This window comes from Polypterus senegalus, chromosome 12 (assembly GCF_016835505.1).
Source record: "Polypterus senegalus isolate Bchr_013 chromosome 12, ASM1683550v1, whole genome shotgun sequence".
Lineage (NCBI taxonomy): Eukaryota > Metazoa > Chordata > Cladistia > Polypteriformes > Polypteridae > Polypterus > Polypterus senegalus.
Window position 1 is genome coordinate 150429827 of NC_053165.1, and position 144179 is coordinate 150574005.

A 144179-nucleotide genomic window follows, 5' to 3' on the forward strand; every position below is an offset into this window, starting at 1 on the left:
CTTGATTATGAATTATGAACACCAGTGTACCTACCATGTCCTAGTGGATGAGATCACAGCAGAAGTTGCTTCCCTTCTTTGTCTTTCTGCTATTACAATTTCTCATACAGTTGTCATAAAAATGCAACCACAGTGTGAAGTTTGATGATCAACAAGCACAATATTTACACTTGATTATGAATTTGTGTCCTGGTGAATAAGATTCTGGTTTGGCTAGTACAAAACTTTGTGCATGCTGGTAAAGCTATACTGCACTATGCTTGACACTCAGCAGCTGTTGCAGTCTGTTTTCTTTCTTCTCTTATGGCGGCTGTCACTTAGTTATGCGTTTAATTTGCTGTGAACACACGACTACAGGTTACTTTGTCATCCTTTATGGCCCCCTAGCTGGCGCTACCTTCAGTTTCATGTTTAGGAATACCTTTTGCTTATTTGTGTGTTTCAGTGTCTTGTCTTCTTATTTCCTCTCAGTTATCATCGACTTATGCAGTGTGCTTGACGCTCAGTAGATGCTGCAGCTGTTCTGCCATTATGGTGGCTATCACTTTTATTGTGTGATCATTTTGTTTTAGCATCTTGTCTTCTTATTCTTTTTGATACTTCATCACTTAATTGATGTCTGTGATGTATCTGACGCTCAGTAGATGTTGCTGCTGTTCTGTCTCTTTCTGCCATTAAGGAGGTTATTACTTGGTTTTGTGCTCACTTTATTTCAATGTCTTGTCTTCTTATATTCTCTCATTTTTCATCACTTACTTGACTTCTGTGATGAGCTTGACCCTCAGTAGGTGTCACTGCTGTTCTGCCATTATGGGGGTTTTCTCAACTTTGCTTAAACAAAGTGTCATTATTTTTGAAGCACCTTTCCCACCTCCTGTCCAGTTTTATACTTGTCATCTTTGAAAGTGACTATTTTAACGTCCCTCCTATGCCTTTACCATTTCTTGTGTTTCTCACACTTGCACTTCCTTTCTCAATCGTGTCACCAAAGCAAACAGGTCATGATCGCCCGGTCACCACTACCTAAAATGTTTTAAGTTTCTAGAATGCATGAGGTCATAAGATGTCAACTAAGACAACAATCAAGGGTCTCGCCACAGGAGTTTATGAATAATCACATGACAGACGGACAGATTGCAGCAATTTATACAGATAGATGCAATACCATGCTGTACATGCTGTTCATTTCATTGTACTTACACTCTTGTATATCTTTCTCTTTTGGATATTTTGATGATGTAAAGGTAATAAAAGAGAAGGCTATTTAATTTGCCTATTATGGTGGAAATAGCCTTCAGAGGAATCAATGAAGAATTTCCAGCTCACTAGTGGGTGACTTCTGACATCGGCAGCTTTCTTTTTTTCTTCTTCACTGCAGAAATGCAGTCTACTCAATTACTAGTGGGAGGCAGAAAAATGAAGCAATTGTGCGTTCAGATTGATTAGATGACTACATGCTACATCCTGTTCTATTTGACTGGTCCCAAATTAAAATGGAACAAATATAATTTTTAGGGAATGTGTCATATCTTATTTTTATAAAGTCAGATGTACATTATGAATGCTTGCAGTTAGATATTATGAGTCACTGACTGAAAGTACTGTGCTAATCAAACAGCTGCTGGATCATTACAAACCTCTCTCGGTACAGGAAGACAATGGTGTCCTTCGCAGGCAACATCAAATATGAGGCTGATGGACTGACGTAATAATTGATAAAGCCCAGATCAATATCAGGATAGCAATTTGCGTGCCGCTGCCACATTGGGCTTCAGGAGAATTTGGGTTGTTTAAATCATGCATAGAGAGGTAGGAACTGTGAAGTCTCAGTGTAGTCACTGATTTATTTAGGAATAAGTGAATAGCATCTGCCATCTAGGCTTCTGTTTCATAAATAAATGTATGTTTTGAACGTTTGAGGAAACATTACCAGATGGCAGTGTTTGTGTTTGTTTTTTGTGCATTTTATTAAATGATCTCTGAAGAAACTTTGAGGAAGCATTAAAAATAAAGAAATTCTTTCATATAAACCAACTATGAATTTAGCACTGTTATCTGTGTAACTGTTAAATTCATAGTTGGTGTATATGAAAGAATTGCTTTATTTTTTAATGCTAGTATAAGGGGATGTGCAGGACTGTAATAATTACAGGGGAATAAAATTGATGAGCCACAGCATGAAGTTCTGGGAAAGAGTAGTGGAAGCTCAGTTAAGAAGTGAGGTGATGATTAGTGAGCAGCAGTATGGATTCATGCCAAGAAAGAGCACCACAGATGTGATGTTTACTCTGAGGATGTTGATGGAGAAGTTTAAAGAAGGCCAGAAGGAGTTGCATTGCGTCTTTGTGGACCTGGAGAAAGCATATGACAAGGTGGACTCGAGAGGAGCTGTGGTATTGCATGAGGAAGTCAGGAGTGGCAGAGAAGTACGTAAGAGTTGCACAGGATATGTACGAGGGAAGTGTGACAGTGGTGAGGTCTGCGGTAGGAGTTACGGAGGTGGGATTACATCAGGGATCGGCTCTGAGCCCTTTCTTATTTGTACTGGTGATGGACAGGTTGACAGACAAGATTAGACAGGAATCCCTGTGGACTGTGATGTTTGCTGATGACATTGTGATCTGTAGCAATAGCAGGGAGCAGGTTGAGGAGACCCTGGAGAGGTGGAGATCTGCTCTAGAGAGGAGAGGAATGAAGGTCAGTAGGGACAAGACAGAATACAGAATGTGAATGAGAGGGAGGTCAGTGGAATGGTGAGGATGAGGGAGTAGAGTTGGTGAAGGTTGATGAGTTTAAATACTTGGGATCAACAGTACAGAGTAATGGGGATTGTGGAAGAGAAGTGAAGAAGAGAGTGCAGGCAGTATGGAATGGGTGGAGAAGAGAGTCAGGAGTGATTTGTGACAGACGGGTATCAGCAAGAGTGAAAGGGAAGGTCTACAGGACGGTAGGGAGACCAGCTTTGTTATATGGGCTGGGGACGGTGGCACTGACCAGAAAGCAGGAGACAGAGCTGAAGGTGGCAGAGTTAAAGATGATAAGATTTGCACTGGGCATGACGAGGATGGACAGGATTAGAAATGAGGACATTAGAGGGTCAGCTCAGGTTGGACGGTATGGAGACAAAGTCAGAAAGACGAGATTGCGTTGGCTTGAACATATGCAGAGGAGAGATGAGGGGTATATTGCGAGAAGGGTGCTAAGGATAGATCTGCCAGGCAAGAGGAGAAGAGGAAAGCCTAAGAGAAGATTTATGGATGTGGTGAGAGAGGACATGCAGGTGATGGGGGTGACAGAGTAAGATACAGAAGAAGACAGGAAGATATGGAAGAAGATGATCCACTGTGGCAATCCTTAATGGGAGCAGCCGAAGAAGAAGAAGAAGAAGAAGACTGCCTGTTATCTGTATATTTTTGCAACCTCCTCTGTACCTTATTGCTTTTTGATTTATCATTCTCTTTGTTTTTATTTTACTTATGTTTAATTTCTTTGTAAGGTGAACTTGAGTGTTAAGAAAGGCGCCTATGTTTTCCTGTAGGGGGTGCTAGCTCCCTGGTTGGAATAAGTTCTTTTGCAATTGTGGCATCTTAGGCCAGGTTTATACTTCATGCGATTAGCGTTTTACTGTTTATACTTGCGTGTGTACTTTGCGTAAATCTGGAAGAATCCACCAGGTGGCAGTTCGACATATTATCACGGTGAGAACAGGTTTGGCTTCGCTGTGTTGTGCATTGCCTGGAACACCCATTAAATTAGGCGGACACCTTGCCACAATACCTCTGAAAAGGATGAATGTTTAATGATTACATCCATCAATCCAGGGATGCGCCCATTCTAGCAAGCATTGGGCACGAGGCAGAAACAATCTCTAGATGGGGCATCAGCTCATCGCAAGGTGAATACAAGCACTCACATACACTGGCGTCATTTTAGTGTCATCACTACCACTCCGCCACCGTGTCACCTCCATGGGTGTAATTATTAACAGTGTTCACTATTTAAATGAAATTAACGATCTATCTGTAAAACGTAACATACAAACTTTAATGTATTTCATCATGAAAGTGATAAAGTATAAATCTAAGGATTCTAAATGTGCAGAGAGTTGGAATATCATACCTGTACATTTAATGTGTTCTGTGTGGCGATCTATTGCTGTCAGGTCAGGAGGAAGTCCCTGAAAAAAAGATGATATGTGAGACTTTTAAAATGCATGGTGTCATTACGATCGGGAATATACGACTCTTCAATATGAAAGCACCACGAATGCATCTGTATGTCGGCATTTTGCCTCACCACATCAAACCATTCATCAAACATCGAAGTGCGCACATCGATCCATCCCGTAGGAACCGCATAGAGGCTTTCTGTCACATGTAGATAGTAAACAAAGACTCTGACGTCATGTTCCGACTTTCATCTCACCGCGACTCCCGCTTTTTTCTGCTACTGCAACTGGCACATGCATGGCGTTAATTTCTGAGGACCTGCTCAGAGGGCGCGTCAAATGAACACGTTGCAGCCATGATGCGTGCGTGTACGCGTTCTGAGCATGAAGCATAAACGAGCCCTTAAGTAACCCGAAACTATATAGATATAATACTAAAAGGCGATACCACTCCCATAGTGATACGGCGCTAAGAAATCACATAAGAGAAAATAATAGCTTTAATAACAATAAATTCTTTAAAGACGATTTACGCGACATAACAGACAAGGAAGCCATAGCAAGGCTATTATCGAAGTGAGATCTCGATGTATACCGTCTGCCATTTTCGTCACTGTGCTGGAAGGATTTTCAGGATCAGATGATGTTATCTCCCATCCGTCCGTCAGCTTCAGAGGTGTGCCGGGCAATGTTCCAAGGCTTTATACTCTTTCTCCGTGTGCAGGCCACCACTTAGGTAAATCATGCCATTCCAAGCAAGGCAAAGAGAAGATCCAATGTCATGCTGACTCTAACACACAAAAATAATGCACAGTTTGTCACACTTGGCCGATATAAATCCTCCACCTCACCAGTGTCTCATGGTGTCCCTCAGGGTTCAGTCCTTGGGCCATTACTTTTTCTACTTTATATCCTTCCTTTCGGTCAGATTATTTGCAGACATGACCTTACCTTCCACTGTTATGCAGACGATGTACAGTTATATTCCCTACAGATTCACCTCCCAGCACACTCACTGATTGCATCACTGATCTTACGCTATGGATGGAAAATAACTTTCTCAAACTTAATGCCAATAAAACTGAAGTGTTACTGGTAGGTCCAAAATCCCAACTTTCTAAGGCATCCAATTTCTCTGTTTCTGTTGATGGTCTACTTGTCAAACCTGCTCCTGTTGTCTATAATCTTGGTGTTTTGTTTGACTCATCACTTAACTTTGAGCTACACATTAGGTCTCTTTCCAAAATTTAATTCTATCATCTCCGTAACATTGCCCGCCTCCGTCCATTTCTGCCCTTTAATGATGCTCAAACTCTGGTTCATTGTTACGTAATGTCTCGTATTGATTACTGCAATTCCCTCTTCATTGGCCTCCCTGCAAAATCTATACAGAAGCTACAATATATTCAGAACTCCACAGCCAGAGTCCTCACCCTCACAAAGCATTTTGCTCACATCTCTCCTGTTCTCTCCTAGCTTCACTGGTTACCGGTTCCATCAAGGATTAAATTCAAGATTGTGCTTTTCACCTTCAAAACCCTACATAACCTTTGCCCCCCTCTACCTCACTCATCTACTAGCTCCTTACACTCCTTGTCGCTCTCTCAGGTCCTCGAGCAGTAATCTCCTTACTGTCTCTCGCACCGGACTCTCCACCCTGGGAGGCAGGCAGGTCCTTCAGTGCTATAGCTCCTCAACTCTGGACCTCTCTTCCTCCATCTCTCCAAGATTGCCCCTCTTTCTGCACTTTTAAATCTCAACTGAAAACTTTCCTCTTCTACAAACTTTTGTCATCTGTGTAATTTTTTTTTTTAACTCTGTATGTGAAGCGACCTTGGATTTGTGAAAGGCGCTCAATAAATGTAACCTACTTTGAGTATAAATTCACACGGCCTTGTTGCTCTGGAGTTCTAGTTTCATATTCTTGCACTTGCACTGGTTATGTGGACTTTGGATGAGCAGCCATTTCCTCAGGCTAAATAAGGGATAAAATGGAAGAGTGAGGGTCTTAATAAACTTGATCTTCAAGCACTAAAAGTGAGGGCAGAAATACAGAGTTTAAGTGTTTTCATAGACTCTTAACGTAAACTTGAAATGATATGTACGCCAGATTACTAGAAATGAAGTTTTTCATTAACGGAACATTGTAAAAGTTGGACCGTTTTACAACATTGCAAAATGCTGAGAAATTAATTCACACCTTTATTTTTAATCGACGAGATTACTGCAATGCACTCCTGAATGGACTACCTAGTAAAGACATCAGTCAGTTCAGCTAGTTCAGAATGCAGCAGAAAGAATCAAAGCCTGGAAAAAGAAAATCTGAGCACATCACACCAGTCTTAGTGTCGTTACATTGGTTACCAGTGTCTTTTAGAATTGACTTAAAAATACTGCTAATGGTACATAAAGCTCTAAATAATTTTTCTTGTTCCAATATTTTGGATTGTGTGTCCACCTGCATTCCAGGGCATAACCTTGGATCTTCTAATAGTGGTCTGCTTATTATTTGAAAAGCTAAGTATATAAGAATGGCCAGAGTCAGGAGGAGGAGGAGTGGTGGTGCCAAAGACGACTGTGTATGTTGGTGTTTTGTCTACTTGGGACTGTGTTGTGCCTGTGGGGTCATGGGGGAAGATGTGCTCCACAGGTGAAGAAAAATAAAAAGTTTCTTTGTTTTATATGTGCCTTCAGTGTGAGTCTGTGTTGGGTCAGGTGCCTATATAGCACTTTGTTACACAGTGGGTTTAGGATGTATTCTGCACCCATTCACTTTCTGCACATTTTATTGTGTTATTTGCCATTTTTCCCATCAATCTACACTAAATACCGCCACACCCTCGACCCTCTGCAGTTCGCATACCAGGAGTAGGTGGGAGCGGAGGATGCCATCATCTATATGATACACCGATCCCTCTCCCACTTGGACAGAGGCAGTGGTGCTGTAAGAATTATGTTTCTGGACTTCTCTAGTGCCTTCAACACCATCCAACCTCTGCTCCTTAGGGACAAGCTGACAGAGATGGGAGGAGATTCACACCTGGTGGCATTGATCGTGGACTATCTTACAAATCTCAGTATGTGCATCTCGAGAACTGCAGGTCTGACATTGTGGTCAGCAACACAGGAGCGCCACAGGGGACTGTACTTTCTCTGGTCCTGTTCAGCCAACATACATCGGACTTCCAATACAACTCGGAGTCATGCCACATGCAAAAGTTCGCTAACGACACTGGTATCATGGGCTGCATCAGGAGTGGGCAGGAGGAGGAGTATAGGAAGCTAATCAAGGACTTTGTTAAATGGTGTGACTCAAACCACCTACACCTGAACACCAGCAAAGCCAAGGAGCTGGTGGTGGATTTTAGGAGGCCCAGGCCCCTCATGGACCCCGTGATCATTAGAGGTGACTGTGCAGAGGGTGCAGACCTATAAATACCTGGGAGTGCAGGTGGATGATAAATTGGACTGGACTGCCAATACTGATGCTCTGTGTAAGAAAGGTCAGAGCCGACTATACTTCCTTAGAAGGCTGGCGTCCTTCAACATCTGCAATAAGATGCTGCAGATGTTCTATCAGACGGTTGTGGCGAGCGCCCTCTTCTACGCAGTTTTGTGCTGTGGATGCAGCATAAAGAAGAGGGATGCCTCAGGCCTGGACAAACTGCTGAGGAAGGCAGGCTCTATTGTAGGCACGGCGCTGGACAGTTTGACATCTGTGGCAGAGCGACGGGCACTGAGCAGACTCCTGCCAATCATGGAGAATCCACAACATCCACTGAACAGGATCATCTCCAGACAGAGGAGCAGCTTCAGTGACAGACTGCTGTCACTGTCCTGCTCCACTGACAGACTGAGGAGACCCCACACTATGCAACTCTTCAATTCCACCCTGTATACGTTAACATTATACAAAGTTATTGTCCGTTTTACCTTCATTGTTATCACTCTTTAATTTAATATTGTTTTTTATCAGTATGCTGCTGCTGGAGTATGTGAATTCCCCCTTGGGATTAATAAAGTATCTATCTTCTCCACTGCCTCCTGACTCTGACTCTCAGTGTAAATGAGGTGCCGTCTTTTATGGCACACCTGGAGTACTTGCAGGTTCAAAGCTTGGAAGCACTTCAGGGCCAGGTGGAACTTACCCAGAGTAGTTACAGCATTCCCATACAGCTCCCCCTAGCAGCACTCAATTACCCTAACAGGGCTGCCTTTTAGGAATACAGCTCCTATGCCCTGCGGGGGTGGGCAACCCTGTTTACAGGGGGAAAACATGGCACCAGGATGCAGCCTCCAACTGTTCTTCAATTATGACCTCCCAACCAGGAAAGGTACAACCAACCATCCTGGCTGGGATGCCCGTCCATCCACTCTGACACTTGCAATACATATTGTGATGTGTGGGTCAAAGACTTGCACCAGAGAGAAGAAGATGAGTCCTGGGTTCTGAAAAAATCAGCTTTACTGTTGTGTAGACAGGAACAGTCTCAAACATTTTTATACAAGCGGAGCTGTCATTTTCATCACTCAGACACACGGTAAACAAGCAGTGACGCCGACAGTCTTCCTGCTTTAGCTCCCTCCTTCAGATTAAAACAACAGATAGCCTCCTTCATCAAGCAGGTTCGGCGGCTGCTAGCCAAGGGCAAGCGCATTCTGGAGGAGAGATGACAGAAAGTGAACACACTGCCAGGTCAGTGGATGGTTTTAAATGTTGCCCGCATCAGCCATCGGCTGACAGACACGTTACGTGGTGAGCCTGCAAATGGACAACCATTTCCTGCCTGTTTAAACAGAGCGTCAGTGCACAGCCCAGTGGGGTGGTGGGTGAGGGTGTCAAGTGAAACATAATGCCCAGCACAGTAGCTGAATCAATTGTCCTGAACTGACTAATCACAGCAAAGACAAACTGACCAACCAGATTGTTCTGAGGGACTGGACACACATACACACACATACACACAGATGTTGGTGTTTTATTGTATAGTAGATGATATTGACATGTTAGCAGAAGTGCTTTGATCAGTCGAGACATGTAAAAAAACACATCTTAAAGATTTTTACTTTTTTTTACCAGTAATTCCTATCTGTATCTCATCTCTGGCTGGCTTTACTTCTGGACTCACAATTGTTGTTTGATTTTGGTTTGAACAACTTAAAAATATTCAGATTAATTCACAAGGGAATACAGTCCACGGGGGGTGGCATGGTGGCGCAGTGGGTAGCGCTGCTGCCTCGCAGTAAGGAAACCCGGGTTCACTTCCTGGGTCCTCCTCGTGTGGAGTTTGCATGTTCTCCCCGTGTCTGTGCGGGTTTCCTCCCACAGTCCAAAGACATGCAGGTTAGATGCATTGGCGATCCTAAATTGTCCCAAGTGTGTGCTTGGTGTGTGGGTAGGTGTGTGCCCTGCGGTGGGCTGGAACCCTGCCCGGGGTTTGTTTCCTGCCTTGTGCCCTGTGTTTGCTGGGATTGGCTCCAGCAGACCTCCGTGACCCTGTAGTTAGGATATAGCAGGTTGGATAATGGATGGATGGATGCAGTTCATGGGTCATGTTTTGATCTGCTGTCCTCAGAACTCTCTGCTTTCACAAACTGAAATGTATACCAAAAGCAAGAGCTGGCTACTTAAAAGGTATGGCCTAAGGTTACCTTTTGGTGTATTTATAGAGAGGTCTGAATTATGGCTCTCTAGTCCACCTCTTTTTCCCCTTACGGCTTCACCTTACATGAGAGTTCAATGGAAATCATATGATCAGACACTAAAAGCTGGACTGATTGTATATTGATAGATAGATAGATTGACAGATGAGTAAGGCACTATATGATAGATAGATAGATAGATAGATAGATAGACAGATGAGTATGGCACTATATGATTGATAGATAGATAGATGAGTAAGGCACTATATGAGAGATAGATAGATAGATAGATAGACAGATAGATAGATAGATGAGTAAGGCACTGTAGCGGGGCCACATAGTTAGTGTTTAAATGTCAGTTCTGAGTGCGTCTCGTTTCATTGTCCCGTTTGCTGTTTGTATGTGTATCAGTTAATGCCGTCCCCGTAAAGGAGGACGGATGATGGAAGGAGACCACAGCCGCAAACCTGGAAAACACCTGTTCTTAATTAATCAATCACAGCCGTCACAGACTATTTAAGAAGAGAGGAAAGTGGGAGGAGAGGAAAAAAAAAGACCGTTTTGTTTCAACCACTTCAACTTGCTTGCTGTTTCTTCACATCGCGCCTTTCACCAGTTTGCTTTTCATTTTCCGGACTGTCTTTCAACCTGCATCTGCTGAGACCCGGGTCGATTCACCATCCACCATACGCCGAGGAATCACGGTGAGGTTGCTCCAATCGCCGGGAAAATCAAACACCACAATTGCCGCTAGTTCACTCATCCGTATTCAGGACATTTTTTATATTCGGACTCAAGTTCACAATCATTCTGTTTATCAGTCATTTTGTTGTTCGTGTTGTGTGTTATATGTTACAGGGACAAGGGAGGGTTTTTGTATTTATATTTGGTGCTGTCTTGTTGTTGCTGGGGTGGAGGGATATTTATATTTATATCTGTTTTGTGGCATGTCTTGTTTCATTTAATACATTTAATCCGTTTAATTTTACAGCCTGCTTTTGTGTACTTACATTTATACCGTCGATTGTGGGGAAAAGTTTAATTGTGTAGAAGTACGGCTTGATAGTTCGATTTCTCAGTAAATTATCCAGGCCACAGGTCTTGGAGGTGTAGCTGCCAGCTGGGTAAAAGGGTCGGCCGTTACAGCACTATATGATAGATAGATGAGTAAGGCACTATATGATTGATAGACAGATAGATACTTTATTAATCCCAAGGGGAAATTCACATACTCCAGCAGCAACATACTGATAAAAAAATAAAATAAATAAATTAAAGAGTGATAAAAATGCAGGTAAAAAAAAAAATGATTCATTTCAAGACATGATGCATTTATCGATGTATGCCTGGTCAAGGGCTTCCACAGAAAAAAAAAAATCCTGGTGTTCATGCCAGGCCAAATTCAGGTCAAGTTATCATCAGTTATGGTGGCTTTTTACGTGTGTGCACATGTAGGATTTTACCCGCAGATCTCTATTCAGTCTTGTAAACGATAAAAATAATACAACATAGCTAGTCTTGCCAAAGTCAGACGTATAAAATGCACGTGTGGAGATAACCATGAGTGAATTTTCTTAAATGTGGGCGGGAACGATCAGACGGTGCACTGAGTGTCACATTTCTAAACCAATCCAACGCCTCGTGAAGGCGGAGCTCAAAGTAGTGGCCAAGAGACCAGAGGTGCTCTTGTTAACCTCATCCGACAGATAGCCAACTTCTGATTATGATGAATAGCCAAAATCTCTCCGAAAAAGCCCCTATTAGACATATAAGTGTGTGTCACATGTGCAGAGAGCATGATGCAGGTTTTAAAAATGAACATAACCTGATGCAAGGGAAAAACCTGTCTATAACATCAGGTTATACATTGATATTCGATGGACGAGAGGTAAACATGAACGATGTGTTGTCACAGGTGCTGTGTGTGCTCTCTGTTGTTCAGTGTTACAATGAAAGTGTAGGAGTCGATGTAAACTTGAAAGAATTGGCAGCCATAATCATGAAAATATGAATTAAAGTAAATGGTGTGTCACACTCCATCTAAAGGTCCGCCGTTAAGAGTTCTGATAACAAAGAGCCACAAGGAATGCAGATTTCAGTGCTCAAAACACCCAAATCAACAAATCTACCTAACAACACCAGTAAAAGCATGACAAGGCTGCATGACGTCAAGTTTCTGACTGCACAGCTAGATGAATAATGAAAGGAAGGGAACATGACGTGGGTGGCGCTGCTGCCTCGCAGTTAGGAGGCCTGGGTTCGCTTCCCGGGTCCTCCCTGCGTGGAGTTTCCATATTCTCCCCGTTTCTGCGTGGGTTTCCTCCCACAGTCTAAAGACATGCAGGTTAAGTGCATTGGCGGTCCTAAATTGTCCCTAGTGGGTGCTTGGTGTGTGGGTGTGTGTGTGTGCCCTGCCCGGGGTTTGTTTCCTGCCTTGCGCCCTGTGTTGGCTGGGATTGGCTCCAGCAGACCCCCGTGACCCTGTAGTTAGGATATAGCGGGTTGGGTAGTGAATGGATGGAGGTAACATGACTCTCTCATTGGAAATGCAAACATGCCGTGAGAAAACAAACGCTGAGTTTTAACACGTTGTATATCCTTAGACCACAATGGTTATCTAAACTCTGTTTGCTGTTGTTTTGTTATTTGATTTTGATTTGATACTGTGGCAGACTGCAGGAGAACAGAAGGACCGGGAGAGGGGCAATATCTTCCCTGGGGCACAAGAGGACAGCCCTTCTGGATTAAATCAGGGCCAGGGGTACCTGGACGATTCTAGAGCCCTGGATAGCAGTACTTGTGCCATACCAGGAAGTGCTGCCAAAACAGGAAACAAAGGTGCTTCCGGGTGCCCATGCAGCACTTGTGCCACACCAGGAAGTGCTGCAGGAAGTTCATCAGGGCACACCTGGAGCACATCTGTATGCAACATAAAAGGTGCCCTCTCACTCCATTCAGGGCCCAGAGTTGGGTGGAAGTGGACGGAGCTTACAAGGAGAGTAGAGGTGGCAGAAGACTTGAGAGAAAGAGAAGTAAAAAAAGGACTGAGCCTTGTGGGTAATTTGTGCACTGTGTGCTGTGCAGAAGAGAATTAATGAACGTGTGTGTTTGGGCATCGTGTGCCTCCGTGTCTGTCTCTAGCCAGGCTGGTCTTTTACAATACACTTTATTAATCCCTGAGGGGAAACCGTCTTTTCGCATGACCACTGGAGGTCACGGCCCAGGGTCAACCATTGATAGCACCCCGGAGCAATTTTTCTGGTGCTTGAGTGCCCAATGGAGTAGGATCCCTTCTGGCAGTAATGGGGTTTGAACCCGCAATCTTCCAGATATCAGCACAGATCCATAGCCTCAGAACCCCTCTGTCTGCATAGAGTGGCACAATAATTAAAATAACAGAAAGATATCATAGCAGGCAGGGACATTTCTCAAACGTGTGGAGCCGAGACGCTGCGGTGGTCTATGTGTCTGTGTGTGTCTCCACTGTCACAGTGCTCATTACAACGTGCAAATTAATTATTAAGCTTTGGTTACCTTGTGCTACTGAGCTCCTGAATGGATAACAACAATTTTAGCTTTTTATTTTCTCTTAGTGTCATGTCTTCAGTATCATTTACTCTCTCTCTGAAACCCCCAGCAGCAGTTTAAAATGCAAAGACCAGAGGAACTGGGGTCAGGTGTTTTAGGGAGAAGCTCCGTTGGTGTAAGCTTTGCAACATGAGATTCTGCTGCTATTCACTACACACTTTTTAACGGGTTGTCCTTTGACATGTACTCTCATTGAAGAATCATGTCTGGCGCCACGAGACTACAGCAATGCAAACCCCACACAACCTCAAGGGGGCGATACTGTGTTCCAAAACCACAGTCCTATACAGCAGTGATTCCCAACCACTGTGCCGCGGCACATTAGTGTGCCGTGAGAGATCATCAAGTGTACCGTGGAAAATTATTCAATTTCACTTAATTGGTATGAAAATGATTATTTATTTAATGCAAATAATTTGTCTTTGTTTGTCTATGGGACAGTGATAGGCAGAACAATTAAATACTCTTAATCTGTGTATCTACCTGTTGCCATTCAAACAGTAGAATTAGTGATGCTTCGGCTGTGACATTTTTGTTTGGTGGTGTGCCGTGGGATTTTTCTAATGTAAAATATGTGCCATGACTCAAAAAAGGTTGGGAAACACTGCTATACAGTATACGAGGAAGGTCATTTACTGTAGTTTCAGTTCGACATTTGTCTATGTATATTTCAACGTATTTCAGTTTTAATTCTGGCATTGTTACTTGATGATGACTGATACAGGATCTCGCTTTCCATAATTGTGTTTAGGTTGACAGATAAAATTACATTTGACTCTGCTACTAAAGAGGTCAGACAAGGTTTTCTCTGTCCTGCATGATTGTGAAACCGATTTCATCCACTGAATGCATTTCCAAGTTTGCCATCGGTTGTTCTGAGTAACTGTCATGAAACGTCAGTTTGTGGAAATATCCGTGACATATCCATCTATCCGCTATATCCAAACTACAGGGTCACGGGGGTCTGCTGGAGCCAATCCCAGCCAACACAGGGCGCAAGACAGGAAACAAACCCCAGGCAGGGTGCCATCCCACACACACACACACCCACACCAAGCACACACCAGGGACAATTTAGGATCACCAATGTACCTAACCTGCATGTCTTTGGACTGTGGAAGAAAACCCATGCAGACACGGGGAGAACATGCAGACTCCACACAGGGAGGACCCGGGAAGCCAACCCGGGTCTCCTAACTGCGAGGCGGCAGCGCTATCACTGCGCCACCATGCCGCCACCAGCTTCATAGTCATTCTAAAAATGAAAGGAGAACGAACCAGTAAGAGAGTGTATTGCCCTCGGCATACGTGAAATTGCGTCTTCCAAATCATTCCCGTCGGATGGAGGCTCCTGGGAGTTTCTATATATTTTGGGAGATCGTCAATCCACTAAACTCCATCCTCCTGCTAATTATTGTCCCTTCTTCCTTTTATTTCAGTTGAACAGAAATTGAAATGACCAGCAAAGGCCTGTTCGGTTTCTTTCTAATGCTTCGTTAAAATCAGGTTACTTCATTTTCCTGTAAATCTGATCACTTAAGCTGGCAGGATGGGAGCAGCAGTCAGTCAGCCAGTCATTGTCCAACCCGCTATATCCTAACACAGGGGTCTCCTGGAGCCAATGCCAGCCAGCACAGGGCAGGAACAAACCCCGGGCAGGGTGCCAGTCCACCGCAGGGCGCACACACACACTAGACCTGCATGTCTTTGGACTGTTGGAGGAAACCCACGCAGACACGGGGAGAACATGCAAACGCCACACAGGGAGGACCCGGGAAGTGAACCCCGGGTCTCCTAACTTGCGAGGCAGCACCACGCCACCGTGACATATACAATGCCTGCATATTTCTTAATATTAATTAAACCAAGTTACACACTTTCAGGTAGCTTTTGAGCAAGTATGAGTTCTACAGTATTGTCTGTGTCACATATGCACCTCCGACAGTCGCCCTCTGGCCTCATCGAAGGTGTGCAATGCAATCCGAGGATGAGTGGGGGGTTTGGAGCCAATTATGTCTTCTTACCTTCACTCCAAAGTGCCAAAAAAACAGCCGTTGAGGGCAGCCGACTCCGTTCCTTCCGGTCCCCCACTTTTAAGTTCTAGGCGTCATTTCATGATCAGAGCACTTCGCTGGACAGAACTCCATCCTTGTGATCAACCTTTGAGGAAACCCGTCGCTGAGGCGCTAAGAGGCGCTAAGAAGGCAATCTCCTTGTTTTGTTTGTTTGTTTGTTTGTTTGCTTACATCTGCACCATAGAGTGACGGTTTATTTTGACTTTAAGTAAAAGCGTATGAGAATTAAAACAAAACTGACCAGGTTGTTAGCTCCTAACATTTATTCTTTCCAGCTTTTCATCCCTCACTTGACCACATTCTGCCTGATCAAATTCTAAGGCGCTGTTAAATGACTTTATCAGTACAACTTTGAAATTTTGGCTTGTAAGATGCATCTATCCATCCATTATCCAACCCGCTATATCCTAACTACAGGATCACGGGGGGTCCGCTGCAGCCAATCCCAGCCAACACAGGGCACAAGGCAGGAAACAAACCCTGGGCAGGGCGCCAGCTCACCACAGTTGTAAGATACAGTATCTCACAAAAGTGATTACACCCCTCACATTTTTGTAAATATTTTATTATATCTTTTCATGGGACAACACTGAAGATGTGACACTTTGATACAATGTCAAGTAGTCAGTGTACAGCTTGTATCACCGTGTAAATTTGCTGTCCCTTCAAAATAACTCAACACCCAGCCATTAATGTCTAAACCGCTGGCAACAAAAGTGAGTACAGCCCAAAGTGAAAAATGCCCAAATTGTGCCCAATTAGTCATTTTCTGTCCCTGGTGTCATGTGACTCGTTAGTGTTACAAGGTCTCAGGTGTGAATGGGGAGCAGGTGTGTTAAATTTGGTGTTATCGCTCTCACACTCTCTCATACTGGTCACTGGAAGTTCAACATGGCACCTCATGGCAAAGAACTCTCCGAGGATCTGAAAAAAAGAATTGTTGCTCTACATAAAGGTGGCCGAGGCTATAAGAAGATTGCCAACACCCTGAAACTGAGCTGCAGAACGGTGGCCAAGACCATACAGCGGTTTAACAGGACAGGTTCCACTCGGAACAGGCCTCGTCATGGTCGACCAAAGAAGTTGAGCGCGTGCACGTGCTCAGCGTCATGTCCAGTGATGTCTTTTGAAAATATGAATGCTGCCAGCATTGCTGCAGAGGTTGAAGGGGTGGGGGGGGTCAGCCCGTCAGTGCTCAGACCTTACGCCCGCCGCAGACTGCATCAAATTGGTCTGCATGGCTGTCGTCCCAGAAGGAAGCCTCTTCTAAAGATGATGCACAAGAAAGCCTGCAAACAGTTTGCTGAAGACAAGCAGACTAAGGATATGGATTACTGGAAGCATGTCCTGTGGTCTGATGAGACCAAGATAAACTTATTTAGTTCAGATGGTGTCAAGCGTGTGTGGCGGCAACCAGATGAGGAGTACAAAGACAAGTGTGTCTTGCCTACAGTCATGCACGATGGTGGTCGTGGCATGGTTTGGGGCTGCATGAGTGCTGCCGGCACTGGGGAGCTACAGTTCATTGAGGGAACCGTGAATGGCAACATGTACTGTGACATACTGAAGCAGATTTTGATCCCCTCCCTTCGGAAACTGGGCCACGGGGCAGTATTCCAACATGATAACGACTCCAAACACACCTCCAAGACCACCACTGCCTTGCTAAAGAAACTGAGGGTAAAGGTGCTGGACTGGCCAAGCATGTCTCCTGACCTAAACCGTATTGAGCATCTGTGGGGCATCCTCAAACGGAAGATGGAGTGCAAGGTCTTTAACATCCACCAGCTCCGTGATGTCGTCATGGAGGAGTGGAAGAGGATTCCAGTGGCAACCTGTGAAGCTCCAGTGACCTCCATGCCCAACAGAGTTAAGGCAGTGCTGGAAAATAATGGTGGGCACACAAAATATTGACACTTTGGGCACAATTTGGACATTCTTCACTTAGGGCTGTACTCACTTTTGTTGCCAGCGGTTTAGACATTAATGGCTGGGTGTCGAGTTATTTTGAGGGGGCAGCAAATTTACACGGTGATACAAGCCTTACACGGACTACTTGACATTGTATCGAAGTGTCACATCTTCAGTGTTCTCCCATGAAAAGATATAATAAAATATTTACAAAAATGTGAGGAGTGTAGATACTGTATACGTGGACACACATTTTCAGCACACAAATTCCAAAATTCACACCCGTTGTGAGAACACAAATATAACAGTAACTCCAGCATGGAGGACTTTTAGTTAAATTATTCAGCAAAAGTGCATCGAGAAAACCTGTGGGGCTCCTCAACACCAACAGCAATACAGCTTCGTAACACCTACATGTGTCTGATCTCTTATTGCCAAACCTTCTTTTTTGCACTGGCGCATGTCCATTGGAGGTGGTGGTCGTTGTTTCATAGATTTCTTGTACTACTGTAAAAAGCTACATTTTCTCCATTGGTACAAAGAACTACTACTGTCAATTGTTACATTTACTTACTGTATTTGGCTGATGCCTTTATCCAAGGTAACAACATCTATGATACATACATTTATGTTGCATTTCTTTTGTCTAAAATGCCTGGCACTAAAGACCAAAACTGCAGGATTTATCTCGGGCATTCACTTGTTGAATATCCCAAGCCAATCAATTTATCTCCTAAATTGCACTCAAATTGTAGAAATACTGTGCCCCTGTAGATGGTACAAACATAAGACAGCATTACGCACAGGTTTTGTATTTGGATTGATCATCCAGTGAAAAGGTTTCAAAACATTTGCTCAGTATAAATACAAATTGCCTAAGCCACCTATTAAAACAGCAAGCTTATCTTGTCTGCTGAAGGCCTGTGCGCTGGAGCTGGGGAGTCCTCTACAGCGCATCTTCAACCTGAGCCTGGAAATGGGGAGAGTCCCGAGGCTTTGGGAAAACATCTCGCATCACCCCAGTCCCAAAGGTATCACGTCCTAGTGAGCTGAATGACTTCCAGCCTGTCGCTCTGACGTCACGTGATGAAGACCATGGAGCGGCTGCTGCTTCACCACCTCAGGCCACAGGTCTGCTGTGCCCTCGACCCTCTGCAGTTCGCATACCAGGAGAAGGTGGGAGCGGAGGAGGTCATCACCTATATGATACACCGATCCCGCTCCCACCTGGACAGAGGCAGTGGTGCTGTAAGAATTATGTTTTTGAACTTCTCTAGCACCTTCAACACCATCCAACCTCTGCTCCTTAGTGACAAGCTGACAGAGATGGGAGGAGATTCATACTTGGTGGACATGGATCATGGACTATCTTACAGACAGACCTCAGTATGTACGTCTCGGGAACTGCAGGTCTGACATTGTGGTCAGCAACACAGGGGCGCCGCAGGGGACTGGACTTTCTCCGGTCCTGTTCAATCTGTATACATCAGACTTCCAATGCAACTCGGAGTCCTGCCACGTGCAAAAGTTCACTGATGACACTGCTATCGTGGGCTGCATCAGGAGTGGGCAGGAGGAGGAGTATAGGAACCTAATCAAGGACTTTGTTAAATGGTGCAACTCAAACCACCTACACCTGAACACCAGCAAAGCCAAGGAGCTGGTGCTGGATTTTAGGAGGACCAGGACCTTCCTGGACCCCGTGATCATCAGAGGTGACTGTGCAGAGGGTACAGACCTATAAATACCTGGGAGTGCAGCTGGATGATAAATTGGACTGGACTGCCAATACTGATGCTCTGTGCAAGAGAGGACAGAGCCGACCATACTTCCTTAGAAGGCTGGCGTCCTTCAACATCTGCAATAAGATGCTGCAGATGTTCTACCAGACGGTTTTGGTGAGCACCCTCTTCTACGTGGTGGTTTGCTGGGGAGGCAACATAAAGAAGTGGGTCGCCTCACGCCTGGACAAACTGCTGAGGAAGGCGGGCTCTATTGTAGGCACAGAGATGAACAGTTTGACATCCATGGCAGAGCGACGGGCGCTGAGCAGACTCCTGTCAGTCATGGAGAATCCACTGCATCCACTGAACAGGATCATCTCCAGACAGAGGAGCAGCTTCAGTGACAGACTGAGGAAACCCCATACTATGCGACTCTTCAATTCCACCCGGGGGGTTAAACGTTAACATTATACAAAGTTATTGTCTGTTGTACCTTCATTGTTATCACTCTTTATTTAATATTGTTTTAATCAATATGCTGCTGCTGGAGTATGGGGATTTCCCCTTGGGGTTAATAAAGCATCTATCTTATTCACAGAGATCATCCAAAACATCATCATGTTGCGATGTGAAGGTCCCTCAAGTCCTACACTCCACCACACTACTTCGTAATGGATTCCATGAGTTATGGTTCTTTGCATGAAGAAAAACTTTCTAACATTTGTGTGAAATCTGCCTTCAAGTTTCCAGTCGTGTCCCCATGTCCTTACTGCAGATTTGAAAGTAACAGCTGGGAATGACCCGCTGGACAAATTCCCCTTCATAATTGTTAAACACTTCAATCATGTCACCTCTTAATTTGCTTGTCCTAACTAGAAAAGTTCAACTCCTTCAACAACTCCTCATGGCTCTCACCGCTCAGTCCTGGAATCAGCCTGGTCAGTCTCCTCTGGACTTTCTCTAGTGCTGCTATGTCCTTTTTAGGGATGTTGGCATATAATTCAGGAATTTCTTCTATACTGGAGAAGATGTGTTCCCACTGCATGCCATTTCTCTTTCTTTCCAGCTCAAAGTGATGGACCCAGGTCTCATCTCCAGTGACAATCTCCAAAAACACTTGGATCTTCTTCATAATATTTCATGAAGTGGGTCGCAACCTCCATTGTGCTGTTGCTTGTGCCGATTGGTAAGCTGTTTGGGTATCTATCTTGCCCAAACTTTACAGTACCCCAAGTCATCGTGCACTATGGCACGTGCAGATCCACAGCTGACATCCAATGTGCAGCAACAGCAGAAAACAATTCATTGGTGTTCCCTGATGAAGGCATTTATCATGCCGACATGGCCTTGTGTGCACGATGTCGATGGTCGACCAGATCGAGCTTTGTCGGTTACACTTGGTCTTCCCTCATTAAACCTTCCATCCAGCCATCCATCATCCAACCCATTATGCCCTAACTAAAGGGTCATGGGGGGTCTGCTGGAGCCAATCCCAGCCAACACAGGGCACAAGGCAGGAAGCCAGCCCACCGCAGCCACGTTAAACCTTTCTATTCATAAACATTTCATTAAGTGGTGCCGTTTTTACTTCTATACCGTGCCAACAGACCTTCAGAGAATTTCAGTAGGCTTCACTCTCTTTGCCCGAAGAAATCTCAATATGGCACGTTGTTCAACAAAGGTGTAACCACCATGGAGGGTCCATGTTCATTTAGAGTCGACTTCAACTTGACTCCAGGTTCTTAAATGACGAGTCACGAGCCAAAACGAAACGCGGATGGCCTCTGACCGCTGTATTTAATGGGAATGCATCATGTATGACGTGAAGTGCCTCGTGATGGGTTACTGGGGGTTGTTCAGGCAATTAATGTTGCTCATGTATGATGTCGGTGGTCATTCTCCATGATGGAAACCTGCTATGATTGTTTGTGGCAATTCTCCAAGGGGGTGACCTGACAGTCGTCACAGGTTTGGTCTTGAAGATGCCATGAAGGGCAAGATTGAATCATGAGAAGAAGAAAAAAAAAAAAAGTTTAGGAAACCCTGAGCTAGACTAAGAAGAGAGCACTGTGCTGTGTGTGTGTGTTCTGCATACCCATAAGACATTGTGAACGTGTTGTATTGTGTCACCTTCTATCCGTTGAGATTACCATTTTCAAGTTGCCTTTACTTTCTGATTTACCCTCATAATATGGAGGCCAAAACTGAAAACGGTACTCCAGATAAAGCTTCATCAGTCAGTTATATAAGAAATTAAAGGAACACTTTGAAAACATTTCAGATCTCAACGAGGGAAAAAATCCTGCTGGATATCTCTACTGAAATGGACTGGGTAACGTGTTAGGAACGAAAGGATGGTGCATCATTTGATGGAAATGAAAATTATAAACCTTCAGAGGGGTAAATTTAAAGGCACCCCGAAAATCAAAGTGAAAAAATGCGTCAGGTGAGTACATTTTGCCAAAATTTGGTTGCAGCAACTCCAAATAGTACTCAGTAGTTTGTATGGCTTCCACGTGCTTGTATGCATGTCTGACGACATCCTAATGAGACGACGGATGGTGTCCTGGGGAATCTCCTCCCAGATCTCGACCAGGGCATCACTGAGCTCCTGTACAGTCTGAGGTGCAACCTCGCAGCGTCGGATGGACCCAAACATGAAGTCCCACCCAGAGGTGTTCTATTGGATTGAGGTCAGGCGAGTGAGTGTGGGGGCCAGTCAATGGTATCAATGCCTTCATTCTCCAGGAACCACCTGCGTGCTCTCACCACATAGGGCCGGACATTGTCGTGCACCAGGAGGAACCAGCATAGGGTCTGAGATTGGGTCCAAGGATTTCATCCAGATACCTAATGGCAGTCAAGGTGCTGTTATCTGGCCTGAAGAGGTCTGTGTGTCCCTCCATGGATATGCCTCGCCAGACCATCACTGATCCACCACCAAACTGGTCGTGCTGAACGATGTTACAGGCAGCATAACGTTCTCCACGGCTTCTGCAGACCCTTACACGTCTGTCACATGTGCTCGGGGTGATCCTGCTCTCATCTGTGAAAAGCACAAGGCGCCAGTGGTGGACCTGCCAATTCTGGTATTCTATGGCAAATGCCAATCTTGCTCCACGATGCCAGGCAGGCAGTGAGCACAGAGCCCACTAGAGGACATGAGGCCCTCAGGCCACCCTCATGAAGTCTGTTTCTGATTGTTTGGTCAGAGACATTCACACAAGTGGCCTGCCTGCCTGCCGGTCATTTTGTAGGCTCTGGCAGTGCTCATCCTGTCCCTCCTTGCCCAAAGGAGCAGATACCAGTCAGTCCTACTGATGGGTTAAAGACCTTCTATGAGGGGCCCTGTCCAGCTCTGTCTCCTGGAATCTCCTCCATGCCCTTGAGACTGTTCTGGGAGACACAGCAAACCTTCTGGCAGTGGCATATATTGATGTGCCATCCTGGAGAAGCTGGACTACCTGTGCCAGCTCTGTAGGGTCCAGGTATGGCTTCATGCTACCAGCTGTGACACTGACCGTAGCCAAATGCAAAACCAGTGACAAAACAGATGAGGAGGGAAAAACGTTGGTGGCCTCAGCTGTTCAACCATTCATTCCTGTTTTGGGGGTCGTCTCTCTCAGTGTTGTCCCTCTTGTGCACCAAAGCAGCTGAAACTGACGAACAAGCCCCTCTGCTACTTAACTGACCAGATCAATAGCCCACAAGTCTCCCTGACTTGACGCTCCACTCTCATTTAAAAGGGGTCCTTTCATTTTTTGGAGCAGTGTATTTTGAGCAACCCTCTCTTGGTTTGCACTCTACACACCTGGACGTGGGATAAACGGCCCAAATCCAAATGTATAAAAGCTTGTATAGACTTACCCAAAGCTGGAATTGCTGCCAAAGGGGCTTCTACAAAGTACTGAAAAAAGAAAGGGTCTGAACAATTATATCATTAATATGAGCTTTTGATTTTTAAGAAATTTTCCATAACATTCTGCAAACGTTTTCACTTTATGGAGTTATGGAGTGTAGACCGCTGGGTAAAAAAAAGACATTTCGTCATTTAAAATGAAATCTACAAACACAATAAAAAGTGTGCAGAAAGTGAAGGGGCTCTGAAGACTTTCCGAGTCCACCATAAATCATTTGAAGTCATTCTTGTGATCACCGACCACCGGAGCAGACGCCGCATGTGCAACGAGCTTTTAAAAGTGACAGCACCGGACACTGGAGTAACTTGAACAAAGAGAGGCGAGAACATCCAAAGGCCAGTTTCTGATTTATTTTAAATAACCGGGGAAACAATAATACAGAAAAGTACCAATATTTAAATGCAAAACAAAGTCTCCAGAATTCTTCTACATGCTACACTTTAGCCTATTCCTTAATCATGCTTTTTTTTGTTTTCTTTTAAAGGAAAAAAATATATATATGTATGTTTTATATAATATATACATATATATTATAAATAAACATACAATTAAAATGAAAATTTGACTTTACACTGTACTTCACCTTGAACTTCTAGCTGTATGGTACCTTCCAATTTTTCACTTCCATGCACACAATTCTAATATTACATACATTTTTTTTTTTTTTTTTGGTGGTTTAAAAAAAAAAATTAAGACTTCTAGGCGCATTTTCAAATTTGTAAAGCTTTTTTGTCCTTTTTTTTTTTTTTAATCAAACAACAAGCACCTATAAAAAAATAAAAACTATACACAGCGGGGGCTTTCATTAAAAATAGGAAAAGAAAAGAAAAAACAAAACACAACATGAACAGAAAATGGACAGCTTGGTATCTGAAGCCGATGCTTTTTGTATTTTGTCAGACAGTTCACTGACCACAGTGAGAAACACACATACGGAATAAAAATACCAGGACTCAGAGCAGCCAAACTGAATCTACAAAAACTTAAATACAAAGAACGCTTCACCTCGGCTAAAATAAATAATGATGTTCATTAACACTTCACTATGGCGAATGCATACGTTAAACGTCAGAAGCCCCGCTGAACTTCAGCCAGGCTTCTGACTCTTGACAAATAATGAATATGCATGCAGTAAAGCACTATGGTGGCCACTATTCTGCCACTCACTGCTGTTACCTTGAGGTAGATAACACATGTGTACCAATTTCTACGTTCACTTTAATGGTTGCTGCTGGCATCATGTGTTTAAGAAAGATTACAGTATGAAATGATATTTGGATGCCTATAAATAAAAACATCTTTAAGCTGGACATTTTTAGGGGAAAAAAAAAAAACAATAAAATAAAATGCAGTTTTTTTGTTTTTTTTTCACTGTGTACAATTCAATGTAAGAACCATTCCAGGTGAAACAAATTCTTCTGTGCTTGTTCAAATGTTTCACATAGAGAATGTTTCTCACGTTGTTTAGTGCATTTCACTATTTCAGTTCACCTGCATTGCATTATTTTGTTGTCACACTGGTTCATCTACACTGTGCAAAGGATATGCCAGTTTTAGCATTTCAAAGAAAAAAGGCTCTACTACAATGGCAACCGTAAAAACTAAAAGCACACAATGAAGTTAAATAAAATGATTCAATTTAAAAAAAAAATAAAATTAAAAGGACACACGTGCACAATGGAAACATAAAGACACCCTTACACTGCGCGTGTTTGTGTTCTAATTCAAATGCTTAAGAATGCTGCTGTAAGTTTTGTGGGCAATCTGAGGAGAACATTTCACTGTTGATGGTGCTAACGTGGCCTGTATGGACTTGAGGGGGGAATCGGTGGGGCTATCAAACTGCGGGAGGGCCAACGACTCAAACTGCCGGCTAAACATGAGCTCACCGTTTCTTACTATGAAGCACTCTTCGTTTTCCTTCTCTACAGATGTTTTATCTTCTACCAAGTCTGGCTCTGCCACTTCTGTCTCATCTCTCCTGCTGAAAAGCCTGTCAAGGTAACTCGTGTAATTGTTTTCTTTTCCTAGCTGTTCATCTTTCCTTACGTCCCAGCAAACGTCATCTATTAGGCAAATGTCTCCCCCCACTCCCACATTAACAAACTGGCTATCCCAAGGATTAGGCATACGACCCTCCAATTGAGCCAAATTGACCATCCCCTTCTCCTCCTTCTCCAGACTGATAGACTTGGACATGGAGCTTTTTGTTTCGAGTTGAGAAACAGAATTATTCAAGTCGTTTAGCAGAGTGACATCAGGAAGCTCTGGCTGTAAACTGAGTTTGATAGTACTAGCGATGAATGAATCAAAGTCAAAGCTACGAAACTTCTCTTTGTCCTTCTCCACAAGCTGCTGTGATGCTTCCTGTAGTGCTATCTGAGCCTTTACCAAACCATTTTTTTCACATTTGGACTTGCCCTTCTTGTCGGTTTTCTCTTTGCTTTGCTCTTTCCAGTTGGACAAGTCTATAATAAGTTTTGGCTCGTAATAATGGTTTACCTCACTATCCCGCCACACTAAATTATCAAGGTAAGAAGGTGACACTGCTTTATAGTTACAAGTGTGGCTGCATTCCAGGTCGCAATATTTGTTCTCGTGATGATCTTCATGTTGCCAGGAGGGCTCATTAGGAAAGAGTGAATCAAAGGCAGGGTCGTCCAAGTATTTTTCACGGTCTCCATCCAGATACTTTCGAGGGTCAACCTGTACTTCCTCTTCATCTGTGACATCAGAAGCTGCTCGTGGGTCAAGTTGCACTTCATCAGAATCATAATTGTTGGGAAGCTGCCAGTCCTGGTCAGAATACTGACTGTCATGGTACCTGCAGAGATTGAACAAACAGTGTTTTAAAGAAGAGAAGAGATTCTGGGACTAAAGCTGCCAAACACAAATAAGAATTCTGATAAATTACAACACATACAAGTTTTGGACAGAATATCCAAGTCACTATTTCCCTTCACCATGTGTATTCTCGATTTGCTATGCACAGTTTTAACACTTAAATCACTGTGTCTTGCTTAATGATGGCATATGGTTCTGACCAGTGCATTGACGTATATTAAGGGGACGGGGCTGTGCCTCCATGTCAATGTCATTTTTTGCTGTGATGACTTTGCAGTGATGCAGACAAAACACCTCGTTGTTCATTGTGTGTGCAGCACGTGGCAAAATCCCAGCAAAAAACTCGTAGCATATGGGGTGTGTCCCTGTGTCTGGCGTCACTTTCACCGCGCCATCTTTGAATACAAGGCACCACATGTCTGCATCTGTGCATTCGCTGGGACGTGCCTTTGTGTCATTTTCACCAAGTATACGTGACCGGACATAACCCATCCTAAGCTAACCTAACATTATCATAATAGTACATTACAAATTCATAATTATTGAGATACCGTAATAACACATTACTAAAAATAACACTGTAACATGAGAGCTTATAGTGTTTCAGTGCTATTCAGTTTATTGTATTTCTATGGAACCTTCGTCATTAAAGAGCAATGTTGTTAGTTGGGACATTGTTAACAGAGGCATGACTATATAGCCTACGTATGAACTACATATAATGGCATTTTTTAGGAGGTGTGTGTGTGGTTGGGAATACATCACACACCTAGGGTACCCGGGGACTGTGTCCACATGCAAGTAAGAATTATATTGTATACTGTACATGTGACAATGCATCTGTAAACTCTTAGAACTACATTTCGAAAGCAAACTAAACTAAGAAAATTGTATTTCATAATTATTAAATGACTTTCGTTAGGGATTTGCGCAATTTAATAACACATACTTGTCGATATACACACATACATACACACATATCTATTCTCTCTCTCTATCTATATATAAAATCCTAAGCTTAAAAGTGCAATGATTTTGTGCAAAGATTTTACGTGATGTTTTTATGTCACGTTTTTAGTCACGCTTTAAATGGGCTTATTTTAAAACCTACGTATATATGTTTCGTATCATTCTTTTCAGAATTTATCAAACTTTAAATGTGATGTTGTTAGATTTTCAGATTCTTATTCAGTTTTTAAATTATAAACTAAAAAATATCAAGAACTCTCATCCCGCAAGATGCCAAGAGATTTAACCACGCCTGGAGCGGGAAAAAAAGACAAAGAGTAGGACAGCTGCTTGTACAGGCTTTTAAAATGTTCAAAGTGCCGCGCAAGATGCAAATCACAAGGCATGGCATCATCTGATCGAGCAAAGAGAACGTTAAAAAACTGTATTGGTTTCCCATTGTATCACCGTTTAAGAGGGGGTTTCAGAGGAGTGACCGCGTCTCCTTGGGGTGTGTTCAGCCCCCCTCTACAAGCAGCAGGGGACAAACCCCCTAGAGTGTGAGTGTGTATATATTATATATATATAAAAATATATATAAATTATATATATATATAAAAATAAAAGTCAATGTATGCATGTGTGTGTATGTATGTATGTTCCAGCATCACTTCCGAACGGCTGGAGCAATTTTTAAATTTTTAATGAAACTTGGTTCACGTTTCTCATTGGTCGACTAAAAATACTGTGGGGTCAAATCAACCCTAACCCACCCCCTTCTGGATAGGGTGTGTGTGTGTGTGTGTGTGTGTGTGGGGGATGATCTTACGGTCTTGTATGCATGTTCTCATTCAGTTGACACTCGGAATGACCACCACAGGGCAAACTGGAGGGGACTGCCAGCATTCTTCATGCTTGAGCACCACCCTGCCCCTGTTGCTTTTGAAGTTAAATAGAGTTGGCCGGATCCAAGCGTCAATTGGATGATAACATACATACAAGACCACAAGACAAGCACATTAGTGAGTCTTCATTGTTTGTTGATTTTTTTTTTGAAATTATATTTTTCTCAAACAATTAAAAAAAAAAAAAAAAACAGTTGATTTTCCTCCCGGGAAACGCTGGGTATTTCAGCAAGTGTATATGTGTACTAGTCATGTGCGCCCAACTACGTTGTGTGTGTTAAAGTTGTCTGTGAAGGGCTCCCTGTTTAAACGCGGCTGCCAGTCGTGAACTGGGCCCTTCGTCGCACAGCATTATGTTTTTTATAAGGGAAACAAAATTACAAAAAAAAAAACCCTTGGACATTGATTCGATAGGAACGGCCTACTCAGAATCACAGTCCGAACAGTAATTATGTGGTGGTGTAGGAGCATTTCTGCTTCTGTCCGTTCACAGTCTGTCTCGTTTTCATGACGCTATCGTTTCCTCTCACGATGTCTTCTCAACCTTTCTCTAATCTCGCAGGTTGCTTTGTGGCAATCCAAAGAGTAAAGCAATATACACGGAGCAATGGTTATAAAAGGGGGACACATAGGTATCCAGGCTCTTTAAAGCATAAATAAGAATCACTTCACTGAAATGTGAGCAAGCCATGGTACAACTGTGAGACGTGCAGCACTCGCCGGCTACAGCGTAACAATAATAATTTCTGGAACGTGCTGTTACGTTGTCATTCATTTTATCTACTGTCTTTCATTCATTCATATGTTACGTAGGCACGTACCTTTTATCTTCGGCAATCTCATTCTCTAACCAGGCCTCAGGAGCTAACCAGCGTAACACTGTCCACCACCCCTTTCGTTATTCCGGCACATTGTTGACATCCATGAGTAACATCAACGTACTAAACTGGAAGGTGGTCTACGCATGCGTGGAATTCGCGGACAAACAAAGATCAAGATCTAAATGAAGATCTCTTTAGTTAATTTAAAGCACAACAATTTGTTTAGTTTGAATGTCTGTGTTTTGAGGTGTGACTGGCGTACTACAGTCTTCAGTAGTATAAGCTTGGAGGAGATTCTTAATGCAATGCCTATGTTTTAGCTGTCTCTCTACTGCCATCTAGTGCTTCTTCTAATTCATTCGCGGACAAAGATCAAGATCCAAATGAAGATTTTATTTATTTACATATATATATATATATATATATATATATACACATATACATATACATATATATACATATATATATATATATATATATATATATATATATATATATACATATATATATACATATATATATACATATATATATACATATATACACATATATATACATATATATATACATATATATATATATACACACATACACACACACACACACACACATACATACATATACACATCTATCATGAATAATCTATTTGTGATCTATTGTGACCCTAAGACCCAGTTACTTAAATCAACTTCAAAACTCAGCAACGGCAGGAGCACTGAGTCACTGGGCAGCTTCAGCAGTTGCTGTGAGGCCTGCTGGGTAAAAGATGAGGGCGTTAGTTTTAAAAGTGAGTTATAACAAGCCAGCAGGATTGCAGTCAGCGCGGTTTTTTTTTTTGTTTCATTTCTTCACTGCTCCCCTAGACTACAATAAAACCCATCGGATTACGGTTTTCTCAGGATTTTTGTTCTCGTCCTTATGCCTGCTTGTTCATGGGATTTCATCTGGGTTAGAAAATGTCTTGGTCTGAGGAGCGCTATCTCAACTTCTGTAAATCTTCACTTATATCTGCAAATCATGGTAGGACAAAACTTAACATAACTTTTAGAAGGCTGTTAACCGGGGATTTCATTTCATAACTACACCACCACCATCTACATCTACGAAACTAGACTGTGTTGTGAGTGTTTAGCATTTTGTATTTTGTTAGATTTCTTTTGTATCTATAATAATAATTGTTCTTGTTGACAACCATAAATATACAAATTATAATAAAATTAAATTCTGCAAAAAATTACAGCCCACTAAAGAACTGCTGAACTACACACTTTGCCTGGGGGACGCCCCACAGCTTTGTCTTGGCAGCCAGTCTTACACACGCGATTTCCTTCTGCAGTGATCGTTCTCTCTCACGTTTCTCATCCTATTTAGTGCAATAAATTTCGAATATACAGTAATTGTGGGCCCAAAATGTCTTCACAGATTTTCACATTCACAGGTGTCCTGCGGCCCTAACCCCACAATTCACAATGGATAACTGTATATGTCTCTGCACTTTTACAATATGAATTTTGATTGCGTATTTTTAAAATTCATTTCTGCACAAACAGCATTCCATAACTGCAAGAGCTCACACTTCTTAAAGATATAAGGCATCAGGCAAATAAATCAATTAGCCATAAAAAGCTGGCAGGATTGCAATTGGTGGTCTCTTTCTTTCACATAAGAATTAAAATGAGACTTATCAGATTAACAGTTTTCTCCGGATTTATGTTCTGTGCCCACTCTGTGTAAAGTAATTCTAGCAATTCTCTCAAGCCTACCACATTTTCTAAGTCAAGGAACTTACACAAATATAGCAAAGAACAAAAAACAGGATCCAAGCCTGGGAATCATAGTGCTCAAATCGATGATCTGCACAGCACAAGAATGCCAGATGGATGCTATTTCAATATCATAAAATGTTCTGGAAGACACGTTTTTCTAAAACTTCCAAAAGATAGATGCATGGAATATTCACATACACTTTGGGATAGAACTATTTCACTCATTTTTATGACAGACAAATGTATTGTGAGGTTTACAGCACCCATTAAATCAGTGAAAACCTTAACAAAGGACACAAGAACCTCTGGATATGTTTACCTTTCCCAGTTGTAAACGTGGCTATGACTTTCATCCATCAACAAAATATCATCAACCTCATCCTCAATGTGAAAGGGGTGACTCGAAATAGGCTCATCAAGGGGGAATGAATAAATACTCATATATGGATGGGCTAAGGCTTCTTCTGCTGTCAGTCGATCCATTGGATTAAAAGTTAGGATTTGCTCCAGAAAGTCCAGTGCTATATATATATATAAAAAAAACAATAATAAATAATGATGTGTACATTCTGACTGGAATAAAGTGAGAGGCATTACATATAATTATGTATGCATTTATGCATGTACAGTATGTATAAAAAATAGTTCAGTACTAATTACCTTCTGCACTGATGCCTTGAAGCAGCTTTGCTAATGGAGTATGAGGCTCAGACATGTCTTTTTTGATGAAAACTGGGATAACATTAAGCAGTTCTTGACGATCTTCCTCATGAATCACTGGGATGGACTCTAGAATTAGCTGCATTTGTTCTAGTTCATGGGCACCTAGGAAGGGTACAGAGCATAACAGAAGCATTAGATGACAACCTAAGTAAAACAAAACAATTGCTTGTATTCTACAGAACCTTGTACGACATTATATACATTACTAAGACAACGTCTTCTACTTTGACCTCAATTTAAAAAACACACACTAAATAATTAAAAATGCCTCCATGATCGTTTTGAAAGAATACAAACAATTAAAGTGACCTAGGGAAATAAAGTTAATTGACTGGCATACAGCCTAAAAAGAAAGGCTCTTTTGTTGGGCAGGAAGATGACTAACAAAAGCATTTTAAATTAATACATTTCCAAAAGCATAGCTATCATAATAGGTCATTACGCATGGACCACACACAACGAATACATTAATCATTTCTGACTTACAATATCAATGCATACAAACAAGGCTTGTGGTGTCACTTTCATTCATGGTGTCCCAGGAATACAGACAGGGACAATCAAACAAGGTAGAAAGAGTGGCAGTTGGGAGTCAAGAGACTGCTTGAAAGAGATGGCCAGGAGGTCAGTACCCTACTACTTAACTGTGACAGTCCTCGAGTAAGACAAGAAGGTGAAAGACAGAGCTGGCAAGCTACTCGACACTCCTGACCTTTGAACTGCTAGGTTTAGGGGGACAGTTCTAGCCTGCTGTCTATGTACACAATTTAATTTTATTAGTTACATAAAGTTGACTGGAATAGAAAGTTCGGAGCAGCCTAACAGCCAAGGTTTAACTGAGCTTGAAGGAGACGTGAGATTAGTGGGGACAAGGGGTAGCTTCAAGCCAGCGGCTGAAAGCTCAGAGGGTTTCTGCTGCGCTGGTAGATTTGTGTTCTATAATAAATGCATCACTTATTGATATTCTGGGACACAATCTGGTTGTGAGAAACTTTTTATTTCGTTTACCAAGAGGACAAATAAGAGCAATTTAGGTTACATATGGCTCAATTTTAACAGGATTATTATAATCAAGCCAAACTCATTTTATTGAGAAAGAAAAAAATCCGCTTCATTCATCCAGGCTTCCAACAGGGTACTTACCAGCAAATAATGTCTTCCCAGAGAGCATTTCAGCAAAGATGCACCCAGCAGCCCACATGTCAATGGCTTTGGTGTAATTATTAGGAGATAATAAAAGGCGTGGAGATCTATACCATTTGGTGACCAATCCTTCCGACAGATGACCCTACCAAAAACAAAAATGCATTGATGTTAATTCACCAAAGTTTCGCTTTTCAATGCCAAGATTATCCAATTAAAAGTTCATCTTTGATTGGTATGCATGATAGAAAAACCCTATGATGAGTTCACATCCAAACACAGAAGAAACATACCAGAACTCTTCCTGTCATCTTCTGATGGAGAACACATCCATCTGTAAAAATCTTAATCTGCCTTTAATGTTATTAGATGCCTTGAAACTATTGGTCATTCGTTGAGATCAACCTTGAATAGAATTAAATCCTGGCAAACCTTTACATATAAAACTGTGTTTCGGACAACCAAAATGAATGCTTCTTTTCGAGTGGTAAACTGTCCACACCATAAATACAACACAAAATGTACGTTACAAATTCTAATACTAAAAAAACAAACTAGTAACAACTCCAGGCATTTCTTTTATAAAACACACCATGTTGGGCCACCACCCACAGGATCAGTCTAGTTCCCAAATTAACCAACCATGCCAAATATCTGCTGTTTTTGCTTTCACGTTACCTTGTACTTAATTTGTTGTCTGCTTCCTAGAAAAAGGACAGCCGCAGTCAATTTATTTATACATTAACTTAGTCTGTAAAAAAGATACACAAAGCGATATATTAATATATTTCTCAGGAATTAAGTAATGTGGAAACGGCTAACAAATAAAAAGGCTATTACCATAAAAACATAAATGGCTGCATCAGAATCTTACTTTATACTTGGCTAACAGAATCGTTGACAATCTAATTAAAAAATTTTCTAACTATTACTATATGAAGAGTCGAGCAAAAGGTTTGGTAAATCCTCCTTTGAACATAACACACCTTAAGTTCAGATAAGTAACTAGGCAATTGTCTATTTATCACTACTTAAACATCACTGTACACTTTACAATCTCACGTCAGCCTGCTTATGATTCAAAGCAATAATAAAACAACAGTGGGAAGTCAAGCTTTTAGTTAAATGGCCCCGAAGCTGCAGAACGATCCACCTGCCACTATAAGTGATGACTCTTCAGTCTCAGCTCTTAAATTCAGGCTGAAAACTCAGGACTTTAGTACAGAACACCCTGACTAGAGCTGCTGATTAGCTGTGCTGAATGCATCTCTGTTTGTTATTCATTTGTACAGAAAGTATCACAATATTTTTTAATGCATTACTAACTCTCCTCTAATCGGTTTCTCCTCTTGGTATCCTGATGTGGCACTTGGTGCCAATGCTCTACTGCCAAGTTGTTCTCCAGTATAGGGGAAAACGTATCTCAGATAAAGTAGTCATCAGATAGAAGGATCTTTTCATCAGACTGGATGGCACGGCACTGATGCTGCTGTAGAATGCCCAGCAAGTTGGCGGAGATGTCCAGGATTACGATGACCACATTTGACTTTGTCTTTGACTCTGTCTTACAATTTCATCTTCACTGTTGTCAACCAATAATAGTTTTACATTTAACTAATAGAGAGAGATGTTGTTGGTTTCCATTTAAGTTAATCAGTTTCTGCTTGGCTTTCTATGTATTTTAACAAATCTGTATCTTGCTAGTTCTGAATTTAGCGAGTGGTATAGTCTATTCTTGCATTTTGCCTTAAGAGTTGCCACAGCACAGAGCGCCGTGCAAGAACACGTTATATTGTATTATTGCATTGTACTTCTGAGGCAGCAATAATAGATTGGCCATCCATCTCGGAGAAGAGGATTACTGTAGTTGTGTTCTGCTTTCTGTGTTGTATTTACTTTATTTTTGACACCCACTGCATGCCCACCCTACCCGGAAGGGGTCTGTCTTTAAATGCTAGATCTGTATTTAGCGAGTGGTATAAACTTTTTTCCACACTTCCCTCACTACTCAAAGGTCTGTCTTTGAATTGCCCCCTTTTATTTATTTAAAAAAAAGTCGTCCCCCATGTCCTCATAGCGATTCAAGACTGGACACTGTCAATTAAACAAGATATATGAAAGCCCAGGCATTCTGTGTGCGATTTAAGGGTGTAAAAAATTCAAACAAAAAATTAAACAATTGAGATTTCCCAAAAAGTAGCATTTACTGTAAGAAGAGATTTTATTAATGCAATGTCAAGTAACTGTACTCTGGAAGAAGATAAATGAAGATGAATTTTAAAAGAAACCTTTTATATAAATACTAACAAAAAGGAAATTTAAAATCACACAGTAGCCTACAATGTAAGGGAAACAAAAAGTAGGCCAACGGAGCGTCTCCACTGCTGGATCAAAATAAACACTAATTCTATTTCCTACAAGTGAATCCTTCTTTGCTCTTTTGAATGTTGTGTAACAGAATTAAGAGCTGCTAATTTAAACACAAATTAGGACAGGGCTGGAAAAGCAACTAAAAGAATATTACAAAACAGAACTAATCCAGAGCACTAAATCAATAATGGAACTTCCCCACCTCAAACAAGAAGGCTAAAGTGCAGAACTGGATTAAGCAAATCTAAGAATGTCATTTACCGTAAATAAGATTTCACCTTCAAATATATAAACCAGATACCTCTTTCATTTTTGATAATTTACTGCAAGGTTTTAAATCATTTTAAAACACTGGAAGTGGTAATTTACAAATGTTACTATTAAATATAAGCGCTACATCATATTAAGGCAAGTAAGGAATGCCGGTGATACAATGGCCCCGTTTCAAAGCAGCATAGTGTCCTGGTTGGAAAGAAGAGGAATGTGAAAAATCGTTCTTTCAATTGTTTGCTGGCCTTGAGCTGTCCAGCAGGTAACTGGCCACATGGTGGACTGCCTCAGAGTCTTGCATTCACGTCATACAGAGAGCGTAATCTTTTGTGTGTTATTGTGACGGACTGTTTTGATTCTAAATCTGTGGTGTTGCTGTTTCAATTTAGACCATTCGTAACACATTTCCCTGTGTAATGGATGGTTGCTGGGCTGTGGAGTCAGTACACGAAACCTTCCACTCTGACTCCGCAATTTATGGTGCCAGCGAAGCCTGACTCCTCCATTTGTAATTAGACTCGTATACAGTACATACTATTTTAATTAAAAGCACACAACAAACAAGATACGAGGCACCGCGTCACTAACACTTTTGGATGAAAATGTTGCAAGTGCCTTTTTTAAAACTTGATGCTCTTGTAGATCCATTCTTTACTCATTTTTGCATCGCATACTTTTAACATCACCATCTACAACACTCTGACACAGATAATATTTCTCATCTGTTGTGACTGGAAAAAGTTTAAACACTGCCGACTTTGTTGAAAAGCTTTTTGCCATTGTGAACCTGCGTATGGGGTTTAACTACCATAAATACGTGACAATTTGAAATGTACAAAACATTAAAAATCAAAATGTATCCTCGAAAAAAAAAAAAACTAATCAAACTAGTATATGTGAAATAGTACATTTTAACACATTACAATTTACACTTAAGAGTCCGTATGTATTTACAGACTTCAACTCCGGTAACCTAATATTTGATTCCGACTCCTCTAGTTCTACTTTACAGTCCGTGGTCATTGCAAAGCACTCAGTTTACTTAACACTTAAATCTATGTTGTTGTATTTTGTCAGATGATTTGATGCCAATTAAGACCATTTTTGTAATATTAACACTGTGTGGTTATTGCCAAAAGGAGAACAGACATTATTAGTTAGGCACGTTCATGTAAATGTAAGGTATGCACACACCAATTCGGCTACGGCGCAACCATAATTTTCATGCCAAAAACACCGTTTCCAGTCCTTTGTATAGATAACAATGCTTTTAAACTAGCATTTCTTAAAACTATGGGTCACAACCCAACACGGCCGATTCAGATGTGTGCAGGGCTCTAACTAACCATTGGATTTAATGGGAAAGGGTTGCGTAAGGTTTGCGAAGTGTCTCGTGATGGGTTGTTTTAGCAATTGAAAAGACTCTGCTAGGACCGTTGGCATCCATCTTCCAAAGGATGTCCCTCCCTACACCACCCCAGGGACTGATAACGACGATTCTCTCCAAAAGGAACAAGCTAGGACTTTCGGCTTCAATCCTACCCCACTGATCTGACAGTCATGGACTAGGTCTCATCGACAACATGAGAAGCAAGACTGGGTCACAAGTTTTAAAAAAGTTTAAAGAAACCCTGTTCTAATGTCAGTCAGTCATTTTCCAACCTGCCATATCCTAGCACAGGGTCATGGGGGTTGGCTGGAGCCAATCCCTGCCAGCACAGGGCGCAAGGCAGGAACAAACTTGGGCAGGGCGCGCGCACACACACACGGGACAATTTAGGATCGTCAATGCACCTAACTTACATGTCTTTGGACTGTGGGAGGAAACATGCAAACTCCACGCAGGGAGGACCCGAGTCTCCTAACTGCGAGGCAGCAGCGCTACCACTGTGCCACCGTGCCGCACCCTGTTCTAAAGTTCAAAAGTGAACTTCTTGAAAGTCTTGCAACATTACACTATAGAGAAAGGCTGACAGAATACATTTACTTTTAATTATACAAATTCAACTTCCCCTTCAACATTGCTATTACATAATTTAAATTAAGTTGCAAACTGTGAGAATGTGTTATTTTTCAGCTCTGAAGAGTCTTGAAATTCCTATTATGGTTTAAAAAAAATGGACAGCTGTTTTAAATAAATGTAAATGTACTGAATATATATTCTTTAGTTCTCTTTGGAGAGTGTGGGAGGTAAGAAGATGCATTTCAAAAGGGCCTAAGAGTCATTTACGCTCCACAACTACAGATGTAGCATGGGGGACATCTGTGTCATGCTTGTGTACCTTGTGTCAAAATGAAGTTATCACTTACAGTTGTAGAAAAAAGTCGGATCACAATAGCATACAATGAACATTGTCATCTTTACTGAATATGCACTACCGGAGTAGGATCTCTTTTGGCAGTGCCGGGGATTCGAACCAGCAACCTTTGGGATACCGGCGCAGATCCTTGGCTTCAGAGCCACCACTCCGCCCAGGTTAGGACCCGAGTGCAGCCATGCAACGGGTGACACCTCAGCACCACACTAGTTCAGCTGGAATTGAACCAATGTGACCTTCTTCAACTCTCATTAATGTGCAGAACGGCACCCCAATCACTGCACTGGGACACTGGGATCCACATTTTAGGGCGGAGTGGTGGCTCTGCACTGGCAATCGGAAGGTTGCCGGTTCAAATCCTGTAAATGCCAGTAGGGACTCTGCTCTGTTGGGCCTTTGAGCAAGGCCTTTAACCTGCAATTGCTGAGCGCTTTGAGTAGTGAGAAAAGCACTATATATAAATGCAAAGAATTATTATTATTATTACTTGACAGCTGATTCTGGTCACTGTGTGCCTATTACAGTAATATTCTCCTTTCTATAGCTAAGCATTTTACCTTTTGCAGAGTTCACTGAATTAACGGTTTTCATTCGCCCATTTTTAGATCTGAAACCTCGAGGTGTTGTGGTGAACATGATTCCAGGTCTGCCAGCACACCTCTTGTTTATGTGTGTGAGATATGCGGATTATATGAACGATGCTGCCAAGCTCAAGTCCTTAATGAATTCAATTGTCAATGGCCTAAAGGATATGATAAAGGTAGGCAGTAGCATTAGGATACCCATATCGTAAGATATCATAAAAAGAGTTCTTGTTTTCAATATTTTTGTAATTGTCTTTGTAGGTTATAACAACAAGATTTTTATACATCTCATCAATTTATAAAATACTTTTTTTTTATTGTTTAACATTTTAGAATTTCTTTAATTTGTCATTTTATGCTAAATTCAGTCTAATGTACGATTTAGATGGACTAATGTATACTTTTAAAAACAGGTAATTATTACTGCAATCTATTTGTATTGCATTGCATTGCCTGTGCTAAGTAGTATCCAAGCATTAGTCACTGTTTTTGTCTTCACAAAAAAAATTCCCCATCATTCCCCCTACAAGAGACACAATGAATACTAAAAAGAAATGTAAACTAAAGACTGAAGAACAGAAGTTCTACTGAATCTTAAGGTTTGTTTTAAACAGACTGTCTTAATGGCAGACGGGGCCTTAAGGACACCAAATATACACATAACATCAGTAAGCAACAGAAAATGCTGGCTCAGTTCATGAAAGTGGGAGTGGAATCACACTCTGAATTTAATCTTATATAGGGCTGACAATTGTGAGTGATTTGAGGTGAAACTGAAGTTAAATAATTTAGTAGTATTTATTATTTAACTGCATTGACAAAAAAATCCACCCCCATCGGAAGGTTGCCGGTTCAAATCCCGTAAATGCCAAAAGGAACTCTGCTGTGTTGGGCCCTTTAACCTGCAATTGCTGAGCACTTTGAGTAGTGAGAAAAGCGCTATATAAATGCAAAGAATTATTAGTATTATTACTATTATTATTCAGACCACGGGGCAAACGCAGATCAGTTTGCCAACACCCCCTCCAGCAGCAGCCCAGGCTTTTCCTGGTTGTACTGGCCGGGCCTGAACATGCTTAACTTTCAAGTGTATGACCTCTTCTGAAGTGCATGTGGTATGGCTACTTTAATAAACTTGCATGACTCGGGAGCGAGTGCAACAGCTTACAAAAAGAAACGGAGAGCCGCTCATTAGAATTTGAAATCCTCACTACGTTTATTTATTCATTTGTATCAATGCATTGATTGTCCTGTGACTAAATTGTCGGGATTTTAAAGCATAGGATTACTGGCTCGATATCTCCAACAGCAGAAATACTCTACGCTTGATCTCTGTGCTGCTTTGGACAAACGCAAAACTAAATGTAGACAATGAAAGCAGATTTCCCATCGGAAAATGACGTGCTTTTATTTTTCGTTTGTAGTGAATACGGTCAGTTTGCACTGTTAACACAACCAAGAGAACAGCTTCAGCTTTGGAGCAACACTGTTTTAGACCGCACTCAGGAGAAGGGAGTACAGGTGCTACTGTTTAGATAAATATGCAGGGTTTCCATTCAGCAGCCGTACTCTTGGCCATCTGTCACTGATCAGTCTGTGATGTTCAAAATGAAACTGAAAAATATGAAAGGCACGGAGGGGCCCTTCTGTGACCAAAAGAGGAAAAATAAAATAAAATAAAAAACGCAGGCTCTTGGCAAACAAAAGCATTGCTGGCCTCATTAACTATTCAGGCCAGACTGGGATCACAACTCCTTTGAACACATTAACACCCAAATATTTAACACTGGCGGCCGTTCTAAAGCTACTGCAATACCAGAACTTTGCACAAATGCAGGCAATCAGTAGTTCACTCAATGGCATCCTTTTTGACTTTGAGCGAATCGCCAGCATTTATATTGTTAATGGATGAACACTACTGTGCTGTGTTCATGAAATTTAACAACATTATGGATAAAGCAATAGGAGTTTCTCCAAAACCCAGCTGTGTTGTTCAACACTTGCAATGCCTTTTCTTCCCCCTTCTTCTAAACTGAAGCTGTGCAAACAAGTCATGCAAACAAAAAAAAAACCAAAAAACGACTGCAAGCTCAACATTTTTTTTTGTCTCTGCAAATTTAAGACTTCTGTAATTTGAGTACAATGCCGCTCTGCTGTATTATCAGGTTTCCTGGCTTGTCTAAAATTACTTTCTAGCTTTTACATAAAGAGATTAAAACATCAGAAGTATAGGATAAACGTCAGTTGTTGGGTATTAGCTACAGCTTAGTCATAAATCATTCCCACCTGTGTTAACGGCAAAACAGAAATAAGTTGTGCGTGTTTCGTTTTCTTTTTTCTTTTTAAAGAAATCATTTTGGCCAGCAATACAAGTTTTACCTCAAATCGGCTCCAGCATTTCATATGTAGAGCTAAATATTTCATATTCAACTTCAATATTTCCAATGTCTGACGTTTTAGTCAGTGATAAAAGTTTTACCTCAAAACGGCTCCATTCTCATTACTAGATCAATAATTTTACACAGCTCTAAAAGCTATGGATCAAGCAGGGTTATGACAGACTTCTTTTCTAGAATTTGACTTCTGGTTAAAAACAGAAGCCGCCAAACGCACACGTTCATCATGGAGGACAACCTAAAGCCCCAATTAAAAAGCAGTGAAATTTGCGGTCATTAAAATTACAACTTCAGTCTCAAAAGCCTGCACGCTTACATAACACAGGTTACAACTTTCATTTAGAGATCCTCATTTAGGATCAGGTGTCGCCTCAGATTCGGATTTGCCGAGAGAGCTCATTATAGGAGAAGAGTAGGACTTTCGCCCACCTACTAATTTGCGCTCAAGGAAAAAAAAATTTGAGCAATGTTACTAAATGAGCTAATCTCTTCTCTTTTTACAATATGAGGCTGGGAAGGGCATAGAATGGACCGAGTAATTGGAACAGGCAAGAATGGCTAGGATGATCACACTCTCCTAGAAGGAGAAATATGGGATACAGCTGGAGGGTGGGCATATTTGGGAGCTGGTGTTCAGTTGGGCATTTTACAACTAAATGATGTTTAATTACATTTTATTTATTTATATCTATTGTAACAAAGGCACTATATATGCGCCCGACCCGACACAGACTGGACACGGAGGCACACATATAAAATAAACTTATTAATTTTCTTCAGCTGGAGGGCACGTCTTCCCCATCTCCACCAGCCACAACACAAGTGTAACACCAAAACACCACACTCCTCTTTCTTCCACTACCATTCCTTCTAGGCAACCTTGTCGTCGTCCTCCACCCGACTCTGGCCGCTGAGTAATGGTGGTTGCTGGCTCCTTTTATTGGGCACCCGGAAGTGCTCCAGGTGCTTGATTGCCGACATCCGGCTGCACTTCCGGGTGTGGCGAATACGCTGCCCAGACAGGCTCAGGAGTCCCAGCTGCAGCACCCCCTGGCAGCGTCTGCGGGACCCAACAGAGCTGCACCAAACTCCAATTCCCATGGAGCTCTGCGGGAAACCAAGGCACCCCTCCAACCCAGGGGGGCGGCCATCCAGCGTCCAGGGCTGCTGCCCTTGAATATACAGTGAAGGGGCTGCCGGTGGGGCATGGACGCTGGCCGGCCGCCGCCACACTATATCTATATATACATTTATCTATATAAAGGGCTCCAGATGGCGACTTGATTTTCTATTTTGCGACTAGTTTCTTCATTCTCTCTCAATCTAAGAAAAGTTTTAAATTTAAAGCAGCAGAAACGGCTTTTAATTATGTGCGAACGCTATCAGCTCGCGTCTGCCTTTCCTATTACACTATCACGTGATTAAAGCCAAACCGAAGCGAGGCATCATCTGACAGGCCCACTCTGCTTCAAACGGATAGGGATCTGAAATAGAAGAGAATCGGGCCACGACCACTCCTCGAATTCCGTCCTAACTTTCCACGTAACACGCGAAATGGCCAAACCAAAAATTTCCGACTTTTTCTCAATGCCCACTCGTCCAAATCCTGCCTCGTCTACTTCTGAACGAACCAAAGATAATTCAGTCAGTGGGTTATCTGAGGTACAGCCAACGGCGTCCGGAAATGTACAGTTATTAAAGGCTGACAACTCCGTCCCGTTAGCAAAGTCTTCTGCGCCCGCGGCTGCGACGCCTGGAAGACAGTTTAAAGTGGCTTGGTTACGGTATGACAAGGGAAAGATGTATTGCAGCTTTTGTGCACAAGCCGGACAAGAAATTGCCGGTGAAACAGAATTCATTTGTGGTACGAGCCATTTTAAAAAGGAAACTGTGAAAAAGCATGCTGAGAGTAAGAAACAAAAAGAAGACTGTGTGATCGCTAGGTCTGCTCTTCGTGACACCCCCATAGCAAAGGCAGTGCAACGTGCTTGTGAGAAAATGACAGAAAATGAGATGAAAGAATTACAAATAAAATTCAATGCAGCATATACGATTGCACTGGAAGAAATACCGTTCACAAAGTTTAAATCTCAAATTCTGCTGATGAAGAAGAATGGCATGGATGTGTCAAAAACATATAATGATACAGCATGTGCAGAGTTTGTAGGTTGCATTGCAGATGAATTAAAAAGTAACGTGCTGGAAGAAGCTTTAAAGGTCAACTACATCTCTGTTATAACTGATTGTGGAACAGGGAAAGTCTCAGGAAGAGACAATGTCATCACATACTGTACTGTAGGTATGTTGTAAGACTCATCTAGTAGGTTTGGCCGAGATTGATTATGGTCATGCAGAAGGGATTCAAAACACCATTAAATCACTGCTTCAGAATGCTGACCCAACCAACCCAAATTGGTGGGTACACAAAATGAGTGCTTTTGGAGCAGATGGTGCAAGCGTGAACATGGGTGCAACAGGGGCACTTTTCAGAAAGGAGATAGGTGAACATGCTCTGTCTTTCCACGGTCTACCCCATTGGCTGGAACTGGCAATGCTAAACACACAAAGGTCAGTGCCAATGATTGAAAAAGTTTATGACCTTCTACAACTAGTGTGGAAAACGTATCATTTCAGTCCCAAAAGCAAGTGGGAGCTGAAGGCTATTGGGAGCAGAGTTAGGATGCACAGTACGAAACCCATCAGCAGTAAAAAACTCAGCGCTGGTTGCCACACATTTAATCGGGCACTCTCAGTTTTTCTCCATTCAAACTATGCAACAGGTCAGGGGCAGTACACTGCTGTGCATCCTCATATGGAGCACCTTGTAGTCATGTCCAAAAACAGACATAAAGGGAAGAGCCAAACACATTATTCAGCAAATGTCTCTCATTGCCTTTTGTCACTTTTTACTTGACTTTTTTTTTCCCCCAGAGGTCTCAAAGCTGAGCCTCACACTTCCAAAAAAAATTCTCCTATACTTCCTCAGGCAGTTGCTGCAATTGTGGGCTGTGTGGTAACAATTAAAGGATTGAAGGAAAATGCTTTGAGAGAAGGGAAGCTGCACGAATTCTTATAGCACATAGGTTGTCAGCCTGAAGGTTCAGTGCAACAGGAAGGGCCATCAACAAGCAGGAGTGAGCCACACAGTCATAACCTTCCAAAATGTTACATTGAAAGGCCCCCGAAATCAGGCCACATTCAGCAGTGATCTAAAGGCCGCAATTGAAAAAACAGTTGACATTACTGTTAAAGAATTGGAGATCAGGTTTGCAAAGATGATGTCAAGTGTTACACACCACAGATATTCAAAGGAATCAGAAATCATCGAGTCATTTTCAGTGTTTTGTCGTGATGCATGGCCAGAGGACATTGATAGCTATGGCAAGTGTGAGATAGACACGCTTGTTAAATGGCACAGGGAGCTCTTATCAAACAATGGCTGTGATGTCACAGCTGTGCAGAAGGAATGGCTAATGTTGAAAATATTAGTGAAGGGTCAGTTTATGGATAAGACTTACGGTGACCTATGGAAAGTGATGCTGAGCAAGGAGCCGTTCTGTACAGATTTTAAAAATCTGCTTCACTTAGTCGAAATAATGCTGGTGCTTCCGATATCTGCAGCTCACTGCGAGCGCGGATTTTCAGCACAAAACACAATAAAGTCAAAAGTGTGCAACTCCCTAAGTGTAGAAACACTGGAAGACTTGGTAAGGATCAGTACAGAGGGCCCTACACTTGAACTATTTGACCCAGAGCCCAGTGTAAAGCGCTGGTTGTCAGCCAGCAAAAAAAGCGCAGACCAAAGAATACTGGCTGGCCTAATGATGCTGACATTGTAATGGTTAGTGACAGTGAACTTGAAGAGTAATTAATTTCTTTATATTTGTACACTCATTGCGAAATGATTATTTCAGAAATGATTGTTTATAATGTTTGTTATTGTGTTGATTCTTGTGTTGTTATGTGGAAGACATTTTTCAGTGATTGTATTTGTACTGTTCCTTACACATGTTGTGTATAAGACTCTGGACTTGAAGTATTGCTTATTAGTAAACATTTACACTGTTCACATGTATGTGTCATTTATTCTTCTGTTGTTATTATATATAAGACCTTGCAGAGGACACTAGTAGGCAGGTCAAATAGTGTAGCTCAGATAGGAGAAAGGAAAGGCAGTGGGAGGTAGACCGAAGAAACAAGCAAACAATACAAGGAAATATTATTTGTTTATTTCACATTTGGCATGCAGTAGAGATTATGGCTCCCAAAAAAAGCATTTGGCTCCTAAATATTTTGGGTTTACGGGCCAATGGCTTCCAAACTTTTTTTTTTTTTTCTGTCTGGAGCCCTGTATATATACACACATCTATCTATATATACACATCTATATATATCTATATCTATATATATATCAACAAACTCAGTTAAATTAGAACACACACTCATCTTAGCATACTTTCATCCATCCAGGAACTAATTATTTAACAACATTCTTGCAATAATGTATTTTTTGTACATTTTGAGCTGGCAATTGTAAAAAAAAAAAACTCCAAAACATACACACATACGAGGGGGGGCCCCAAAAATAACTGGAAAGATTTTTAAAACGTGTTTAATTTAATTTTCTGTACATACTACAATTAGTCTCCTTCAAAGTACTCTCCATTGGCGGAAATACACTTATATAACCATTTGTTCGAAACATTTTTTTAATTCGTCTGAAGTAATGGCCATTAATGCTGTGGTCATTTCTTGTTTTATCTCTTCGACGTCAGCAAAACGCCTTCCTCTCAAGTCTTTTTTCATCCGAGGGAACAAAAAAATTACTAAATCAGCTAAATCTGGCGAGTAGGGTGGGTGGTTCAGGGTTGTCATACCGTTTCAACAACAATAGTTTCTGCAACACTTTTTTCAAGAAGAAAACAAAATTTCACTGCCACGCGTTGCTCATGATCGGCCATCGTAAAAAAACGATGCTTGCACAAAACTACTTTTACAAAATTCACTGAACACAAGCACAACCTTCCAGACTGATGGCACTTGGCAGACTGACTTGTGAGGAGCGTAACTAGATCGCCCTAGCGGCCCAACCACGTACTACAAGTACCAACCTAACAACAAAATTCCGGTTATTTTCAGGTCCCACCTTGTATACACAAAAACGAATATATACACAGCGGTATTCATACACACGCACATATCATATCTATATCTATATATATCTATCTATATCTATATCTATATATATATATACACACACACACACATATATACACACACACAGGGGGTGGGTAAAAAGTAGGTTTATAGTTCGTATGAAAAATGCAGGTTATGATTATTACAATAGCTCTATTAACTCAAAAAAATGCCATAATGGCACAGTGCACTTAGGACAATCTCGTAAGCACTCACATTGCTGGCCTCTCTTATACTCACAACTGTAAACCTACTTTTGCCCATTCCTGTGTGTGTAAATTTCATACATACACACATACCTACATACATACATATTTATATAAAATCATTTTTAGGTAGAGTATTACTTTAAAAGTATTTCTTTATTTTTTTGCCAATTTCTGGTTTTCTTCATTAGAATAACGTTTGTCTAGTCAATAAACCACGGCCTGTACAATAACTACTTTTGTGTTTGCCGTCCTTATGTCTGCCATCTAGAAAATAAAAACAGAACTAGTGACTCACTTTTCATGCACAGAGGTTCTTATCGATCATATCTTTTAATTATTTCCGAAACACTACATACTAATTTAATTTTGTGCATATATAAATGTTTCAGTGGTATATTGATATAAAACGAGATTAAATGTGTGGGCATAACTCCTCCCAGAATAGTATACAGAAGCTTTTGAACCACACTAAGCTGAATATTCTTTTGCGAAAATCAACAACATTGAATGCTGCATACGTCTACAGCCTGACCAGAACAATAAAGTCTCTGCAATTACTTTGTTTAAATAACTAAACAAGAAAATAAGTTTAAAAAAAAAAAAAAGTGTGAAAACCACAGAAAACTGCACACCCTCTACACCACATTAACATTTTACAAGATGTATTCAGTATGCCAAGAAACTCCTGAAGGTCCAACATGTTTGATTAACATTTTCTATGTTTTACTATCATAAAATAAAAAAAAAAAAAAAAAATCATGAAATACTTTTTGGTTTGATTGCAACAAAGCTTTCACTTATCAGATGAATATGACAAAAAAAAGCAGTAAGTTTTCTTGTAAAGAAAATGTAAAAATCTTGCAGTTGAAAGTTTTAATTTCAGGTTGATAATCAAAACTCTGAAGCGTTGGCTTGTAAAATCCACATGATCACGACAAAATTAAAGTGAAAATAATAAATAATAATCTGTACAAAGTCCTAACACAGGCAACAAGCACGCAGTAGCATATTAGAAAACTTCGGACTTGTCAAACTTGTGACATGTCTGACCCATCTGAATTTTTTTTTTTTTTTTTTATATTTATTTATTTATTGTGTGCGTGCTAACACTCTACAGTGTAATTTTCATCATTTTAGTAGCTGTCCTTAAGGCCACATTTATAACATATGTTGTTAATAAGCTCATAAAATGCAGCATGATCACTACTTTATACAAAGCTTCCTCTGAAAACGCTTGTCTCTTAGGCAGCAGCTCCCACCATCAACACTGTAATTCCTGCCCAAGTCACAGTACGCTGTCAGACAAGTTATGCTTCAACAGTACAGTTTCAATAATGGGGTAATTCCAATGTAGATTGTTAGTTATGTTCATTGTCTGTAAAAAGAAAACACATCGTTTCCCAGTAACAGACTTTGTGGAACTCTAATCTTCACATTGCTGCACTCAGCTAAAAACACACATGAAATCCTCATCTACTTCATCACAATCCGCTCGAGTTGCTGGACCTATTTAGCCAAGTAGGTCAAAACCCAAAATGGCTTTTCAGGAACAGTTTGTCCCTTTATACTAAGGAACAAAGTCAACACTGCAGGGGTCACCCAGTTATACAGAATGCTTTTCCACGTTTTATGGGCCTCCTTTGAAACTCATCCAGACGTGCTGTCCATGGTTAGGCTGGCCTCCTTTCAAGTTTTTAGAACCCACAGACCCATGCAGAAAGTAGACAAGAGTACAAGGAGATAAGTCTTAAGGTGAAGAGAGAGAGGTGGCGAAGGCTAAAGAAAAGGCGTATGATGCATTATATGAGAGGTTGGACACAAAGGAGGGCAAAAAAAAAAAAAGGACCTGTACCGATTGGCTAGACAGAGGGAGCGAGCTGGGAAAGATGTGCAGCAGGTTAGGGTGATAAAGATGGACACGTACTCACAAGGGAGGAGAGTGTGTTGAGCAGATGGAAAAAGTACTTTGAAAGGCTGATGAATGAAGAGAATGAGTGAGAAGAGGTTGGATGATGTGGAGATGTGGACAAGGAGGAAGTAAGGACAGCTATGAAGAGGATGAAAAATGGAAAGGCTGTTGGTCCCGATGACATACCTATGGAAGCATGGAGGTGTTGGAGAGACATGGCAATGACTCTATAACTAGATTGTTTAATGGAATCTAGGAAAGTGACAGGATGCCTAAGGAGTGGAGAACAAGTGCACTGGTGCTGATATTTGAGAACAAGGGGGTTGTGCAGGACTGCATTAACTACAGGGGGATAAAAATGATGAGACACAGCATGAAGTTATGGGAAAGTGTAGTGGAAGCTCGGTTAAGAAGTGAGGTAATGATTAGTAAGCAGCATTATGGTTTCATACCAAGAACGAACACCACAGATGCAATGTTTGTTGATGGAGAAGTTTAGAGAAGGCCAGAAGGAGTTACACTGCATTGCATCTTTGTGGACCTGGAAAAAGCATATGACAGGGGGCCTCGAGAGGAGCTGTGGAATTGTATGAGGAAGTCAGGAGTGGCAGAGAAGTACGTAAGAGTTGCACAGGATATGTACGAGGGAAGTGTGACTGTGGTGAGGTCTGCGGTAGGAGCGACAGAGGTGGGATTACATCAGGGATCAGCTCTGAGCCCTTTCTTATTTGCAATGGTGATGGACAGGTTGACAGACGAGATTAGGCAGGAGTCCCTGTGGACTATAATGTTTGCTGATGACATTGTGATCTGTAGCAATAGTAGTGAGCAGGTTGAGGAGACCCTGGAGAGGTGGAGGTCTGCTCTAGAGAGGAGAGGAATGAAGGACAGTAGGAACAACACAGAATACAGAATGTGAATGAGAGGGAGGTGAGTGGAATGGTGAGGATGAGGGAGTAGAGTTGGCGAAGGTGAATGAGTTTAAATACTTGGGATCAACAGTACAGAGTAACGGGGACTGTGGAAGCGAGGTGAAGAAGAGAGTGCAGGCAGGGTTGACCAGAAAGCAGGAGACAGAGCTGGAGGTAGCAGAGTTAAAGATGCTAAGATTTGCACTGGGTGTGGACAAGGATGGATAGGATTAGAAATGAATACATTAGGAGGGTCAGCTCAAGTTGGACGGTTGGGAGACAAAGTCAGAGAGGTGAGATTGTGTTGGTTTGAACATGTGCAGAGGAGAGATGCTGGGTATATTGGGTGAAGGATGCTAAGGATAGAGCTGACAGGGAAGAGAAAAAGAGGAAGGCCTAAGAGAAGGTTTATGGGTGTGGTGAGAGAAGACATGCAGGTGATGGGGGTGACAGAACAAGATGTAGAGGACAGAAAGATATGGAAGATGATGATCTGCTGTGGCCACCCCTAACGGGAGCAGCTGAAAGAAGAAGAAGGAGGAGGAGGAGACTCTTCTCAGGGTCAACAGACCTTTCAGTATTTCATCATGATAAAGCTAACACAAGTGAACTAATACCACCATACTGATATTTTAATAAATACATTTGTATACAATTTCTCACTTATTTCCTCTAATCTAAAGAGACCACCATGAGACTGCCCCAGCTTTCCATCCTTCTGCTCACCTCGGAACTTTCATAGCTTGTTGCAAGGCATCCGTTCCGCAGTTTACATACAAGGAAGAATTTTACTGCACTGTGCACACATGACAATAAACTTAAACCTGAATAAATGACAGTCTCTCCAGCCAGAGCACAAGATTTCGGGGAACTGCATTTCTAGAAATGGCAGCTGAGAATGAAGTGAGCTCATTTAGCAAGCACCAGTTTGGGATTAGTTCTTGGTAGCACTTTGCCAAGTCATTTTAAAATCGAGTGGAAAGCTTCTATAAAATACAAATACTCAGTTTATTTAAACAATATGAAAAGCAAACCCTGTAAGATAATCAAGAGGAGGGCAAAAGGAAATACTAACTAACTGGTTAAATGGCAAACTTAAATTTAGGAACCAGGGCATTCAAAAAGCATGCTGCTCAGCAAGAGTCAGTTACATGTCAGTTTCAATGTACCCTTATTATATGATGCAACTACCCAAGTAACATGATAAAACCTGAAAGATGAGACTACAAAGTGTTTTGGAAACGCTGCAGAAAGGTTCCATCCTCACCACACAACTACTTAACTATTACATGCAAGTTAAATAAAAATAAAGCACCGATTTATTTCTGCTTTCCATTTGAACTGGGAAGTCTGAATTTCTGACTTCCTAGTAGGAAGTTTCAACTAGAAATCCTCCCAAAAAGTCAGATTTTGTACTTGAATTGTCAGAAGAGCCTCACCAATCCGGACCTCGAAATCCAAGATGGCTGCACTGCACATCAACAAAAGCGAAAGCTGTAGTATTATACTGTTTATTAGCACTTTTGTGTATCTGTGTCTCATTAAATCTGTTGTACACACAGTACTGTCCAACTTCTATCTGTGGACATGTTGCTACGGTGTACAGATGCGCAAAGTACCACATAACACGGTGTTCAGTAGCGGGCTGCATTTCAAAAGAGCAAGCACAAAAAAAAAGTTCTCCTGGATCGTTTTTCCAAATGTTTTACTGGAACACGGTCAACTTGGGTGTGACATCATTCCCAGCTCCGACATCCGAGGTAAATGGAACGCAGCAATTGACAGCAGTACATCATAAATCTTCACTGCCACGAAGCCCATACAGCATTTGAGAATTAGCACTGGTGTTTTATTGGTTTGGATTAAAGAACAGGGAAGTCTAATCTCTATAGAGTTAAAGGGCGGCAAAGAGGCAGAAACTGCTCCCTCACAGCCACTGCACTACCTGCCTAGTGTCACCTAAGATGACGCCCAAAGTGTGGAAGGACCGGCGGGAAAGAGGATTGTTGGGACAGTTTCTCCCCTGGACCGAGATAGGGCAGCCCCCTTTGGATTTCAGTGGGGTCACGGGTTATGAGCAAGGGGGCTCAACCCTGTTGGAACCTGTGGCCACCACCAGGGGGCGCATGGACCTTTCCAGGGCCTTATTTGGTCATGCTTCTGCCACAACTGGAAGAAGCTCGTTCGGCACCTGGATGGACCCTATAAAAAGGAGCCACTTCACTCCACAAGTGCCAGAGTTGGGAGGAGAAGACAAAGCCTGAAGAAGAGTGACGGGGAAGGGACTGAATGGCGTTGTTGTGTTGCATTGCGTTGGTAAAAACTGTAAATAAACATGTGGAAAAACCTTATATATATACACACACACACACACATATATATATATATATATATACACATACATATATATACACATACATACACAATCGCACACACAAACAATTCCCCCCACCAGCCCACAGACGCTATGTATATCTTATTTATAACAAGCACACGAATATAAAGTAATCAAAACAATACAAAGTCCTCCCTTGTCCGTAAACAATAAACGAATAAACACCTAACACGAAACACAGAATCCAGATCAAAAACCAAACTGCCATGAATGCGTGAAATAGAATGAGTCCAAAATTATGAATGTCCTGAATGCAATGAAATACTGTTCAATATGCTAAGTTTGCTCCTTCTCAAAATAATTCAAAATGATCTCACTGTGTGAGTCCTCGGCAGTGGTTGAAATAAATCCAAACCCTGGGGCTTCTCTGCACTGGCTGGCGCACTAAATGATCTGGACAATGAAAAAAGCAGACAGTAAGGTTGTGCAATGAAAAATGAACTATGATTTGGTGAAATGAATGTGAAATGGCTCCTCTCTGTCTCCTTTTTTGATACTTCCCTCCTCTGGTTTAAATAAAAATATCCCGGATGAAATTGGTGTGACAACAGGAAATATCAGTACTAGGGTTGTTGCCTCCCTGCATCATCCTTCCCCAAAATGTTGGGGATAACATTTAAATAAACACACAACAGATTTAAATGGGATGGTGAAAAAAAAGACGAGACTCTGCACAAAACACGCATTAAATATATACAATCATGTAGACCCGCTACATAATACACAACCAACGGACCAAGTGTGTGGGCGCGATTTTGCATATTACTGCCTTGTGAAAGCTGGCTCAATGACTTATGAAAAAAGGAAACAATGAAATTCTAGAAACTAAAGACTTTTTTCCTTTTGTAGTCCGTTTAGATAAATATTATCCATAAGCAACTAGAACACAGTACATAAAGCTAACATAACTAAATTCTTCCTCGTCTAAAGTAACACTCATTGCATGGTGGAAGAGCCTGTGGGCCTCAGAGAGTTGTGTTGTGTTGTCTGCATTAAGATTGTCACAAGAAAAGGTTTTTTGGTATAAAGTAGATACCAAATTTCAACTAATAGCTTCTTTAACAATATTGGTAGGAAAGGTGGCACTGCACTCAAGCATTATTCTGAGACTGAGCAGACCAAGTATTTCAGAAGGCACAATATCAAAATGAGAAAAAAGCGAGTAAAATCCCGAGTTCTGCATATATAAAAGTGTGGAATGTGACACTGCTAGCCTGCATCATTAGGCTCCCAATATTGTTAACCATGACTAACTGGTCTAAGACAAAGAAGGACCGAAAACTTAATGGTTCCTTCAAAAACCCTACACAGGAGTATTAAACCCCTTCCCTTATTAGGTCTTCACTGGAAACTCCCTGGTGGCCTGGCACCCCCAAAGGTCCTTCAATTTCTCTACCCACAGGCTGAAACCAAGGAGTCAAGTGTAACGACTACTGGGGTGATGTCCATGTATATAAGACATGTCCGAGTAGACCCAAGCTTCACTTCACTGGTGAGGAAGGAATATATATATATATGGATGCTTTACTGCAAAACGCTGCCAGAACAGTCTTGTTACATAAAATTATTTGGAGTAATTAGAGTGCCTTTTTAGTACTGTACTTTAGAAGACAAGCCAACATTCTGTAATAAATCATGACATTACAGTCTGGCTAAGGCACACTTTGTCTTTATAACAAACGGCTGTTGGTTCATTTCCCACTTGTGACTCACTGTGTGAAGATGAGCAAACACCACAACCTGTCTGTGCTCAATCCTGGAAACGTGTGTGAACAATAGCAGTGTATAGCAACTACCCAGATAAAGGCATTAGCAAAACATTCTACTGCATTATTGTCAGGCATCATGGTGTAATGGTTAAGATATACCAGGCGTTAATCTCTCACCACGGGGCAGAGTTTAAGCAAGTCACTTAACCCGCCTGTACTGGAACTGCATCTATAGGGGACCTTAGACAAAGGCATCGGTCAAACCCCTTCCCTTCCCCAAACCTAATGATTTTTTGGAGTATCGCCGAGTTTGGCGTGTTGCAGATATGAAACTCATCATTTGAAGAATAGTAGCTAAAGGAGTACAGCCACAAAATTGGCATTGCAATGCACACTGCTGTTTATAGATTTGAAATAATATTACTGGGCACAATGCCACACCACAAAATAAGGAGTAAGCAGGACTTCAAACAAAAAAGAGAAAATGTTTTTATCAGGCCATTTGTACGTACAAGTAATATTCTTTTTTTTTCCTAATCTCTAATCCCTAACAGCACAAAAATGTGAAAAAACACACATACCAGTCTATTGTTCTAATTAGTTTAAAGAAAAGAAAAAAAATAATAATACATATTTCAGTTTTAACACGCAAATGAAATCTCCTCCTTATCTGTCAGAAGTGAAATGCAATACGTTATGGAACATTTTAACCTCCTAACAATGGAAAAGTTAGCAAGACAGCCCCTACATGAATGCGACTCAGCCTTGGAAAATACTGCAGTTTTCTTAGTTAAATATTTTACCTAATGTTATTTACATTTCAACTCTGATGACAGAAAAGCAGAAAGGCAAACATTGAAATTTAACATTCATTTCTCTTTAATATATGACCATTCTTTACTGAATCCAAAAATGTCAGCCTATTTTTAAATTTAAATCAACTGTACAATGAAACTAAACTTAATGCAATGTTGCCTAAAGATGAGAGCGCATTGGGCAATAAATCATGAGGGTGACTGTTCAGTTCCTTTTTAAAGCTTATTGATTTTAAGGCACTTCATTAGAATGAATAAATTATAAATCAGTTAGACTTAAGAGTACTACATCTTATTCAGTTACATCCTCCTTTACTCAGCTTGCAATCAAATTCAACATGAAGTAATTACTTTGATTTGAAATACTATTTTAATCCCAAATGGATCACATCTTGCCTGAAGAGGAGACCTGAACTGCTTTGAAGGCTGGCATATTGTAATCTTTTTAGTTAGCCAATAAAAGGGGTTATTTTGCTAGACTTTGTATTGCATTCGTAAAGGCCAACACAGTACAACACCCCACTATTACAATCACAAAGGGGAAATCGTTTTCTCACATGACCTTGTGGGTCAGAGTACAGGGTCAGCCATTGTACAACACCCCAGGAGCAACTTTCACGTTAAGGGCCTTGCTCAAGGGCCCAATGGAGTAGGATCCCCTTCAGAGAATAATGGGATTTGAACCAACAACATTTCAGGTACCAGCGCAAATCTTTAGCCACTGAGCCACCACTCCACCCTGGTCAAACATACTAAAATATACAAAGAAACAGCAATAGATCTACATGTTCATTTAACTTTTTAATATCCACAACTGCCTTTAAGATTATTAAAACAAAATTCCAAGTCCATAACATATTTCTAATTTGTTGTAATAAAGGAGATCCCTTCCCCATTGTTTTATGGTAGTTTGGTTAAGATTTTACTAGCTGGGCAAAATGTAAGACTTTAACAGTGTCGTGTAATTTATTAAAACAGATTGTTCATCAAGCAGGAATATTAAGAGATTTATTAGAACACTCTGGACGAGAACAAGCCATTCTGCCCAACAAAGCTCGCCAGTCCTGACCACTTATTTCTTCCAAAAAAACATCAAGTCGAGTTCTGAAAGTCCCTAAAGTCCTACTGTCTAGCACACTACTTGTTCACTTATTCCAAGTGTCTATCGTTCTTTGTGTAAAGAAAAACATTCTAATGTTTGTGTGAAATTTCCCCTTCAAAAGTTTCCAACGGTGTCCCCGTGTTCTTGATGAACTCGTTTTAAAGTCACCGTCTCAATCCACTGGACTGATTCCCTTCATAATTTTAAACACTTCAATCATGTCACCTCTTAATCTTCTTTTGCTTAAACTGTAAAGACTCAGCTCTTTTATTCTTCCCTCGTAATTCAACCCCTGTAGCCCCTGAATCAGCCTCGTCACTCTTCTCTGGACCTTCTCTAGTGCTGTCATGTCCTTTTGTAGCCTGGAGACCCAAACTGCACCCAGTACTCCAGATGAGGCCTCACCAGTGTGTTATAAAGACCTGAGCAGAACCTCCTGTGACTTGTACTCCACACATCAAGGCGCTATATAACCGGACATTTTGCTAGCCTTCTTATTGACTTCTGAACACTGCCTGGAAGTTGATAGCTTAGAGTCCACTACGACTCCTAAATTCTTCTCATAAGGTGGACTCTCGATTTTCTGACTGCCCATCGTGTATTCAAACCTTACATCTTCACTTTCTATGTGAAGTTCTTTACATTTACTGACATTAAATTTCATCTGCCACAAATCTGTCCAAGTCCTCCTATAATGATACAATGGATTCCAAATTATCTGCAAATCCACCTATCTTGGTATCATCTGCAAATTTAACCAGCTTGTTACTTATATTCCTATCTAAATTTATTTATTTATATATCTATATCTCTATTTATATATCTATATACAGTATATCTATATATATATATATCTATCTATATCTATCACCACTCTTAACATCGGCCAGTTCTGAAGCGGTTCCTCGCACCGTCATCCTCTGCTTCCTGCGTCTGAGCCAATTCTGCACCCATCTAAAGACATCACCCTGAACTCCCACCTCTTTTAATTTGATGCCCAACCGCTCATGTGGCACCTTATCAAATGCTTTCTTATTAACTACTCCGAGCCCAAAACATATGGCTCATTGAATCAAGTGTCTGAAATTTGGGGTTTGACCTATAAATATCGATATTCTGACTCAAGAGAAATATATGCAATGTACATTTTAAGTTACGTGGCAGCACGTATTGCACAGAATGAGGAGGTATTTTATTGAGCATGAAATTCGATTCGTTATCTAAAAATTGTGCAAAATTTTTGACACTGTATCAAATCAACTTTAGAAAACACTGGTATTGTCAGGAGATAAACCTATATCGATATCACAACTAGAATGTATACATTTCTACAAAAGACAGCAAAGGTAGGTTAGGAATGCTGTCCATGTTCCTTTTAATAAAGTAAATAAATTTGAGGTTACGGTTGTTCAGAAGGTGTGAATAGAATGTCAACATGCAAATCTCTACATCAGAGATTATGGGAGTGTTATTGTCTCACTAGAGTGCAATTAAAAGTAGCCCCTCATGTCTCCGAGCTGGTGCGGATAAACCAGATTTCTACTTCAATGCCTGCAAGGGTAACTGGCGCACAAAGCAGAACATGTGGAGTTAGTGTAGAGATATCCTCTGCAGTGGGCACAGGTTCATTTCTTTCCAATTCCTTTTTTTTTTTTTTTTTAGAAGAAATAAAGTAAATATCCTCCTAAAATATTCACATTAATTCTCCCAGCCAGTATTAAGACGAACATGTAGTCAGTTAATAAGGTAGTGCTTAACATATGCTGTACATTAAAGTTATGTAAATATATGTCCTAGGTATGTAAAATGACTGAGACACATAAAGAAGAACTTAAACTAAAGCTGATGTACAATCCTAGACGAACTTTCTTCAAATTAATCTTGAACCGTGAATTTGTCATGAGATAGACAGAACTTTGTTTGTCCCAGAATACATTGCTCAGTTCCAACCACAGTGGTGTGTTTGATCTTAACAAGCCACCTCATTGGCCAATCAGAGACATGCAGCTCAGTAGCTGGCAACAGCTGGAAGGACTGAAAGGGCCCAGTTGAGAAAGGATTAATGTAAAGGAGGCACGGTGGGGCGGACAAAGGCGAGGTAGTTTGAGGATACCTTAAATTAGATTATACTTTATTTGTCCCCAAGGGGAAATTCAAATTTTGCAGGATATGTGACAAAAGGTGAACAATTAAAGGAAATGGGGAAGCAATGAGGACAAGATAGCGCTAATGAATGACCTATAAGAACGCCTAAGACTACACAAAAAGAGAAGGAAGCTAACTGGGCTGAGGCACCCGTCTAATCCCAGATGATGATAAATCGGTTGTTGTACCACATAATCCACATCCAAAAATGTATATTTATTGGAGTATTCTTATATTTTAATCCAAAAATGATTCTATTTTTCTTCAGTTTCTTTTAAGAGGCCTGCAACGGTCTTATTTGCTTATGTTCAAAAATATTTCCAGGCTGTCAGTTTTACTTGTTATAAACAGTAAGACACGTTAAACGATTGGAGTTAACAGAGTAATAAATCATGCTCCACACGTTACAGGATTCACGAGCTCCCAAGGCAAGAGATTGCTACTGTAAAAGCAATTTGACTCACAAAACAAAAAAACACAACCATTTCAAATATAAAACTCCAACAGGACACTCAAAAAAAGGAAATCACTCTTTGACCCCCTGAATTACCCACCTTGCTACTCATTCACTGCCTGCCAATTAAATTTTAAACTCAATCTTTATAGTACACAGAAGGTATTTCCGCTTAAAATAAAATAAAAAAGCAATTAAACAAATCACTCAGTCTTTTCATATTGCAGTCAAGGAAAGCGTTCTGGAGCTTTCAGGAAATAGGACTTCCCTTCTCACACTCCCAGAACAGCAATGAAGTCTTTCGACATTCCAACGACTAGGAATTTCATAAAAGTACATACTTTAAGCTATCTGAACTTTTTAACTTTTCCCACCTTTGTTCATGCTTATTAAAATGTTACATCTGCCCTCTTGACAGAGGAGTAAAAAACAAAACATTCTTTACAAGCACCAGCACTTTCATTCAAATAAAAATGCAAGTTAAAAAAAACTATTTGTAATATGTTCAAAACCGTGACAAGTTCAAAGAATGCAAGATGACGCGATAAAATTAATATACGACGGCAAAACTCAAAACTCCAAGTCCTACCTTGTGTGAGTAATGAGGATCCATAATACGGGCCAAACCAAAATCTCCAATTTTTAGCACCAGATCCTCAGTGTTAATGAAAAGGTTGGCAGGCTTGAGATCCCGGTGTAGGACATTTGCCGAGTGGATATACTTGAGTCCACGGAGTAGCTGATACATAAACAGTCTTGCGTGCCCCTCGGACAAGGGACCCTGCTCCAAGAGCTTGCACAAGTCTGTCTCCATGTACTCTTGAACAATATACACAGAATTCAGCTCAGTTAAAGAACTGACATCTTCCGTCAACTGTCTTCCACTGGGTCCCAAGATCTCAAACACTTTCACAATGTTGTCATGGTCAAGGCGTCTGATGATTTTGATCTCCCTTAAGGCATGCTTGACACTCTGGGGATCTGTGAGGACAATTTTTTTCACGGCCACTCTTTTATCGCAATCATTGTCCACTGCAGAAAAAACTAGCCCATTGCCACCATAGCCCAGTGGTTTCAAATCCATATAGCGGGAGCCCAAATCAAAGCCATGAATGTTCATTAGACTTTCAAATTTTTCTGCCATTTCAGCAAGATTCAAATAAGTAATTTGGATGTTGTTTCTGAACACAGGGTACAAAGAAAAAAACAAAAACAAAAAAAAACAACTAAAAAGTAGAAAAGACAAAAAAAAAAAGAAAGAAAGAAAAACCCTCCAGAAAGATCCTGCACCCTAACCCATAAAGGTTTCACCCTATAAAAAAAAAAGTTTAAAAGTGGAACATAAAAAAAAAAGTAGCTGGTTGAGAAGAATTCAAATTATTAACTGTCCTCCAATTAGCATAATGAAAAAAAGTGAACTACAGTATACCAATTTCACAAGGTATTTGCCATAGTTCAAAAAGTGCAGTAACTCCTTCAGACTTTTTCAACTAGTGTTTGAAAGACTGTGATGGAATGAAAACTTAGACTGTAGCCAACGGTCAACATTTAACACAAAAATGAATAAATATAAAAAGCTTCTACTCGCATTCTCCTAGCAGTGCAGATACATTCAGTGTTAGACTGGTCCTGAGCAGCGTCATTCTACAGTGCTAGGAAGCACTATGGGCTTGAATTATTATTACTTTGTAGCAATACGGATCTGTGGCAGCTTGTCTTACAAAGAGTCTGTTTTGTTAATGATCGGGTGGCTCCAGCTCACCACAGTCACAATCGAAGCTATCATCCATTTTAAACTTGGGTTACCTACAAAAGAGAGGGGAAGAACAAAAACAGGTTAGAGGAAAAGCTTAAGAGAATCTGTATCCATTAACACACACTTGATTTAAAATACTCCATACTAACTGACAATTTTAATAAGAACAGATAGATAGATAGATAGATAGATAGATAGATAGATAGATAGATAGATAGAGAGAGAGAAGAGAGAGAGAGAGAGAGAGAGAGACTTTATTAATCCCAAGGGGAAATTCACACGCATTTTGTGAACATCGTTACTTCAATACAAGGTGTTGGTGGGGTTGGGGCCGACCCACCAGCATAGACAAGACAGGAAACATCTTTGAATAACAAGACACACATACAAACATCTTCTCAAAAGTTATACATAAAAACTGTACACATCCTTTCAAAAACTATTCACATTTCAGGCAAAATGAAAGACACCAGAGAATTTTTTAGTGTGTATTTACAATTACAACACACAATCACCTAAAGAAAAAAAAAATAGGTTCAGGGTGAAAAATACAACATCTAGGGCACAAAACAAAGGTGTCAGAATTGGGTCCAAAATGACCTGAAACGTACAGCATGGAATCAGCATTTGAAGACTTTGTGAGGGTTAAGGAGAAAGTTAGCCTTTCTTGTAGGAGAGTAGTACACATCTCTCTGATATATAAAAATAATTCCTGCGACGAGACTTTTTGGAAGATTTTTTTCAAGTTCCGAAAAGTCAAAGCGATCTTTATTGTCATCTCAACCATATACAAGTATACAGATAAGACAAAATTGCAAAGCTCAGGGTCCACAGTGTAACATGAGGTGCAAATAATAAATTAAAAATAGAATTAAAATTAAAACACAAACAAGACATTGTGCAAAGACAAGACAAAGAAGCAGCAGCAATATTGACGTGTAGTAAGCAATATGAGCATTGATGCAATGTATGGTATTTGCAATTTAGATACATAATATAGTCAAAAGATATGTAATATAATGAATAAATAAATAATAGATTTAGATAATACAGAAATTATCAGTGTATGATAACAGTTGTTTAAGACATGTGTAAACAATGGCAGGTCAGAATGTTTCACAGCAGAAGGATATCAAAGTGCAAAATACTTAAAGGTCAGTATGAGATTTTCAGTTCTTTTTTACATTCACATTCGTCTTTACAGGAAAGTGGCTTGCATGTACTGTATAAAAGTTCTGTTTTAGAGGTGGTTGAGGTAGTGTGAAAGATACAAGGGGGCAGCATGGTGTTCAGGAGTCCGACAGCTTGGAGGTTTAAAAAAAAAAAAAGTCAAGACTTTGGCCATGAGATGTTTGCAAGTTACACCCTCCTATCAACCATATTGAACCACGCACACGGTAATCTCACCTCTCATTCGTGTGAATGCTTTTGATGGACACAGTTCTTGCTCTCTCAGCTCTTATAAATTTTTAACGTTTTCCTCACTTTAAGTTCCCAATTCAAGACGACGTATTATGTCCAAATCTTGATGAAGAATTTCATCAAAAAGGGTTATCAACAATAAAAATGAGTACACGGGCAATCCTTGCACTAAGAAACGATGAAGCCAAACGAATTAACGCCAAAAATGTCAGTCAGTTACACGGCAAATTGGTTAAATGCGTATCAATAGACTCTGCTGAAACAGTTGGTGGTGATCGTGTGGAAGATGAAAACATTGACTTACAATATCCCGAAGAATATCTACAAGCGTTAAACACCATCCTGTCTTCCTACACACGAATTACTGTTGAAAGAAGGACGTATCCAAGAAAGATAATGTAGTACATCTTCAGGGGCTAACATTAGACACCAAGGGAGATCTTGATATGCCATTCGTAGTGCTGGGCGATATGGAAAAATCATATATCACGATATGGATTATTTTATATCACAATAACGATATATATCACGATATACCACCCACAATAAAGTACGTTTCCAGTTATTCTCTGAAAAGTTTGACAAAAATATCATTGCATACTTTTTTTTGCAACTTTATTTTGAAGTGACATTTAACTGAACTATGACAAAACCACAAGATGGAGTTTCTTTGCGAAAAAGTTCATTTTTATTCTTGATTATCACTTATATAAAGGGTAGAGTATGCATTGCATAGCGACAAGACATTATCATTCGTCATAGCCTATTTAATGCAATATTTTCTTTAGTAATTGATAAAATTAGGTTAGAAACGATAGAAGAGAAATAGGACGATAGACACTTTTCTATCGTCCCCACGATATATATCGTCATATCGCCCAGCACCAGCCATTCGTATTAAAACATTAACAGTTTCCCGTTAGAATAGCTTTTATAAAGACAATTAACAAATCTCGGGGCAAACATTCGAAAAAGTTGTTTTATTTAATAGAGAGAAAAAGGAAATTCAATCACTGGCAGTTATTCGTTGTGTTGTCACGAACACAGAATCACAATTTCAATGCGATATTGATGAAAATGTAATTCAAAAAATTGTTTTACTGAAGTTTTACAGTAAAAGTAGAAGTTTAAATACGCCCATCTAACAAGGAGTTTTCAAAAGACCTCCGTGATCCAAGTTATGGGGATGCAGAGATTAAAATATTTCTAGAAAAAAATATTTCATATGCCTTACATAAACAACCAAGATCAAGTTACACACCAGTTCCCAAACCACCACGGTTTACCAATCACAAGAAAGACTAATTAGACAGGCCCCACAAAACAAAGCGCAACCCTGAATGACCCATGGTGCTTTATGTAAAAGGATAATCAAGGTGTATTTGCACAAATAAATCCAAGCACTCTCTAAAGTGTCTGACAAGAAGAAAATCGCTACTCAGAAAACAAATAAATTAGTCATCTGATGTATCCAGCAGCAGAATACTCTGCTTATTCAGAAGTAAAAAAAAAAACCTGTGAAATGAAACCACCCTTCTGTTAAGGACTTTGAAAGAAACGTTCTGCTGTGATGTCTGACTTCAGACAGATGGAAGGGAAACTGGATGAAGAAGAATATAGAATGGTTTACTAAAATCTAAAACTTGAGAAAAACATTTATCTTTCATCATGGCAGCAGACCTCATGACACAACCAATCGGCTGGACATTCTGAGATGTAGGATTGGGCAAACATTCCTAAATGTTAGAAACTTGCTCAAGAAGAATTAAAGCACAAGTCTGTTAAACCAAGTAACAATTCAAGACTATGAACACTTGCATAACCCGTCATTATTTTTAATGTTCTAAGATGAGGATTACAGTGTTTGACACCGGTCACTTTTTAAATCCATGTACTCCAGTCCAGGATTGTGATGGGCCAGTGCGCCTATGGTGGTTACATCAGGCTTAAGAATAGAAAGGACACCTATCCATCACTGAAAGAATGAACAAAGGTTTAAGTGTACAGTACACAAGACTGCTCTATGATAGGCCAGCATCTTGTCTAGAAACCACAGAGAAGGGCTCTGGTCCTGCTCTCATATACTGAAATATAATGGTTCGGAAAGTGGTTGGATAGAAGTAAATGGTTTTATCCATTCTTTCCAAATAAGCAGCATATACGGACTCAGCATCATCAAGATTCTATTTGTTGATAAAACAAGATTCCACCTTATTACATAAAACAAATATGTTACAGTGGAAGCATTACCAACAATAAAAAAAAACAAGACCTTGCTAACAAGAGATTTTTCTATCCAAGTTTAAAAGCGGACAGGCTGCTCGGTAGTCACCAAATTTAATTTTGACAATTACATTTAAATTCTTGTTGATTGTATCTTGACAGGGTTCAATATTATTCATGGTCTAATTTGGACTGGAGTACAAAATCAAAATGTTCAAAGCTCTGACAGCAAATCAGAAATACCAGTTGAGTAAACATGCATAACAAAAATGAACATTTATGCGTGCAGACAGATAGATGGTTACATTTACACAGCACATTCTAGACACTTGAAGCACTTCACATAGGCAACATGGAACCACCACCAATGTGCAACATCCACCTGGATGATATGACAACAGTACGATCACCACACATTAGCTAATAGGTGGTGAAGAGATAAGAGAGATAGTCTTCCACTTAGAGACAGGGGATGAGTAAAGGGCAAAAAAAGGACAAGGCTGTGGTGGGCAATTAACTGAGGACATTGGGAAATACTCTTTGTTTTGAAAGATGCCCAGGGATCTCTTATAAACACAGAAAGCCAATCGCCAGAAGGACAGCACCATTTTACAGCACAGTGATCCTGTCTCTGCAACTGGGCATTGGGATCCGCATACAGAACAGAAGGCACGTGCCAACGGTTAGCCTCTCCAACACCTCTTCTAACAGCAATCCAAATTTTTCCTAGTTGGTCTCTTATCCAAGGCCTAAACATGCTCAACTTCAGGACGATTACCTGTTCTAAAGAGCAGTTTGGTAGGGCTGCTGGCTTAAGTTACCTATAGTTTTCAGTCTCAGCACCAAACTTGTGTTGGACAATTTAGGCCAGTTTTAAATGTTACTGTCATGCTGAAGCCATTTGGGCTTTCTAGTAAACTGAAGTTATACTATCCCAGAGACTAGAAAACTGGAAGCCTGTAGATGCTCCCAAGAGACAACCCTGACACCACCAGAGTATTTGAAAGCATGTGGATTACCTAGCAGTTCCCTCCTTTACATAATATACTACTGCAAAAATCTGGGCTATTTCACATATGACAACGTAAAACCATAAGATGTGCAGGAAGAGAAGACTAGCTTGGACAAGAGTTCTTTTTCTACTTTACACCACCACTACAAAAACTGGGTGAGGCTTTTAAATAAACTTCCATATGTGTCTATAGACTTTTCCTTTACTTCTATGTAATTACTGCACAGTCGGGCAAAACAGTTTATAGAGACAAAGATGATAAAGATATAAGGTGAACTCAAAGTCTCATCACACCTCATCAGCACAGGTATCTGGAAGGCTGCCGGTTCAAATCATCTTACTGCCAAAGGGGACCGTACTCTGTTGGACCCTTGCGCAAGGTCCTTAACCTGAAGATGACTGACCGTGAGCCCTCACCCCCATAAAAAAGGTCAGACAATTTTCCCTTGGGGATTAACAAAGTATATCAAATCATATTTGTTTTCTATACCAAGGCAACACTGTAGGTAAATGAAGGTGGGCGAGATGCACCTATTTTTTTTTTTTTTTTACCAACTGAAAAGTAGTTTTTAGAATGATATTTGTTTAGCAGAATGTACTGTGACACGTGGTATACATCAAACAAATGCCCAAATGTTACAAATAATTGTTTAATAAATTCAATCTCAACTAACCTGATAGGCTGCAAACGACTTGAACATGCTTAAGATTAGGAAGGTGCAAGAACGCTCTTAGAATCGGACAGGTCAATAAGCCAAAAATTAAATAACAATACCACTGTGCCACCGTGGGAATGTGTGCTGGTGAACACTCTCTTAATGGGAGAGCTCGCAGCTGTTAAGATGCTCACTTCCTAATTTATACCAGACATCGGTTAATATATGAAAAGGAACTGTGGAGGAGATCGCACACTTGCAACTCTACCTCCACCCCAGGCATTTTTAGACTTCCGTGAGGCGGATGAAACGTTCATTTTATTTGCATCCGGCCGCACCAAACTATGATCGTTTTTTTTTTCCCTCTAAGAGCGATGACTCATTTTTTGTAACTTTCTCGTTTCGGGAGTGACGTGCTGCTTACGGGAGACACCTGCGGAAATTCAGCGCAATCAACCCCTCATGACCAACAACTTCTCGTTCCATTGTGACTAAACCTACACAGTGACCTTATCACTCAAACAAGAAAGAGTGCATGTATAGCGCCCTTCAGAATGACAAAAACAAGTTACTTCTTTTGCATTGGACTGTCACGGGGAATACTTGTACAGTTGTTGTCCCAGCTTCTACTCACTAAACAGCACTACTTACAAAGATAAATACAGTTACGATTTCTTGGTTGGGGGTGACTTGCAATAAAAACACAGCGCACCTCTAACATTCGCCACTTTATTTTACTAAAGATCCATACGAAAACAAGAAACACGGACAAAAACAGGCTTCACTTTTCGATACTCTCTGCCATCACCTGTCTGAAACACTACGGCAACGAGAATTGCCATCAACTACTGCAGAGAGAAATGACCACGCAGGCGACTGGTCGGTGATAGGCTGTGTGTAGTCGGGTGAGAAGGCAACCAGAGCTCTGATGGAGCGAGCGTTCTTACGGGGCAATCTCTGCGCCTCACTGCGCAGAACTGAACGCAGGTTGGTCGCTAGCAACCCCATCGACCAATGGACAGCATCGCAGTTTCAACTCGAGTTTCACCGCAGCGCCAGCGTGTACAAGGCAGCAATGGCAATTCACAAAACAAGTTACGCCGCTAACTTGCCCTCAAGCAGTAAAGCTAAAACCCAATCTGTCCACCAAATGGTTTGATATTCTGAAAAATCCTACATGACAAACACAGTATACCTTCATCGTTGACAAAAAATTGCATATAACAGGCGAAAATTTCATCAGGCTCCCTCACTGCGGCTCTCACAAAAAGCGTCTACGTAACCGTTTCGAATCTAAGCACAAAGCCCCGTTTGTAAATGATCGTAAGAAATGAAAGAGCTCGTGAAAGTACGCCTAAAATTGGAGATACTACATATTGTAATTAAAACAATGATCGATTCGTTGCACAACCAAACACAATAGGAAAACGGATAAACGGACAGCGCGCTTTAAAGCAAAGCATTCGGCCGCGACACGTTAAAAGTGCCGCACTGCAGTCTTGCCAAGGCCGTTCTCATTAACGTGCTTCCTCGAACCACCGTTTCAAATACTTGTCAATATGAATAAGGCACAAAGCGCCAAGTCGTACTAATACGGCATGAGTCAACGCTGTCCTTCCCCACCTCCTTCGTCTTGAACACAAAGGGAGTAACTTAAACGGAGACAGACACAAAGGGTCGCTCGATCGCTCAAACCGGCAGAAATGAACACGGCATTTGAGAGAGAAAAATCTATAACCCTAAATACGATATAAGTCAAAGTGACCTAGGGCCATACTTACTATGCACATCTGTGTCATTTGAGTGTTCTTCCCTAGCTTTTACTGAGCCGTTTGGGTCCTCTACTCCTCCGGCCCTCTGTCGCTGCCGCAATCGCCATTCAGTCTGTTGGTTAGAGACTTAACCGTAGCCGCGGGCGGGTGCTTCCGTCACTGGCGAAGGGGCGGGGCCAGAGCGCTGTAGGAGGCTTGTCGGAGGCGGTCTGTTTGAAAAGCCGGCTGAGCGGCATTTGTTTAAGACGCGATCCAACACCTTTGCTTCCAGTCTGGGCAGTTTCACGTTTGATTAGTCTATTTTTGAGCTATTATCACGAGAAATGGGCAGTTCAGGAGAGTTACTGATTGGTGAGCATTTTCTTCTGTCTGTTTTAAGATAGAAAATACATAATTAACATATGTAATGAATTATTTCGTTCTTTTCTTGCTGGTGTTCTACCTTCCAGCACGTTACTAGCACCTTGGCGTCTACACTTACTAATATATTTTTAAACACAATCTTCTACATACATACAGCATGATTAATATAAAGCACAAAATGACGTGTGACAAAAACAAAACGCGATATTAATTTGCTTAACCTGCATATAATAAATGCATGTAGAGTAGCACTCAAAAGTCTGGACCCAGCCAGAAAGATATATATTTTTGATAGAAATGAATACGTTTAGTATCAATAATATCATTAACTTGATTTAAAAAATACAGCCAATACATTACTAGCGTTGCTAATGGCTATTACTGCTTGATTTTACATTTATTATTCATATATGACTACAAAGCTCCATTTTCAGCAGCTATGCTTTCAAGCGTCTCAATGGTCAACTCCCTTAACGTATCCTTCATTAGTCATTTTAAATTCTAATTGGTTATTAGAGAAACCTTTGTAAATACATTAGCAATTTTGAAACGTGTTATTCTATGCACTTGGGTTGCAAGGGACTGACATTCCTAAAGTTCAGTTCTGGGTTCAAAAATGGCCAAAATGCCACAGCTTTCTGAAGAAATATGATGACAGTCAGTTTTTTATTTTTATTTATTTATTATTTTTTTTGCAGAATAAAGGTTATTCCATGTGACTGAGTGCAAAAAAAAGAAGATTTCAAACAAAGTTTCTGTTGCTGCCTTGGTAGTAGAAGACAAACTGGATTTAACCAGGATAGACAAAGAAGAGGAACCCCTGGATGGGCAGCTTCATAAAAGAATAAGTACACCAGTGAGCAGTTTGAGTATTTTATATCCATTGCCTTCACATAACATTTTTTCCATGGAAGTCAACTTCATTGACCCATTAAGGTTCTCATGAAGCTTGTGACGGGATTCTCTAAGGGTGATCTGGCTCACAGGACCCTCATTGTTGAGGACCCAAGTGGCTGAATCAGGCTACGGGGATGCCTATGTAATACCTGGCTGCGGCAAATAGATGGTCATTTCCAGAGGGTGTGGGACTGGACTGCGTGTCTGCTTGGGGTGTTGCCAACTGGGATCCTGAGCTGTTTCGTCATCTTTTGGGTGCGACAATGTGCTGTACCAGTGCATGCTCCCCCTGACCTGACCTTACCTGTATTTCATAGAGAGTGGCACAGTACTATACTTGGCTTTGCTTCCTCACTGCACCAGGCCCCTAGATTCAAATCCAGGCCCAGTTCTCAGAATCTACAAACAAAAAGACAACATGGAGATTCCATAGAGGAGATATCCCATTAAGAAACTAAAGTAAAGTCCAAGGGATTTGAGGCCTCGCACCACCTGTCAATGGGTGTTGTGTCATAAACTCAAGTTCCATTTTTAAAAGAAAAAATATTCCTATATGAATCTCTCATTTCTTACAGGGAAATAATGGTGCTCTTTCTAAAAGCACCAATGCCCTTTTCAACAAGCCATTCATATTCTAAAGGCGTGGTGGGAGTCACCTTATTTTCTATTTGCATTCATGAGTGCTCTCCTGAATTAAGCAGGATAACAATTACTAAGGAACTTTTCTACATTACCACCTTCTTTAAATATGAATAGGTCAACAGTCACTGAAACATTTAAATGATAAACAGATCATTCATGTATGACAATCTTCAATTTATTATAGTACAGATACTAATAATTATGTGATATTGAAAATAGTAACAAAATAAATATTTTGATCCATTCTACTGGAGCCTATCTGGGCACCACTGTGTGCTTGGAAGGAATTATCTCTCCACGTGACAATAGTCCATCACAGGATGCCTGCATACTCACTCATGCCAGGCTAATTTAATCAAACATCCAGATCTTTGCATTCCTTAATTGTATTTTTAATCTACAGTGAAAAATAGATAGATAGATAGATGTAAAAGGCACTATATAATTGAAAGAAAGATGCGAAAGACACTGTATTATATAGATAGATAGATAGATAGATAGATAGATGTAAAAGGCACTATACAATTGAAAGAAAGATGTGAAAGACACTGTATTATAGATAGATATTTAGATGTAAAAGGCACTATATAATTGAAAGAAAGATGTGAAAGACACTGTATTATAGATAGATAGATAGATGTAAAATGAACTATATAATTGAAAGAAAGATGTGAAAGACACTGTATTATAGATAGATAGATAGATTAAAAGGCACTATATAATTGAAAGAAAGATGTGATAGACTCTGTATTATAGATAGATAGATATTTTGAAGGATGCCATTACCCAGCTTGATGGAAGGACTTGGGGAGAGAGTATCCACAAGGCATTATCTTCCCCAGGATGCTAGAGGGTGGCCCCCCTGGGTGACTGTGGCACCACGGATTCCTGCAGGGCACATTGGGAATTGGAGTTTGATGCAGCCCTGTTGGGTTCCATGGGGCCACTACGGGGGGCTGCAGAGACAGCAGAGCCCTGCTATGTGGGGCTTTCACCTCACCTGGGAGTGATTCCAGACCTTGCTAATGAGCCACCTGGTGCACACCCAGGTGCAGCATAAAAGGAGCTGCCTGCCTTGATTTGGAGCCATAGTCAGGAGGAAGGGGATGAAGCACTCTAAGGAAGAGTAGAGGTGGAAAGAGGAAGAAAAGAAAGGTGAAGTGCTGTACTGTTAAATATTTTCCATTCCTAATAAACATGTACTGTGCCTGGAACTCATGTCTCTGCCTATGTGTGTCAGGTTGGGGTGGCTGCAGTGCCCCGTGGTGGTCACAATAGATAGATAGATAAGACAGATAGATGTGAAAGGCACTATATAATAGATAGATAGATACTTTATTGATCCAGAGGGAAATTCAAGTACAAGTAACCAATAATTAATTATATACAAACATCTAAGTACACACTACACAAAAAAATACTGTACAAATAGTGCAATCACAGTACACAGGGTTTAGAATCTTATAGTCCAATGCAGGTAATTTAGATGGTGCATACAATAATGCGAGTGCAGTGAGAATTGTGTAAATAATACTACTACCAAAGTGACAGGTGGCGCATAATATTTAAGTGACAGATACTAAAGTAACTCAATATTAAAGTAAAATAAAATAGAGTGACGTTGCTTATGCTTACAGGGTGTATACGGAACAAAAAAAGGAAAAGTGACGCAGTATTGACCAAGTAGTGAGATATCAAATATAGTGCATAGCTAATATACCTAATATAGCTTATGAGCAGAGAAGGAGCATCAGGCTCAGAACTCAGCCACCCCCCTCCCCTGTTGGGAAGAGTTAAAGAGTCTAATGGCTCTGGAGACAAAAGATCTTTTGTATCTGTCAGTATTGCATTTCTATGATAGCAGCCTACCACCAAACAGACTCCTCTGCATATTTATGGTGGTGTATAGTGGGTGATGTTCATTGTCCATAATAGATAGCAGCTTGCATAGTTCCATTCTCACTGCCACTGTCACCAGAGAGTCCATTTCCATTTCAATCACAGGTCCTGCTTACCTGATCAGCTTCTCAATGCAAGCAACATCTCTGTTCTTCAAGCTACCCCTAGCACACCACAGCATACAACAGAGAACTGGCAACTGGAATATTTTTATGTGATGTTTTCAAAAATCAAGGCACACAACTTAGAAAATGTAACATGGCATATTATAACATTCTCAAACCTGCTTGATCCAATTTAGTTTATACTTTAACTGTAAAACTTCAGTAAAACTAATTTTTTGAATTCACTTTTCATCAATATCGCATTGAATTTTGATTCCGTGTTTCGAGTTACGTCGTGACAACGCAATGCATAACTGCCTGTGAGTGAATATCATTTCTTTCTCTCTAGTAAATAAACTGAATTTTTCGAATGTTTATCCCTGTGATTTGTTAATTGTCATAGCAAAAGCTATTCTAACGGGAAACTGTAAATTTTTTAATATGAATGGCATATCAAGGATCTCGTTTGGTGTCTAATGTTTACCGCGGAAGATGTACTACATTACCTGTCTTGTCGCCTGTTTAAATTTTACATGTCAGAATTTTTCAACCAATTTTGAATAAAACTAATCTTGTTCTATTGCATAGCCCATCACTCAGACATAAACTGCGCAATAACATTACGATAAATCCTTCTTTCAGCAGTAATTCGTGTGTAGGAAGACTGGACAGTGTTAACAATTGTAGATATTCTATGGGATATTGTAAGTTGATGTTTTCATCTTCCGCACCATCACCACCAACTGTTTCAGCATAGTCTCTTGATACGCATTTAACCAATTTGCAGTGTAACCGATCGACAATTTTCGTGTTAATTCGTTTGATTTCATCGTTTTGTGGTGCTAGGATTGCCCGTGTACTCATTTCTTCTGTTGATAACCTTTTGTGATGAAATTCTTCATTAAGATTTGGACATAATATGTCTTCTTTTATTGGGAACTTAAAGTGAGGAAAACGTAAAAATTTCTAAGAGCTGAGACTTCAGGAACTGTGTCTGTCAAAAGCATTCACACGAATGAGAGGTGAGAGGACTGTGGGCGTGGGCCATTAACCAGAAATGGTTGAGAGGAGGGTGGGACTTGAAAACATCTCTTGGCAATAGTCTCGTCTCAAGATTTTCTTTTATGATAGAGAGATATCCTCTGCCACAAATCTGCCCAAGCTGTCCAAGACCCTCTGTAAAGATTCAACGGATTGCAGATTATCTGCCAATCCCCCAAGCTTGGTATCATCTGCAAACTGAATGAGCTGGTTATTATGTTCCTATCCAAATCATTTATAATGTTAAAAATAGCAGCAACCCCAGCACTGACCCCAGCTGGACACCTCTCTTAATTCTAGCCAATTCTGATAAGTTTCCTCACACCATCACCCTCTGCTTCCTGTGTCTGAATCAATTTTGCACCACCGCTCTACACGACACCCTGAGCTCCCACTTCTTTTAGTTTGATGCCCAACCTCTCATGTGGCACCTTATCAAATTCCTTCTGAAAGTCAAGATAAATAATATTGTATGCACCACTCTGATCATAACCTTTTGTTGCTTCCTCATAGAATTCCAGCATGTTAGTAAAATATGATCTCCCTCGTCTGACTGCACACTGACTGTTCCCAAACACTCAGTTCTTGCCATGTGCTGCTCAGTCTTCTCCATAATAATTCCTTCCGTTAATTTACCTGTGATTCATGTTAAAGTATGTGAATTTCCCCTTGGGATTAATAAAGTATCTATCTATCTATCTATCTATCTATCTATCTATCTATCTATCTATCTATCTATCTATCTATCTAAAGTTGCTTGCCTATAGTTACTTGGATCTGGCCAGTTACCCTTTTTATATAATTGGATAGTTTTTGCTATTTTCCAGTCCTTAGGAATTCTCCCGTTGTGTAGTGATTTTGTACAATATGCATCAAGGTTTCATATCTGCACTTATTAAGCACAGCCATTGCCCAGCTGGGGTGCCAGCTGGATGGAAAGACCAGGGGGAGAGAGCATCCACAAGGCACTACCTTTCTCAAGACACTAGAGGGCCCCCCTCCTGGGCGCCTGTGGCACCATCGTTTCCCACAGGACATACTGGGAGTTGGATTTTGGCACAGTCCTGTTGGGTTCCATGGAGGCCACCAGGGGCAGCTATGGAACCTTACTTTAGGTTTCCATTACACCTGGGAGTAATTCCAGTTAACCCTGATGAGCCACCTGGAGCACTCCCAAGTGTAACATAAAAGAGAAACATTTGGAGAGCCAGAGTCGAGAGGAAGAGGGATGAAGTCGAGGTGGAAACGAAAAGAAAAGGGACTGTGTATTTGGTGCTGTTACTGTGCTGTGCTGTTGTGGGGAGCTATGGAAAAGCACTTCCCACTTGTAAATAAACGTGTGCTGTGTTGGAACTCATGTCTATGCCTGTCTGCGTTGGGGTTGGGGCGGCTGGAGTGCCCCTGCTTTCCACAGCACATCTGGTCCTGGTGATTTGTTAGATTTCAGCCTATTTAATCTAAGCAGCACTTCTCCATCTACAATTTCCGAATCAACAAATTCAAATCGAATAAAAAGTATCAAGGGTGAGCACCACTACCATATGGGAGAAAAATATAGAGGAATGCTATAGTGGGTTAGTTTTGCTGTTACTTAATGTCATTTTTCAGGGTAGCAACGCTTGCATGATGTTCTTGCAGGTATTCTGCTTTACCTCTGACATTCTGTAGACATGCAGATTTAGTTCATTTGTAATTTTAAATTGGCCCCATATAAGTGAGTGTGGGCATTGCATTGGCCATCTTCAGGGCTGGTTCATGCCTTGGAACTGTTGGGAAGTTGACAGAGCCTACATCCTCCTCCTAAGTAGGTCTGATAATTGGTCAGTCAGTCAGTCATCGTCCAAACCGCTATATCCTAACTACAGGGTCACGGGGTCCGCTGGAGCCAATCCCAGCCGGCACAGGGCACAAGGCAGGAACAAATCTTCGGGCAGGGCACCAGTCCACCGCAGGGCATACACACCCACACACCAAGCACACACTAGGGACAATTTAGAATCGGCAATGCACCTAACCGTCATGTCTTTGGACTGTGGGAGGAAACCGGAGCACCCGGAGGAAACCCACACAGACACGGGGAGAACATACAAACTCCACGCAGGAAGCAAACCCGGGTCTCCTTACTGCGAGGCAGCAGCACTACCCACTGTGCCACCGTGCTGTCCTCTAATAATTGGTAGATGGATATAAATTCTTTTTTTTTTTTGAAGAATAACACAATTTTTTATATTTGTTATACTTTCTGTTTTATTTTAATGTATTATTTGTTTTCATATTATACGTTTTTGGTTGACATTTATTATGTGTTAAAGCTTAATGTAATCTTACACTGCATAACCCCGGTCATGCTTGCTTGCTTGCAAGTTTCTTGTATTACAATTTATTTTTTAATAGCACTTCAAACATAACCTTGGCATAGTGGAGGACTTACAGTAGAGTTTTGCTGCTCTCTTCCTGGTGGGGTCACACTTTGCAAATTGATCCTAGGCAGGGATGCTCAATTGTCACCCTTGTTTAAATTTAGTTGAAGGATAAGCAAAAGATATTTCTTCACAATCATGCTATATATTACTTTGCCACATAAAATTGTGTTCTAATGTGTTTTTTTTAATAGACTTTAAAACTTCCCCAGAATTCCTTGGATTCTTGGAATAATTATTTCTAGTTTCCTTTCATTATCACATGGCGGCCTCATAAACACAGAAGGCATATTTTCTTGAATCAAAACCTTTGCTCCTTCAAACTGGACACATTTGGTAACTTCTAAGGCCTTTTCATTCATCTGTGGACCTGTGTATTGCATTAGTGCCATTGTAAGCTGCTCAAACAGACAAGGAATTTTTAAAATTTACAAAAAAATGCTTCACTTCAGAACTAGAGGTTTGTCAATCCATTAGGCGACGTAGGTAGCCACCTAGGGTGCTCTCACCTGAGGGGCGCCATTTCTGAAAGTTAGGGGTACACGCTCTAGAGTCTAGACACTGTAATATAATAATACTGACTACCTGCTATGGACAAGTGGTGATGCCTGTCAACTACGCATAGGGCTAAAAACGGGCTTTGACCAACACTGTTCAGAACACACTTTTATCTGGCAAATTAATATGTGCCTTGAGGAGACAAACTAAACAGGGAAAAACTGGAAGAAATTAAGACGGGGGGCCTCTTTTCTGATTCTTGTATTTATTATCATTAAATGATGGCATATTATTTTCAACCAGGGGAATTAATGACTGCGGTGGGTTGGCACCCTGCCCAGGATTGGTTCCTGCCTTGTGCCCTGTGTTGGCTAGGATTGGCTCCAGCAGACCCCCGTGACTCTGTATTTGGATTCAGCGGGTTAGAAGATGGATGGATGGATGGATGGAATTAATGATATATGGTGCCTAAACTTCAGTATTATTTACATATGCTGGTTTTCTCAGAATGGAGATCAGTTTACTCTGATTCAAGATATAGATAAAGATGTGTGGATTATCTCCATGTGCTTGGGTATTCCTTCCACATCTCCAAGATATGTTTGTTGGGACTCTTGGTGGCTGTAAAGGACTTTGATAAGACCACAGGTGTCAGGCTGCTATGACCACTATAAATATTGTGGACTGTTATGCTCTGGGCACTGTACTCTAGTTAGAGGCTAAAGTCCATTGTGATGACACAGCTTAGTAACTTTCACCTCCCTAGGCAGATTTTGATTTGATATACTATGGGGCTTCACCCCCTGCTCGCTTCGTTTGCCAACCCCCCGGCCACTTCACGTCTCTGTCGCTCGTGTATGTGGATTTCACTTCCACCAAACAACAAATCTTTTAATTCTCGCAGAAAGTCCTCTTCATTGGGACGAAACACTACTTTTCCCTGATGGCAACACAAATTAGATGACCTACAAGTTGTTAAAGCCGAACAAAATCTACATACTTCTGTTATATCACCTATGTCCATATATTCGATCTCTTTTCACTGTTCTGTTATTTCACCGAGTAATAATTTCCATTTGTTTGCACTAATGCGATCTTTACTATCAGTCTTTGGAGACTTTCGAATTTTAGCACTTTCAAAATTTCTAACCTGCTCTGCATGTGTATCGCGCCAACGTTTTTGAATTCTTTACGACGTTCTACTTTGTCATCTACTCTTTGTCTTTTATTTCTGGCCCCGGGCGTGGTTAAATCTCTTGGCACAAAGACTCATCTTGTGGGACGTGTAAGTGTCTCTCTGAGAAAATCGTGTCTCGTCTCCTTCCAAGATTTTTTTTTTATAATAGAGAGAAGTTGCATGTGATTATTATTATAGTGGGCTCAAAATATGGAATGAAGGGATTCTCAAAAGTTCCTGTTTACAGGTACAATTCTGTTACAACGAATATCTTTACAATGAAATTTTCATTACAACGAAGTATTTTTATAGTCCCGACAGTCTGCCCATATGACACGAGTCTATAGAAATCTCGTTACTATGAAGTACATTCAGCAGATACTTTCCAAAAGACCTTGAAATGCCTGAATGAATCATCCACACAGCAGCTAGTTCTGTGGTGGCAGCTTAGTTGTACACAACGATCCCCAAAAGAAACATTGTACACTTTATTTTCTTTCTTTGAACTTTCCTCATACTGTTTTTTTGCTGTTTTTGTTTTCTGGGGTTTTCAGTGATACCTTTTGCTTATTGCTCATCAACATTTGAAAAACTTTCATTATCTCTCTATCCTGCTCTGCATGTGTATCGCACCAATGTTTTTGAACCTCTTTATGACGTTCTACTTTGTCTTCTACTCTTTGTCTTTTATTTCCGACCCCGCTTGGGGCTGAGAGCGCAGGAACTGTGTCTGACAATAGCATTCAGACGAATGAGAAGTGATTGGTCCGTGGGTGTGGTTGTAAATGTTTGAGAGGAGGGCGGGACTTGTCAAGATCTCTTGGCAGAAGGTCTCGTCTCGCGGGACCTGAAATTATCTCTCACGGGAGTTGAAATTATCTCCGAGAAAGTCTCGTCACAGGATTTCCTTTTATAATAGAGAGACTTTAATAATCCTCAAGGGGAAATTGTCTTTTCGCATGACCATCGGGGTCAGGGTGCAGGGTCAGCCAAATGTACAGCGCCTCTGGAGCAATTTTCAGGTTAAGGACCTTGTTCAAGAGTCTAATGGAGTAGGATCTCTTATGGCAGTTATAGGATTTGAACAAGCAACCTTCCAGATCCAGGGCAGATTCTTAGCCTCAGGGCCACCACTCCACCTGTAGGTGGACATTATCTTTCCTTGGCTTGAAATATACTGTAGAATATTTATTTAATTATAATTCCAGGCCGGCTAAAGTTTGGCTCTTAAATCTTCACTTTTACTCTGAGGAATGTGGTTCTAAACATTACTCTGGCTTTACAATTGTTTGTTTGCTCGTTTGTATTGTTATAAAGCATGCTGGTCAGCTTTTAGTTGCTTTAAATATGCTATATAAATACACTTGAGTTGACAAGAAAGCTACCCTCTGGTAGGGCATCCCGTAACACCCTGTTTGTTGGCTTAGCTGTATCGATATATACACACAACATGGACATATTTTAGGAAATATATGATTATTCTTAACCTTGTGTAAAATTAAAACATTAACAATAATAATTTAATGAAATCAAATGGAATGGAGTTTAGCAAATGCTACATCATACAGTGCTTCAAATTGTCTATCTGTGTTTTCATTTACTCTAAGATTTTACTCATATTTCATGTGAGATCACTATTCAGGTCACAGAAACTCATTAACAAAGCGTGCCCACTAGCAGAATAAAAAGGTCAAGCTGAAAACTGACAAGATGACACATATTGTATTAAAAACATGGCATTTAGCGTTAATTGCACAGTCCAGCCTGCAGCTTTTAAATTGCAAATCTAAGCTTGCTATTGGATTCAACTATTATTTTATTAAAATCAGATATCAAAATGACCTCCCGTTTTTTTGCACTTGTAGAAGGAGATCATTCTTTGTATTACTCTCTGTCAGAAAAAAAAAAAATATATATATATATATAAAAAAAACCCATACAACAAAACTGTGCGATTTGTGGAACTGAATTAAAATGGCAGAGCAAAGCTAAGGAGGCACAGAAGCACATTGGCTAGTTAGCGTTACTGCTCCAGTCATCGTTGGTGTCATGTTTCTGCCATGGTGTGTTCCTTGGCATCTGTTTATTTTCCTTATATGTGTATCTTTAAAGTTTATTTTACAATATTATTATTCACATTTCTATTGTAATGATGCATTTGTGTTAATTTTGTCTTCTTTATGTATTATTTACTATCTGCTAAGATGGGTTGAATTCTAAATTATCTAAATTATCAACATTCACACCAACGTTACTGTCTGCAGTGCACAATGCTATTTGGATCTCTTCATTATATGCCATTTGGTACCATTTGTTATGGGATTCATAAAAGCAGTGGTAATATTTGTGATGCGCCATCTGTTGGAATGACAAATATAATGCTTTTTATTACTAAAAATGTTTGTGATGAGACACCTTTTTGATTACTGAGACAGAGCAACCAAATGGACACACAGACAGACAAATAGGCACTAATCCTTTTATTAAAGTGGAAAATATTATTTATTTATTCAAATGCCATCCCTTACTGTATCGGAATGCAGAATTAGGGTCTCATAATATGCTAACAGGTGGGCACCTGCTTCCTATCATCCTGCATCCCCCAGCGAGCACCTTGTTTCTATGGTAACACTCGGACATTTGGCAGTTTTGCAACCTGCATCTGACTCCGCCCCATTCTGATAACATTCACTGTGCTTCTGCAATTTGAAGGTGGTAAACCTCTACCCCTTTGCTTTACCTCTTCATCCCAACTTGCAAAAGGATTTCGAAATAAATTCATTTTTATATAAACCTTAATGTTTGCAGTGCACCATATATTGGACTATATTGTCATGCATTGCATTTGTCATTTCAACAGATGACACATTACAAATATTTGATCCATCCATCCATTTTCCAACCCGCTGAATCCGAACACAGGGTCACGGGGGTCTGCTGAAGCCAATCCCAGCCAACACAGGGCACAAGGCCGGAACCAATCCCGGGCAGGGTGCCAACCCACCGCAGCATTACAAATATTTGAAATAATAAAATGTCTTGCATATGGGACTTGTAAAAGCAGTGTTAATGTTTGCTACTATTACTACAAATATTTGTGATGTGCTGTCTGTTGGAATGACAAAGATGGACACACAGATACCTAGACACACATACACTTACCCTTTTACTGTATTAAGGTAATGAGTTGTTCCCTTATGAACCTTGTATTTTGTGGGTGGAACCCCCACCAATGTATTGGCTCCAGCAGACCCCCGTGACCCTGTAGTTAGGATATAGCGGGTTGGATAATGGATGGATGGAACCCCCACCAATGTCACCACAGAAGGACTGCCCTCTGCCTATATAATGCCTGGCTAGAGGAGAATTCTTTAGTGGTTTATTTTCATTTCATCTAGAGCATTTCTTTGTAAGTTCTGATTTTCTGATATCTGAATTTTTTGCACCATTTTTGCAGATACTACCTTTGGAACTTGTTTGCTCTGGGCTGACTTTTAGGCAAATCCTTTTTTCACCGCTTTAAAGAAATAAATATCTTCTTTTTTAAAGATTCTGCTTTGTGACCAGTCCTTCATATCCAAAGGTCTTATGGTTTATTTCACTAGGAGGCACATATTTGGGACATTAAAGATATTTCTATCTATCTATCTATCTATCTATCTATCTATCTATCTATCTATCTATCTATCTATCTATCTATCTATCTATCTATCTATCTATTTATATTGTCATACCATTCATACACTGTATTGCAGCATACAGTAGCATGAAATAACATTCCCAGAACAGTGATGCAACATACGGTATACCTAAACACAGGACTAGTGTGAGACAGGTAAAGAATTATACTATTCTATTACATAATAGATTAATAATTAAATAATAATTAATTAATGTAATAAAGTGAAATATATATTAATAAATACATAAATAACAGCAAAAACTAATAATAAACACGACAGTAGTAACAGATGTACTGTATATAAATAAACTGCTAGGAGTATCTATCTATCTATCTATCTATCTATCTATCTATCTATCTATCTATCTATCTATCTATCTATCTATCTATCTATCTGTCTATCTATCTATCTATCTATCTATCTATCTATCTATCTATCTATCTATCTATCTAATAAAGAGTCATCACTGAACAAAAATAGATAAAACTGGGTCTCAAATACAAAAAGGTTGAGGACCACTGGTCTAAGCAATGCTGCAGCCTCCCCTCGTGGCCATATTTTTCTCAAAATGAAATGATCAAACCAAACAGAATGTCTCTAAAAATGTTTTATTCTTGCTTTGTACTTATTTAACAAAAAGCCTGTGCCACCAACTTAGTAGTTTCTTCATTATTATTCTTTGGATTTCAGTTCAACAATAGTCAACAGAAAACATGGTTTAGATTGCCTTGAAGTGGTAGCTCCCATAAGAGTAATGACGCAGAGCCTGAGTGAACACCATCTGAATTCAAGTCAGCGTCTGATGAATGAGCAGGAGAAAGGCAGCTTTGCATGAATGTGAGAGCTGAAGCTTTGCAGTGAATTGGAACAGATGGAGCCCGTGAGTTTCCCCGTGTGCTTTCGAATGCCGCATGGTGCAGCTGCACAACCACTGGAGGAGGTTCGTTTATGCGACAGAAGAGAGCATCAGCTTTTAGGCTCAGATAGTGTGATGTTGTAACCAAATGTACAGTAAATCAGCAAAGGAATGCATAAATAGGAGACCAGACTTGCATTCTGGTATTTTCTGGCATAAACACTGAAATCAAATATATTTTTCCTTATTTATCTGGCAACATTTTAATGCAGCTTCGCACATCCATTATGACCGATTTATTATTTTCCAGCTGTGACGGACTGCTTTCTCATTTGTGAATAATGCGGCTGTGAGGCTTTGTGATGTTCAAGTTGACTATCATCTACAGTACCTTAACTGCATGAGTGGCACTTATCATCAGTTGAATAAATTTGCACAGGAATGGCTATCATTTTAAAATTCATTCAAACTGACATGTTTTGAATTGAGGTTATCAGTGTTTTTTTACCAGCTTCTGGATTTTTTTTTTTTATGGGAAGCTTTAAACATTGATGCTGAGATTAGTGTGGGCCGCATTTCTAATATGTGGCAAGCAATTTTAGAAACAAAAACAGAATGTGCCTAAGCATCATAGATTTGAAGAATATTCATTGATCAGTCCTACTCTGCAAATCCAAATGCTGTGGGGGAGAATTGTGACAGCTTATACTGAGGGGAGCTCAGTCATGAGTTGCAGGACATCAGTGCTACGCTAGTGATTAATCAGGACTCTGCCCTAAAGCACAGTGACATAATCACTGAGACCATTGTTGTACTGAACCTCTCAAGACACAGATCAGACTGTCCTCTCTTGTAAACCCTATAAGAGTTTAATTTGACTCTTTCCAGGGAGACCACAAAACGTTCATTACATCCTACGTAGCGTTTGTCTCGGCTGTCAGTCAGCACTTGTTGGAATGTCACACATGTTTTTTGAAAAGTGAGCGGCCTTGCTGGTGTCATTCTCAAGGTATCGTTTTCTGTCTGTCCTTTGCCAGCTGCCAGGGGTAACCAAACATGATTGCAAAGTGAAAAGGCAACAGGAGTCAGAACCACACGTTTTATTCTCCAGCAGCTTCCTTCTGTTAACAAGTAAGAAGATACTGGATGTTGTGTACATATTTGCATAGCGTGTTGCATGAGTAATTTCCTGCATTAATGCCGGGAATTGTATTTGTGTTTGTGCCTGAGAATCACAATGAGCCTGTTATTCGGTCAACACACAGCGTTCTTTACAACTCATTAACTTTTTAAGAATCCTAAAAGGTTCCTTTATTTTAAATCAAACAGGTAGTGCTTTGGTAGCATGCATGTTGTATTGTGCTGCTGTGAGCTCCGGTTATTTTAATTCAGGAGTTCACCTCGTCTGTCGGTGGAAAAAGACACCTGATGAAAGTTACACAGCTGAAACACCGCTCTAAATTTCTTTTTTTCTAACATGGAAAATACTTTTACTCAGTTTTTACATATGAACTGATGCAGCCTGACACTAAACTCACCTAATGGAGCTGGGGAGTCCTCTACAGCGCAACTTCAACCTGAGCCTGGAACAGGGGAGAGTCCTGAGACTTTGGAAAACATCTTGCATCACCCCAGTCCCAAAGGTATCACATCCTAGTGAGCTGAATGACTCCCGGCCTGTCGCTTTGACGACACATGTGATGAAGACCATGGAGCGGCTGCTGCTTCACCACCTGAGGCCACAGGTCCGCCACGCCCTTGACCCTCTGCAGTTCGCATACCAGGAGAAGGTGGGAGCGGAGGATGCCATCATCTATATGCTACACTGATCCCTCTCCCACATGGACGGAGACAGTGGTGCTGTAAGAATTATGTTTCTGGACTTCTCTAGCGCCTTCAACACCATCCAACCTCTGCTCCTTAGAGACAAGCTGACAGAGATGGGAGTAGACTCACACCTGGTGCCATGGATCGTGGACTATCTTACAGACAGACCTCAATATGTGCGTCTTGGGAACTGCAGGTCTGACATTGTGGTCAGCAACACAGGAGCGCCGCAGGGGACTGGACTTTCCCCGGTCCTGTTCAGCCAACATACATCGGACCTCCAATACAACTTGCAGTCCTGCCACGTGCAAACGTTCGCTGATGACACTGCTATGGTGGGCTGCATCAGGAGTGGGCAGGAGGAGGAGTATAGGAACCTAATCAAGGACTTTGTTAAATGGTGCGACTCAAACCATCTACACCTGAACACCAGCAAAACCAAGGAGCTGTTGGTGGATTTTAGGAAGTCCAGGCCCCTCATGGACCCCATAATCATCAGAGGTGACTGTGCAGAGGGTACAGACCTATAAATACCTGGGAGTGCAGTTGGTTGATAAATTGGACTGGACTGCCAATACTGATGCTCTGTGTAAGAGAGGACAGAGCCGACTATACTTTATTAGAAGGTTGGGCGCCTTCAACATCTGCAATAAGATGCTGCAGATGTTCTACCAGACGGTTGTGGCGAGCGCCCTCTTCTACGCGGTGGTGTGCTGGGGAGGCAGCATAAAGAAGAAGGACGTCTCACGCCTGGACACACTGGTGAGGAAGGCAGGCTCTATTGTAGGCACGGAGCTGGACAGTTTGACATCCGTGGCAGAGCGATGGGCACTGAGCAGACTCCTGTCAATCATGGAGAAGCCACAACATCCACTGAACAGGATCATCTCCAGACAGAGGAGCAGCTTCAGCGACTGACTGCTTTCACCGTCCTGCTCCACTGACAGACTGAGGAGACCCCACACTATGCGACTCTTCAGTTCCACCCGGGGGGGTAAACGTTAACATTATTCAAAGTTATTGTCTGTTATACCTGCATTGTTATCACTCTTTAATTTAATATTGTTTTTATCAGTATGCTGCTGCTGGAGTAAGTGAATTTCCCCTTGGGATTAATAAAGTATCTATCTATCTATCTATCTATCTATCTATCTATCTATCTATCTATCTATCTATCTATCTATCTATCATATAGTGCCTTTCATATCTATCTATCTATCTATCTATCTATCTATCTATCTATCTATCTATCTATCTATCTATCTATCTATCATATGGTGTCTTTCACATCTATCTATATATCTATGTAATCCTGTTCAAAAATGTATATATAGGAAGAATAATTTCAAGAATTACAAAAAATACAAAATTGCCTTTAGTATCAAAATAACCACAAAGGAAAGGAAAAACTCAAAGTTTAAACAGAAAATTCTTAAACCCACGTAATCTAACTACGTTTGCAGGGAGAAAGCAGAATGTTCTTTTTATATGATCCCTCTCACATACACAGACACTCACACAGAGACCATTTGGGACCCAAGACCCTGAATCTGTGAGAAAGTTAACTTCGGCCCCACTTTGCCTCCTTACAAAGTTTAAAGTTTGACCGAAATTAAGCAAAATCCCATCACCACTTGGACTTGACTACACAGGTTTTGATCTTCTGTCTACCTTTGCCCAGCTGAAAGTACCCGACAAAGCTTCTTCTCCTCCTATCTCTCTCCTTCTCTCTTTTCACCCTGGCTTCTCTTCCCTCCACAGAGTGATCCATTAAAGCCCAGCTCCTCAATGAGGTACTTTTAAACTCTTTCATGGGGTCACTTCCTGGATCTAGAATCACTTCCATTATTTTGCCCCAGGGATGAGGCTAGAACCCCCTTGACAGACGTCAATCATAACCTAGCTTTCCTTGTTCTACTACTGCAGCATCAATCCATCCATCCATTATCCAACCCGCTATATCCTAACACAGGTTCACGGGGGTCTGCTGGAGCCAGTCCCAGCCAACACAGGGCGCAAGGCAGGAAACAAACACCGGGCAGGGCGCCACCCCACCGCCGGGCACACACACACACACCAAATACACACTAGGGACAATTAAGGATCACCAATTCCACATGTGGGAGGAAACCGGAGCACCCGGAGGAAACCCACGCAGACATGGGGAGAACATGCAAACTCCATGGAGGGAGGATCCGGGAAGTGAACCCAGGACTCCTTACTGTGAGGCAGCAGCGCTACCACTGTGCCACCGTGCCGCCCTGCAGCATCAAACTTCATATAAATCATCTGACATCTTGATGTTGCAGTGAAATGATCTATGAAACAATTGTAATATACCCGCAATTCTAAACAAATGAAAAAAACGAAGAACTAAAATGATAAATTACACAAAAAGCAGTTCAGTAACTAACCCCACCATCTTCAGAACATGATATAACTTATCAGTACTCACGTTGTACAAAGAAGAGACCATTATAACATGTAACGATGATTTCTGTGGAGCTTTTCGGATAAAAGCAGAGAATTACTTTGAGTAGGACATTTTGGTAAACAGGTCTTTTAACCTAGTGGCTACCGTAGACCACAGGAATGCTGGGTGAATTCTCCCTCCTGATTCATTGCGTGACTCTGAATGAGTCACATTACCTGCAGGTGTGACAATTTAAAAAAAAAAAAAACATTGGCATAGGTACAGATACCTGCTAGATCAATCGTAAAATGGGAGGTTTTTGAAAAAAGGTAGCACTTCTCGACATTATGACTGTAAGGTTTGGTATTTTATCTGCTCACACAAAAGATTAAAAGCTGCACAGAGAACAAAGCATGACTCCATGCAGGAGATAAAGACAACTGAGATCATAGAATGAGCAGTGAATATAAGCAGCATTCATATTCAGCCAAGGGAACTATCGGGAAGATGTTCCAGGTCACTCAACAAGAAGGATTCTCCAGGTCAATAGAACTTCCAACAGAAGTCAAATGATTCTGCTGTACCTCTGTGTCCCACAGAATTCCAACACTCATACCCCACCATCTCAATAGGGAGTATACCTTATGGTATAAAATGTGTTTGAGGTATAATGCTGGATTGTGATTTTATTGTTACTGTGATGGAAAATAGGGATGGACTGGAACTCCAGTTGGGATGGATGATCCTCTCTTACCCAATTGGAGGGCCATCACAACAGACAGATGTTAAGGACAGATGGACATCATGAACAAGACAGGTGGTTTTCTCTTTACCAACCATGAGGCTGTCATAGATGGACAGTATCTTGACTGGGATGGTTGGTGCCCTCTTTCCCTGTCGGGAATCCCAAATAAGTTACGGACAGTGAGAGACTGCCTCCCAGGGTTATGTGGTTCTTCCAGTATGCTGAGAGCCAGCATCCCATTTGGAGAGCAGCATGGGCATCATGGTTCCATAAGGCTCCCTTGTTGGGTTCCTTGGGTGACCATCAGGGGGAGCTGTTGGGAGGAGGAGCCCTTGTCCCACTAAGTGTCCACCTGACCTGAAAGACAATATTTTGCTTTTAAAATGGAGTCGTCTACATAAAACCTTGGCAAGCAGGAGAACAAAGCTCAACTGGGAGGAGTGGAAGAGAAGGTAAGAAAGAGAAAAAACATAAAATCTTTTTTATTGTGCATGAAAGAATTTTGTTTACTGTATTTCTGTTAAAAAAATTGGGATTTTTGTCTGGGATTTGGGGGTCTGAGATCCCCTCCAATGGTTACAACTAGCGTAGTCAGAAGGATCTCCTGACCATCATCTTGGCAGGGACCTGCATTTATCAATTCATTGTGACTAAAACAACCAGCAATTACCCTGGGACTTGTGTGGAGTACAGTTGTGCCTGGGATTTTGGTGTCTGCGATGCCCCCAGTGGTCACATTATATATTTTGTTATAGTGATGTTCAATACCGTGTATTATGCTGAATGTTACTATTTCAGTACTATAACTGCTACATATATTGTAGAGACTATCTTGCATGGAAATGTAATAAAAATTTGCCCTATTTCATGCAGGGTTCCTCACCTGGCTAGGGTTTAAAATGCCGGTTTTGACTCTTTGTTGTGCATTTTTTTATGTATTTGTATTTTATCTATTTCTTTTATTTATGATTTGAAGTATTCTTTATCCATCCATCCATTTTCTAATCTGCTGAATCTGAATACAGGGGTCTGCTGAAGCCAATCCCAGGGCACAAGGCAGGAACCAATCCTGGGCAGGGTGCCAACCCACCGCAGGACACACACAAACACACACTAGGGCCAATTTAGAATTGCCAATCCACCTAACCTGCATGTCTTTGGATTGTGGGAGGAAACCGGAGAAAACCCACACAGACACGGGGAGAACATGCAAACTCCACGCAGGGAGGACCCGGGAAGTGAACCCAGGTCTCCTAACTGCGAGGCAGCAGCGCTACCACTGCGCCACCGTGCCGCCCAGTATTCTTTATGTTTTATATATATATATATGTATCTAAACCTGTATTATGTTCCATGCGTTTTGTGGGTGGTCCCCACAAGAAGAGGGGCCACCTGCCAATCACTGCCAGGAACTGCCTTTCTACCCTATAAATCTGAACTCCCACAGTTCCTTGTGGTTCATTGTGAATGCACTCTGGGTTTGGTAAGTTCTTGTGCCCTTTCTACTTACTATGAACAAATAATGGCGCACTACACAATAACGTGCAGTGAATACACTTGACGCAGCAGGGTGGCCATGAGGCACATGCATACGGGCGCCGTTCTCATCCCTACCACCCTTGCCATCACTTCCCCTACCTCTTCATATCTTAAATCATTCTTGAGACAGATTGAAGACTTAAGTGGCAGCTTCAGTGAAAAATTTAGGAAAACGTACCAAGTAATTGCAACACAAACACTGACTTAATCAGTTTTAACGCGAAAAGATTCCCGACGAAAGAAGAGAGGAAGCGGGCCACTAGGGTGGAGAAAAGAAGAGCTGCTCAGGAAGCAGCAAGCGCATCAACCTCAGAGCAAACGAATGATAAACGAACAGAGAAAAAGGTTTAAAACTAGGAATGCTCAAGTCAAGTGGATTCACTGCACGTTATCATGCAGCGCACCATTATGGTTGTTAACGAATACACATGAAAATATCTACTGTGGTGGGCAGCAGAGTGAGTGGTGTTACTGCCTGGCAACAAAGACACCGGGGTTCAAGCCCCAGTTACTTCCTTTGTAGAGAAAAACAAACAAATGCTGGACTGTAAATCATCACCAAGTTGTATGTAAATGCTGCCCGAAATGAATTACAATCCGCATCTCCTGCTAAACACCTGGGCAAGTATGACAGGCAACAAGAGCACCACATAGAAATGTGGAACAAGACTTTTCACTGAGCATTTTACAAGAACAAATGTTGAAGAATAATATCTAGTTAGGCGTCTGCCATAAAACAACAATGTTCACTCCTAACCCTTGAACCTTGGCTTTTACTTATTACTCACAAACTCTTTTATGAGGCATTCTTCATGGGAACCTGCACTTTGTCTTGTACATTCCAACAGAACTTTATCCTACCATTTACATTCCTTGTTCTTTGGAAGTGTTCCCATCGATTTTTTTTTTTTTTTTACAAAGCTGCAGTTTTATAAGTGTGTGAGAGTGTATAGGTTTGTCACTTAAGTAATTATTATTTACTACATGGATACCGGCGATACAATAATGCGAGAGGATTTACATTATTATTAAGAAGAATTCAACTCCCGGTGTTTTCAAATAACTTGTAGTCACCTGTCTCTACTCACTCTTTAGACAAAATCATTTTGTAGGATTCGCTGAATGCCCAGAGTTCAGCTCTGCAGTTCAGGCTTTTTTTTTTTTCTATCTTTTTCAATAATACACGAATCGCTGTTTCTTGCCAACTATACAGATGAATTTTTTGTTAGCAGTGTTTGAGTCAGCCTTGACAATAAATTAAGCTTTGCCATTCTCTCATCTTGGCTCATGACTACATTTTCTACCTTTTCATTCGCATTTCATTATCCAAAGCAACTTAAATCTGATTTTTCTTTTTACACTTGTGACAAAATATCCTTCTATTATAATAAAAAAATCTTAGGAAGAGAGATGAGACGCGACTTACTGGGAGACACTTTCACGTCCCGCAGGACGAGACTTTGTGCCAAGAGAATTAGCCGCATTTGGGGCTGGAGATAAAAGACAAAGAGTAGATGACGAAGTAGAACGTCGTAAAGAATTCAAAAACATTGGTGCGATACACATGCAGAGCAGGTTAGAGATAATGGAAGTACGAAAATTCGAAAGTCTCAAAACAATAATAGTATAGATCGAATTAGTGCAAACAAACGGAAATTATTACTTGGTGAAATAACGGAACAGCGGAAAGAGATCGAATATATTGTTCTGATTTAAACTTTAAGTCGGAGACTTGTAGATCGTCTAATTCGTGTTGCCATCAGGGAAAAGTAGTATTTCTTCCCAATGAAGAGGCGTATCCAGGAGAATTAAAAGATTTGTTGTTTGGTGAAAGTGAAATCCCGTGAGAGAAAATTTCAAGCCCCACGTGACAAGACTTTATGCAAAGAGATTTGGAAAAGTCCCGTCCACATCTAAAACATTTACAGCCACGCACACAGTTCAATCATTTCTCATTTGTGTGAATGCTATTGTCAGACACAGTTCGTGTAGAGAGAAAGAGGCGATATTCTCTCACGGGCAGTTATACGTTGCGTTGTCACGACGTAATTCCAAACACGGAATCAAAATTCAATGCAATATTGACGAAAAGGTAAAAGCGAAAAGAGATTGAGTATATGGACATAGGTGAAACGACAGAAGTACGTAGTTATTGTTTGGATTTAAACTTGTAGATCGTCTAGTTTCTGTTGCCATGAGGGAAAAGTAGTGGTTTTTCCCAATGGAGAATCATACCTGCGAGAATTAAAAGTTTTGATGTTTGATGAAAGTGAAATCCACATACGCGAGCGGCAGAGACGCGAAGTTGCTGGAGTGTAGTGCAGTCAGGGGGGTTGACGAGCAAAGTGAGCAGGGGGCAAAGCCCCCTAGTTAATTTAATTAATATTCTCAAACCCTGCTTAATATAATTCGGGTGGGCAGAGCCCTAGCCAGGGTCAGATTAAGACCTTTAGAGGCCCTAAGTAAGCACTTAAAAGATTTTGGCGCCCCCATATATATGAGCTGCACTCTATCTCGGTGGATGACTGAACGGGACAGCTGAAGTGACCAACACAAGAATGATTACGTGAGCCTTGGTGAACCGTATGGCACTTAGCAGATTCTAATTTTGTTGTATTCCCAAGACTAATATAATCATTAACCTTTAGGATTACTATTTTATACTGTATGTATTTGTATATATATTTTTTTCATTTAATGTGGGAGCCCCTTTTGTGGAACCTGGTGGTTCACCACCACCACTTTCTAACCCGCTGAATCCAAATACAGGGTCACGGGAGTCTGCTGGAGCCAATCCCAGCCAACACAGGAACCAATCCAGGGCAGGGTGCCAACCCACCGCAGGACACACACAAACACACCAAGCACACACTAGGGCCAATTTAGAATCGCCAATCCACCTAACCTGCATGTCTTTGGACTGTGGGAGGAAACCGGAGCACCTGGAGGAAACACACACAGACACGGGGAGAACATGCAAACTCCACACAGGGAGGACCCGGGAAGCGAACCCGGGTCTCCTAACTGCGAGGCAGTAGCGCTACCACTGCGCCACCGTGCCGCCCCCTGGTGGTTCAGCTGCACTATTTGCAGTTTTGCACCATACGGTAAATCCAGCAATGGATAATTTCTGTGGAGCCCCCCATCTTGATGCCCTAATCATATCCTTATTTTACTTAATGGTTAATCCATAGTAGCAGAATCTTTGGCAAGGCAGGAACCAGCCCTGAAAAGGATGCCAGTCTATCAAAGGACTCACACTCGCTGGGGGTCAATTTAAAAAATGCTAACCTAAAACACGTGTCTTTGGGATGCAGGAGGAAAAAGCCATGTCGATATATGGCGATGGTGTCTGTGAAAAATTCATAAAAGCATTGGGATTGAAGTGCAGGATCTGTTAGGCAAAAGTGTGTGTGCTGCTAAGAAGTAGAAAATAAACACCTTGACTTCAAAACATCAGCAGAGGAGGTGTTGTCAAGACTGAAACTGAAAAACCACATGAAGAAAAGCCAAAGACCCAGCAGACTAAGTCTAAGTTTAATGTGTCTACATCATCGTAACCATAGGCACAAGAGATACGTTTGTAGAGAAAGAGTTTTGTTTTTATTTGAATATCCGTTATCTCGGATAGAGACAGGCCATCAGATGTCACACTCCACGACCTCCGAGACCATGCCCATTCACAACCAAGAATCACGTCCTGGCTGCAGTAATAATAGAATGGTTGTGCCCACAAGTGAAATTAGTGAAACAAAATAGCCTTTGAAAATGATGCAAAATAATTTTAACCACTTCAAAAGTGAACACTAATGGCAGATTTAAATTCGCCATGCTGAAAACCCCTACTAAATGACAAAAATCATAACCAGGATCTAGTAAAAAAAAATTAACTGAAACTGAATCATAACATCATTCACCAGTATGCCACCATGCCACCTGTGGGGCACATAAATGATTATTTTGTGTGCATTTTCTACACTCAGAGCATTGTCACATTTAGTGGCTCAACTCATACAGGAAATCCAAAGTGAAGATTAAACTGAAAAACGTCTGTTCAACAATTCATTGTTACGGTTACATTGTGCCTAAACAAATGCCGAAAAGGGAAAGCATACCATTAGAACAAATTCGGATCACACCAAAGGAACTTTTAACAAATAATTTTAATTAATAAAGTTGCAAAACAAGAATTTTAAAAACAGACTACACAAATCTAAAATGTGAAGATCAAAACTCCAAAACAAGAATGAAAATACAAACTTCCAGAACAAAAGCAAACACATCCAAAAAATAGATAGATAGATAGATAGATAGATAGATAGATAGATAGATAGATAGATAGATGGATAGATACTTTATTAATCCCAAGGGGAAATTCACATAATCCAGCAGCAGTATACTGATACAAAGAAACAATATTAAATTAAATAGTAATAAAATGAAAAGAATTTAAATAAAATTAATGTTCGCATTTACTCCCCCGGGTGGAATTGAAGAGTCGCATGGTGTGGGGGAGGAACGATCTCCTCAGTCTGTCAGTGGAGCAGGACGGTGACAGAAGTCTGTCGCTGAAGCTGCTCCTCTGCCTGGAGATGATCCTGTTCAGTGGATGCAGTGGATTCTTCATGATTGACAGGAGTTTGCTTAGTGCCCGTCGCTCTGCCACAGATGTTAAACTGTCCAACTTTAATCCTACAATGGAGCCTGCCTTCTTAACAAGTACAAAGAAGGAAAAGTTAAAGAAATGCAAAACTTGCAGAACCAAAACCAACAAGGCCAAATTTCTTAAGCCGTTATTCCAAATCTTACAATGGAGCCACCATAAAAATCTAAAATGAAAAGGTCACGAGATCACTAAACCAAATCCAAATCAGCACATGGAATAGAGCAGAAGAACACAGTTTATGGTAACCAACGTCACTGCACTTGAGCAGTGGCAGCAGATGCTTCATATAGCCCTCAGAAACTGTCATATCATAAAGGCTAGTGGAAGTATCTAAAGACAGCAAGTGTCATGGTTCAGCCAGCATTTGCCCCCTGCCTGGTGTTTAAATTTGTGTTTTTGTCTGTTGTGTTAAATTTTATATCATTTAATTGTATTACTCTGCGGTGGGCTGGCGCCCTGCCCGGGGTTTGTTTCCTGCCTTGTGCCCTGTGTTAGCTGGGGTGAACATGCAAACTCCACGCAGGAAGGACCCGGGAAGCGAACTCAGGTCTCCTAACTGTGAGGCATAAACAAACCCATGGAATTGAAATTACGTAGGTAACATATATAAAACAACGAACAGAAAGAAACAGAAAAAAAAAAGAGGAAAGAGACCTACACAACACCCCAGCCATTATTTACTAATAATCTCACGACACTGAAGTAGCTCCCCTTTAGCATTCAGTGCTGTTTGCATTGGTGTCTGCTCTGCCTATCACTAAGGCTACTATGTGTTCATTACAAAAATGCCTTTTTTAAACCAAAACAGTCTCTGTCCATACTAGTCTTTTCATGGAGGGAGGAAATACCATCAAACCCCGACTAGATCCAAGAAAGATCTTCATAAAAATAAAAGGTTTATTTTTACAATACACGAAGCTCTGGAGAGCCTGAAGAAATTGACTGGAAAGGCAAGTCAATCACATCAAACAAAGTCCCAAGGCGTAGTCAAAAACAGAACACAGGTTCAAAAAATCCAATAGCACAGAGCACAGAAAACACGAGACCCTCCACTCCCTAGCGCATTCGAGGTGAACGGCCAGGAAGTATGGAAGGCCCTCCCATAAGTAGGGTGGAGGGTCGTTCCCTGGTGGTGATTGGCAGGTGGACAAACAAGAAATATAACTTTGAACCCCAGCCAAGGGAGAAATGGTGGCTGAAACATGACATACATGGGTGGAAAAAAATCCATGATTGAGTGATTTTCACTGACCTGTTGCGGCTGTTAAATGATTGACCTTTTGCGCGTGTATGCAACATTCACACAGAACAAAACACAACTTAGATTGCATACAGGTAAGGCAACACAACAAGGGTCATGAAAGGTGACTCTTCTGTGCCCGCTATGTTGGACTATGGTTTTCCTTCATAAAGGGGGACCTGACCAATCAGGTAATGAGATGTTGTAATGAGTGGGACCCAATCAGGTAACAGTCACGTAAAAAGCATGGACCAATCAGAGCGTGATTAGAGCCTGGTTTTCTCCCAATCACACTGCAACGCTGAGCCTTTTCAGAAGTCTCCATTTTTGTGGGTGGAAAACGCTGGGGTAGTGTGGATGAGAGGCAAAAACAGAGACCATTGCCTGCTTTTTAAACAACAACATTGTAATGTTTAAGGAGCCTTAACATTGCTCTTTGAATACAAAGAAAAGTCAAGCAAAATGACCCCTTTTATTGGCTAACTGAAAAGATTACAATATGCAAGCTTTCAAGGCAACTCAGGCCCCTTCTTCAGGATGCCTCGAAAGCTTGCATATTGTGATCTTTTCAGTGAGCCAATAAAAGGGGTCATTTTGCTTGACTTTTCTCTACGTTCATAATGGATAACACGATGTGACACCCTACTACTCTTCGAATACAATAAAGAGAAAGTAAACTCTACTGTGTCACAAAGGCTCAAAAGGAGGTAATTCCATGCCGGACCAGGGGACGGTACAGTGCACTGATCCCTTCTTTTTTTTTCCCTGCAGACCAGTCATGGGAAGTTCCGCCTGGGCCTGTGTGACAATGCGGGTTCGCTGCATGTTCCCATCATCCTCACGGGAGCCCAGTACCCGACACCCTCGGTAATGTCACCGATGAGCTTGACAGTGAGGCATAACAAATAGAGCAAGGGGATGGTGCAAAAAAGGGGCCAAGTGCTTTTATTAAAAACAACCAACAGAACAAAGTCCAAATGAAATAAGTGCAGCGGTTTTCAAATCATTAAATAAATAATTCATGAAAACAGAGATGAAATTGTGGAGGTTAAAAACTCCAATAAATAGAAAAACAGCAATCCTTTAAAACGAGGATAAAACAATGCTGGAAGCAGACTCCTTTAAAAACAACACAGCCCAGTGTCTTCTTTACCTGGCGGCTTCCCTGCTTCTCCCATACGGGCTTCTCAATAGGAGAGTCGCCTACCTGCAGGAACAGCTGCTTTTCACCACTCTGGTCCGGTGGCCCTCCGATCCCTGGCTACGTCGGGCTCCAAACCGGACCGAGACTTGGGTTATTTCCCCAGCGGTCAGGGCACTCACGCCGGGACTAAACCAGCCCAAAGCCTCCTCAACTTCCGCTGCCTTTTGGCGGCCAGTCGGCGTCATCACCGGTCACTCCAACTCCTTGATCGCTCAGCTGGAGCGACCTCTTCCTTCAGTCCCACCGAGTGTTGGCCAAATACTCTTCTTGGGGGCTCACCTCCCAGCTGCCTGCCTTCTCTCAAATCGAGCCTGCTCTCTCTCGCTCGCTCACATTGGCTCTCACTGCCCTCGCTGCTTCTTGTCTCCTTCTTCCATGCAACCTTCATTTCTTTCTCTCTACTTTTTTTTCCCTCTCTAGCCACCTCGTGCTTCTATTTATCAAGAGGACCTGGCAGCTGTGGCCATCAGCAGCTCCTGGGAACAATTACGGACCTGCGCACTTCGGTGAGAAACGGCCACATCATAAACTCCTCAGGAATCGCTTCGGCCACACACCACCGCGCCCCCTCGCTAAGCCGCGAGTGTGGCGATTATTTATTTAAAACTGGCCTTTTGACGGAGGAGCTGTGGACCCGCTATACCACAGCCCGATGATGTCACTTCCAATTCTGGACACGACGATGCCAATTCCGGTCGTCGGGGCTGATGACATCACTTCTGGTTTTCTCCCCAGATGATGTCATTTCCCCTGTCTGGCTCTAACGTCACCATATTTCTCCTGTTACCTTGATTCTGTTTCGGAGACTCATGTCTGTAAAGACCTATTTGCCTTTTTTCCAGCCAAACTTTCTAAGTGTACAAGGTGGCCGCCCCAAAACTTTTTGTTGTGTCAAGGCGTGTCATTTCACAACTGAAAAAGTGAACTAAAATGAAAGTGACAAAGCCTTCCAAGATACTGCAAATAAAATACAGATATTTCTTACATCTCATACTGCTGCACTTTTGGAACAAAAAATAAGGAAAAATTAACAACGAGGTCAATTAAAGGCGAAATGTGTCCCTGTTTGTGAAACGGGTTGGAACAAAAGCCTTCAGCCACAGGGAGACCCCAGGAAATAACTTTTTGTTCTTTATTTCACCTTATTCAATTTCTTTTATTAGGAATTTGTTGGTTTTCGTAGAGAGGAGGGTCAGCCATTGTACAGCACCCCTGGAGCAATTGCAGGTTAAGGGCCTTGCTCAAGGGCCCAGCAGAGTAGGACATCTTTTGACAGGAACAGGGATCTGAACTTGCAACCTTCCAGATGCCAGAGCAGATCCTTAGCCTTTGAGAACCCCACAAACCAGAAAAAATAAATATACTGTATATTCAACGCCTATTAGAATTTACTAAGAAAGTACAAAGTTAGCCAATAACAGATAAAATAAATTATAGCGCAAGAAGCTGCACATGCCAGTCAGTCCTAAGAGGAGTTGAACAGTTCAGTGAACTGACAGCTGATTAGGTCAGAACATCCTGTAGCTACCCAGCTAGGCCACAACACCTACCTTTTCTAAGTAAAGATACGTACCATCATTAGAGAACGTTTTGTGATTGCTTCTCGGATTAATCACCATTATTCCTTCCTCACTAGTGAGGCTATCCCATCACCTGCCTGTCTGCACGGTTTTCAGATGTGGGCGACTTCTCAGAGCTTTTTAATTAATGATACGCTACAACCTCTGCTCTCCACCAATGGCACCGGCTCCTGAAAATGTCAACGCACAGTCTTCTTCCAACCTCCTCCATGAAAATAAAAGGGGGAGCTTGGGGTAAAAACTCTTTAATTTGCCCACCACATGAATCATTTTAGTATTATAAGTCATATTGTAGTCATGCCACACCAACCCAGATTTGATATTAACAAGAGAGGAGGAATTGCTGAGCTTTGTACAATAAACTGCATATGCTACAAGGTCAGAGTACAAACACATTACAAGTTAAAATATAAGTTTAAGACAGCCTTTTGTAACTCAGCTTTTATCCTCTAGTCAAGTATTAATTAGCATCTGCACCACAAAAATGGAGACACGAGGCCAAAGGCTGCATTTGAGCTAACGAGCTTAGCCTTTGACGTTTATTTATGTGGTTAAGTTGCGTTTTTTACAGGACAATGTTGTTGTTTAGTACGTACCAAAGTGGCATTCAAAGAACACGAGGTCAATGACTCTGAAACTGTTCTTTTACTGTTGTTTAAGTCCGTGTTGCTAGATGCTTGTATATACATCCATAATGGCACTTAAAACTCACAATTGCTGTGATAAAATGACTGCCCACTTCTCTGCAAGTTTACCTCTATGCATTGTCACAGTGAAAGTTTAAAAGCTCTCTAAGAAGTTAGTGGGCACATTAAATGAACACCTGAACAACTTTACTGTTAATGAAGATACATACACCATTTTAATATAAATATATTTCTAGACATACATTTTATCCAGCTCATACTTACAAAGAATACAATACTACATAGTAGGAGGAGGAAAACGGGCATACTGGCCAAATCAGAGGCAGTGCCATTACCCAGAAGGGAGGCCAACGTGATGACATAAGCAAATTGGCCAGCTAATTGGAGAAATAACTTTGTGTCCAGCTGGTATGAAGTAACGGACGGACCACCGGAAGCTGAGATTTGGGAGCTGTTCCATCCCCCCCTACGCCAGGTGCCAGTGGTCCTCATATGGCAACCCAGTTGGGAATTGGGGTCCCTGGGTCTCATTAGAAGGTCTCTACTTTCTTTATGGAACCAGAAGTGCTTCCCAAAAAGATGTGGAGTGGCACTGGAAGCATTTCTGAGTCCGACATTATAGGAGTCTGCTGTCTCACATCGGGGATTCAGAGTTGGGAGGCAGCAGCCAACACTCAGCAGAGATAGAAAGGAGGAAAAATTGTATGATTTGAGTTTGAGGGATTGTGTGACTGATTATTGGAGAGAAGAAATACCTTGTGAATAAATATCTATTATATTTTATCCATATACAGTATCCATCCATTATCCAACCCGCTATATCCTAAGTACAGGGTCACGGGGGTCTGCTGGAGCCAATCCCAGCCAACACAGGGCGCAAGGCAGGAAACAAACCCCGGGCAGGGCGCCAGCCCATCGCAGGGTGCGCACACACACCAAGCACAATTTAGGATCGCCAATGCACCTAACCTGCATGTCTTTGGACTGTGGGAGGAAACCCACGCATACATTGGGAGAACATGCAAACTCCATGAAGGGAGGACCCGGGAAGTGAGCCCAGGTCTTCTAAGTGCGAGGCAGCAGCGCTCCCACCGCACCACCCCTTGGATAAAGGTGTCACACAAAAAATAGGATTATAATATGTAAGATGACCACTGTGCCACCGTGCCGCCCAAAAACAAAATCATGTTGTGCAATATAATTAAGCCAGACATAGTTTCAATGAACACCACTTTAGCTTCCTTGGGTGTTTCATTTGACGTTTCAGGACATCAATTAGAACATTAGAACAATCTAGAGAGCAAGAGGCTATTCAACCCAACAGCGTTCGCTGGTCTTATCCACTTAATTCTCCTAAATAAACATCCAGTTGAGTTTTAAAGGTCCCTAAAGTCCTGTTGTCTACCACACTACTTGGTCACTTTAATCCAAATGTCTGTGGTTCTCAGTATAAAGAAAAACCACGTAACGTTTGTGCAATAGTTACCGTTAGCAAGTTTCTGTGTCCCCGTGTGCTTGATGAACTCATTTTAAAGTCATAGCCTCGCCCCACTGGACTAACTCCATTCATCATTTTAAACACTTCACTCAGGTCTCCTCTTCATCTTCTTTAAAGGCTCAGCTCTTTTAATCTTCCCTCATAACTCATCCCCTGTAGCCCTGAATCAGCCTCGTTGCTCTTCTCTGGACCTTCTCTAGCTCTGCTAGGTCCTTTTTGTAGCCTGGAGACCAAAACTGAACACAGAACAGAAATATTATTTTTTTTTACCAATCCAGTTATTTTTGTATATACGAGGTGAGACACAAAAATACTGCGGTGGGTTGGCTCCCTGCCCTGGATTGGTTCCTGCCTTGTGCCCTGTGTTGGCTGGGATTGGCTCCAGCAGACCCCCGTGACCCTGTATTCGGATTCAGCGGGTTAGAAAATGGATGGATGGATGGACACAAAAATAAGTGGATTGGTAAAAGAAATAATATTTATTGCTGAACTACAGCATTCTAAACCTTGTCACCTTCTCTATACTCCCCCTCCTGATCTCTACACCGCTCCTTACGTCTCTTCCATTGTTTGAAACACAGCTGGAAGTCTTCTTGCTTGAGGCTCTTCAACAGGCTTGCCGTTTCTGTCTTCACTTCATCCACTGAAGAAAAATGTGTTCCCTTCAGGTCACTTTTGATTTTCGGGAACAAGTAAAAAATCACAGGGAGCTAAACTGGGCGAATAGGGAGGATGATCGAGGACAGGAATGTTTTTGTCAGTCGAAAACTGCTTTACAGAAAAAGAGAAAATTCACAAGAAATTTGATTTTGATTCGCTGTTCGATATTTTCCATCCGATACTATCACAGCAACTCGTGTAGCGATTGTTGTGCAGATACTGACTGGGCTCTTCACAGAATATACCAAGCCAGTCGGTGGTTTGAGAGGGCGTGTAGGAGGGAGATATAGTTCTATGATTCACGGCCGGCCGACCTCCAGACGGTTTTCCAGGAAAGCCCCAAGCCCAGTTATGTTTGTGTCTCACCTCGTATTGACATGCTTTGTTAGTAGGCAACGTATATGAATGTTTGTTCTGTTATGGATCTGTGATTTAAATAAAGAATATACCATATGTGTTAATCTTATATGAGGGTAACTTGGAAACAGAAGAAGTTCTTATTTCATTTGGTTGTTTTACTTTTTTGTCTTAAAACAAAGGGTTTGTTTTGTGTTGTTATGCCTGGCTTTCTCACTGGCGGCACTGTGACATTTTTTTGCACTCTTACACCAAAGTACAATTAATACATTTGGTTTGGCTTACTCTGTTGTCCACTCAACCATGATGTCACATTACGAACCTTCTGGGGGTTCACCGACAAAAGTGCGATAGATATATGAGCCCTGACAAAACCGCGATGGACAAATGAGCGCCGACAAAACCGCGATGGACAAATGAGCGCCAACAAACCCGCTAACTGGTTTTCGACAAATGCACGCCGACAAAATCGCGAGAGAGGCCAAGAGAGTGGGACGCGTACGTGCGCATTATGTGCACATTATGTGCTTGGTTATAACTGTTAGAACTGCTGATGGCATGCCGCAAACAAATAACTCAGTCGAGGGTGGCATAACGCGTCGTATACAAAGCGGAATTACCAGCAGTCAGGCAGCCAGCAAGTCTAAATACACTCAACTATCAAAACGTCTTGCTGCAATTCTTCCTACATATGCAGGGCGTGATCTTAAGGACTATCTGCGTGCCGCGCTGATGGCATGCCGCGTCTTATAATATTGACTTCTAAAATAAACATTATTATATATGCTTTAAACTAGTAATTCATATTTAATGAAACCTTCGCGATTTTGTCTGCGCGATTTTGTCGGCGCGATTTTGATGCTGCATTTTAATTGGCGCTATGTTGTCGACGCTCATACGAGGTGTGGCAGAAAAGTAATGAGACAGATTTTTTTATTTACCAAAGTTTTTATTTTTTTCAAACATCTATGTTATCCCCTTCAAAGTAGTTCCCTTGGGCAGCTACACACCGATGGAGACGTTGTTCCCACTGTTGGTAGCAGCGCTGGAAGTCTTCAACCGGTATGGTCTTCAGCATGTCCGTTACACTCTTTTGGATGTTTTCTAAAGTCCCGAAATGACTTCCTTTGAGGACATTTTTCAGTTTAGGAAAAAGGAAAAAGTCACACGGACTGAGGTCAGGTGAATAAGGGGGCTGGGGAACCACAGGAATGCATTTTTTCGATTGTCCTTCTGCTCAATTTTGAGGTTTTTTGGCACCATGTTGGCACAGACCTTTCGCATGTGCAAATGTTCAGTCAAAATTTGATGAACGGTAAATCTGTTCAAATTTAATTGTTCACTCAACATTCTTAATGTTGAACGACGGTCTGATCTCACAAGAGTGTTCACACGTTCGATGTTTTCATTGGTTTTGAAGTTGAAGTCCTCCCTGAACGGCGTTCATCTTCAACGTGTTTTCTGCCTTCCAAAAATGATTTGTGCCAGCGAAAAACTTGAGCTCAGGATAAAGAATGTTCCCCATAGGCCTGTTTTAACTTTTCAAACGTCACACTTGCCGTTTAATGGCACAACGTTGCTCCAAATTCCGCTGTTCCATTTTGCGTGACGCACAACCAAAAACACAACTTCGCTAATAGCAGTCGCAAAAATCACGTAGTTAACAGAAGGAGTTGAAACTCACACTGAGCTATGGGAGGGTACTGATACACGTGCTCTATCAAGGACAACAGCGCAGCGTTGCCAGATCGCTTGCAGTGTTGCCAGTCTCATTACTTTTCTGCCACACCTCGTATGTCTATCGCGCAAATGTCGGGTCACAGTCGTGATGTATGTCAGATTTTCTGACCGCAGTTGCGGATTGCATCACCGAAACCACATCAATTTAAACATGTGAAAATCGCTGCTCATGTCTACTTTACCAACTGTGTGCCAACCTTCCAGCAGGGCTGTGTTTGCCCCTTTTTTATGATAGCCAATAACGTGCAACCTGACAGAGCCGGCGCCGTACAATGGGTTAACGGGTGTGACCTTTTTTCTTTTCTCCATTCTATTTAAGTATCTAAAGCAGGGGTCGCCAAGTTCGGTCCTGGAGGACCACCATGGCTGCAGGTTTTCATTCTAACCCTTTTTAATTGAGTGCCCCGTTTGTGCTGTTAATTAACTCCTTGTGAATTTATTTTAATTTAATTGCTTTTTTAAGATTTGTTTTTCTGAATTTCTTCATTTCTTTCCTTAAATGGCACCCAAACAGAAATGAAATGTGAAGTGAGGGAGCCAACAGAAGACCAACTAAGTCAGGGCCTCAAACTCAATTTCACTCCAACCAGCTGCTCAATGAGATGCCAATTCTTGTCGCTAATTACACCCGCTCTTTAATTTCATGGCTTGTTGCTGCTTTCGTGGTGTAATAGCAGACATTTCTGAAATTGTTGATTTTCTCTTTTCTAAGAGCTCTATTAAAATGTTTTGGGTGACCTGAGCAGATCAACACTCCTGAGACCTTCATCTTTCTTTATTTTCAGATACTGTATGATGGACACCAGTTGTTTTGGCTCATTTTGCATCTCATTACTGTTTGGCTGCTAATTAAGGAAAAAGAAACAATTAAGGGGTCTGAGTCTTTCAGAGCAAATCAATTAAAATGAATTCAAAAGACGTTAATTAGCAGCAAAAACAGGTCCCTCATTCTGAAAAAGGGTTAGAATGAAAACTTGCAGCCATGGTGGTCCTCCAGGACTGGGCTTTTTTTTTTTTATATACTTTATTAATCCCAAAGGAAATGACTTGCTTTTTCGCATACCCCTTGGGGTCAGAGCACAGGGTCAGCCATTGTACAGTGCCCCTGGAGCAATTGAAGGTTAAGGGCCTCGCTCAAGGGTCCAGCAGAGTAGGATCTCTTTTGTCAGTGACGGGGATTTGAATCGGCAACCTTTGGGATACCAGCACAGATCCATAGTCTCAGAGCCCCCACTCTGCCTTGGTGACCCTGATGTAAAACACATGACATAAGAAAGACGAACCTTCCTTCTGTTTGTGCTCCTTGTTCCTTGTCGCTGCATTCTGTATCCATTGTTTTTCTGGATGAGCGTTCATTGGTTGTCAGCTCTGCAGCACACAGAGCCCGCCCCCTATGACTAAAGGTTTGATTTTATCAGAGTGACTTGTGGACTAGACGGAGGGAGTTACTAGGCATGTCACACTACATGAGTGACGACTCACTAAGATTATATAAGTGGAGGGTCAGTTAGTCATTGTCCAACCCGCTATATCTTAACACAGGGTTACGGGGGTCTGCTGGAGCCAATCCCAGCCAACACAGGGCACAAGGCAGGAACAAATCCTGGGCAGGGCAACAGCCCACCACACCAAGCACAATTTAGGATCGCCAATGCACCTATCTGTGGGAGGAAACCTACGCAGACGACATGCAAACTCCATGCAGGGAGGACACGGGTAGCAAACCCGGGTCTACTTACTGTGAGGCAGCAGTGCTACCACTGCGCCACCGTGCCACCCTAAGTGAAGGGTATCACTGACAATCGCTGGAAAAGTCACATAAAGTGACATGGCCTTTAGGTGCATATATCCGGGGAATGGGTGGAAAGCAGAGTGCTTGGAGAAGCCTGCAATGACCACACCTAAGACAGGAATGGAAGCCAAGGCCTTAAGTGTGGCAAGGCAGTAGTTCAGCCATTGAAGAAAATGCTTCAACCAATGGCAGTCACAGGAGCACAATGTGACTGCCTCGGACTCTCTAAGATGATATAAACTGAAAAGTCGTGTAAGGTGACATGGCGCTAATTCTGGTTTTCCTCCAGTATCCCAAAATGAACTAGTGGGGCTAAAATTAAATGGAAGTATGTGACCTGCAAAATACTGGCACCCCATTTTGCCAGATAGACAGCTGAATCTTTAATCTAATGTCTTATACAGGCGCTCATGACAGCATGCTGTGCTTTAAGGTAGCTTGTATTGCTGTTGGTTTCTGATGCCCTGTCGGCCCACGGGATACGCTACTTAACAAATAGCCATAATTAGGCCTTGATGGCTAGAAATTCTCGGAATGAATCTAGATGACTGTTTAATAAAAGTTAGGGGCCTGTGAAACTGGCATTTGGGATGAAAGTGATGCATTTGGGATCATTCAGAGCTAAGAATGAAGCTGTAATGTCTGTAAGAGAGCTGCTGTTGTCAAATTTTTGTTAGGAAAAAAAACTTTTATTAAGACAACCACAGACCAGACTACTGATAAATAATGAAGGGAAAAAAAAAAAGAAATAAGAAGAACGACTGATAAGAAATGTGTTGAAGTCAGATGTGGCATAAGATTATCACCTGGTAGATCTGAATGAACCTCTGTCACCCGGAGTACTCCAGAATGGAACCGGAGGAGCGTTATATTTAGCCGATTTCTTTTCTGACACGACTGCGTCATTTTCACTGGCTGCTTGACCACATGTTTAGAGCAACCTCTCCGTCAGATTAGCATTCATCAAATGGGGGAGGATGAGGGGTGGATTGGCTGATCGCGTTGTATAACTTGGTTTCAGAACATTCCTGAATGTTAGAGAAGCTTTGCAGGCACACTTCGCATGAGGCTGTGGACATCGTGTTATTTACTACTTCGCTACTTCAGACTCAAGGACCTGTTTAATCTCTGGGGACAAGTGACCTGTTTAACAAGGCCAGTGAGTAGAATTTAAATCTGTTTGGAATGTCCTAAGCACAGAATTAAAGGTAGACTGCCAAAAGCTTCGACTTCATTTTCGAGATGGTTTTGTTTTCTTGCCCTCCCCTCAGCACTTATGCCCTTTGAACTCAGAAGCAGTTACGTGAAGCAGCGTGCCGTCAAGAAAACCTTGCATGGCCTTTTCATCCTCTGTTGCCTGGAGATTCTGAGTTAATATCTGCTTTATTAGCATTACAGCAATTATTTTTTTATATAAAGTCCTTCTTAATGAGCATTGTCACATACTGTGTTAAAAGCGCTGCTAAAATAGAGGAATAAAAACCATCGGTGAGAAAACATGGATACACTGACAACAATACTGGGAACCTATTATGAATGAATCTGCACTTTGTATAGCATCTTTCAGAGGGACCGTCGTCATCGGCTACTTTATAAGGCAACCATTTACAGGCAAACAGAACACATCTCATCAAGACAGCACTAGGCATGGTGACAGTTCAACAAACAGTTTATATTTACAGGTAAGAAAATACAGTATATACACAATTTCAATTATTTCTTACTAGCTGTGCTACCCATTTAAGACCAACGTAGAACTCAGCATTAACATTTGCAGTTCACAATCTACTATAATGTCCATCCATCCATTATCCAACCCGCTATATCCTAACTACTGGGTCACGGGGGTCTGCTGGAGCCAATCCCAGCCAACACAGGGCACAAGGCAGGAGACAAACCCCGGGCAGGGCGCCAATCCACCGCAGCCTATTATAATGTCCATCCATCCATCCATTATCCAACCCTCTATATCCTAACACAGGGTCACGGGGGTCTGCTGGAGCCAATCCCAGCCAACACAGGGCACAAGGCAGGAGACAAACCCCGGGCAGGGCGCCAGCCCACCACAGCCTATTATAATGTGTTTGTAGTAATACAAGGCATTGCATTTTCATTCCAACAGATGACGCATCACAAATATTAACCATCCCAAATGGCATATGACAGAGATATATGCACTCCATTTGTCATTCAAACAGATGGGGCATCACAAACATTTTTGTAATAAAATCATTGAATTTTTCATTCCAACAGATAGCTCACCGCAGATATTAACACCGCTTTCACAAATTCCACGCCAAATGTCATATAACAGAGCCATAGGCAATCCATTTGTCATTCTGACAGATGGGGCATCACAAACATCTTTATATATAATACACTATCATTTGTCTGTCCAGGATTTTTATTTTTTTTATTTTTTAGGATCGCCAATGTGCTTAACCTGCATGTGTTTGGACTGTGGGAGGAAAGACACGCAGACACGGGGAGAACATGCAAACTCCACGCAGGGAGGACCTGGAAAGTGAGCACGGATCTCCTAACTGCGAGACTGCAGCGCTACCCACTGCGCCACCGTGCCGCCCCCCTGTCCAGGATTTTAAATCACCTGTAGCTCGCAAAAACCGTTTGACCTGTTGACCTGAAATTTGGTACACATATACTACATGACGTCTACTATCTGCTTACGGCGTCATGTTTGACATCCAAGATTATTCTTCTTTCTATTTTTATTTTATTTTATTGTAGAATCAACTCTCGGCAGCGGCCAGCAGGGTGGCCATAAGGCACATGCATACGGGTGCCGTTCTCATCCTTACCACCTTCGCTGTTGCTTCCCCTTCCTCTTCATATCTTAAATCATTCTTGAGGCAGATTGAAGACTTCAGTGTGAGCTTAAGTGAAAAATAAAAAAAAAACTGTACTAATTAATTGCAACACAAACACTAACTTAATCAGTTTTAACGTGAAAAGATGCTGACGGAAGAAGAGAATAAACGGGTCGCTAGGGTGGAGAAAAGAAGAGCTGCTCAGGAAGCAGCAAGAGCATCAACCTCTGAGCAAACGAATGATCAACGTACAGAGAAAGAGGATGAAGACTAGGAACACTCAAGTCAAGTGTGTTCGTGCAGGGCGCCGTTACTGGTATTCAGTAATAAAATGCATCGTATTTGTCATTCCAGCAGATGGTGGGTGCATTACAAACATTAATACTGCTTTCACAAATCCCATACCAAATGGCAAATAACAAAGACATATGCAGTGCAAATGTCCTTCCAACAGATGGTGCATCACAAACATTTTAAGAAATAAAATGAATTGTATTTGTCATTCCAAAAGATAGCAGATCACTAATATTTAACATTGCTTTTACAGGTATCATCCCAAATGGCTTTTTTTTTTTGTTTTTTTTTTTTGGGAGGAGGCCCTGGGGAAGACCCAGGACACACTGGAGGGACTATGTCTCTTGGCTGGCCTGGGAACGCCTCGGGATTCCCCTGGAAGTGCTAGAAGAAATGGCCAGGGAGACGGAAGTCTGGGTATCTCTGCTCAAGCTGCTGCCTCGATGCGACCTGATCTCGGATAAGCGTAAGAGGATAGATGGATGGACAGATGGATGGATGGATGGATCCCAAATGGCATATATTATGCCTTGCATTTGTCATTCCAACAGATGGCGCATCACAAAATTTAGCAATGCCTTCATGAATCCCATATCAAATGGCATATAACAGAGACATCTGCATTGCATTTGTCATTCCAACAGATGGCACATCACAAACTTTTTTAGTAATAAAATGCAATGCATTTGTCATTCCAACAGATGGCACATCACAAACATTTTTAGTAATAAAATGCAATGCATTTGTCATTCCAACAGATGGCACATCACAAACTTTTTTTTTTTTAGTAATAAAATGCAATGCATAGGGCGGCATGGTGGTGCAGTGGTAGCTGCGCTTCCGGTTCGCTTCCCAGGTCCTCCCTGCGTGGAGTTTGCATGTTCTCCCGTGTCTGCGTGGGTTTCCTCCGGCGCTCGGTTTCCTCCACGATCCAAAGACATGCAGGTTAGGTGGATTGGTGATTCTCAATTGGCCCTAGTGTGTGCTTGGTGTGTGTCCTGCGGTGGGTTGGCACCCTGCCCAGGATTGGTTCCTGCCTTGTGCCCTGTGTTGGCTGGGATTGGCTCCAGCAGACCCCCGTGACCCTGTATTCGGATTCAGCGGGTTAGAAAATGGATGGATGGAATGCAATGCATTTGTCATTCCAACAGACGGCACATCACAAACATTTTTATGTAATAAAATGCAATACATTTGTCATTCCAACAGATGGCACATCACAAACATTTTTAGTAATAAAATGCAATGCATTTGTCATTCCAACAGATGGCACATAACAAACTTTATTAAATAGAACAAAGAGGATGACCACTAGCACAGTAAAATCCACCTCTACACTGGCTGCCTACATTGAGTATCATCGCTCCAGCCCCATCTCAGAGGACAAAATACATTGTTATAAATATACAATAAAATAGTAGAGTAGATAATGAACATCTACCAAGTCACACAGTTATCAAGAACTTTTAATACCCAGCATCAAAGACTCCCACAAACATCTAGAAAGTTGAAAGAGGTGGCAGCCAACCTTGATCTTAATCGAAGAAGGAAGGATGAATGGATAGCAACATGGCACTTAATTAAAATAAGACAAGAATGCAGATGGCTTCGATCAGCCTTGACATCTTTGGTGTAATTTAAATTGCATTAAAACAAGCCACGGCGATGTGCAGATTCTGGGGTGAAATCAAGTATCAGGGTATCAAGTCAATGTGACTGTGGAACAGAATGGCAAACCACTGACCACAAAGCCTTCAAATATCCAAAAAGATCTTATCATGGAGAAAACTGAAAATTGCAGATGTAAAAATGAATTTAGTTTAACACACCAGAACACCTGGCACTAGATAGGAACCAGCCTGGTCTATCACACACCTAAACTAATAATAATATTAATGATAATAATAATAATTCTTTCCATTTATATAGCACTTTCTAACTACTCAAAGCATTTTACACAGTGGGGTGGGAGGGCATTTCAACCACGCTAATGTGGAGCAGCCATTTTTGAACCAGTACACTCACCACACGTGAGCTATTAGTTGGGGCCAGAATGACCAGGCTGTGGTGGGCAATTTAACCAGGACATCAGGATACCCCCTACTCTTTAATGACCACACAGAGTCAGGACCTCGAAAGATGGTGTCATTTTTACAGCACAGTGTCCCTGTCACTGCACTGGGGCATTGGTATCCACATACAGACCACAGGGTAAGCGCCCCCTGCTGGCCTGACCTACACCTCTCACAGCACCACCCTAAGCTTTTCCTGGCTGATCTCCCATCCAAGTACAGTAACAACAACAACAACAACATTTATTTCTATAGCACATTTTAATACAAACAGTAGCTCAAAGTGCTTTACATATTAAAGAATAGAAAAATGAAAGACACAATTATAAAACAAAATAAATCAACATTAATTAACATTGAATAAGAGTAAGGTTCAATGGCCAGGGGGGACAGAAAACTGTACTGGCTACGACCTGAACATGCTTGGCTTCAGGTGGATGACCTCTTCTGAAATGTAAGTGAAGTGTGGTATGGCTGTCAACTAGTCATCATCATGACTGGAAAGGAAACCACAGTACCTGGAGCAAAGCCAGCATGAACAGAAGCTCCATACTGGCAGTGATGGAGCTGAAATTTGCACCGGGTTCCCAGGAGCTGTAGAGCATATGACCGTTGTGCCTGCTGCCGGTGCTCTAGTTGTTGGCATATAAGCAATCAATTCATTTTATTCTTATTAAACACACTTCTGTTCGACAGCACTGCGCTCTTTATAATAATCACAAATATAGTATAGCTAAGAAATGCAAAACCTACTGCGCTGCACCCTGTGCCAGTGCTAGGTTATTTTGCACCCTAGGCCAAGCTTATTATTGCACCCACCAACCCATGCGGCTGTGCTTTTCCCCCCTTATGATCTGCGCCCTAGGTTTAAATGTCTAATTCACCTTAATGGTGGCATCAGCCCTGACTGCACCAGTAAAACATTTTGGTGCAGGGCCGTCTTAACGCATGGGCATGCTGGGCAGTTGCCCAGGGGCCCCATGCCAATCTACGTATGTTGTGACTTGCTGAGTGGTTGTGTAGGCACTGCTTTGCTTTATAGTCTTTATGGTCTTTATAATGATGTTAAGATGGCCCTGTTTTGGTGTGGCCCAATTTACTATGATGACCAGGATGGCCTTATGTGCCCGCTAACCGTTAAGGGGTGGACTGGACTGGTTTTCAACTCCTCAATGCTTTTGTTTTACTGTGGTGGCATTTAGAAGGTCACCTAAGGGGCTGGCGCTCATGAGTGGCATTGTACGGACCGCATAAACCAGCTCGGAGTATGTCTGCTACCATTATGTTACCCTGAGCAAGTCACATCTGAAAACTTATCAAAAACATTTTAATGACTACTTTTGATTTGTGAGTCACTTTAAACAAAAGCATTGATTGAGTGAATACATAAATAACGTTTGGTGTATATAATTATGTCATTAGTTGCCAAGACATACTTCACCTCCTTTCATTTCCAAACATGAGGCTTCCGAAATGACTTACCATGCTAAGTAATTACTAGGGATTTGGATGAATAAAAATATATAAAGAAGTAAAATAACATCAAATTAATATATAATGGATAATTACACTTACACATTAGGTCCACAAAGTTAGTTACTTTATTGGCTATTTTTAATAGGTGTTTGGCAGTAAAACTTCTTCTGAAAACAATGATATCAAACATCCTTCCAAGGTCCTGTGATGGAGTGGCACCCTGTCCAGGGCAATGTCCTGCCTTGCTGCCAGTGCAGCCATAATAGGCTCTGGCACCCCGCAGCCCTAACTTGCATTAAGCAGGCTTACAAATGTTATGCTATTTAATTGAATAGGAGGCCGATTCTATTCTGGCAACACTGGGCAGGAACTAACTGGACAGGGTGCCCGTACTTTGGAGGGCACATCTGCGCACACTGGGCCGGTCTGAAGTTGGACTAAGTTCCATGTCTTTAAGTTGTGGGTCATAAAAAAAAAAATCGAATATCTTAGAAAGACCAGCCCAGAAACAACACGAAGTGCTCATTTCATAGACATGTTAGGGAGACCAGGACTTGGACAAAGTCTCGGGGAACTAAAAAGGCAGTGATGCTAACCTCTGTGCCACCGCTTTACAATATGTGAAACATGCTGCAAATATTTAATACGCCGTTTCAAATTTTGTTGCAACAGGTTTCACATCTCATTGACCTATGAAGCCAGAATCCATGAGAATAGCGTTGTGTGAGAACTCACAAATAGTATGTGATCACATTAAAATTCTTTACAATTATTTTTGTTTTGGGTTTAAGTATATACTTGTATCCAGAATTCATTCCATAATTATAGAAAATGTTTGCCCTGAAAAGTAAATGTAGATGAGTAGACATTACGTTAAATGATGGGTTACCAAATAGACCTTGACTCACTCGCTCTCCAGAAGTCACTCAGCAAGGTTCAGCTGAACGTTTGCCAGTTTTGTGACCCACATTTGATTTCCTTGGCAATTGTTTCTTTGACTATTGCCAAGACTTTTTTTTTTATGAACCTGCGATTAGATAGCTTTTAACTGGAACGTTTAAATATTTGGAGACAATTTTAAGAATGGTGCTCAAGGTGGAATCAACAAGTGGGCTGCAAGAGAAAATATTTTAGGCAATAGAAGGTGCATTTAAAGACAGATTAATATTCATCCATTATCACCGTACTGTAAGACAGGTGACTGGAGGATATCAGGCACACAAATTAACAACACAACTTCACACTACAATAGAAAAATGTATATGATAGACTTCATACTAAATATCGATACATACATGAATGATCCTATATGATAGATAGATAGATAGATAGATAGATAGATAGATAGATAGATAGATAGATAGATAGATAGATAGATAATATGAAAGGCACTATATGATAGATAGATAGATAATATGAAAGGCAATATATGATAGATAGATAGATAGATAGATAGATAGATAGATAGATAGATAGATAGATAATATGAAAGGCACTATATGATAGATAGATAGATAGATAGATAGATAGATAGATAGATAGATAGATAGATAGATAGATAGATAGATAGATCTTAAGTTGGGCTCTGAGGGCCTTTTCAACCTTTTCTATTTATTATACATTACCTTTTCTATCTATCTATCTATCTATCTATCTATCTATCTATCTATCTATCTATCTATCTATCTATCTATCTATCATGCCCAATATGACAATTGACTGTCTATATACAGTATATGAAAGGCCCCATATGATATGTAAGTGGCTTTATTATACTTTAACCATTATATAGAAACTAATATATACATTTAGCCATTGTATAATACATTTCATATATAACATGAAAGTGGCTATATTATAATGAATATATTTTTCTATTTTATTGTATAGTACCTATATTATAGTGTAGATATTTAACTATTAGATAGTACATTTCCTTTCAATTTTCAGTATAGTGCCTTTCATATATCTGTCTGTCTATTGGTACAGAATGGGTGTTTATAGTGTTTATAGGGTGTTTATAGTATCTACATGTAAATAAATACATCTGATAATTTTACAGTCATAATTTATTCTACCACTCACGTCTGGCATAAAAGCACACACAAATGTATCACCATCAGCATTATCTTCATTATCATTTTCACTTTGCTCATTCAAATGAGGGTTGCAGTGGCTACATGTTGAGCTGGACAGACCATCTTATTTTATGCAACTTCTTGCAGATATACTGTACTGTATATATACATTTGGGGCTGTTGCCTCTAAGACAGATAGTTACAAAAGTTGTCACTATATGATACAGATAGATAGATAGATAGATAGATAGATAGATAGATAGATAGATAGATAGATAGATAGATAGATAGGAAAGGCACTATATAATAGATAGATAGATAGATAGATAGATAGATAGATAGATAGATAGATAGATAGATAGATAGATAGATAGATAGATAGATAGGAAAGGTACCATAAAATGGAACTTTGTTTCCCTTCATGTAAGTCAATTTTATATGCTAAAAGTACTTTCCTCGCCTTTCATCATGTATTAAGTAGTCAGAGTTCATTCTTTCGTTCCAGTTCCCTGCTAATAAATAAAACTTGCTCTCTTTTAACACATGCGCATCAAATCAAATTTTATTGTCACATACAATTATATACATAGTGCAAATTATAGTGAAAAACGTATGATTATATTGCTTATGTTGCTGTCAGTCAAACAGATAAGAATTACTTTTGAATATATTATTATTGCTTGAATATGTTATTCACGGTCATTTAGTTAAGCTTAGTTTTATATAGCGCTTTTCCTTCAGTGCACGATATAACAATGCATGCGTTGTGTAGAACAGCAGCCAACATTAAGATCAAAGAAGGGGCAAGAGGTCACATCATTCCCAGTGTAAAGTATCGTTACGGAATGCATGGATGCTTACCTTTGTGTAAACTTTTGTATAGCTTTTCGAAAATCATGATGTATGAAAATCCTTATGAGTTACTAATGTTGAGAAATGTTCCAGAATAGAAATCTGCAATGTGAAAAGAACAGAAATCCACAGAAGATGCTGGCCAGTCCGCGGGCAAGGCTGCTTTATCTGATGACCAAGGGATGTGTAGAGTTTGCGATGCTTCTTTCCGAATCCCTTCTACAGCTGTTGGTGTACTCGAGTCACTCCTCGGGGAATTGATATGGAATAGGAGAAGGGGAGGAGAGCGAAACTGCGCCGCGTCAGTGGTTGAGGCTGTGGCTCCACCCCTGACTGCGGACGAATGCCAACCCCGCCCCTCTCTAGCTCGTCTCCTCCCCGCTTCCCCCGCCCGGTTTTCCCTTACACACTCGTGCTGCAATTCAGATGTTAGGCGCATGATCTGGTCTTCCAGCGAAAAAGAGTTTAAGAGTTTAAAAAAGTAAAGAACAGTACAAAATGTGAACTAGCCGATTTTTACTAGCTTATTATTTCACATTGGTGAGAGAGAGCAGGGAAGGTATTGCACCGCTACCGCTGCAACTTTAAATTCACTCCTACAAGTAAAAGAGATGTATTCGAATTAAGGGCCATTTGTACTCTACAGCACGCCACATCAATTTATGGCACAAATAAATCCGCATCATGAAGCAAAAAGTAATAACAGTTACTTAATGGATACATTTAGCTTCCAATCCTGCATTTTATTTGGTCAGTCTTTCTTGATTATAACCTCAAATGTAGCCTTTTGATATACAGGTAGAGCAAGTGAAGTCGAATCCTCACCTTTGCCACATAATAATAATGATCGCCTTGCTTAGACTCCCAGTCTTTACTCATTTATTCACCGAGCCACACAAGGCGCTGGCCATGCAGGTACAGTTTCCTTATGTGCTACTGGCCCGTGACGCTAGGCTGACCGGTGCAGTCCCAGACTCCGAGTATTATTATCTTTACCCTAGCGGATGACTTAATGCACTTTAACGTATTTAGTTAAAGCAAAACTGAAACACAAAAAAATATTTTTATTTCTATGGTGCATGTAAAATTTTTGAACTCATTTGCATAGAAGTTTGCAGCTGATATTGGGCTAAACTGGAAGTGTGCATGGCTACAATTTTATGCAGGCACACTTGCCCTTCTTTGTAAATGTAGCACGAACCATCATGTAGGACACTGAAGCCACTTGGTTTTTTTATTTTAATTTTTCCTCTTTTTTAATTGCTGGGCTCCTGTCAACACACATACTGTATAAACTTCCATTCACATGCATTTGCTTAGCAGACACTTTTATCCAAAGCCACTTACAAAAAGAGCTGCGTAGTAGGGATGGGTGGAGCTGCCTGGGCCCAGGCCCATCCTGATTGGCCAAAGGCCCAGCCAATCAGTTCACCGTATTTTTGTATTTGATATTGATATTTTGTAACTGATTGGGTATTTGTTATTTTATCTTTCCTTCAGTTTCTAGTGTAATGTCAAATCCCATTGGTTGACTAATTTTTCAATAAATAAATAACAGGTGCAGTGTTACGGTGTATGTGTAACCTGATTGGCTGTAGTCATAAGACTGTTAACAGAACCTTAAGTTGTTTCATTGACTAATTTTGAGGAACACCAAGAGATAATTTCTCATTTTGAGGGATTATTTCTGACATGGCAAAAAAAATGGAGATATATCAAAGTTTTTCAAAAAGCCTCATTTATCGACATGGAATCAGTATCAAAGATGCAAAATACACAGCATTTCTCCAAGAAATTCACAGAAAAGTGGAAACAAGACAGCAAAAATTGTAATTTTTTTTTTTGTAGGTGCTTGAAAACTGCCCTGGGGACATTTTCCCTAGTGTTAATACTTTGTTGTGAGTAATGGTCACACTTCAAAGCAGAACTTGCAGTGCTGAGAGAGACTTTTCATCTGTAAATCAGATCAAGACATGTTTGACATCATCAGTGTCATCAGTTCCTCTCAGTAACTTGGCTATCTTATCAGCTGAACACAATCTTGCTGAAAATCTAGACTGTGACGAAATCATCGACCATTTTGACATAAAACTTTACAGGACAGGTAGGGATTGATCTTGACTTTGCTGATGATGCTGTGATCTTCGTGGAGTCAATGGAGGCTCTGATCGGGGCGCTCGAGAGACTGAGCGAGGAGTCTGAGTGTCTGGGCTTGTGAGGGTCCTGATAAAAACCAACATCAGGCCTTTAATGACCTCCTGGGCACGGCCATCAGCAGTGTGTCTGTCTGCGGAGAGAGTGTCGACCTCATCGAAAGGTTTACTTACCTCAGCAGTGACATTCATGTCTCTTGCGACTCTTCCTGTGAAGTCAGTAGACAGATTGGGAGAGCATGGGGGGTCATGAGGTCGCTGGAAAGGGGTGTGTGGCGCTCCTGATATCTGCAAAAGGATGAAAGTCCAAGTCTTTAGAGTCCCCTGTTTGTCAGACATGGACGCTATCCAGTGACCTGAGATGAAGACTGGACTCCTTCAGTACCGTGTCTCTAATGAGAATCCTTGGGTCCCGCTGGTTTGACTTTGTGTTGCTCATGGAGTCCCGAATGAGGCACATGACCTGCATTGTGAGGGTGCGTCAGTTACGGCACTACAGCCATGTGCCGCGTTTCTCTCCGAGGGTGATCCGGCTCGTAAGATCCTCATTGTTGAGTGGCTGGACCAGGCCAAGGGGATGCCCACGTAACACTTGGCTGCAGCAGATAGAAGGTCATTTCCAGAAGGTGGGACTGGGCCGCGTGTCTGCCTCTTGCCTGTTGCCAACCAGGGTCCTGAGCTGTTTTGTCATGTGGTGGGTGTGTTAACACACTGTACCAGTGCCTGCTCCCCAACCTGACCTGACCTATAGGGACTGATTTTGCGTGTGTGTCTGCCGTGGCACAACAACATTTGATTGCCTTGATAATTTTTGTGTGGTCCTAATAACTCAGTTACGTGAGCGTAACACAGTATGAAGAGATGTATTTTCTGGAAAAGCGCCCTTATATATTCTACTAAAAACTAGAACACCCATTTTTGCACAGGCCCACCCTAAAATCTATTCCTGGCTACGCCCCTGCAAAAAAGGTCAATACTGTATAATGAAATAAACATCAGTCTCTGGGAATGTTTGGGGACAAGCGTTACGGGACAAGGTGACACAATTGATCACCGGACGTGAAGAGCACAGAACAACAAAAATGCCTTCCCAGGTTACAAAAGAAATTAAACAGAAATTCACCAAACAAGAGAGTCTTCTGGGCAGCTTGTTCCACCCGCTAGGAGCTACGCAAGAAGAATCTGGATTGAGATTTCATGGCATCTCCAGACCTGCGTCGGCAAAAAGAAGCACAGCACCTCTCAAGCGTCTCCGTATACATCAGGACTGACCCGTTGACTATTCTGTAGGCAAGCATCAAAGAAATGATCTTAATGTGAGCTGCTACAGGAAGCCAAAGGAGACATCTGAAAAGAGGAGTGGCATGTGGCCGCTTTGGCTGGTTGCCCACTAGACGTGCCGCTGCATTTTGTATCACCTGTAGCAGCTTGGTGACACATGCCGGTGCTCCTGCCAGCAGTGAGTTACAGTAGTCCAGACGTGACAAGACCAAAGCTTGGACCATCTAATGGTCTAATATTTACAGATGTAGTATGGAGTGAATCTGAGAAAATGGAGCAAAGTGGTCTTTGAAGGACAGCTGGTTATCGATCACCACCTCATGGCTGTGTACAGACTGAACAGTCAAGCTGAACAGAATGAGGTGTTGAATAGATCATGGGCAAGGTGGGATAACAAGAAGGTCTGCCTCTGAGATGGAAGACCATCATTCAGGCTGCCATATCAGTGAGACATGCTGAGATTCTAAGTGATGCCATGTGGTCCACTGGAGGGGATGACGGGTAGAGCTGAATATCAACAGCATAATAAACATGATAGGGTATATAGAAAGAAGAGGTGAGTGCTCAGCACCATCTTGGGGGCACCCCCATGCTTCCCTGATGGATCCTTGACATATCTTCTCGCCAGAACACATGCTAGAATCTGCCCAAGAGATTAGAACCATGCCACCTGAGGGCAGTCCTGGTGATGCCAAGGTCAGAAGAGATGGTGGGTGGCAAGGAAAATCTGATAGTTGATCACGTCTAAGGCAGAAGTGAATGAGAACATGATGACATGCATGAATGGTGGCATTTTGACACAGAGATTAACCGTTGCGAACCCTGTCAGTGTGGAGACTGCATGTTCTCCCTGTGTTCACCATAATTTTCCCAGTGTCCTTCCACGCCCCTACAAATGTTGAGTGTTAAATTGACTGGTGGCTCTAAATGCACCTGATTTGGAGTGTATATGCCCTGTGTGGGCTGATGGACATCTTCTTCTTGTGAGATGTGGCCGGCTTTTCATCCCGGCCAATACCCCCAGGCCGCCAGATAGAGTCCTCCCTGCAGAATGGAGGTGCCCCGAAGACCAGCAGGGAGTCATGGGACATGTAGTTTTTATACAAGACCCTGCTGGATACCACAGGGGCCGCAAGAGGGAGCTGCTTGTAGGACCGAAGACTTCTTCGTGCCCTATAACCCAGGACTGCGTCAGAGGAAGGGCGACGTGCTTTAGGGGTGAAAAGAAAGGACTTGTACCTGACCCGGAAGTGATTGAGAGTCACATGGACTGGGGTTTGGAACGCTTCCGGGTCAGGGTATTTAAAAGGGGAGCTGAGCTGGGTGGAAGGGTGGCAACGCGCCTGGGAGTGGAGGATTGTATTCGATTATTATTATTGTGATTGTTAATGAGTGTAGTGGAGGAGAGGGTGCTTTGTGCACTGTGGCAATTTAATAAAGTCAATTATTGGACTTTTACCTGGTGTCTGGAGTCGTGGACAGGAGTTCAAGGGAGCGAGAGCGCACCCTATCTGTCACATTCTTCTTCTTCTAGAATTGGTTCTTGCCTCACATCCAATACCACCCATTAATCTTCAACACCCTCAAACTGGACCTGAGTATTGAAAGGTTTTGTCAAGAACAGACTATTCAGACCAATTCATCAATCCCTGCTCATCTAGCATTGGCCAAACATCAACCCATTGAGATATGAAGACCCCCATATAATATATTCACTATTTGATAACTTATTTCATGTTTATACAGTTGTCAGTGTGAATAAATGCTTCGTTGATTTGTCGGAAAGCATAAAGTTACCCAGCTTCCAACTGTGCCCCTGTGTTCTTGCTGAAGGATTGATTTTCATAGCAACTGTTGACATCTCCTTCATTGTTCCCCTGATTTTTTAGACACTTCTGTATTGTCACCTAGAAGTTAATGTTTGTCTAAGATAATAAGATTCAAATGCCTTTTCTGGGATCAGTCTAATGAATCCACCCTGGTCTTCTATTAGCACCGCTGCATAGTAAGGTGGATGTTAAAACTGCTCACCTTAGATGAGGCTTCATGAGTGCACTAAAGATCTCACTGATATGTTCACTTGACTGGTCCTCCATCCTACATGAGACTGCGGAGAAGGATTTGTAGATTATTATTATTACTGCTACTACTTCTTATTTGGCAGATGCTTTCATCCAAGGCAACTTACAACATTTGAGATACAACCATTTGCATTTCTTTTGTTCTTCCAGTTGAAGCATGAGCAGGTGAGGTGACATGGTCATGGTGTCAGTAGTGGGATTTGCACTCACAACCTGCACTTCAGAACAAGCAATCCACCTGAAGCTGAATGTGTTTGAACCCAGCAAGTACTTAGATGGGAGACCATCTAGAAAAAGCTGATGCTGCCGCATGGTAGAGGTGTGGGTGAGGCCAGCAGGGGGCACTTACCCTGTGTTCTGTGTGTGGATCCCAATGCCCCTGTGCAGTGAGGGAGAAACTGTGCTGTAAACACTGGCGCCCGGATGAGACTCTGGAAATCAGCCCTGGCACAGACTGACACCGAGACACACAAAGTCCCAAAAGCACACGTTTTTATTCACTTTTCTTTTGCCTTTTGAGCATAGAAATCACCAACCGATATGCTCAGACCCCACTCTCTCTTTCCTTCTCTTTCTCTATCTCTGTCTTTGCCAACTCCACTCCACTCCTTGCAAGCTTTGTTCTTCTCCTCCTGACTCACCGGGTAGTGTCTGCTGGCCCCTTATATACGACACTCGGAAGTGCTCCAGGTGTCTGATGACCTACTTCCGGCTGCACTTCCTGCTGTGGTGGAAGGACTTCCCATGAGGGTTCAGCAGTTGCTGCAGCACCTCCTGGCGGCGCCCATGGACCCCAACAGGGCTGTACCAAACTCCAACTCCCATGGAGCCCTGCAAGAGTCCAGGGCGGGCTGCCACCTAGCGATCTGGGGGAGGTAATGCTCTGGCCATGCTTGCTCCCCTGGTCCTCCCAGTGTGAAGGCATCCTGGCTGTCCACCACAAGACATAAAACCGAGGTCCTGACTCTCCGTGGGCATCTTTTGAAAAGAGTAACGTGCTTCCCGATGTCCTGGCTAAATTGCCAAATGTGCAGGCATTTGAAAAAACAAGAAGGACTTTTTTTTTTAACACAAGGTTTAATCTTTAAGGTCGGATACTCCAGAAACACTCAGGGCAACCTTTATAGAGCGTACCCTGGGGAATCCTGATGAAGGATCTCCATGGAGAAGGTGGAAACTGTTACTTAACATGGCAGTGCCCAAACGGAAACAGAAATGCAACTGCAATAAAGCATGATTTGAGTAATAAACATTTTCAAAACGGGTTCTTCACAAAATTAACCACCAATTTTGATTTCCTTGAGCCTCAAAACCACACAATATATAATATAATATGTTATAAAAATATAATAATATATAATGTAGAGTGTTAGGAATTGCACCGGAATTTACACATAAAATGCATAAAAGGTGGAGATCATAAGAAACCATGCTGCTCCTAGCCACAGGACCACCATCTGCTGGAAGGTCTTTTGGGTTGTGGCCCATTCTCGGTCTACGTGGGACATTAGTATTTGTCACACACCAAGCCAACAAGCCCTGAGGTGCATGAAAGTTCACGAGTCAAGGGGATCGTATCGGGTATTAACGCCTCTCTCCTTTTTTCAGAAGAATTCACGAACAAAAACAGTAAACCAACACACTCACCGAATATTATGGATTCCCAAAATGGCTCCTCTTCTGATGCATCATCTCAGTCTCCGACTCTCGTAGACGGCGTCACTTTCCAGGTGTGCTTTGATGACATCACTTCCGGTCCCATCTGATGACGTCACTTCCTCGTACGTCATATCTGGTCGCACCCTCATGACATCTCTTCCAGTCTTCTCTTGATGACGTCACTTCTGATCTCACACTTATGATGTCATTTCCACCAATACTTCCTTCCGGTTGCCATTTTGTATAAATACCACCTTTCATTCACACTGTTATACTTTTGATCACCATTTTTTCAACTGTTTTCATTGAAGATTGCGGCATATTATCCGGGGACAATTCTCCAACTCTTATGTTTTGTCTCAAGTGAGATTAATCATCTTACATAATATAATCCTATTTTTTGTGTGACACCTTTATCCAAGGGGTGGTGCAGTGGGTAGTGCTGCTGCCTTGCAGTAAGGATACCTGGGTTCGCTTCCCACGTCCTCCCTGCGTGGAGTTTGCATGTTCTTCTCGTGTCTGCATGGGTTTCCTCCCACAGTCCAAAGACATGCAGGTTAGGTGCATTGGCGATCCTAAATTGTCCCTGGTGTGTGCCCTGTGGTGGGCTGGCGCCCTGCTCAGGGTTTGTTCCTGCCTTCAACCCTGTGTTGGGATATAGCAGGTTGAACAATGACTGACTGACTGACCTTAATTTAAGGTGAACCACAACAGCATCAAAGACTGTGACTGTAAACGGTCATTATTTTCATAGTCAGAGCACAGGCAATTTAATAGACTTGTTCAGGGGCACACTCAGCAAGAAACCATGTAATGCCTTTCCTAATACCAGGAGAAGGTGGGAGTAGAGGATGCCATCATCTATATGCTACACCGACTTGGACGGAGGCAGTAGTGCTGAAAGAATTATGTTTCTGGACTTCTCTAGCGCCTTCAACACCATCCAACCTCTGCTCCTTAGAGACAAGCTGACTGAGATGGCAGTAGATTCACACCTGGTGCCATGGATCGTGGACTATCTTACAGACAGACCTCAGTATGTGCTTCTTGGGAACTGCAGGTCTGACATTGTGTTCAGCAACACAGGACCGCCGCAGAGGACTGGACTTTCGCCGGTCCTGTTCAATCTACATACATCAGACTTCCAATACAACTCGGAGGCCTGCCATGTGCAAAAGTTCGCTGACGACACTGCTATGGTGGGCTGCATCAGGAGTGGGCAGGAGGAGGAGTACAGGAAGCTAATCAAGGACTTTGTTAAATGGTGCGACTCAAACCACCTACAACTGAACATCAGCAAAACCAAGGAACTGGTGGTGGATTTAAGGAGGCCCAGGCCCCTCATGGACCCTGTGATCATCAGAGGTGACTGTGCAGAGGGTACAGACCTTTAAATATCTGGGAGTGCAGGTGGATGATAAATTGGACTGGACTGCCAATACTGATGCTCTGTGTAAGAGAGGTCAGAGCCGACTATACTTCCTTAGAAGGTTGGCATCCTTCAACATCTGGAATAAGATGCTGCAGATGTTCTACCAGACGGTTGTGGCGAGCGCCCTCTTCTACACAGTGGTGCGCTGGGGAGGCAACATAAAGAAGAAGGACGCCTCACGCCTGGACAAACTGGTGAGGAAGGCAGGCTCTATTGTAGGCATGGAGCTGGACAGTTTGACATCCATGGCAGAGCGACGGGCGCTGAGCAGACTCCTGTCAGTCATGGAGAATCCACTGCATCCACTGAACAGGATCATCTCCAGGCAGAGGAGTAGCTTCAGTGACAGACTGCTGTCACCGTCCTGCTCCACTGACAGACTGAGGAGACCCCACACTATGTGACTCTTCAGTTCCACTCGGGAGGTAAACGTTAACGTTATAAAAAGTTATTGTCTGTTTTTTACCTGCATTGTTCTCACTCTTTAATTTAATATTGTTCATTATCAGTATGCTGCAGCTGGAGTATGGGAATTTCCACTTGGGATTAATAAAGTATCTATCTATCTATCTATCTATCTATCTATCTATCTATCTATCTATCTATCTATCTATCTATCTATCTATCTATCTATCTATCTATCTATCTATCTATTATATAGTGCCTTTCCTATTTATCCATCTATCTATCTATCTATCTATCTATCTAGCTATCTAGCTATCTAATTATGCTTCTCCTTTGCCATTTTCCATTCATCATGAAATAGCAGCAACTTTGCATTTCTACTCAATTACCCAAAGATGCGTCCTGCGTCTTCACACAAAGGCATGTTGTCTTTTTCTTCAGCTGGAACGAAACCCCTACATCCACTGCATCCATTCGGGACAATAAGCCCCCGACAAGCTTGCTGCCTACTCCTGCCTTCTTTAAGCGTCTCTCTTTACTGAACAAATCTAGCAGGAGAGTTTGAAATAATAATTAGTATATTTTTTAATCCTTCAGTCAGATAGGATACCCTGATATTAAAAAAAAAAATAATGATCCCACCTGTTTCCACACGCCAGGTTTTGTTTTTATCATCTTTCAGTTTTTTATCATCTCAGATTTAAAGTGCAAGAAAAGACAAGCCTGTAAAAAGCATTAATGAGGGTGGAGGTCTGGAGTATCAGGTGGGAGTCTCAGCCAAAAAGATTTATCATGTTTGGCAAAGAGTCCACGGGGCTAGCATTACGCTGAAGTCAGAGGTTCAGTGATGGGGCAGAATCCGCACACCTGCAGCCTACTTTGTGCTCGACCTCGGAAGCCGGCTGGCGATGTCTGCCCCTTTATCTCCATGGGCTTTGAGACGAAGCCAAAAGGCTACGCTGTCTAAACACACAGAGGAGTTGCCCTGCGTTGGGTGATTTGTTTATGATGGCACCTCCCTGCCTACACTGACCTGCCTGGGAAAGGCTACTGGAGTTTAGGTGTTATGAAATGTAACTAGAGATGAGAAAAGAAATTCTGACAAGTGAGTCTCTGGGCTAATGAGACCACCTCAATTTTTTTTGGGTAGCACAGTCGTAAAAGCTGGTGAGCATTCTTGGTCTAAATTCTGCCTGTGTCTGTTATTTGTTTTTATTTTTGTGAACCCCACTTTTCTTTCCACACTCCTGAGACTTCCGTCCATCTTCTAAACCAGCTTATTCAGAACAAGATCATGAGGCAGCAGGAGCCTATCCCAGCATGCATCGGGCTCAAAGCAGGAACAGTCTCTGGTCTGGATGGGCCGCCAGTCATTCACAGGGTGAACGCACATACACATTGGCCATCTAGACATCACTGATCCACCTAACCTGCATGTCTTTGGACTGTGGGAGGAAACCAACGCGGACACAATGAGAACATGAAAAGTTGACACTGGGACAGTGACAGACCTCCATTTTTGGGGCCCTGATGCTTGAACTGTTAATGGGGTCTCCTTCACAACCAGTGGGTAACCACTGTTATCTTCCTCAATGGGGTTGTTCCACGACAGAGCACGACAATTTTTTTAAAAATGTAACCACTATCCTGCTGTACTTCTTTATATTCCCTGCTCTGTGCCCCAATAAACGCAAGTTATCGGCAATACACTAATAACCCAATTGTGCTTCACTCACTCAGAACATGAACCAATGTAGAAAGCATTTTAAGACGGAGAAGCTTCTATCTGTGGCACCTCTGCAAGAGAACCACCTCTTTCAACCCTCGCAAACATATGCAGTTTTTAATATCTGGAAAACATTTGGGGTTAACTTGCTTAGAGATCTTTATATAGACAACGTCTTTGCATCCTATGAACAATTACATTCCAAATTTAACTTTCAAGCAACACATTTCTATCACTATCTTCAAATTAGGAACTTTGTTAAACAGAACCTGCCCGATTTTCCTCTTCTTGCACCCTCCTCCATGCCAGAAAAAATATTGCTCAATTTCAGGACTTAGACACCATCTCGGCAATATATAAAATTATTTTACAGTCCCTTCCTTTCAAAGATCCAAGAGGACACTGGGAAAATGACCTCTCAATTAATATATCAGAAAAGGAGTGGAAAGTAGCAATGCAGAGAATTCACTCGAGCTCCATATGCGCAAAGCATACAATTATACAACTTAAAATTATATATCGAGCACATCTGTCTCGACCAGGGCCGTTTGAAGGAATTTGGGGGCCCCAAGCAAAATGGACATGGAGGCCCCCCGCACGCACGCACGCACGCAAAGGAACCACAGCATAGCATAGCATAGCATATTTCTGCTAGCCTACCTGCTGCAAAATTGCACCATTTGTACAAGACGAGTAGAGCTATTTTATGTGTGTAATTTATCACTTACCACTGTCTTGTTTTTTCTTATCCTCCTCTTCATTTCTCTTCTTTCTTTTTTGGCTTCCTGAAGCATAATTCCGCTTCATGACTGCCGAGGAAGTTTTGTATTTTGCCGGCAGCAGAGATCGTGTGGTTGGCTGGCTGCTGTCAGCGAGGGGGGCCCCCTTGAGGGGGATCCCGATAACAGTGTCATTGCACTTTACTGCATTCACTATCAATGGGGCGCTCACACAGTTTGTCGCTGCATTTTATTCTTAACCAGTCGTTGTCTTGGGGCCCCAGGCAATTGCTTGGTTTGCCTGCCTTGTCACGACGGGCCTGGTCTCGACTAAAACTCTCCAAAATGTTTCCAGGTCAAGATCCAACCTGCGAACGCTGCAATCAAGTCCCAGCCTCACTGGGTCACATGTTCTGGGCCTGCACCAAATTAACATCATTTTGAACCAAAATCTTTAAGTGCCTTTCAGACAGCCCCGGTCTCACAATCCCTTCTAACTCACTAACAGCTGCGTTTGGTGGTCTTCCAGAGGGGCTTAAAGTGGAGAAGGACAAACAAACTGTGATTGCCTTCGCTACACTTTTGGCACGCAGACTCATTTTGCTAAACTGGAAGAATCCTAACTCTCCTCTTTTAAGTCAGTGACTAACTGATGTGTTATACTATCTGCAATCTGCATCTGAAATTGGAAAAAATCAGATTCTCAATTAGAGGATCCGTACAGAACTTTTTTAAAACCTGGCAGGATCTAATCAGTAATATTTCAGAATAAGCTCTTAATGCACTGAGGAAGCAATTATCTCCACATTTCTTTTCCTTCTCTATTAATCTCTATTGGCCTATTAAACTCATCAATTTAGGTATTGTGAACGAGCCCCGGACACAGACAGGCAGACATGTTGGAATTCCACCACCACACGTTTATTTACAATACACTGTGTACACAATTATTAGGCAAGTTGTATTTTTGAGGATTAATTTTAATATGGAACAAACACAGTGCTATCAGTCAATCCAAAATGTTAATAAACCTGAAACCTGAATGTTTCACAACGGAAATGTGAGTGTGAACATCATCAGGGGAATACATATGTGCGCACAATTAGGCAACTATTAGTGTGCAGATTTATTATGCAACTAAAGGAAAAATGAAAATTTTCCCATCTCACTTGTTTATTTTCTGACATTTCAAAAAAAATAAATCAATCAATCAATGACCAATATAGCCACCCTTCTTTCCAATAACAGTCATAAGCCTTTCCATTCATGGAGTCTGTCAGTTTCTTGATCTGTTGACGATCAGCTTTTTGTGGAGCAGTGACTACAGCCTCCCAGACACTCTTCAGAGAGGTGTATTGTTTTTCTCCCCCGTAAATCTAGCGTTTAAGAAGTGCCCACAAGTTCTCGATAGGGTTTAGGTCAGATGAGGAAGGGGGGCCATGTCATTATTCCTTCATCTTTAAGGCCTTTACTGGCTGGCCACGCAGTGGAGAACTTCGATGCAAGTGATGGAGCATTGGCCTGCATAAAAATCATGGTCTTTTTCCTGTATCACTGTTTGAAGAAAGTGTCTTGAAAAACTGGCAGTAGGTTTGGGAGTTGATTTTGAGTTCATCTTCAATGCAAAAGGTCCAACTAGCTCATCTTTAAAAATACCAGCTCATACCAGTACCCCACCTCCACGTTGGAGTGGAGCTCTGTGCCATTACTGATCCACAGGTCCATCCATCTGGTCCATCAAGAGTCACTCTCATCTCATCGGTCCATAAAACCTTTGAAAAAAATCTGTCTTCAGATATTTCTTGGCCCAGTTTTGACGTTTCAACTTATGTTTCTTGTTCAGTGGTGGTTGGGTTTCAGCCCTACTTACCTTGGCCATGTCTTTGAGCACTGAACACCTTGTACTTCTGGGCACTCCAGGTAGGTTGCAGCTCTGGAATATGAAAGTACTGGAGGATAATGGGTTCCTGGTAGCTTCACGTTTGATTCTTCTCAAATCTTTGGCAGCTAATTTGCGTCTTTTGTTCTCAACACGTTTCTTGCGACCCTGTTGACTATTTGCAACAAAATGTTTGATGGTTCTGTGGTCACACACCAATATCTTAGCAATTCCAAAAGTGCTGCATCCCTCTGAAAGACTTTTTACAATTTTTGACTTTTCAGAGTCAGTTAAATCTCTTTTTGGCCCATTTTGCCTGAGGAAAACTAGCTGCCTAATAATTCTGCACACCTTGATATAGGGTGTTGATCTCCTTAGGCCACACCCTCCCTCATTACACAAATACACATCACCTGACGTGCTGAAATCCAATAAGCATTCAAGTTAATACAGCTTGGAGTTGGAATATACGCATAAAAAATGATGATATGGTCAAAATACTCACTTGCCTAATAATTGTGCACACAGTGTATATTTAAAGTTTTTAAAGTGCACACAAACCCCACAAGTCCCCAAAGTCCAGGCCTCTCACACACTCTGCCTTCTCCTTCTTCGGGCCGCCTCCACTCTCGCTTCTCCTGCTTCGTCCTACTTCCACCCGACTCCAGCCCCGAATGAAGGGAGGCGGCCCCTTTTATCCACACCCGGATGAGCTCCAGGTGCTTCCCGGCAATTTCCCTGGACACGCCCCAGTGTGGCGGAAGTGCCGGCTGTACTCCCAGAAGCACTCCGGGTGTCCCTGCTTCTTTTCCCCCCAGCACTTCCTGGTGTGGTGGAAGTGCTGAGGTCCAGGGTTCCCAAGGCATTAGGACGCCCCCTGGCGGTCACCACGGGCCCCTACAAGGTTGAGCTTCCAAGCCCTCTACCCGTGGTCCCCAAAGCAACCAGGGTGGTGATCCCCACGTGGTCCGAGGTGGGCACACGCCCCCTTCTGGTCCTCCAAGGCGTCCCGGCCGGGTCGTCACTCTTGGCATCCCTGACAGTATGTTCACAAGCCTTAAGTTTTACTCCATTGGCCATGCTCTTTCTCTCGGGGGGGGGTTGACTTGTTCTCAATACTATTTTTTGTAAAAATTGATCTATTTGTTTGGAATGATTACAATACAATTAATTCAATTAAAAAAAAAATAAAAATGTAACCACTGCATCTCAGATTTTGATTAAAATTGCTGTACTGAATGATAATATGTGATTAATATTATATTTAAAAAAGCAGACAACAGCAGTTTTAACCAATGTGGACTAAAGTCATTTTTGCGGTCATTCTGAGATTAGGAGACCTGAAACTTAAGTTTCATTAGTTTCATAATTCTGTAGATCCGACCCTGCACAGGGACCCGGTCTTTGTGCCACAAGACAGATGCGCTACCACTGCGCCGCCATGCCGCCCTCCTCAACATATGTGTGCCAATTCGTGTGTTGGTAAGTGCACTCTGGTGATGGACTGGTGCCCATTTTAGGGTTGACACCTACCTTGCACCTACTAGGTGTCAGTTCCCAGTGGCCTTAAACTGGCTTAAACCAGTATGAGAGTGTTATGTTAAACCATTCCCACATGGAAATGTGAAAACCAAAGCAAAACACTTTCTGTACAATAACTGTATCACCCCTAAATGACTATGTGACCCCTAAGTCTCACTTTTGGTTGCTATTCATCCCCAATAGAGTCCAGCTGCAGACCTCCAGTGTCAGACCCCCCTGTCTGACTGCTCCCACCACAGGACCCTGAGATACCAGTCATAGAGGTAGAATTACTGGAGGCTTGGAAGGTCCGCTGCTGGAGGTCTGCAGCAAGACTTTTCTCGTTTTTCCACCTTCATTTTCATTTCAAGCAAGTGTGATAAGACAGCCCCTGGGCACAGACAGACAGACGCCAAATGTCCAAAAACACACAATTCATTTACAGTTTCCTTTAGCACCACCCGACACAATGCTTTACTCAGCCCACACTCAGTCCCTTCTTTCCTTCAATCATCTTATTCCTGTCGCCTTTCCTCCTCTCCTCCCAAGCTTCGTCTTCTTCCTCGCGACTCCAGCCCCCGAGTGGAGGAAGGCGGCCTGTTTTATAAGCACCCAGATGTGCTCCAGGTGCTCCTTGACGATCTTCTGGTGGCACTTCCTGGTGTGGCGGAAGTGCTGACATCCAGGGCTTCACAATCCTGTGGGGGCCTCCCCTGTGGTGACCATGAGCCCCAATAGGGTTGAGCTTCTGTGCTCCATTCCCGTGGCCCCCCATACAAACCATGTGGCTGCCCTCTCGTGGCCCAGGGGAGGTATAGTTCTTCTCTGGGTCCTGCCAGGCATCCCGGCCTGGCATAGCCCCCAGCTGTCCGTCTCACAAGCAAAACCATTTGTGTGTTTTTAATCAGCGGAATGTAGGAGTTGGACAGAGCTGGGGGTTATCAATGTGTCATGTTAAGGTAAGGCAACGTATTGTAGCTACGCTCGCTTGAGTTGGCTTTGACAAAGGCTGTGAAGACCCTGGCAGCCAAGACTTTTTATAATCTTATACATATTTCAAAAAACTTGTTCTTCCAGGTGGCGCACTGGTAATGCTGCTGCCTCGCAGTAAGGAGACCCGGCTTCGCTTCCCGGGTCCTCCCTGCGTGGAGGTTGCATGTTCTTCACGTGTCTGCGTGGGTTTCCTCCCACAGTCAAAGACATGCCAGTTAGGTGCATTGGAGATCCTAAATTATCCCTAGTGTGTGTGCTTGGTGTGTGTGTGTGTGCGTGTGTGTGTGTGCCCTGCGGTGGCCTGGCGCCCTGCCCGGGGTTTGTTAGATAGATAGATAGATAGATAGATAGATAGATAGATAAATAGATGTGAAAGGCACTATATAACAGAGAGACAGACAGATAGATAGATAGATAGATAGATAGATAGATAGATAGATAGATAGATAGATAGATAGATAGATATGAAAGGCACTATATAATAGATAGATAGATAGATAGATAGATAGATAGATAGATAGATAGATAGATGTGAAAGGCACTATATAACAGAGAGACAGATAGATAGATAGATAGATAGATAGATAGATAGATAGATAGATATGAAGGCACTATATAATAGATAGATAGATAGATAGATAGATAGATAGATAGATAGATAGATAGATAGATAGATAGATAGATATGAAAGGCACTATATAACAGAGAGACAGATAGATAGATAGATAGATAGATAGATAGATAGATAGATAGATAGATAGATAGATAGATAGATAGATGTGAAAGGCACTATATAACAGAGAGACAGATAGATAGATAGATAGATAGATAGATAGATAGATAGATAGATAGATAGATATGAAAGGCACTATATAACAGAGAGACAGATAGATAGATAGATAGATAGATAGATAGATAGATAGATAGATAGATAGATAGATGTGAAAGGCACTATATAACAGAGAGACAGATAGATAGATAGATAGATATATAGATAGATAGATAGATAGATAGATGATGTGAAAGGCACTATATAATAGATAGATAGGCTCTGCCACGGATGTCAGACTGTCCAGCTCCGTGCCCACAATAGAGCCCACCTTCCTCACCAGTTTGTCCAGGTGTGAGGCGTCCCTCTGCTTTATGCTGCCTCCCCAGCACACCACCGCGTAGAAGAGGACGCTCGCCACAACCGTCTGATAGAACATCTGCAGCATCTTATTGTTCCTGCCTTGCACCCTGTGCTGTCTGGGTTTGGCTCCAGCAGACCCCCGTGACCCTGTAGTTAGCATATTGCTGGTTGGACAATGACTGACTGACTTGTTCTTCCACACTGAATGTATTTCTTCTGCTGTAGTCTAAGGTTAAATGAGATTTTGGGTAACTAACAAAAGGTTAAAACATGTTTGAGGCTGTCACAAGGTGCCTGCAGTATTGTACAAGTGGCACGCGGCACACCAATAAGAACCTTGAATTTCCAGCTAAGTCACCCGTCCCCTGCCTCTGGCCACTGTGATGGAAGGGTTTCTTACCTAATTCCATGCCAACTTAGCCGGTCTCACCAGGTCTCTGCCAGGAAATGTCGAAAGAAGCTAATAAGCAAATCTTACATGTGCTGTCTTATGCAAGCAGGTGAGTGCCCTTTGTACTGTGTGGGCACCAACTGATCCTGTGACTGACCTGGCCAGTTATAAATTGACAATATTTTATTGCAAGAGTCAGAGCTTGCATTGCATACTTTGCCTTGGGAGAAACCCAGACTTTGTTTTGTCTTGCCAAGTCTTTGTTATAAATACCCCCGCACCCACATCCCCCTATTGAAGGCGCTACAGTGGATTCAGGAACTATCAGACCCCTGCACTTTCTGCACACTTTCTTACGTGTACATGTATTCATTGACATATAAGAAAGTGTGGTGTGGTGCTTAAATCTTTGGACTTCAGACCATTGAGTCGTGAGTTCAAATGCCCACCACTGACACTGTGTGCCCCTAAGCAAGCCACTTGACCCGTCTGTGCTTCAATTGGAAAACAAAAGATATGTAACCAATTGTATCTCAAATGTCGCTTTGGAGAAAAGTGTCGGCCAAATAAATACTTGAATGAGAGGAGCCACAGTGGATTCAGGGACCATCAGACCCCTGCACTTTCTTGTGTTGTGGATTTAGTTTGAATTGGATACATTTGCTATTTTTGCCCAACAATCTACACTCCACAAACCACCACGACAAAGTGAAAATGTGGACAACTTCATTTAAAATCAATAACTGAGATCTTTCATTCCTTAAAGTATTCAGACCCTCGGCTGTGGCACTCCACATTGTGGTCAGGCGCCTCCTGGTTGCTTTCATTCTCTATGAGACGTGTTGAGAACTTCATTGGAGTCCACCGGTGGCAAACTGGATTGATGTGTATAGAAGGTCCCACAATTCATTCTGCAAGCCAGCAAGCCATTAAGTCCTTGGTATTCCCTTCGCAATCAAATTGTGGTGAAAGGAGATCCAACCATTTTTAAAGCTTTGAGTGTCTGCCAGGAGTACAGCAGCCTTGATATTTCTGAAATGGAAGAGGTTTGGAACCACCAGGGCTCTTCCCAGAGTTGCCCATCTGAGCCAAATGATAGTCATCAAACAAGAACGGCCTTGGACAGGCAGGAGACCCACAACTCAATAGTCACCTAGAGGACTTCAGAAGTCCTGTAATGAGGCAGGAGAACTTGTTTGGAAGAAGAACCATCTCAGCAGCCCTCCATCAATCAGCTCTTTATAGTAGAGTGGCTAAATCCCACTTAGGGTTTGCAAAACGCTGTTTAAAAGAGTTTGAGAGCATGAAGGAAAAGATTCCCTGGTGTGATGAGCAAAAATGTAACTTTCTGGGCACAACTCCAAGCACAATTTCTGGTGAAGACCAGGCCTTGCTCATTAACTGCCTAATGCTATTCCTATAGTGAAGCATAATGGTGGCAGCATCATCAGAATGATTAGAACCAAGGGAATGATGAATGCAACCAAGGTATTTGAGGTATTTGAAGAAAACCTTCCCCAAAGTGCATGTGACAACAGACTGGGGCAACAGTTCACCTTTCAGCATGACAACGACCTGAAGCATACAGCCAAGGCAGTGATGGAGTGGCTTCGGGATAAACCTCTGAATGTCCATGAGGGGCCCAGCCAAAGCCCAGACTGAAACGTCATAGAACATCTGAGGAGACACCTGGAGATGACCATTTACAGACACTTCCCATCCAATCTAATGGAGCTTGAGAGAATCTGCTGGGAAGAATGGGATAAACTGACCAAATCCAGGTGTGCAAAGCCTGTACAGACTTAACACAGAAGACTCGAAGCTGGAATTGCTGCCAAAGGGGCTTCTAAAAACTAGTGAGTTAACAACAACATCATCATTTATTTCTACAGCACATTTGCCTACAAAGCAATAAACATTGAGGGAATTGTAAATGTTTCACAAAAAGACGTCTGTGCCACCGTTTGTGCCCCTGACTAGTAAGAGCAAATACTGTGTTTCCTAAAACGAATACTAAAAGTGTGACAGTAAACTGCAAGTGACAATGCCAGCTCCCAAGTAATATTGAAAGGGACCTTGTGGCCTTCTTGTGCAGGACTCGTGCTTTCAGGTACTGCATACACACACTCAATGTATTAGTCAGTTCACATCTCTGTAATTTGGGGATTTCTGCTCATCACACCAGAAACCAAATGAAATTTCAATGGATTCAGTACAGACCAGAGCAGTCGGGCAGATCCGTGGACTGCTGGGTATGTCAGAATGTGACGTGCCAAGTGAAGTCAGCTTCTTCAGGCCGGAGGAAGCTCTCTTGCACCTAAATAGTGTAATGCTGTCACTTGATGAAATAAAACACAAAGAAACAACAGTGGAAAGGAACTTGAGGTCCATTTTTTACTAACGAGGAGAACAGGTGGCTGTGGGAGTGGGCGCCTAATCTAGCAGCACTGGTAGACAAGGAGGCAACTTTTGAGGGGTGCCAGTCCATCACAGGGCACATGATCACCCGCACTCATATCTATCTATCTATCTATCTATCTATCTATCTATCTATCTATCTATCTATCTATCTATCTATTATATAGTGCCTTTCATATCTATCTATCTATCTATCTATTATATAGTGCCTTTCATATCTATCTATCTATCTATCTATTTTATAGTGCCTTTCATATCTATCTATCTATTTTATAGTGCCTTTCATATCTATCTATCTATCTATCTATCTATCATATAGCGCCTTTCATATCTACAAAGTATCTATCTATCTGTCTATCTACAGTGGTGCTTTCAAAGTTTCTGAACCCTTTAGAATTTTCTTTATTTCTGCATAAATATGACCTAAAACATCACCAGATTTTCACTCAAGCCCTAAAAGTAGATAAAGAGAAACCAGTTAAACAAATGAGACAAAAATATTATACTTGGTCATCTATTTATTGAGGAAAATGAGTGAATATTACATATTTGTGAGTGGCAAAAGTATGTGAACCTCTAGGATGATCAGTTAGTTTGAAGGTGAAATTCGAGTCAATGGGATGCCAATCAGGTGTGAGTGGGCACCCTGTGTTATTCAAAGAACAGGATCTATCAAAGTCTGCTCTTCACCACACATGTTTGTCGAAGTGTATCATGGCGCGAACAAAGGAGATTTCTGAGGACCTCGCAAAAAAAGATGTTGATGCTCATCAGGCTGTAAAAGGTTACAAAACCATCTCTAAAGAGTTTGGACTCCACCAATCCACAGTCAGACAGATTGTGTACAAATGGAGGAAATTCAAGACCATTGGTACCCTCCCCAGGAGTGGTCGACCAACAAAGATCACTCCAAGATCAAGGCGTGTAATAGTCGGCGAGGTCACAAAGGACCCCAGGGTAACTTCTAAGCAACTGAAGGCCTCTCTCACATTGGCTAATGTTCATGTTCATGAGTTCACCATTAGGAGAACACTGAACTACAATGGTGTGCATGGCAGGGTTGCAAGAAGAAAGCCACTGCTCTCCAAAAAAAACATTGCTGCTCGTCTGCAGTTTGCTAAAGATCACGTGGACAAACCAGAAGGCTATTGGAAGAATGTTTTGTGGACGGAGGAGACCAAAATAGAACTTTTTGGTTTAAATGAAAGCGTTATGTTTGGAGAAGGGACAACACTGCATTCCAGCATAAGAACCTTATCCCATCTGTGAAACATGGTGGTGGTCGTATCAGGGTTTGGGCCTGTTTTGCTGCATCTGGGCCAGGACGGCTTACTTCATTGATGGAACAACAAATTCTGAATTATATCAGAGAATTCTAAAGGAAAATGTCAGGACATCTGTCCATGAACTGAACCTCAAGAGAAGGTGGGTCATGCAGCAAGACAACGACCCTAAGCACACAAGTCGTTCTACCAAAGAATGGTTAAAGAAGAATAAAGTTCATGTTTTAGAATGGCCAAGTCAAAGTCCTGACCTTAAACCAATCGAAATGTTGTGGAAGGACCTGAAGTGAGCAGTTCATGTGAGGAAATCCACCAACATCCCAGAGTTGAAGCTGTTCTGTACGGAGCAATGGGCTCGGTGTGCCGGAATGATCAGAAGTTACCGGAAATGTTTAATTGCAGTTATTGCTGCAAAGGGGGGTCACGCCAGATACTGAAAGCAAAGGTTCATATACCTTTGCCACTCACAAATATGTAATATTCGATCATTTTCCTCAATAAATAAATAAATTACCAAGTATAATATTTTTGTCTCATTTGTTTAACTGGTTTCTCTTTATCTACTTTAAGGACTTGAGTGAAAATCTGATGATGTTTTAGGTCATATTTATGCTGAAATATAGAAAATACTAAAGGGTTCACAAACTTTGAAAGCACCACTGTAGATAGATAGATAGACATGAAAGGCACTATATAATAGATAGATAGATAGATAGATAGATAGATAGATAGATAGATATGAAAGGTGCTATATGATAGATAGATAGATCGATAGATAGATAGATAGATAGATAGATAGATAGATATGAAAGGTGCTATATGATAGATAGATAGATCGATAGATAGATAGATAGATAGATAGATAGATAGATATGAAAGGTGCTATATGATAGATAGATAGATAGATCGATAGATAGATAGATAGATAGATAGATAGATAGATAGATAGATAGATAGAGCTACACTTTAACCACCCAAACTTAAAAGTTTAGATTATACATCTGTTGAATTTTGTAGCATAAAACATTGGGTATAGTCTTGAATAGTTTAGAAAAGCAGAATTTTAAAGCCATAAGTCCCAACTGCGTACATGTAACATGAGTAACGCCACTTTCTGAATCTGCCGCCACATCTTGATCTGTGCTTAAATGGACCTTTTCAAGGTTGTTTTTCTCTTTAGCTTGATGTAAACAGAGACATTACCTGCAGTAATATTTGCTAAGTGCTCCCGCCCACTCACTTTTTTTCCTCTCACATCTAATTAAAGAGGCTAAATGCTAGAAGAGTGCTGTGAGTGGGCGGGGCCAGGAGACACTGACTCTATATTTAAAGAGTTAAATACTGCAGACCCCTGACTCCACAACGTGCTCACACCAACACACATCTGTGCAATTAAATAACTCTACACGTTACGTTTGCTAACACACAGCAGAGTATGTAGTAGAAACAGAACGACTGACTGTGCAATATGCTTCATGTAGGTGGTTTATATAACTCTGAGAATTTAATGCCTTATAGTATTTTAAACTTCATCTGACAGTATTTACCAAAGAAAAACAAACAGCCACTCACTCAAATAAGCACTAATTAAAGTTTAAAAGAATACACATTTACCCATTCACCTAATTCTCTTGCACAAAGAAAAGTATTAATCAATGATACTAACTCCTGATTTCCTAAAATTAATAAAACATGTATATATATATATATATATATTGTCAACAACAGATGGAGAGTCACAGGGTACGCAGTTTATGGTTCATAGCAGGGGGTCTACAAAGTGGGTGCTGGATGGCCATAGCGGCTGCAGGGTTTTTATTCTCCATTAGTGTTTAATTAAAATCCGATCCTTACCAGTGACAGATCTTATTTAACTTTATGGCTTGTTAGTGTTTTCATTCTGCCATGTCAGGTTCATCTTATATTATAGATCTATTAACCAAGCGATTTGCAGCCATAAGCAGATTCATAATTGTCAGTCTTTCACTTTTTCCCTTCAGTTTTCCTCCATATATTTTATTAATCCAGACAGTTTATGAGTTAAATGGAGAACTGCTGCTTGTGTTTTATTTACATCTTATTGCTAATAATGCACAATTAAAAACAGTGAATGCAGCAGTTTAGGACTAAAATAAGCAAATAAGGGTGGGGAATCTTAAAAAGCGTAGCCGACTAAAATGAAATGCGAGTTTTTAAGAGTTTTGGAAGCCCAAACCTGCCGCCACCAAGGCCCTCCAGAAACGAGTTTGCAGACCCACACTGTCACGTAAAGAGAGTACAGTGAAATTCTTACCTGCATGAGCTAACGTGTCACGTTGTTGTTGTTGCTTTTATAGCAAATAAGGAGCGCAGGAATTCTTGTGTTTATTGTCAGAGCTGGTCTCGACATGACGGCCTCTCTTGATGCGCACCTTTATGTTGGATGGACCAGGTGAGACTTATAGAGGACATCCCATGTCCTTCATGTCTCCTTCGGTGGTTCCAGATTCTTCTTTCTGGTTGAGAATGAGACAAAGGATGAGTGAGCTGCTCTGCACCCTCCACCCAAGTGTGTTAGTTTTAGCCCAGACCCCAGACGAGACACATTTGCTGGTATTTGTGACAATATGTATTATGTATTGTCACTCATGCTTGTCAGTGGATCATCCTCCAGACTCTTTAGATGTATGTGCTTCCAGCTCGGGTCGAGAGGTGCACTGGTGCTAACCTTAACTTCTTTTGTTCTCTCCACAGTGCCAAGAACACGCCCAGTGAGATCACTTGACTCCGCCCCTTCCAGTCCCACCACCACACATCCCGCGGTTTCCAGAAGGAGATGTCACAAGAGCACACCACAGTGTCTTTAAGAGGCTTTATCTAAGAAGAAAGGTTCCTAAAAACTAAGGACCTTGATTTTTTGTTTGTTTGGTGCCATCGAGATCACATTTTCATTTGTTTTAATGAAACTGGGATTACCGGGTTGACGCCTCAATATTTCACCTTGTGGACCTGCAGTTCCTTCCTTCGACCACAATATTTATACTGTATATACAATCATATGAAAAAGTTTGGGAACCCCTCTTAATTCTTTGGATTTCGTTTCTCATTGGCTGAGCTTTCAAAGTAGCAACTTCCTTTTAATATTTGACATGCCTTATGGAGACAGTAGATTTCAGCTGTGACATTAAGTTTATTGGATTAACAGATAATATGCAATATGTATCATAACAAAATCAGACAGGTGCATAAATGTGGGCACCCAACAGAGATATGACATCAATACTTAGTTGAGCCTCCTTTTGCTAATCTAACAGCCTCTAGACGCTGTCCTCCTATAGCCGTTGATGAGTGTCTGGATTCTGGATGGAGGTATTTCTGACCATTCTTCAATACAAAATCTCAGTTAATTTGATGGCTGCCAAGCATGGACAGCCTGCTTCAAATCATCCCATAGATTTTCGATGATATTCAAGTCAGGGGACTGTGACGGCCATTCCAGAACATTGTACTTCTCCCTCTGCATGAATGCCTTTGTAGATTTGAACTGTGTTTTGGGTCATTGTCTTGTTGGAATATCCAACCCCTGCGTAACTTCAACTTTGTGACTGATGCTTGAACATTATCCTGAAGAATTTGTTGATATTGGGTTGAATTCATCCGACCCTTGACTTTAACAAGGACACCAGTCCCTGAACTCGCCACACAGCCCCACTGCAGGATGGAACCTCCACCATTTTTACCAGGAGGTAGCAGGTGTTTTTCTTGGAATGCGGTGTTCTTCTTCCATGCAAAGCTTTTGTTCTGACCAAATAACTCAATTTTGTCTCATCAGTCCAAAGCACTTTGTTCCAAAATGAATCTGACTTGTCTAAATGAGCATTTGCATACAACAAGCGACTCTGTTTGTGGCGTGAGTGCAGAAAGGGCTTCTTTCTCATCACCCTGCCATACAGATGTTCTTTGTGCAAATTGTGCTGAATTGTAGAACGATGTACAGATACACCATCTGCAGCGAGATGTTCTTGCAGGTCTTTGGAGGTGATCTGTGGGTTGTCTGTAGCCATTCTCACAATCCTGCCTCTGCATATGCCGCTCCTGTATTTTTCTTGGCCTGCCAGACCTGCTGGGTTTAACAGCAACTGTGCCTGTGGCCTTCCATTTCCTGATTCCATTCCTTACAGTTGAAACTGACAGTTTAAACCTCTGAGATGGCTTTTGTAGCCTTCACCTAAACCATGAGACTCAAAAATCTTTGTTTTCAGATCTTTTGAGAGTTGCTTTGAGGATCCCATGCTGTCTGTCACTCTTCAGAGGAGAGTCAAAGGCAAGCACAACTTGTAACTGACCACCTTAAATACCTTTGACCACTCATGATTGGACACTCCTGTCTATGAAGTTCAAGGCTTCACGAGCTCATCCAACCAATTTGGTGTTGCAAGTAATCAGCATTGAGCAGCGACATGCATTCAAATCAGCAAAATGACAAGGGGACCAGCATTTGTGCACAGCCAGTTTTCACATTTGATTTAATTTCATAAAACTAAATGCTGCTTCACTAAAGATCTTTGTTCGGAAAACACCGCAATACTCTGATGGTCCTAGGAAATGAAAGACACACCACTGTTATCTTTATTGTTGAAAGGAGAGTCAATTATTACGCAGGCTGAGAGGGGTTCCCAAACATTTTCAAATGCCTGTATATTTATAAACTGTATATATGTATAATAATTGGGTCTACTGAGAGACACACAAGCCTAGGGAGCCTTATACAGGCTCTGATAAGGTAAGAATACAAGGGAAGAGTAAAAGGGCTGACACAGTCGTTGACTAAATTTCCCTGTTTACCTTGAGAGTGGTGGAGGACTCTGAGCCGGATCACCCTCAGGGAATCGCACTACATGGCCGTAGTGCCGTAACAGACGCTCCCTCAAAATTCAGGTAATGCGTCTCATTTGAGACTCCATGAGTAACACAAAGTCAAACCAGCGGTACCCAAGGATTCTCCGAAGAGACACAGTACTAAAGGTCCTCATCTTAGGTCACTGGATAGCGTCAATGTCTCACAAACAGGGGGCACCAGGACTCTAAAGACTTGGACCGTCGCCCTTTTGCATGGATATCAGGAGCACCACACACCCCTTTCCAGTGACCTCATGGCCCCCCATGCTCTCCCAATCCATCTAATGACTTCATAGGAAGAGTCACCAGAGACATGAATGTCACAAACCTCTCGATGAGGTCGACACTCTCTCCGCAGACAGACACACTGCTGATGGCCGTGCCCAGGAGGTCATTAAAGGCCTGATGTTGGTTTTTATCAGGACCCTCGCAAGCCGGGACACTCAGACTCCTCACTCAGTCTCTCGAGCGCCCCGATCAGAGCCTCCATTGACTCCATGAAGATCACAGCATCGTCACCATAGTCAAAGTTTCTTCACCAACAGATGACTAACAGTCGCCTGACCCCACATCTTATAATAATAAGACATTACTTTATAAGGTGGACAATGTCGGCATGGCGAAACACATTTAGGTGCATTTCACGACCAAGATAACTGACATAAGAGTTGGAGCATATGACATTTTTCATTTAGTAAATCCAAGTGTCAGTTGTCACATTTTTGTTTATTAAATATTTTTGCAGCAATAAGTCATATTCAAAAGTAACAGCGATAACAGAATGCAGTTCCGTTTGTTAGCAGATGACATTACATGTGAGCTTTTTAACCGCACTTTATAATGGAGTTTGAAATGGAGCCCAAAGAGGCTTGTGGTGGCTCAATGGCTTTCTTTCATACACAGCAGACCGCAGTTCAAGTGATGTGAAAACGGCGTCAACTGAGCGTCTGTGGCTAATTGTTGCTCAATTGTCTTAAACCTGACATTTTTGAAAGTATACCCAATAGAGTAGTATCCAATAATTAGTCATCAGTCAGTCCCTACAGTCCCTAACTACAGGGTCATGGGGGCCAATCCCAGGCAGCACAGGGCACAAGGCAGGAAACAAACCTCAGGCAGAGCAGGAGCCCACCGCAGGATACACACAAAGTACAATTTAGGATCTCCAATGCACCTAACCTTGGAAGGAAATCCACGCAGACACGGGGGGAACATGCAAACTCCATACATGGAGGACCCGGGAAGCGAACCCAGGTCTCCTAACTGCGAGGCAGCAGCGCTACCCACTGCGCCACCATGCCGCCTCCAGTAATTAGAAATTGAAACATAACTTTTAATAAAAAATGACCAATACTAGCATATAATCAGTATCAGTATTACAGTATATAAGGAGAAAGACAGCTGAAATAAGTTCTTGATCTAGCTATTGATATTAGATAAAATACAGTAATTCATTAAAATTATATATATAAGTACTACTGCGGTGGGTTGGCACCCTGCCCAGGATTGGTTCCTGCCTTGTGCCCTGTGTTGGCTGGGATTGGCTCCAGCAGACCCCCGTGACCCTGTATTCGGATTCAGCGGGTTAGAAAATGGATGGATGGATATAAGTACTAGAAAAAGGAAATAATTTATTGAATAACTGGAATTTGAAGTGAGAATTATCTTAAAGATTTTAATTCCAGTTTGAAGTTACACGGAAGCAAAAGCAGCACTTTGGGTACATTAAACCATTACGCCCGTCATGGATGGCCAGGAGCCTTGCCCAACCGGGACACCTCTTCGTTGGAAGGATCAGGGGAACAAGTGTGGACAGAGCGTTACCTACCCCGGAATGCGAGATGGCAGCCCCCCTGGGAGGCAACGGTACTTCAGACTCCCACAGGGTTTAATGGGAGATGGAGTTGGATACAGCCCTGGGATCAGGGGGCATCGCCAGTGGGTGATGCAGCTGTTCCTGAGCCCGTGTGGGTGGTTCTTCTCAGAACCCAAACCTGGAGCAGAAGGACTGGGACTGCATTGGCCATTGAAGAAAAGCAGCCCAGAGGCCACCTAAGAAACCATCCAGAGTTAAGAAAGCTGGCTTATTGTGATGTACAGCCACAAATCATGAAAATGGCCATAAAGACACTGGGAGAATACACAGTCTCCACACAAACAGGCTGAACTGAATTGAATCCAGGTCCTGAAAGCTGTGGTTCAGAAGTGCTAAGCACTGTGCCACCCTCAAGTGCGCTCTCCCAAGAGATCAAGTCCTGCCATTAGCCCAGGGGCAGGGGCTGGTGACACCATTAAGTCAAATTAAGCACAGATCTTAAGGGGGGAAAAATCCCAGCTGCATGGGTTAGCTACCAAACAGTTGGTTGACGTACTTATAAGCTTGGCCTAGAGAGCAAATATAGTAATCTAGCACTGGCACTGCCCAGTGGGCACACACTGAGCCTCAGAAACTCTAGCCCTGCTTTAGTGCTGTTATGCTGGTACAGATTTGACCAACATTTTAGTTTATGGTTAATTCTGTACTTTTCCATTACATCTCAAGTATGTGTAATAAATCCTTTTTTAAATGTGAATAATCGTTCAGCTTGAATGTTTCCCATGAGTTTTATTTTGTTTAGGCTTGTTTAGCGTAATGGTTTTTAGTTGTGAAGTGGAAATGCAAACCACAAATGGTGCACACAGGATTAGGCAGGTCTGCAAATCTGGGATGCTCTCGTCTGTTTTGACATAGTAGTTGACTCATATTAGTCTGACACCATTAGGAGTTCTTATTTATGGTGCTGAGGTGCAGCAGGTACCCCTCTAGACAGTGGTGCCCATGTACTGTACATGATACCAATTGGGATGGTCCTTGACTTCTTCAAGAGTACAGAGGCTCTCAACCTCATTGTTTTGTGGGTGAGGCCATCTGTACAAGGGTTCACAGAACATCAAGAGGCCATCATACATTTCGTCCAACCAGGAAGTATCGTGGGTGGAGCTTAGATGATGAATTGTGCTGATTGGCTAACCACAATCACTAGTGCAAACTTAACAAATCTGTTAGTGGTTTGGACTTTGGAGAGCTAACAGTGAGGAGGGAGCACTGCACTTCACACTCTCCATAGCTGCAGAGAAGCAATCATCCCTCCTGTGAAGTTGTGCGGGGGTCCCCCGTAAATCCCAGTCACACCACACGTTTTGCACCACTTCAATCTTCATAGCCTCCTCCCTGGTGTTGATGCACCATGAATCAGTCAGTCAGTCATCGTCCAACCTGCTATATCCTAACCCAGGGTCACGGCGCAAGTCAGGAACAAATTCCCGGGCAGGGCACACACACCCACCCACACACCAAGCACACACGAGGGACAATTTAGGATCGCCAATGCACCTAACCTGCATGTCTTTGGACTGTGGGAGGAAACCCACGCAGACACGGGGAGAAGATGCAGACTCCACGCAAGGAGGACCCAAGAAGCGAACCCGTGTCTCCTTACTGCGAGGCAGGAGTGCTACAACTGTGCCACCATGCTGCCCACCTTGAATCACAATGAAGAAATCATCTCCCCTGTGAAGTTGCGATCGCTTCACAGCAGTAAGGTGCGGGGGACCCCCTTAAATGCACCTCACTTCACACCGCATCACTCTTCTTTGCAGGCCGCATAAAAGTTTCAGTTCCTGTTGTGTGCTGGGAATGGAAAAAAATGAAAGTGGTCAGGGACTGCAAGTGACTCAGGGTCTACTTCATGCAGGGACCTTTTGTTAGGTTCAGCTACCTTATACAGTTTTCAGGTTCAATCTCAGCCACATCAGCCGCAAATAAAAGGGACCAACACTGGCCTGGGTGCAAATCACTGACGTCACATCTGGTGTCCGTCCGCCTGGACCCGCCTCGTCTTACCATTTTAGTGCCATTCACAATGAGAACATCAGGTCTGAACAGATGTCTGCACATTCATATGTTTTTTGCTTGCCGTTATACGGGGTCACCAGGTTTGGTACCCCAACTCTTTACCGTTGTTTGTCGGGTCTCTTACAGTAGGTTTAGAAGATGGATATACCGAAACAAATCGCCAAATGTAGTGCACCAGGTAAGCACAGTTAGCCGTCTGGCCCTTGACCAGAGCCCGAGTCCTCCTAGTGTCTCTCTGGACCCCATTCTTTTACACCTTGTCCAAGATGAATGGTTTAAGTCTCTTCATGCAGATGTTTCACCCGCAGCAGGGCGGCGTTCCATCCCTCCTGGTGTTAAAACTTTGAGTCTTCGTGTGTAGCATTTCCAGTCACCCCTTTCATCTTCAGTCCCTGAGCCATATGAATACAAGTGATTGTGCAGTTCAGTTTCTCTGCTGTGCCCACTGGGTGGTCCTTAGTCCGTCTCTGGCCGAGTTTTGATATTCACCTTGGAAAGGACATGCTTTGATGCATCACTAGTTCCTCATCTGATTTCTTGAGTTTGACTTTTGCTACCAGCCCTCACGTCACATGGAGTAGGAAGAGCAAACTATGACAACAGAAGTAATGGAGATGGTGTCTGCCGGCTTGTAAATGCAGAAGAAGTATGCAATGGCATTACACACACACACACACACACACACAATATTCCAACCATCATGTTGGCTGTTCCCTCACCTGGCACTTACTGATAAACAGCATGGTTGGTCGGGAGTGGAGGCCTTGGTGGGGTTCTTCTAGAGCATGGGTGTCAAACTCTGGTCCTGGAGTGCCGCAGTAGCTGCAGGTTTTCATTCTAACCATCTTCTTAATTAGTGACCCATTTTTGCTGCTAATCAACCTCTTTTGCCTTAGTTTTAATTAACTTGATTCAGACCCCTTCAGACCCCCCACGCGTGTTGAACTCCAGGCCTGGAGGGCCGCAGTGGCCATGGGCCCCACATTCTAACGCGGGCCCCTAAGCCAGGATCTGTGGCGGGCCCATCACCTAGAGTTAAGGAAAACGTGATACTCAACAGGATTTAAATGTAGGAATACAATTTAGTGGAAGATCCGTACGGTTCTATGACGCTTAGTTTTTCATGTACTCCGGCATTTTTGATATACCTTTCTAATGTAGGGTTCCCTATTTTCTGACTAAAATAATGGCGGTTGTCGCAGGCCTCAATTTTCTTGCAAAAAGCCGGAAATGACGTCTTTTTGAAAATGGTGGCAATTTGGAAAAAAAGTGAAATTTTAACTTTAATTCTTTATATCTGCAGAAATAAGTGACGTAAATGTTTAATTTTTTTGGGTAGTATTTCTTATTTAATTGTGTTTAAAACCATGTATAATTTGTTTAAGTTTATTGTTTATAATATCTATAAATAAAGAATATGTAAAACTATATGACACCAAATCAGCAATTAATATCAAAATATTCGACCAGTGGAGAGGTCGACGTTTTATTTGGATTCGTAAAATGTCAAAGCGAGAAAGTTGTAGAAAAATGTATGTAGAAATTTTTTTATCTGAAATTTTTTTTGATATTGTTTTTAGATTTCAAAATATTTTATGCTGAAGTTGACACTCAGCGCTGTAGGATCAATTCTTGCCTTCTGTTCATACGTTTTGTTTGTGCATAATATCTACTCATCCCGTGCTGGGACCCTGTGATCCCAGGCCTCCTGGCTAGAGCCCTGTTATCCCCCTTGTGGGGGCCATGGTAGTGGCTGCAGGTTTTTATTCTAACAATTGACCCGATTTCACTGCTAATTATCTCCGTTTCCCTTTATTTTCATAGCCCTGATTTTAAGAGTTCAGTCCTCTAAGTTGATTCTTTTCTTCATTAAATGGCAGCCAAACAGAAATGAGATGTGAAACGAGCCAACAGATGACCAGCTCAACTGGAATGTCAAACTCCAACCAATTTCACTCCAACCAGTTCCTTAATGAGAAGCCAATTCTTGTTGTTAATTAAACCCGTTACTTAATTTCATGGCTTGTTGCTGCTCTCATTCTGCTACAGCAGATATTTCTCAGACTGTTGAATTTCTGTTTCTGATTATTGACCTGAGAGATCAACCTTACTGAGACCGTCACCTTTCTTTATGTTCAGATGATGTGGTCAGCTGGTCACCTGTTTGCTTGTTTTGTATCTCATTATTGTTTGGCTGCTAATTAAGGAAAAAGAAAGAACTAAGGGGTCTGAGTCGAGTTCATTAAAATTGAAGGCAAAAGAAGTTATTTAGCAGCAAAAACAGATCACTGATTAAGAAGGTGGTTAGAATGAAAACCTGCAGCCATTGCAGCCCACCAGGCCTGGAGTTCGACACCCGTGCTCTAGGGCCACCAGTGTGTGCTGCTGATCGGAGATTCCTCTGTCACGTAAATGTTCTGCCTGACCCAGCGCATTCCAGGACCTGGTGGGGTTCTTAGGGGGCCACCAGTGGGTGGTGCTGGGCGTCAGCTAGAAGTTCTGCCTGTCCCATACATGCTTCCAGGGTGCAATATGTACATATACATCAGACTTCCAATGCAACTCGGAGTCCTGCCACATGCAAAAGTTCGCTGACGACACTGCTATGGTGGGCTGCATCAGGAGTGGGCAGGAGGAGGAGTATAGGAACCTAATCAAGGACTTTGTTAAATGGTGCAACTCAAACCACTTACACCTGAACACCAGCAAAACCAAGGAGGTGGTGGTGGATTTTAGGAGACCCAAGCCTCTCCTGGACCCCGTGATCATCAGAGGTGACTGTGCAGAGGGTACAGACCTATAAATACCTGGGAGTGCAGCTGGATGATAAATTGGACTGGACTGCCAATACTGATGCTCTGTGTAAGAAAGGTCAGAGCCGACTATACTTCCTTAGAAGGCTGCCGTCCTTCAACATCTGCAATAAGATGCTGCAGATGTTCTACCAGACGGTTGTGATGAGCACCCTCTTCTACGAGGTGGTGTGCTGGGGAGGCAGCATAAAGAAGAAGGATGTCTTACGCCTGAACAAACTGGTGAGGAAGGTGGGCTCTATTGTAGGCACGGAGCTGGACAGTTTGACATCCGTAGCAGAGCGACAGGCACTGAGCAGGCTACTGCCAATCATGGAGAATCCACTGCATCCACTGAACAGGGTCATCTCCAGACAGAGGAGTAGCTTCAGTGACAGACTGCTGTCACCACTGACAGACTGAGGAGACCCCACACTATGAGACTCTTCAATTCCACCTGGGGGGGTAAACGTTAACATTATACAAAGTTATTGTCTGTTATACCTGCATTGTTATCACTCTTTAATTTAATATTGTTCTTTATCAGTATGCTGCTGCTGGAGTATTGGGATTAATAAAGTATCTATCTATCTATCTATCTATCTATCTATCTATCTATCTATCTATCTATCTATCTATCTATCTGTCTG

The 144179-nt window shown here is 41.8% G+C and overlaps 1 protein-coding gene across 2 annotated transcripts; it reads right to left on the minus strand.

Moving 5' to 3' along the window:
• Positions 1-23364: 23364 nt before the first annotated feature.
• mapk6 (mitogen-activated protein kinase 6) lies at positions 23365-111117 on the minus strand. 2 transcript variants are annotated; one of them, XM_039770314.1, is made up of 6 exons: positions 110901-111117; positions 57552-58768; positions 32180-32324; positions 30974-31138; positions 30633-30834; positions 23365-25853 (listed from the first exon to the last, which is right to left on the minus strand). In XM_039770314.1, exons 2-6 carry the CDS (start codon positions 58104-58106, stop codon positions 24749-24751), a joined length of 2172 nt encoding a protein of 723 aa, XP_039626248.1. In that variant the 5' UTR covers positions 58107-58768; positions 110901-111117; the 3' UTR covers positions 23365-24748. The 2 variants fall into 2 exon arrangements, with proteins under 2 accessions (XP_039626248.1, XP_039626247.1); XM_039770313.1 differs by lacking the exon at positions 110901-111117 and adding an exon at positions 65813-65929.
• Between the last annotated feature and the right edge of the window lie 33062 nt (positions 111118-144179).

Bases quoted from the DNA above. Each gene is read 5' to 3' on its own strand.
- mapk6 (XM_039770314.1), bottom strand. From the start codon at position 58,106: ATGGCAGAAAAATTTGAAAGTCTAATGAACATTCATGGCTTTGATTTG. The intron at 32,325-57,551 runs GTAGGACTTGGA...TGTTTTTGGTAG, and splicing joins ATCCTCATTACTCACACAAG to GGTCATCTGTCGGAAGGATT. The intron at 31,139-32,179 runs GTAAGTACCCTG...TACCCTTCCTAG, and splicing joins TGGGAAGACATTATTTGCTG to GTGCCCATGAACTAGAACAA.